This window comes from Vipera ursinii (assembly GCF_947247035.1).
Source record: "Vipera ursinii genome assembly, chromosome: 1".
Taxonomy (NCBI): domain Eukaryota; kingdom Metazoa; phylum Chordata; class Lepidosauria; order Squamata; family Viperidae; genus Vipera; species Vipera ursinii.
In genome coordinates, this window is record NC_139512.1 from 339648384 (window position 1) to 339777175 (window position 128792).

The 128792-nt window shown below is 41.7% G+C and overlaps 2 protein-coding genes across 12 annotated transcripts; one reads left to right on the forward strand and one right to left on the reverse strand.

Annotated features, from left to right (window-relative positions):
• The first annotated feature begins 45872 nt into the window (after positions 1 to 45872).
• Positions 45873 to 71555, forward strand: LIG3 (DNA ligase 3). 5 transcript variants are annotated; one of them, XM_083351486.1, is made up of 20 exons: positions 45873 to 45986; positions 47265 to 47812; positions 48287 to 48430; positions 49122 to 49322; positions 49701 to 49852; positions 50488 to 50654; positions 50907 to 50984; positions 51952 to 52114; positions 53295 to 53450; positions 53988 to 54119; positions 55119 to 55198; positions 56922 to 57009; positions 57777 to 57854; positions 58574 to 58697; positions 60333 to 60475; positions 62715 to 62789; positions 64913 to 65059; positions 66157 to 66331; positions 67493 to 67587; positions 70811 to 71551. In XM_083351486.1, exons 2-20 carry the CDS (start codon positions 47290 to 47292, stop codon positions 71045 to 71047), a joined length of 2958 nt encoding a protein of 985 aa, XP_083207612.1. In that variant the 5' UTR covers positions 45873 to 45986; positions 47265 to 47289; the 3' UTR covers positions 71048 to 71551. The 5 variants fall into 5 exon arrangements, with proteins under 5 accessions (XP_083207612.1, XP_083207613.1, XP_083207611.1 ...); XM_083351487.1 differs by having other exon boundaries at positions 45882 to 46118; positions 70814 to 71555; XM_083351485.1 differs by having other exon boundaries at positions 45882 to 46118.
• Positions 71556 to 73328: 1773 nt separating this feature from the next.
• Positions 73329 to 121011, reverse strand: RFFL (ring finger and FYVE like domain containing E3 ubiquitin protein ligase). Of its 7 annotated transcripts, XM_083351568.1 has the most exons (9): positions 120914 to 120984; positions 120225 to 120454; positions 91451 to 91635; positions 88506 to 88679; positions 83134 to 83520; positions 81164 to 81247; positions 79363 to 79570; positions 78671 to 78694; positions 73329 to 77105 (listed from the first exon to the last, which is right to left on the reverse strand). In XM_083351568.1, the coding sequence occupies exons 3-9, from the start codon at positions 91628 to 91630 to the stop codon at positions 76915 to 76917; spliced, it is 1248 nt and encodes a 415-aa protein (XP_083207694.1). In that variant the 5' UTR covers positions 91631 to 91635; positions 120225 to 120454; positions 120914 to 120984; the 3' UTR covers positions 73329 to 76914. The 7 variants fall into 7 exon arrangements, with proteins under 7 accessions (XP_083207694.1, XP_083207695.1, XP_083207693.1 ...); XM_083351569.1 differs by lacking the exon at positions 120225 to 120454 and having other exon boundaries at positions 120945 to 121011; XM_083351567.1 differs by lacking the exon at positions 120225 to 120454 and having other exon boundaries at positions 120914 to 120994.
• Positions 121012 to 128792: the final 7781 nt, after the last annotated feature.

The window sequence follows — 128792 nt, forward strand, 5'->3', positions numbered from 1 at the left end:
GTATTTGAGATTCAACTTCAGGATTTGGCCTTCTAAAGAGCAGTCAGGGTTGATCTCCTCTAGGACTGACCAGTTTGAATGTCTTGCAGTCCAAGGGACTCGCAGGAGTCTTCTCCAGCACCATAGTTCAAAGGCCTCAATTCTTTGGCGCTCAGCCTTTCTTATGGTCCAACTTTCACAGCCATACATTGCCACTGGGAAGACCATAGCCTTGACTATACGCACTTTTGTTGGCAGAATGATGTCTCTGCTTTTTAGTGTGCTGTCTAGATTTGTCATGGCTTTCCTCCCCAAGAGCAAGTGTCTTTTAACTTCTTGGCTGCAGTTCCCATCTGTGGTGATCTTGGAGCTCAGGAAAATAAAATTTGTCACTACCTCCATTTCTTCCCCATCTATTTGCCAGGAATTGAGAGGGCTGGATGCCATGATCTTGGTTTTGTTCATGTTAAGTTTTAAAAATGTATCTTAGCTACTTGTAATTTTCAATCCATTTTTCAAAAGTGGCAGGATAGCAAGCACATTACAATTATCTGACTGCAAAAATAAGGAAACAAATGTAAAATAATGGGGGGAATTGCAGAATTCCTCAAAACAAGATGAATAGTGTGTAATTTCCCTCTTGTATACAGTTATGCAGCTGTGTCTCAGAATTTGTGTTTTGCCCATGCAACAATTTTCACTCTGCCTTAACAAGGTGCAGCAAATCTATCTCAGGAAATTACAAAGACCAGCACAGGATTTTGCTCCCCTGCGGTAAAAATAAACAAGAAAAGTCCTTTGTGATCCATTCATAATTATCATTAACCTTTGTCTAACAGAGATGAAAGCAATAGTCAAAGGAGTTGTAGATTATTTTCATTATCTCATCTTCTTTATGTGAGTAGGCTTGACTTCAAAATCTCACATTCATCCAGATTTCATTTATTTTTATGATTGCATATTTATAACAGTTGAGACAGCTTCTGGCTTTATTTCTCCTTCAGCAAAAAAAGGGGGGGAGGGTAGGGGAGGAAAATCAATTGATGTTTGGGAAATTAGCTGATTCTCCAGCAGAAACTAGAAGTATGAGGGAGATAGAAAGGGGGGGGAACCCATCAAACAGAATCCTGTACCAGAAGGAAGACTATTCGAGCTCCTGCTTCAACCCTCCTTGTCCCCCACCTGAACCTAAGATCATTCTCCAATTGGAGATTTCCATATCAAAACCAAGTCACCAGCAGCGAGCTTTGACAGCCTGTAACATTTTCTTCATTATATCACATTTCATTGAATGCAACGTGAGACATAGGGATGGTGCCACATTTAATTGAGCTCTGAAACTCAGGAAAAAGATATTCGTAACATTTGCCAAGGTAACCCTGAGGTTGTTTCCCATAACATTTGTCTAGAAGGGCTTAGAGAGAGCATGACCTTACTCTGCCCTAACTTTCTTTTTCAACTAAACTCTGGATGCATACAAACACTCTCTTGTGAGCACACACTCCTGGGAATGTGATCCTCAAGTTATTTCTTCTGAGCACTATCCTGTGCATCTTTGTTCAAAATAAGCTCCCCTAAGTGGAAGGTAGCTGACTCTCAAATAAATCTGTGTACAATTACAGCCTTATATATAACTTCCACTGAATATCAATACAAGTAGTCCTCAAGTTACCACTGCTATGAAGCCAGGAATTTTCACTGTAAGTCATGATGGTCATAAATCAAGTCACCCAGATGACCCGACCTGTTTTCATGACATTTTTTCATCAGTCCTTAAGCAAGTGCTGCAGCTCTTAAGCCAATCTATGTATTCCAAAGGGTGTTTTTCCCAGAAATTGGTCAAAACAGCCAGAAACCTGCAAAAAAAAAAACCATTGTAAATTATGGTCACCTGACTGCAGAACATGCAACCAGCCATAAAAGTGAGTTGGTTGCCAAGTGCCTGAAATTCAGTCATATGACCATTCAGGGATATGCAACCATTGCAACACAGGAACCGGGTAATAAATAACTTGGGGGGTGCAGGTGGGAATCTGTCATAACTTTGAAAAGTTGCTAACTGATGTGTCATTAAGCGAGGACAACTTGTGGAGCATTATGAGTGGCAGAACCTCAGTGAACTTGGCTGGTGTCAAAAACTCTGGCATGATTAGAACTTGGATGGAAGATCACTGGCAAATTTCAGGGCTGTAGGCTACAGCAGAAAGACTAAAAAATAGTTCAGAAAAATTTCTATCCATTTTCCACCTCAAAATAGCAAAGGACCGAGCTAGACATGGCAGTTGTTTGGAAGAGGTTTCAGGGACCGTATCTGGGGGACTTTAACAAAACTAAGGCTCTGTTTGCCAGGCCTGAGGTAGTACTTTCGTATCAAGCAAAAAGAGAGAACCTGAGTGTTAAATAGTCGGCTCTTTGGTGCACGAATGAAGACACGAGGCTGAGTACAGGATAACTCATACTTTTATTCTTGCTAGAACTGTACTGAAACATGGGCTGCAACCAGCCGCAATATATAGTCTAGCCCCTAGGTGGCAGCTAATAGGTTTGAACCAACCATTGCCGCCTGGGGCTAGCCAATTGCAAGACAGGAAACAGTTAGTCTAGGTTGCTGGAGAGCCGTTAGCTGGTCCAGCAACCCACGTGGTATATCACCACAAGCCCACTACATAACACTGAGGTAGAGTCTCTCTCTCTCTCTCTCTCTCTCTCTCTCTCTCTCTCTCTCTCTCTCTCTCTCTGTGTGTGTGTGTGTGTGTGTGTTATAATGAACTTTCTGTCCAGCACCTCAATAGGCTTGATGAATGGGCCTTCACAGCAGCTTAGAGGAAAGACAAAGAAGAGGAGGAGGAGGAGGAAGAAGAAGAAGAGAAAAAAACCCACTCTTATGTCATGGTCCCTGAGTTTCCAAGTTTATGGAAATCATCTATCATTTTTCTGCTAGTTGGGGCCAATCTGCATAAAAAGCTCCACATCACCCAAGGCGCCAGCGATATTTTACAAACTCCAAGCACTGCATTTTTTAATAGAAAACATCAATCCCCGAGAGGTAGCCTCTCTAGGAAGAATCTTCATTTAATCATCTGCTGTAAGAGAAAAGGGGCTAATCTCAGGCACAAATGGGAGCCTTGTGAACAAGCACCCACATTTTAAAACTTTGCAGGCAATTGTGGAAGTCTCACTGTGGGCAACAAGAGATGAGGGGATAAAAGTCTAATCTCCCTTAGACCATCTGATTTGGCACCCTGCCTTAATCACTTAGAGAATTATCATCCATCTCCAAAGAGAAACTACAGTATGTGCTGCCAGACCTATTAATGAGGCCCCAAACACTATATAAAAATATTTGTAAAACTAATGAAGAATTTACTTTCTTTTACCAGTCTGGTAGATCTTGATATTATAAAGTAAAATATTTCATTGGTGAATAAATGAACCCTAGTATAAATTTTTCACAGGTTGTGCCTTTACAGTAAATGGGTGGGATATTTAACCACTCAGTGAATTGTCTCAACTAGGAAAGGGTAAAATTAACATGGGAATGATGTAACTATCCAGAAGGAAAATTACAGGATTGAGATCTTCTCTAACTCCCCTGCAGGTTTATCTCGTTTGTGGATTTCTGCAACGTAAGAATGAGAGCTACTCTATTCCACTGAAAAAAACTGGAACAAAACTATAACAAGGAAACAGACATAAAGAGCCTTTATAGCAGGGGCTGGTTGCATCATGTAGAGGCCACGCCCATCCCTGCTCCGACAATGCAAAAAAAGTTACGATACGTCGCAACACATCACAGCATGCGGCGAGTTTGACACCCCTGCTTCATAGGGATAGTTTTGTAGCAATTTGATGAGGGATTGTTAAACCCCAGAATCATGCAGGATCAGAGTTAGCAGTCCTTTTTTGTCTAATACTGCCACAAAGGTCCATATCTCTAGATGCACTAAGGCCATAATCTTCAAACCCATAGAATCAGAGGGCTGGAAGGGATCTTAGAGGTCTTCAAGTCCAATCCTCTGCCCAAGGCAGAAGTTCTTCTACAAATGGTTGTCCAATCTTTCTTGAAAACCTTCAGTGATGAAGCACCCACAACTCCCGAAGGCAAGCTGTTCCATTGATTAATCATTCTCACTGTCAGATACCCCATTGTATCTCAAGCCTTCTTCCAAGAAGCTTAGGGTGATATACAAGAGTGAGAATACTGTAATTCAACTTTGAAAAGCAGGGCAAACAGAGAGCCTCTTGAGCTGTGTTTTAGCACAAATAAATTGCAGTAGCATTGAAGTGCTTTCTGAAACCCAAATCAGCCCTTGAGTTACACTAAAGCTTTGAATAAACTTTCTCTGTCGCAGTTTTTTCCCCAAAAAAATCTGGCTTTCCCAGATATAGCAATCCATCTGTGGGATTATTCAAAGGTTTGGATCAAAATCTTTCTTCTATCCTGGATACTTCACCTTAACTGATTGTATTCAGATAGCAACTATTTAGCCATCTGTTGAATATGCTTTAATTCAGATTCCTGCAGCGAGCAGCAGGCTGAACTCAATGACCTTTCTAGCATTATGAGTCTATGATGGTAGTTTCTCTATTAAGTAAGATGAAGTGCCTATTTCAAGTTCCATGTCCACTTCATAAAGGACAGTGTCAAATTAGGGCAGGTTCAGAAAGAGCTGTAGGTTAAACTGGTCTAGATCAGGGCTTTTCAACCAGTGGTATGGGTACCACCTGTGGTACATTGGCATCTGGCAGGTGGTACGTGACCATCCTAGAAAAGTGGAAGTGGGGGAGGAGAATGAGCTGAACCGGTGGCAGCACCACACAAGCTTGAGCGATAGATGGCTGGAGCTGCAGGGCTGTCAGGGCTCCACAGAAGAGCCAGGATCAGTGCTTCTTCGGGGCTGTCAGGGCTCAGTGGAAGCACCAGGATCAGTGCCAGGCTCCAGCTGGAGCTCGGCACTGATCCTGGCGCTTCTGAGCCCAGCAGAAACGCCAATCAGCTGGAATGTTGCACCATCTCCAGGGTCTTGTGATTTACATTCAGATGCTTGGCAACTGATTCATATTTATGATGGTCACAGTGTCCCAGGGTCATGTGAAGTGACCAAAACCTGCTGCAACCACCCAGCAGACGGGGGGAATAAAAACCAACCACCCCACCCCCGCTGCCAATCCTCAACAGAAATGCTCACAACAATGAAAACCTCGGACAGGAGGATGAGCGCTGCTGGGCAGGCAGGCAGGTATCTTGCTCGGCTGTGGCTTGGGGGGCACTTTTTTCAGTCCCATTGTAACTTCGAACAGTCACTAAGTGAACTGTTGTAAGTCAAGGACTACCTGTTGTTCATCACTTTTTTTCCTCTTTTTTTTGGTCATCAAGTTTTTGATACCTTGCTAGGCTACTGGTGGTACTCAGAAGTTGCCATATCCTAAAAGTGGTACAGTGGGTGAAAAGATTGAAAAGCCCTCGTCTAGATGGTGAAGGTTCTGGAAACCACGACTTATGAAAAATGTTTAAAGCATCTGGACCAGTTTAGCCTACAGAAGAGGAAACTAAGGACCGGTAGGATAGCAATCTTCAAATACCTGAAGGCCTGTCACACAGAAGAGGAATATATTGCCCCAGGGAGCAGAACCAAAGAAGAAGAGTTTAAATACAAAGAAACATAAAAAACTGACAGCCAAAAAAGACCATCAAGTTTGCCCTTTGAAGTTTTTTGCTTTTCGTTTTCTTTTCTATTTATGACTTTTTAATTATTATTTTTATTTTTATTTTTTTCATTTTTGTTGGATGTTATGTTTATCCCAAGCATGTATAAACTCAATTATTTATTTTATTTTATTTTAATTCCATTTATATCCCGCCCTTCTCCGAAGACTCAGGGCGGCTTACAATCTAAGCACAAATCAAATGTGCTTAGCAGTAGCCTTCATTCTATGTATATGCCTGCTTATTAGGGCTTTCACACACACACCCCAAGCGGCATTATTACAAAGTCAGCTTAATTGCCCCCAACAATCTGGGTCCTCATTTTACCTACCTCGGAAGGATGGAAGGCTGAGTCAACCTTGAGCCTGGTGGGATGCGAACCTGCAATAATTGCAGGCACCTGGTGTTACTTAAGGAGGCATTAGCCCACTGCTCCACCAAGGCTCTTACTGATCCTTAACCCACCATCTCCTCTGGAAGTTGGTTCCAAACTTCCACTTGTCTTTCTGTGAAGTAATACTCAGGGTAGACATCAGGAGGAACTTCCTGACTCTGCAAATTGTCAGTCAGTTATCAAGCTAACTCATGACTGATGAATCTTCCTTTGTTAGAAGTCTTCAAACAGAGGCTAGGTGGTCATCTGCCACAAGAGGCTACATTGGGTACACTTTGAGCAGAAGTTGGGTTAGATCCGTGGTGGTGAACCTATGGCACGCGTGCCACAGGTGGCACGCAGAGCCCTCTCTGTGGGCACGCGCGCCGTCATCCCAGGTTTCAATAAATCAATCAATTTCAACTTCTTGCGGGGGAAAAAATGATCTCCTAAAGTTGGAATTGATTGATTGAATTTTTTAGTCCCACGCAGTCTGATGTTACCACCACAGCCATGCCTACCCAATAGGCCACCCCACACAATTGGCCACACTCACCCAGCTGGCACCCGACAATACATAAGTGGGTTTGGGGTTGCAGTTTGGGCACTCGGTCTCTAAAAGGTTCGCCATCACTGGGTTAGATCATCTCTGCAGTTCCTTCCAACCCTATCATTCTATGAGTTCAGACTTTCCTCAGCTCTGTAATTTGCACCAGTTTTGACCACAAGAGTAAAATGTTTATGTATTCAAATATCTCTCACATCCATTGAATAGAACAAAATGAGGCAAGCCATAGGACAAAATGTTTATGATCAAAGAAAAATATCCTCCCCAAACTTCACATATAGACAGCTCCCATCACAGCATTATGGCTGCCATCTTGGTTTTATTTGACCACACCCTGCAGATACCCCTGAACAAAGTATTTTCTGTAAGCTTCACACTTTTTTGGAAAATGCATGTTAAAATATTGAGCTAGTTTTAAAGATACATTTTTTTAGCTTCTATGAATGATACTTATTATCATTTCATGCGCACACATAAACACATGCCCTAATTCCTTGTCCTTTTAGAGCAGGGTTAGTTAATTGTACAGTTAGGAGCCAGTTAGCATATCTAACAAAAAATTCTTACCCAAAATTTATACCTCATTTCCCTAGGTCTTGCAGTCTGGCTCCTTCGCTTATAACTTTGCAACTGAGCAGCCAACATGTAGTTAAAATCCAATTCTTTTGATTATTTTAGTCCAATGTATAATGCAAGCTCAAAAATGGGGTAATTCTGTGGTGGGTCTTTGTGTAGAACAAGAAATTCAGCAGGCACGGTTTGCCTCTCTGCTCTACAAATTTGGAGTGTCTGCAGTTTTGTTCTTTTCTTTTTTAAAAAAAAATATTCTTTTAATCATTTGTTTCTAATGTTTCCCACCCACACAGTTGCCAAAGGTCAGATCCAGCCCAACAGCACCCACCTACCAAAACTAACTAAAAGTTGGAAGACTCAGAAGGGTTTTGATCTTTTTGCGGTTACATCTCTTAGAGAAGAATTTGAAAGCAAAGCAAGTTTGCAGTAATTCATCCATGAATTATTACAACAGTCAAAGGAGTCCTGTTAAAATATTTTCTTTTGTGCTCAAAGAGATGAAAAGTTTGTACCTGAAATGTATGTGTGTCTTTTCCGTGTAAGAAGATAATTTCTGGTTGTAGAAAAGCATTTTCACAGGCTTATCTTTAATTGTAGTTGTTGAATACAATTATTTGTACTTCTTTAATCTTGCAATGATCGACGCCAGGATTTGATCCTAGAAGAAACTAATGTTTCAGCATTAATACACATGGGGAGTGAAGTAATATATTATCAGAGCAGAGCTCAGTGAAAGTGAAATAATCTATTCACTTTCTCTAAACATATGTTGAGCACAAAAAAAATGGGCATTTGGCAAGAACAAAGCAGTAAGTCACAAGATGAATTTGGAATAAATAAGAAAAAGCTACTCAAATATGAGAGCCATTTTGGGTTAGTGGTTAAGGCGCCAAGCCAGAAATGACCAAACCAGACCTTAGTTCTACTCCTGCCTTAAACATTTAACTGGCTGGGTGGCTTTAGATCAATCACTCTTTCTTTAGCCTTACAAAGAATGAAAACAGTTATGAAAATCTTGCTAAGAAAACTGTAGGGACTTGCCTAGACAGTTGCCAGGATCAAGCACAAGCTTTAAAGCACACCAATAATTAAAGCTCAAAAAATTCTGTATATGGAGCATAATATAAACTAAATACAGCAGGGCTGAGATAAAGTACCACTAGTCCTCAATTGACAGCCACAAATGAGCCCAAAATTTATGTTCCTAAATAAGACATTTGTTACATGAGTTTTGACCCATTTTATGACCTTTCTTGCCACTGTTGTTAAGTGAAACATTGCAGTTGTTAGGTTAGTAAGATGGTTGTTAAGTGAACCTGGCTTCCCCATTGCCTTTTCAGAAGGTCACAAAAGCTGATCACATAACCCCAGACACTGCAACCATCGTAAATACGAACCAGCTGCTGAGCATCTGCATTTTGATCGCATGACCATAAGAATGCTGCAACGGTCGTAAGTGGGGAAAATGGTCATAAGTCTCTTCTTTTAGTGCTGTTGTAACGTTCAACAGTCACTAAATGGACTGTTGTAAGTCAACGACTACCTGTAACATGCATGAGATATATTATAAGGCAATTATTTATATGGCATTACCTCTTTTCTTTTGGAAAGAACAACAATGTATTTGATCTACTCACCTGAATTTAAAAAAAAAAACTTTGCAGGGCTATCAAACATCTTTATATGGGGAAGGGTTACATTTATTTTAGACCAGGCCTGGGGAAAACTGCCTGCAATCTCTGAATGGTGATGAAGATGATGATAATAATAATAATAATAATAATAATAATAATAATAATAATAATAATAATAATAATAATAATAATAATAATAATTTTATTTATATACCGCCCTTTTCCCGAGGGACTCAGGGCGGTGAACAGGGCAAACCTATAAAAATACAAAGATACAAAAGTTAAAAAAGAATTAAACACAATGCCCAAGCTAAAACAATAAATAGATATATTAAAAACAACAATAAAATCCCAACCCATCCCCCATCAGGCCAGGCCGGCTTGTTTGAATAAGTGGGTCTTCAGATCGCATCGGAAGGAGCGAAGGTCGGGCGCCATCCGGAGCTCGACCGGCAACCGATTCCATAATTCCGGGGCGCCCACAGAGAAGGACCTCCCCCTGGGGGCCACCAGACGACATTCTCTGACCGGTGGCACCCTGAGGAGGCCCTCTCTGTGGGAACGCACAGGGCGGAGGGAAGTTGATGCCTGCAAGGACAGAAAAACTCTTGGGACCCGATGGTTGGGCATACATTACAGGAATTGGATAGTCTTGAGCTTCAGCGCAGTCTAGAAAGCAGATTTCCTGACATTTCACAGGAAACTGAGGCTGGCATCTTCAGAGACTAAACCTTGAAGCTCAACACTGGCCAACAGATACAAGCCATGAAAGTCTACACCAGTGTACAGTAGTCCTTGATTTATGACCAGTCGCTTTGTGATTACTCGAAGTTATGGCCTAGCTGAAAAAGGGAAACTATGACTTATGAAGTTCCAATGGTTGCCACCCCCACAGTCACGTGACTGCACTTTGGGCACCTGGCAACACGGCTGCATTTACAGTTGTTGGCAGCCTCTCACAGCCACATAACCATATTTTATGTCCAATTTTCAGCAAAACCATGCATAACGAACAATAGGTTTGCATAATAACAATGGTATTTGTTTTACAACACTCGTGCTTGCTTAATGACCACTGCAAACTTTGTAAAATCAGGTCAGTCACATGACTGACCCATTTTATGACCATTAGTATTCATGACCATAATGGGCAAGCTCCATTAAGGTCATAACTTGACGACTACCCCTAGATATTCTCACAAAATAACTGCTAAAGGTGACTAATTGAATATATTCATGCCATTTTCACTAAATGCATTAATACTTCCACTTACCTTACTACCTATATTTTTGAGGTAGTAAACATATTTCAAAAGGACTGGGCTTCAACCATTTTAACTTTAATTTTCTGAGCATATCTGTGGACCCCAAGTGAGCTCAGAAACAAAACTGTAGCTCAGGAGTGAGTAACTTCCAAATATAGTAGCCAACTTAGCATTTGACCTGCTGGAGGATTGCAGGAGTCCATTGAGGACTGAGGTCAAGTCATCCAAAACAACAAGGCTGGGACTTTTTGTCTGAGCTGTGCCTTCCAGTGGGCCAACATACCCACTCTGACTCTTATTTTTGAATGTTGGAGTGTTTAGTTAATGGTGCTGGGAGCCAGGAGTTGGAAGCTACATGGTACCTGTGGAGTGCAAAGAGGCATATCACTTAAAAAATAAATAAATAAAAGAATTCTTCCTTCCCCACCCCCAGATAAGTCCAGAAGCATAGTAAATACAAAGAATGGAATACATTTTGGACCATAGGTGCTAAATTTATAATTCTGTAAAAGTTAAAAGAGAAAAAGCATCAAGGTGGATAGATGGAATTACATTGGTGATGGGTCTCAAAGATGCTTTTTTCTTCAAAAGACTATTGGGCTGTTTTTTTTCCTTGAGGAGGAAGAAGAAAACGATTTACTTCTCATCCAAGAAGCTTTACAGGTTCTGATGGTGGGAGGGGCAGGGAATGGAAGGATAGGTGCTGAGCCGTGGTGGCACAGTGGTTAGAATTCAGTATTACAGGCTAATTCTGCTGACTGCCGACTGTCAGCAGTTCGACAGTTCGAGTCGCACCAGCTCAAGGTTGAATCAGCCTTCCATCCTTCCGAAGTCAGTAAAATGAGGACCCAGATTGTTAGGGGCAATGTGCTGGCTCTGTAAACCGCTTAGAGAGGGCTGTAAAGCACTGTGAAGCGGTATATAAGTCTAAGTGCTAGTGCTAGTGCTAGTGCTACTGACAGTTGAGACTAGATGGCTGGGGAATGGAAGGATAGTTTTTGATAGGAAGGACTGCATTCTTTTGCAGTCATTTGGTCATTAGCACTCTCTGAAAACTGTCAAGGCCAGATGGGGGTTTATGATGATGGGTGCACTGTTGGTGGAGCCAAGGGACCAGGTTGGAGACAGATCCTCCTAGAGAATATCAATCTATGCTGCCACCAGATAGAAGACACACCATCAGTCAGTTAGGTAGTAGTCCTCTCTTGGTCCTTCTCCACTTCCACATGCCTTGACATCATCTTTCATCTCATCCTCTGCCCTGCCCATGAGAGGCAGAATTTCCTCACCCTGAACTGTTGCTTAGTATTTTCCCCCTTATTCCAACACCGTCCAAGAAAAGCTATTAGATTATCAACCATTTAATTATCCTACACACATTCATACATGTGCTTGTTTTAAGTTCCTTTTTTAGAAAACAAACTCTACAGTTAAGGAAAAGGTGGAGCTGTTTTAACTCTCCTTCCCAGACCACGCCAACCCTTTCCCACAGTCTGACAGACCATGATTTGATTTCTCGGCATCCCTAAGATCCTCATAAGCAGGAGATGAAGACCAAACCTTCACCCACCCATCACAACACACAGGGTGAGTAACTAGTTTATATTGTTGGTTCTAAAAGTCTTCCCAATTATCCGCTCCTAGCATTTGAGGAGAGGGGAAAAATATTTCTCCCTGTTCACTTTCTGCATGCCAGCTATGATTTTTTACACCTTGATCATCTTCCCACTCCATCCCATTTATCTTAAGCTAAAAAAAAATCCAAACTTTCCAGCCTTTTCTCATAAAGAAATAGAAGCATGAAGCATAGAATGACCATATGCCACCACATTTCAGCAATGTGATGTTAGGAAGGGCTGGAATGCCTGCAGGTATGTAGTCAGAAAAACTCAAGATGTCAGTCACAACCATCAAAGCCCCACTGCACTCTTATACCCCTGCATGGTTGTAGTTCCCCAAACTTTTTAAAGTCTTCAGCCATGGACACTCCGGAAGAAGAGGGTCAAAAATGGGGTGTGAACAACAACAGTGGTAGGGGTACAGGTAGGTCTCAATTACCCTGAACTCAACAGGGAGACAAACTCTGCACTGAGTGGAAGAACTTACAACAGTTCATTTAGTGACTGTTTAAAGTTACAACTTTTTTGAAAAAAATGAGTTATGACCATTTTCTCACACTTATAACCATTGCAGCATCCCCCATTGTCACATGATGAAAGTTCAGATTCTTGGCAATTGACTCATATTTATGACGGATGCAGTCTCCTGAGATCATGGGATCCCCTTTGGCGACCTTCAGACAAACAAAGTGAATGGGGAAGCCAGATTTACTTCACAACTGGGCTACTAATTTAACAAAGGCCGTGATTCACTTAACAACTGTGGCAAGAAAGGTCGTAAAATGCGGCAAAATTCACTTAACCAATGTCTCACTCAGCAACGGAAATGTTGGGCTCAACTGTGGTCATAAATCGAGGACTGCCTGTATTTGATGGTACAGAAGCAAGGAGGGGGGAGGGGGGGTACAACACTGTGGTCCAGAATTGAGAGGAGGAGCCAGTGGCAGCAGAGGAAAGGGTTGGAGCTGAGCAGGGGAGGGTTCATCCGAACTCTCACCTCAGGATGAGCTTGCAAACTTTCAAGGACGATCCAACTCAAGGCCACATGTGTGACCTTCAGGGCATCCCACAAATGTATGTATTTTTATTGCCACATGTTCAATAGGCAACCTTTGGACATCGGAGGGTAATACATCATTTTCTGTTGCATTTCAAAGGGTGAGACTCTGCTTCCAAATCCTTGGGAAACAAAAGTTGCAATTAATTCATGCCCTGCATCCAGAATTTGCCAAGTGGGTGGGGAGGAACAGAAGAAGGATCATCTGCTGGTCAACAGATGGGAGTTTAATGAAATTGCTGAAGGAAAGCTACCAAGCACCAACTAAGTGTATGAAATTTGAAGGTGATCAAAGGTAGCGCATCCAAATTGGATTAAAGATAAACATACCGCTTATTTCCCTAATAAGACAGAGCAAGATGAAAGACTTGCCACAGGGCACCACTAGAGGTTCAAAAATCATTCCGCAGAAAACTGCCAGTAGCTGATAATTGAGGGAGTTCCTGAGGGGATTGTTTTGTTTTATTTTTTCAGTGCATTTTGGATGGGTGAGGGAGAGAAGAACTTCATCACAAATTCAGACAGAAGATGAAATCCAGAGAGAATTCTTTCTCTAGCTTTCTAAGAAAAACGAGCAGATTCTTCTAAAGGTTACAGTGCTTATACAGATCACACAGCTTGGAAAAGTACCACACGCTCACACACATAGCCACATATTCACACCAAGGAAGATAATTTATTCCTGGACAGAAATGAGAGAACATAACAAATACATCAGTGAAATGTCACATGTGATTGTCTCAATGGTTTACATTTATGCTGCAGAAATGCAGGCAGTCCTAGCTTAAGGTCAGTAACTGGGACTGGCAACTCTGTTGCTTAGTCATAAAGCACAATGTTACATGACTGCACTGACTTATGATGGCAGTTGCAACAGTTCCTGCTGCTATCATTAGGCAGATCCCATGTGGTCACATGATCATCATTTGCATCCTCCTGCCAACTTCCCCATTGACTTTGCTTGTCAGAAGCCGGCAGTAAGGCAGTCGCAAATGGCAGTCACATGGCTAAGGTATGTTGCGACCATTGTAATTGTGAGCTAGATTCCAAGCGCTTGACTCGTGATCTTGTGACTGCAGGGACACTGCAATGGCCACAACTATAAGGAAGAGTCATCAGTCCCCTTGTTCAGCAACTTCATAACTTTGAACCAACACTGAACAAGTGGCTGCTGAATGAGACTAGCTGTATTTTTTGTAGTTAAGTAGACGGGGTGGCTCAGTGGGTTAGGACGCTGAGCTTGTCGATCAGAAGGTCAGCAGTTTGGCAGGTCGAATCCCGAGTGCCGCGTAGCAGAGTGAGCGCCTGTTACTCGTCCCAACTTCTGCCAACCTAGCAGTTTGAAAGCACGTAAAAATGCAAGTAGAAAAATAGGGACCACTATGGTGGGAAGGTAACAGCGTTCCGTGCGCCTTTGGTGTCTAGTCATGCCGGCCACATGACCACAGAGACGTCCTCGGACAAGCGCTGGCTCTTCGGCTTTGAAACGGAGATGAGCACCAGCCCCTAGAGTCGGAAATGACTAGCACGCATGTGCGGGGGAACCTTTACCTTTACCTTTACAAGATACAACTCAATATGTGCACCACATGAGATGAATTATAGCTAGTTGGCAGCTTGTTTATGAGCTGCTCCCAGCTTGTTTCCTTGAGGGAAGTTGAAGACAATGGTTCAAACTTCTTCTGACAGAAAAAAAAATGGTAATGGGGTTGTTGTCCAGCAGGGATGATGTCCTATTGAAACGAGAGCCATTTAGGCTGTCTGGCTGAAGATAAGTCTTGCTTAAAGCGATCCAGTGGGTAGAAATAAACTTCTTACCTTTTCCATTTATCCTGCTGAGGAATTGAGAATATAGTTCGGCTATGATTCAATTGTGCTAGTGCATAAGTGGATCGTTGAACAAGTCAACCCAGAGTTCTCACTTGAGGCACAAATCACCAGGGCCAAATTATCATACTTTGATCACATTATGCAAAGACCAAGCTCTCTGGAAAATGCCCTAATGTTAGGAAAGAGGGAAAGAAAAAGAAGATGACGGCCAGCAGCATCACCGATAGATACATTGATACACTGATTAGACACACCGTTTGAAGATCATGTTAAGAGACAGATCATTCTAGAGAAAATCTACAGGGTCACTTTCGGGTATGGGATCATCAAAGGAAACCGACTGGCAAGCCAGAAGAAAGACTATCCATGTGAATATTCAGCTAATGAATTTCATTTCGCCCAAGAGATGATCATGGTTAATTATGTAAAATCAGAAAAGTCTATTGAGATCAATTTGCTATAATTACTAAGTGGAATCTTCAAACTTATGAGGCAGCATGTCTCTGAACAGAGTTGCTTCTCAGTTTGCTTATAGCCCTAGACCAGGATGTAGGCGTGAGATGAATATCCATATGTTGCCCCCTTTCCATTCCACTGTACAGAAATCAATTGGATTAGCTCCTGAAACTTTCTTGAACCCTACTGTTCAAAGAATGCCATGCTTTACATACCGTGCTAACCCAGAAGCAAGTTAAATGTAAAAATTAAAAAAAGCTTACCATATGTGATCTCAGCTAGTGTAATTTATAGAGCATGATTTATGTCTGATTGCATTTTGCAAAGCTAGTCATTTTGCAATCTTTAGTTAAAATATACTAGACTGTTTCTGAATGTTAGTTTAGGGAACAGAGGAAGACTGCAAAATGTTCATCTCTCTTCTAGTAGTTTGCCGGCACCTCTTAGAAACTGCTGCCTAAAACAGCTGGTTCATTTTGCCTAATAGTAGAGCCAGCCTTAACTCGCTAATGCATTTCCTAGATCTGCAGCAAATTTGGTAATGCAAAATTGTCACACGATTAACATCCTCATAAGCACAAATGAGCCCAAAACATCTGTTGTTCAGCGAGACATTTAAGTGAGTTTTGCCCCATTACGACTTTCCTTGCCACAGTTAAGTGAATCACTGCACCTGTTAAAATTAGCAACACAATTGTTAAGTGAATCTGACTTGGCTTGTTAGAAGGTTGCAAAAGGTGATCGCACTACGTCAGTCATAAATATGAGTCAGTTGCCAAGCATCTGAATTTTGATCACAGGACCATGGGGTGCTGTAACGGTTGTGTGAAAAATGGTCATAAGCAACATTTTTGAGTGATGATGTAACTTCAAATGGTCGCTAAACAAACTGTTGCTAGGTTGAGGTCACCCTCTATTGCAGACATGTCAAACACAAGGCCTGGGGGCCAGATCCGGCCCACGAAGTGGTTTCATGTGGCCTGCGAAGCCATCCTGGAAACAGTGAGGGAATGGCCCCCACTGCCTTGGCCCTGGCCCAGAGACCCTCCTTCCACCAGAGACCCTCAGATCTGTCCCACTCCTGCCCAGGCCCCCATAGGCACCCTTGATCCGTAGGTCATACGCACTCTAGCCACACCCACCCAGTAGGCCACGCCCACCCTGGCCATACCCACCCGGCCCCTTGAGGGCAACCGCAATGCCGATGCGCCCCTCAATGAAATTGAGTTTGACACCCCTGCTCTATTGCCTTTACATACTTACCTTCCAACATCTGACACAAGTATGTAGGAGACGATATTTGCTTGCTGACATAGTTATACATGCCCCCCCAACACACACACACATCTTCCTGCTGGGTTTCGCCTCAGGTTATCCTTTTCAGAAAAAAAAGAATACTGGAAGGGCCTGCCCCAGCTGTCTCTCTCAGGAAAGCACAACTCTTGATGCCACGTGGTTAATCAAAAGAACTTTTACAGTGGTTGCTATAAAGTCAAGCGGAATCTAATATTCCTACGGCGTAGGACCTACACAAAGAACCAAGCTATTCTTCCCGCTTTGAAACCCAACCCTCCCCGTGACTAGTCCACCAGCAGCCAATACAGTGTCGCAAGGTTGTTTTGAGACAGCTGAGGTACAAAATAGATAACGGGTCATCCTCAGGGTGCAGCAACCTTGGAGTCAGTCTGGAATCGACTGGGAAGGAGTTCGTTCCGTCTCCGAAGACGATCCCCCTCCCTAACTCCCATGAAGTTACTGCAAAAGCGAAAGCATGCAAAAAAATACTCTCCCGGAGCATCCTCCTCCCCCCTCCCCCAGAATGGCAGGGCACCAAAAAGGGGACCTGACAAATACACAACTCCTTACCTTAGCAAAGTTATGACAGACACTCCCCAGTGCAAAAAGTACTTCTCACCCAGTTCTGATGGCTGCTTCCTCCATGGTCATGTGACTGCATTTCAGGCACTCAATGACAGGCCTACATTTATGGCCTTTTGTAGCATCCCACAGTCACATGAACACGATTTATGAACATAGCAAACAATGGTTTGTTTGACCACAACATTCGCTTAACAGACACTGCAAGAAAAGGTCATAAAATCAAATCGGTCACATGATAACCTGCTTTACAACCATTACAACTTACAACATATAATGGGGAGGCTCCATTGCGAGCATTAGTCGAGGCCTACCTACACTGATTTGTGTGCATTGTTGATATGATCCAATGAAATGCCTCTTACAGAAACAGGTTCTAATGGCGCTCAGGATCCTACCTGAGGCAAGTTGAAAAGTGAGATGTGAGGCGCTATAAAGATTGTTCAGAGTCCCTGCCAAAATTCATCACATCAAACCTAAAGCACAGTGCAGTCATGTTCACACAATGCACACAACCAAGTCTGTTGCATGAAAGATGCTAAATGAAAATAACATGCTTGTTTCATTTTTGGACAGGTGTCGGTGGCTTAACTTAGTTAATAGCCCTACGTTCTAGGATAATTTCAAAAGCCAAGTTATAAATGTTGCCAGTGGGAAGTGCTCGCTATCTCACATACAGGTGGTCCTTGACTTACAACAGTTCGTTTAATAATCATTTAAAGGTACAGGTAAAGATTCCCCCGCACATGTGTGCTAGTTGTTTCCAACTCTAGGGGCCAGTGCTCATCTCCGTTTCAAATCCGAAGAGCCAGCGTTTGTCCAAGGACGTCTCCGTGGTCATGTGGCCGGCATGACTAGACGCCAAAGGCGCACGGAACGCTGTTACCTTCCCACCGTAGTGGTCCCTATTTTTCTACTTGCATTTTTACATGCTTTCGAACTGCTAGGTTGGTAGAAGCTGGGACGAGTAACAGGCGCTCCCTCTGTCACGCGGCACTCAGGATTCGACCTGCCAAACTGCCAACCTTCTGATCAACAATCTCAGCGTCCTAACCCACTGAGCCACCGCGTCCCTCATTTGAAGTTACAAGGGCAATAAAACAAGTGCTTTTCACACGACTGTTGCAGCATCCCCGTGGTCACACGATAAAAATTAAGATGCTTGGCAACTGACTCATATTTATGACGGTTGCACTGTCCTGAGGTCATGTGATCCCCTTTTGCAAACTTCTGACAAGCCAAGTCAATGGGGAAGCCAGATTCACTGTGACAAGAAAGATCATAAAATGGGGTGGAACTCACTTAACAACTGTCTCACTTAACTACTGGAATTTTGGGCTCAATTCTAGTCGTATGCCGGGGACTTCATGCAGCTGCCAGTGTTAATTTTAACCTGCAAGAATTGGAAAACATTTCTACCACTGAGATTAGTGTATGTTAAGGTTACAAAAAAACAGTAAGCAACTCTGAGATGGTGTTTGTCACTACTCTTATCGATGGCCTGCAAAAAAGAAAGAAAGAAAGAAAGAAAGAAAGAAAGAAAGAAAGAAAGAAAGAAAGAAAGAAAGAAAGAAAGAAAGAAGAAGGAAGGAAGGAAGGAAGGAAGGAAGGAAGGAAGGAAGGAAGGAAGGAAGGAAGGAAAGAAAGAAAGAAGGAAGGAAGGAAGGAAGGAAGGAAGGAAGGAGGAGGAAGGAGGAAGGAGGAAGGAAGGAAGGAAGGAAGGAAGGAAGGAAGGAAGGAAAGAAAGAAAGAAAGAAAGAAAGAAAGAAAGAAAGAAAGAAAGAAGGAAGGAAGGAAGGAAGGAAGGAAGGAAGGAAGGAAGGAAGGAAGGAAAGAAAGAAAGAAGGAAGGAAGGAAGGAGGAGGAAGGAGGAAGGAGGAAGGAAGGAAGGAAGGAAGGAAGGAAGAAAGGAAGGAAAGAAAGAAAGAAAGAAAGAAAGAAAGAAGGAAGGAAGGAAGGAAGGAAGGAAGGAAGGAAGGAAGGAAAGAAAGAAAGAAAGAAAGAAAGAAAGAAAGAAAGAAAGAAAGAAAGAAAGAAAGAAAGAAAGAAAGAATATGTTTGCCAAATGTACAGAGCTGTAGGGTTATATCAGATATCCTGGAATGAATGTAAGTGTCATCAAGATTGAGAGGTTCTATGTATCAAAGCAGAGAAAGACGTAGGGACCCCAGCAATTTGTCATCAGAAAGTTCAGCAAAGAAGAATAAGGGAGCCAGCCTTGAGGGGGGAAAGCAACAATATCCTTCCATCATCACACAACTGCCACCACTCAGACACACTGCTTATTGCCTCTGATAATGCTTCTGTCTGCCTTGCAGGAGGGAAGCCTGAATTTCCCTGCCTGTTGTGCAGAATATGGGCAGCATCGATACATTACTGTATAGTAATGGATGAATACTGTGCAAAAGTTAGACAATTAATGTGGAATGCACCGTGGCAGTAATGGAAGCTGAAACAGAGACCTGGAATCTGTTACTTCACCAGGATACAAGTCATCCTCAACTTACAACCATTTGTTTAGCAACCGTTCAAAGGGACAACAGCACTTGAAAAGAAGGACTTACAACTGCTCCTCACATTCATGAGCATTGAAGAACGCCCCCCCCCCAGACAACTAATCAAAATTTGGGCACTTGGCAACTGGCCTATTTTTACGACAGTTGAAGCATCCTGGGGTCATGTGTTTGCCATTTGTGACCTTCCCAGCTGGCTTCTCTCAAGCAAAGTCAACGGGGGAAGCTGGATTCACTCAACAACTTCTGTGATTCACTTAACAACTGCAGTGATTCACTTAACAGCTATGCAAAAAATGCCTGATTGTTTTTACCGAAGCCATGTTTCAAATTGAATTTTTCAATTAATGGGACCAGTGGTGGGGGGGAGGATATAGGTGATGCTCCTAAAATAACGTGCAAGGGCTTCAGTCGCACCATTGCAACCACCATTTTGACTTTTTTGACCATGCCTTACAGACACTCCCATTTGGGGCTGTACAGAACTTGAGATCTTGCAGACAAAGCTCCTAGGTCTCATTAGATGGCACTGTTAAGAAACAGGACCCAGAGCAGACCTACCTTGTGCAGCTAGATATGACTAGAGATAGTCAGTCCCACAAACATCCCATCTCTATGCCCTCTTGGACTTCACAGTGCCCCCCACCTATTCCCCATCAGGTGCCCAAAGGGCTTGAGACTACTTTATTTATTTATTTATTTATTTATTTATTTATTTATTTATTTATTTATTTATTTTATTTGTATACCGCCCTTCTCCCGAAGGACTCAGGGCGGTGAACAGGGCAATAAATACCAAAATACAAAAATACAAAAATTAAGGACAGATTAAACCATAGTGCCCAAATGCAATAAATAAATTACTTAGAAACAATAATTAAAACCCAAACCCATCAGACCAGGCCGGCTTGTTCAAACAAATAGGTTTTTAGATCACGTCGGAAGGAGCGAAGGTCGGGAGCCATCCGGAGCTCAACCGGTAAACGGTTCCACAGATCAGGCGCACCCACAGAGAACGCCCTCCCCCTGGGGGCCACCTACCCCATTGGGCCCCACCCATCGCCCTACTTACCTTTTGAAGATCTTTGGAGCTATGGAGCTTGGGGTTAGGGAAACACATTTTTTTGCAAACCAAAGAGATCGTTGTTGATTTCAGAAAAGGGAGGCACAGCCACACTTCTCTGTGCATTAATAATTCACCTGTGGAGATTGTTGACAGCATCAAATTCCTGGGTGTGCAGTTAGCAAGTAGGCTGGCTTGGTCACTCAACAGCAAGACACTGGTGAAGCGGGCACAGCAGCGCCTGCATTTTCTGTGTCGCATGAGAAAAGTACATCTTCCTTCCCCTGTCCTGACCACTTTCTACAGAGGGACTATGGAGAGCATCCTCTCATACAGCACCACAGTCTGGTTTAGAAGCATCATTGCTTCAGACAGAAAGGCGGTGCAGACAGTGGTGAGGATGGCCGAAAAGATCATTGGCAGTTCCCTCCCTCCCATCCAGGACATAGCACAGAAGCGTTGCTTGAATAGAGTTCGTAAAATTGTCTGGGACACTACCCATCCTCTTCACGACCTGTTTTCCTTGTTACCTTCTGGGAGGAGTCTCTGTGGTATCCATAGCAGAACATCCAGATTCAGCCATAGTTTCATTCCATACAGCATTAACCTTGTGAACTCTCAAGCTTCCTCCTTCCATTATGTACTCAAGGTCTATACATATGTTGTATATAGCATGTTTTAAATGTGTGTTATGTATGTGTACATGTTGAGAGGAAGCAACTAAATTTCATTTTTAATGTGTGCAATTGTGCCCACAGGAAAAAATGACAATAAAGGTTATCTAATCTAGTTGCACGGTATGACTCCAGAAGTGGCCACCATTTTCCAAGTGGCTGCATTGAGTTATGGGCAGGCTCCATTACAGTCGTAGGTCAAGGACCACTGTATTTCATGTGTTCACTGCTCCAGGCTCAGGAACATATTATTTATTTATTTATTTATTTATTTATTTATTTATTTATTTATTTATTTATTTATTTATTTAAATTTTTATACCGCCCTTCTCCCGAAGGACTCAGGGCGGTGAACAGGGCAGGATAGGTAAAATTCTCCTAAATGTTGACTGCAATATCTCTGTCTCTGTCTCTGTCTCTGTCTCTCTCTCTCTCTCTGTGTGTGTGTGTGAGAGAGAGAGAGAGAGAGAAAGAGAGAGAGAGAGAGAGAGAGGGAGAGAGAGAGAGAGAGAGAGAGAGAGAGAGAGGAGTTGTTTTAAATCAAAATCCCAATTTTCATAAGATTACCAATTTTGACAGTGTTCTCAAACAAAACCTCATGACGCCTGGCAATCTCATGAGATCACCAGCATCTTCAAAAATACTTTGATGTCCATGCCATTGTACACATTTCTGTTATTCTGGCTGTCCAATCAGGCACCGCTACCAATTCCCTCACTGCTAAGAATTAACACCATTTCCCTAGCATGCCTCACTCTTCTTGCTTTCTATGCATTTTCTCTCTATCCTAAATATAATTCTCTTATAATGGGCCATTTAACAAGGGTCCATTTGCCACAAACAACTTGAGACATTAATCTTATTAGCCAGCACTCATCTACATGCAAAAACAAATAGATACATTCAACCTTTTGTTTTCGGTAGACAAAAAATTAAAATAAAATAAAATGTAAGGTACATGGGGAGGGGAGACAGGGAGAGAGAAAGGAGAGGCAATTGCAAGGAAAACTCCTTAGAGATTTGTGGTTGGTGGCAGTTTTACAAATTAAATGCATGGAGCTGGTCTCCTGTGGTTTCTGCCTAGAATTCTATTATCACCTAATACCGTGTTACATGCAGCTCTGCAATAAGAAACAATTTGTCAGATAAAGTATTAACAATCACTTTTGCAAAACCATATATTTTTCAGTTTATCAGACAGCAAGTTAGTACCTTGGTACTCTTTCCTACTAACCACCAGCCTCTCCTCTGCTCTACCCACCTCCAGTTTCCTCACTGGCCAGCTCTCAGCCAGATTCTCCCAGATTCTTGAATGTAGTTAGTAATATGAGTGTTTGCAGAATGGGATGGAGAAAGAATTCTGGAGAATGGATTTTTAACCTGTTTCTTTTTTTTCCACCTTTCTCTTCCCATTTTATTTTTTCCCAGCCTGCTTTGGGAAAAGTTAATAAATCTTAGTCTGCTGAACTATGATGCTTCTTGATGCAGGCCTGCCACCTGCTGGTCAAGAATAAGAAATGTTTCTCATCTATAGCACATACTGGTTTATTTGGTAAGAAAAATTGTACAGTATGTGGAAATTGTTTGGGTGATTGGGGGAGCAGGGCTGCCAATCTCTGGATGTGCCCTAGCTGAGCAGAATATTCTTGGCATGCAAAGGTTACAATTTCAAATCCATGTTAAAAGGGATTGGAAAGATTTCCTGCTAAGATCTTGGAAGCCAATTAATACTGAGAAAGGTAGGCTAAAAAGCAGACTCTATAGAAACCATTTCTCTCAGGCCACCTTAGAGGATGAGAAGAATAGCAGAATCTCTGCTGACAAGCCAGGCCATGACATGTTAGTCCTCCCAGGGATGTTCCACCATAGAGTACTTGAGGCTGTGGGGGCAGAGAGTTAGAAAGCAGGGCTGTTCTTTTGGCAATTTGAAGATTAAAATAAGTTGATCAGTTACTTTCAGTTCTATATCAGCCATTTTAGCACTACATTGGCAGTCTAGGTAAAATTTGTCTAACATTAAGTATTCCTCTCCCCTCTGCACCCCTTTTTTCCTTTCATGATGGGCTTTTCTAGATTGTTACATCCAGTGCTTTTTTTGTAAAAGAAAAAGGTGCCGGAACTCACACATGTCATACAACCTGCCTTGCCTACCCTACAAGGTTCCATTCAAAAAAGGTGCCGGAACTCCGTTCTGAGCGTTCTATGAGGAAAAAAAGCCCTGGTTACATCTATGAAAGAGAAGACCAATACAAACAGTAGCCTATATGCTCTGAATGAACTGGGGATTGCTGCTAAAGCAGGGGTCTTCAAACTTGGCAACTTTAAGACTTGTGGACTTCAACTCCCAGAATTCCTCAGCCAGCCCTGTGCTAAAGTCACTGTTTCTAGCTTGGATTGAGGTCAAACATAAAATTATATAAACGCATCAGACATTAAAGAGCCAGAGCTTTGATCGCACCATCATGGCATCAAAACTTCTGCATGGATTGTGTCCTGGTGTGATAGCATGAAAAGAGGTCTCCTCCCTGAGGACATTTGATCACTGGTGGGTCCTTCCTTATTCAATATCAAACAAACAAATGACTGCAGCAGCATTAAGAGCTCTGTCCCATAACTGAGACAAACAGTGTCAACATTGGCTGATTAATTTGAGCAACCCTGAGTTGTTTGGAAAGCCTCCATCAGCTACTTAGCCAGTAATTTCCTGCCTCCCAGAAAGGGGTGAGGAGGTCAGACATTCTGGATGGACCAACATAATTTCTCCTAATCGTGGAGAAACCATTTCCAGGAATCACTTCCTTGGGATGAGGTGGAGGGGATGGATCAGTAGGATTCAATGACATGAAAAGGAGATAAGACAAATTCAAAGAGGAAAGATCATTAATAGTTATTGCTGCACCTATCAGCCTTATGGAACCTCCATGTTTAGGAATAGCATACCACTAAATACATACATACATACATACATACATACATATATATACAGGGCTTTTTTTCTCATAGAAACCCGAAAAACCATGGATCCACATACAGGCACCCGCGAAAACCTCAGAAAACAAATATATATATATATATATATATATATATATATATATATATATATATATATATATATATATATATATATATATATATATATATATATATATATATATATATATTTTCGCGGGTGTTCGTATGTGGATCTTTGGTTATTCGGGTTTTTCCCCGCGTAGAACTAAAGGTGTAGGGGCGACGTTTCGACGGAATCCCATCCGTCATCATCAGGCTGGAGGCTTCTGCTTCCTTCTTCTGGGAGAAGCATGTGGCTGTTTGCTCCTCTTTTTTAAACTGCCAGAGGGGGTGTGTTCTGTGGGTGGAGGTTGCTCTGATTGGGTGGGGGAGTAAGTGTGTTCTGATTGGGTGGGAGTGTGTTTTGAATGGTGGGTGTGTTCTGATTGGGTGGGGGTGTGTTTTGAGTGGATGGGCTGGTCTCAGCTGCCAGCCTTAGACCTGAGCTGGTGAGTTGTGCTGCTTTTGTTCGGCTTCGTGTTTGTGGTGGTGCCATGTTTTTATAGTGGGTGTCAGTTTGCTTATTGTGTGGCTTGGAGGGGTTTAAAGTGGCTGATGTTGCAGCTGTGGTTAGGTTTCTGTTTTGTGGTTGTGCCTCGTTATCATTGTGGGTTCGGATTTGCTTTTTGAATGGTTGTGTGGTGGTGATGTCATGTGTTATCATGAGTTTGGGTCTATCATTCTTGGTGGTTGGGACTCGTCTGTCAATCAAGGCGGGTTTCCAAATGGTTGGTAGGCGAGAGGTATCATCTCGTTTGTTTATGCTGTGGGGGCGTCTTTCTATCTCAATGGCTTCTCTGATTATTCTGTTGTTAAAATGTTCAATTTTGGTGATAGTTTTGGTTTTTTTAAAATCAATTTCATGTCCCGTGGCTTCAAAGTGTTGGACCAGGGAAGAAGTTTGTTCTCCTTTTCTGAGTGAGTTTTTGTGCTCTTCAATGCGTGCACTTATTCTTCTGTTGGTCTGTCCGATGTATGTGGTGGGACAGGTGGAGCATGGGGTTTCGTATACTCCTTGGTTTTCTAAGCCAACTATGTCCTTGGGGTTTCTTAGGATGGTGGATATTTTTCTGTCTGTGTAGAATGCTGTTTTGATGTTGTGTTTTTGGAGGACCTTGCTGATTCTGTCTGTGGTCCCTTTTAAGTATGGGAGGAGGGCTTTGCCATTTTCTTGTTCTCTGTCTTGGGTTTTTGTGGGTGTCTCTCTTCGGATTAAGTTGGTAATCGTGTTTCTTTGGAATCCATTGGCTGTTAGTACATTAGTGAGAGTGTGTAGTTCGGTTTTTTGGTGTTGTTCGTCAGCTAGGTGTTTTGTTCTGGAGATGAGTGTCTTGGCTACGGAGTTGATCTGTGCTGGGTGGTGGTGTGAGAGTGCATTCAGATAGCGGTTTGTGTGTGTTTTTTTATGGTAGATAGTGTGTCCTAGGGAGCCGTTGGATTTCTTGTAGACTAAGACATCAAGGAAGGGAAGTTGATTGTTAGCTTCTGTTTCCATGGTGAATTGTATTTTGGGGTGTAGGCTATTGAGGTGTGTGAGGAAGTCATCCAGTTTTTCTTTGCCGTGTGGCCAGATTACGAAGGTGTCATCTATGTATCTGAGCCAGAGTTTGGGTTTGTGGTTGGATTTTTCTAGAGCGAGGGTTTCAAAGTGTTCCATGTAGAGGTTTGCGATGACAGGTGAAAGGGGTGATCCCATGGGTGCTCCTTCCATTTGTTTGTATCTTTGTCCATTGTAGATGAAGTATGTGTTAGATAGGCAGTGGTTGGTCAGATCTAGGATGTGTTTTGGGGGGTTGTATTTATTTCGGATAGCTGTCAAGGCTTCTTTGATTGGCACTTGGGTGAAGAGGGATACGACATCGAAGCTCACAAGTAGGTCACAGGGCTGTAAGTTTAGTTTATTTATGATCTCTATGAAATGGAATGAATCTTGTACATGTGAGGTGATGGAATTTGCGTAAGGCTGTAGTTGTTTGGCAAGAAATTTGGCTAGATTTTGTAGAGGTGAGCCTATGGAGCTGACTATGGGTCTGAGTGGGGTTCCTTCTTTGTGTATCTTGGGCAGACCATAGAGCTTAGGACATCTGGATGATTTTTCTCTGGGAATGATTGTTTTCTGGATCTCTTCACTGATGGGGGTGGCTTTTATTTTGGATTTTGTGGTTTTTTCCAGGTAGGTGGTGGGATCTGTCTTGAGGAGTTTGTATGTGGAGTCTCGGAGTAGGTTGGATAATTTGGTATGGTAGTCAGATGAGTTCATTACCACCGTGGCGTTGCCTTTGTCTGCTGGCAGAATGATTATGCTGGTGTCATTTTTTAGGTTAAGTAGTGCTGTCTGTTCCTCTTTGGGTAAGTTGCTTTTGGGTGGTTTGCTGGTGCAGAGGATGTTGGTCACTTCGAGTCTGATTTTGTTGGCGTCATCAGGGTTAATTTTGGTCAGGCTGGATTTGACTCCGCATATAATGGTTTCCGTGGGAATGTGTTTGGGAGCGACTGCAAAATTAAATCCTTTAGACAGGACGTTGGTTTTGGCTTTGGTGAGAATCCTATCTGAGATGTTGTGCACAGTTTGTTTCATGTGTTGCTGTGAGAGACACACATACATACACACATACATATACATACAGAGAGATACACACATACATATACATACAGAGAGAGAAATATACAGGGTATACCAAAAGTCAGGCCTCATAAAAATTACAGTACATTAAATGTTCAAATTGGTTACCATTTTGTTCTAAAGCACAGTTTCCAAAACTGTGAGGTATACACCCCTTAGGGAGGTGCTGACACTGTCCAGGGGAGGTATGAAGAACCTTTTAGTTACCCTATTATATTAAATCCACTTTTTCCAAAGCCTCATTTTACAGGTAATCTTTGACTTACAATTGTAATCAAGTCTAGAATTATGGTTGTAAGTCATGCAGGTAATTAAGTGGGTATCATATGACTGACCCAATTTTATAACATTTTCTGCAGTGGTTATTAAGAAAATTTGCCATCATTTGTTTATTCATTCTATCTATCATCTACCTATCTATCATCTATCTATCTATCTATCTATCTATCTATCTATCTATCTATCTATCTATCTATCTATCTATCATTCACATTTCTGAACTGCCCATCACCCTCAAAGAAGGACTCATTGTCTGCAATGGGTGCTTATTTTCCGGAAACTGAAAGTAAACAGCAAACAAACCCTCTGTAAATTGAAGTCAAGCGACCACAGGCTTTTTTAAAGGCAATAAGAGTTGGGATCTGTCACATAGAGAGCGGGGAAGATCATTCCAGAAAACAGGGACAACCACAGAAAGGACACATTTTTAAGGTCCCATAAAATGACAAGGTTTGAAAGGAGGAAACTTGAGCATGTCCTCTCTGTGGAAGCACATGAGACAGGCAGATATTTTTGAAAGAAGATGGTCGCTCAGGTAATTGGATCCTAGGCCATAAAAGGCTTTCAAGGTAATTGTTTATGATTTTATGAGACAGTGATCCATTCTGAAGCTTCTAGTCCAATCTCCTGCTCAAGCAGGAAACCTTATACCATTTCAGAAAATGGTTGTCCAATCTCTTTTTAAAAATCTCTAGGGTTGGACAATCCACAACTTCTGGAGACAACCCATTCCACTGGTTAATTGTTCTAACTATGAGGAAATTTCTCCTTTATTCTAAGTTGCTTTTCTCCTTGATTAGTTTCCATCCGTCGCTTCTTGTCCTGCCTTCAGGTGCCTTGTAGAACAGGTTGACCCCCTCTTCTTTGTGGCAGCCCCTGAGATATTGGAACACTGCTATCATGTCACCCCGGTCCTTCTTTTCATTAAACAAGACATGCCCAATTCCTGCAATGTTCCTTTGTCTAAGCAACAAAGAAACAAATTGTCTAAGATGTGAAAATATTGGGCTGTAAACCTGCCATTAAGAAATTCAAAACAGCACTACAGGAATGTGCTAAAATACTGTTGTGATTCAGGGTCAGCCTGTGGGTTCGGCAGTTGGGTCGGACGACTCAGAGGAGGAGGAGGGGGGTGTTGAAGAGCTTGCTGAGGGGATTGGACAGCTTGATGAGAGCCCCCAGCCAGGCCCCTCTCATCTGGTCACGACGCAGACCCAGCTGTGTGAGTCTGACAGCGTGGATGAAGATGATCCACAGCTGGCCCTGTTCAAGGACACCCGACGCAGGAGGCAGTCAGTCAGGAGTAAACAGAGGAAGGCAATGGGGCACCTCGGAAGGAGGCAGAGAGAGGCCACGCCCTGAACTGTATTTAAGGGGAATGTGTGGGAGGGCTGGTTTGCTGAAGGCAACCACTTGGATAGTTCCTGTTTCTTAGCTCGTGTTTTATGGTTGGTGTCTTGTCTTGCTCTGTTTTATGTGAATAAATTTGGCAGGGTTTATTCCAGCCTCTTGCCGTTTGTAAAGGGGTTGTCCCTGCTTTTGCTGCAGGGCCGGTAGCAGGCTGGTACAGAACAAATACTCTCTTTTCCTTTTGAGACCAACATGTTTCTTATAAGGATTTACAAGGGGTAAGCTTTATCAGGATCACAGAGAATTGGTACGGAATTTGATTGTTACATTAGCCATTTTAGCTGCAGAAAACTGGAAATGTGCCAGTGTGCTTTCAGTTGAAGAATGTTGAAGAGTCCAGGGAAGATTATAATAGTGTGAAACTGTGAAATGATTATTGTACTCTAAGATGCTGTTTTCAAAAAACTGGAATCTCTTTTCATAAAATATCCTAGCTGACAATACAGTTGTAGCCCTGAAAGAATTCTAGTTGTATAAATCAAAACTCTCCCCTCCACATAAAGATAATCATAAGTTATGTCTAGAATAGTGTTTTCTTCCATCATCCTGGTTGTCCTTCATCCAATTACAAAAATCCACCAGGAAGATTTTTTTAGGCATTGCAAAATAAAAAAGATGATTTCTTTTTTTAGCTGAAATTGAATGTAATATTGGGCATCTTATCTTACAGCTGGCAAAATCTGAAGAAATACCATCTGAAGAAGACATAATTAAGAACATTTTGGACTGTGCAGAAATGGATAGACTCATATTGAAGGGGAAGCAAGACTCAGAATATTTTCAAACATGGAATTTTTTTTATAAATGGTTAGAAAAACGGAATAAAGGGTAGGAATGGAAATTGTATTATTATCAATGTTAAACACATAAACCCAGACAGCGTGTTGCTTATTAAACACTACGATTGTTACTGTAAAAAAATTAATAAAACAAACACTAAAAAAAAGGAAAGAGGGGTTCTTGGCAATCAGGGTGGTCTCCTAAGGTCTTTGTTCTTCTGGGCAGGTGGCCATTTTCCCAAAGGACCTGGTCTGTAGTTACCACCATTTTCATTTTTTGGAGAATGCCTGTGAGTATTCATAGGAATCTTGATGATGCTAGAAGCTGATGTTCTGCTTTGGGGACAGACCAACTTCTTATTTCCATTAATGATCGAAAAAATATTTTAAAAATAAATGAAATCTGATTTAAGAGCACTGAATGTGTTTAGGGACCGATGGATACCAGGAGATCTCCTATTACCTTCCCCTGGTTTGCAAGTTAACATCTAATGCCACTTATGGAGATCTTTGCCTCAGCTTTTGGGAGCTGCATCATCAGAGATTTAGTGTTCAGTTCATGGGAGGAAATACTTTTGCTCCATGCTGGTCAAACCTCAGTGGAATACTGTGGCCTGTTTTGGTTGTCACACTACAGAAAACGTACTAAGGAAATGGAAAGAGTACAGAGAAGAGTATAGTGAAAGGCTTGGAGGCTAAATCGTATGAAGACTAGTTAAAGGAATTTGGCATGTTGAATCTAAAGAGAAGGTTAAGGGCATGTAGAGAATAAGGAAGGTGACCTTGATGGAAACATTCATCAGCCTCTTTTGCCTAGGCAACCAGTTCCTGCATATCTCATCAGGGCCATCTTCTTTTGACAGAGTCATCATAGCAATCTTTCAGCACATTAAGGGCTGTCACAAGAAAGAGTGTGTGAATTTACACTCTGTAGTGCCTCAAGGCAGGACAAGAGCCATGGAAGCTTTACAGAAAGAGAAACTCAGAATGAAGAAGAATTTATTGGCTGTTAACAGTCTGCCTCCTGAAGTTATGGGTGTTTCATCACTGGAGGTTTTCAAGCAAGTGCTGTACAGTGCTTTCTTTGTCATAGAACTCACCAGAACGGAGTTCTGGCACCTTTTTTGACAGATTTTTCAAGTTTTAAAAGTAACTTGAAAATTTGATGTTTGGTCCACATGGACTTGAATCGCCTTGTCGAGCGTAGCAGGTCGGCTGCAAAATCATTAAAACGGTGCATGCAGGCTGCTTGTGTGTCACGTCCAATGCATGTGTACTTCGTCCAGCTGCTTGGCTTGGGGCACTGCTCGGCTTGTGATTGGTCTTGTGGTCACGCGCTGAGTGCTTACTGTGAGTGACGACCGTTGTTTCGTTACACAACTGGCGTGCGTGGGTGTGTGTACAGTGATTGACTACGTGCGATGTGAGTTCCAACACCTTTTTTCTTACAAAAAAGTACAGATATTGGTCTGAGATGGTCTAAGGATTTTTGCACTGGTCAAGGGGCAGGAAGAAGACTTGAAGACCTCCAAGATCCTTTCCTACCTTGTGATTCTGTGATTCTATGGCTATATTTGAATGTAACCATGTGAATTATCAAGTTCTATTCTCACAGCTTGTTTTTCTGCTTGAGTAAAATGTTTTGGCGGGTGGACAAACCGTAAAGTCCTGCTGCTTGGGCTACTGGTACTTATTTGGCTTTGACTACATGCCTGCTTTACCTTCCTTAGTTTGTGTCAGTAAAATGCATTTCCCACTCAATTAGTAAGGTGACGACATTATATTGGCTTACAGTCTGTTTTGAGAAAGAAACTGCACTTTAGTGGCACTTGTAATATACTGGCCAACATGTGCCCAAATATATCATGATAATGCTGTAGTTGATATGAGTGTAGTTAAGACTGATAACTGTAGCTAAGACCAGCCTATACCTTTTCTTTATTACTAAATTACTACTTTATTACTAAAAAGCATTATATGAAAGCCTCAGGGGTACATAGCTATGACAGTTGTTGGAGGTCAATAACTGTGGGCCATCTAATGTTGACTATACTGCATATAAGATAATTATTATTTGGAATGTAAATGACAAGGAGTGTGAATGAAGAAGAAAGGAAAAAAGTTTAAGAACGATATAATCTATCCTGAAGACTAGATGCTTGTAGAAAGAAGTGAAGCTGGGTACAAGAGCATGGCTCTGCCATTTTGATATGTGGAAGTGAGAATTAGGGATGACAAAATGAGAAACACAAAAGTAAGCTAAATGAGAAGAAGGGGACGGCAAGAGAAGGAGGGGACGACAGAGAATGAGGTGGCTGGATGGAGTCACTGAAGCAGTAGGCATGAGCCTAAATGGACTCCAGAAGATGGTAGAGGACAGGAAGGCCTGGAGGAACGTTTTCCATAAGGTCGCGATGGGTCGGACACGACTTCGCAGCTAACAACAACAACAAAGCTAAATGAACTGGGAACAGGGTCCTTAAGAAGTGGGTGGACTTAAAAAGTGGGTCCTGAATGAATGAGGATGGAATACAAAAGTGAAGGAGAGGTAAAAAAAGAAGCAAGTTGAGGTGATTTGAGTGATATGGAAAGAATGAATGAGGGCTGAATTGTATATGAATAAAGAGTGAATGGGCCAACAGGAAAGGGAAGCCAAAGAAACTGGTTGCATGGAGTTGATAAGAAGCGAGAAGTATAAAGATCCCAAGGCACTGTATGAAAAGGTGGATGGACAGGACGAAGCAAGGACTGTTTACAAGGATAGCAAATCATAGTCATAGTGAATGGTATGGTATAACCTAAACTATTTAAAATTTTACAATTTGTTACATTCTTTCTGTATGTTACATAATGCTGCTTATCAATAGCACAATGAGATAGATATGTCTATAAATTTAGATTCTTTTTCATGTTCCACCCTATCTTCTTTAACTTTTTATATAAAGCTGTGTATCACTTGCAGAAAAATATTATTTGCCTTTAGCTGGAAGGAAGTCAAACATGGGCTGATTTCTCGGATTCTTATAGACTAGAGCATTTCTGCACTGCTCAGTTAAATTATCCAGTCCCTAAACCAATGGAAAATTATTAGCCTAAATGTGTGTTCAACACACATACATTAGGGCAAAAGCCCTAATAAGCAGGCATATACATAGAATGAAGGCTATTGCTAAGTACATTGATTTGTGCTTCTTAGATTGTAAGCCGCCCTGAGTCTTCCGAGAAGGGCGGGATATAAATGGGATTAAAAAAAAATAGGTTAAACCCTCTGACATTGCTGCTGTCTTCTCGCTTTCTGAATGTCACCAGCTGGCAGGAGATAACCCTCCATTCAGGAGAAGGATGTCATGATAGTATTTGGAGAGTTGCCTTCAAAGTAGGAGAATACCATTTTCAAATCTAACAATACCTGCTCAAAACACTGGATAGGGGTGTCCAAAGGGTGTAGTTAAAAAAAGTAAAAATGGCAGCTATGATTGTGTCGCCAAACCTTTGTAGCACATAAAAAAATATTATTGGGGTACCCAGTTATTTCTGCACAGAGACAAAAAGAGAAAAGATGGGTAGCAGCAGGCAGTTCCTGGCACTAAAGGAAATGCACCAGCCTAAATTGGCCAATAGACATTGGGCTGCTGTCATCTCCTATTGGTCAACAGTGACACATGACAGATTTTACATATGTTGGAACTGCCATGAGCTGCTGTCAGCTGAAGAGAGGAAACACAACTTAAACAACAAAGGTTGACTCAAGCCTATCTTAATTGCAGACTGAAGACAAGATGGGCAACATAGGGTAACATAGCAAAAATAAAGAGATGGCCAGGGTTAGATGTAAGTGGGGGGAAACCTACTCAATCCTAGAACTGGAAGGAGCATTCAGCCCACTGAATTCAGTCCCCTACACAGAATAAGAATCTAAAGTTGTCCCAATAGATGATTATTTAAACTCTGCCTTGGCACATCAAATGAAGGGGAGTCCATCACCTGTCTGCATAAAGAACATTTTTCTGTCAAACAGTATAATTATCAATGTCTGTATTGGGATCCTCAGTAATTTCTAGTCTTGGCTGTTTTCTTGCAGATGTTTCATTACCCAGCTAGGCAACATCATCAATGCTGGAATAGAATGGGGTTTAAATTTCTGTTTATTTATTTATTTATTTATTGAATTTCTATACCGCCCTTCTCCCGAAGGACTCAGGGCGGTGTACATGGCAATAAAAGCATTACATACAAAAGTTAAAAATAAGATTAAATTAATTAAGCCCTAACAATAAATAATTAAAAATACCCCAAACCCTTAAACCAGGCTGGCCTGTTCAAATAAGTAGGTTTTCAGATCACGGCGGAAAGAGCGAAGGTTTGGAGCCATCCGGAGCTCAACCGGTAGTAGATTCCAAACGGCTGGCGCACCCACAGAGAATGCTCTCCCCCTGGGGGCCGCAAGCTGACACTCTCTGACCGACGGCACCCTGAGGAGGCCCTCTCTGTGGGAGCGCATAGGACGAAGGGAAGATGATGCCGGCAGCAGGTGCTCCCATAAGTAATCCGGACCCATGCCATTTAGGGTTTTATAGGTAATCACCAGCACCTTGAATCTCACCCGGAGGGCAACTGGAAGCCAATGCAGCTCGCGGAGAAGAGGTGTTACATGGGAGTATCGGGAGACCCCCATCACAACTCACGCAAATGGCTTGTCCTGTAAGTGTTGGTGAGAGTAGCAGTGATGATGTAACCTAGTTAGGTAACTAAAATTTCTGCAAGCAAACAATCAAGACCAGAGAATGCCAAGGACCCCACAGTTTAACCCTGAATTACAAATATTCTTTTCTATTGGTATCATGTCTATGTTCTAAACTCTTAGGCTGTTTCTCCTGACAATCAACCTGAAAATGCTTCTCTATCCAGTGAAACGATTATTCCATGTCCTGCATTCTGGCATAATAGAGAACAAGTCTTGCCGCTGTGTGTGTGAAGAGAGCAATTACATTTCCTCCAGTCACCAATTCATAAGGATAAACAAACCAAGCTCCCTTAATCTCACTTCGTAAGATTTAAGTTTGAGTTAGACTTAGTTTTGCAGCCACAAACAGGCTCAGGGAAGAATAAAAACAAACATTTAGAAGCTGCAATAAAGTGCAACTGGTGGGAAGGAAAAGTGAGAAAAACCCATTAAGGCTAATGCTTTAGTAGCTCTCAGTCTCTTCCTGCAGGAACCCTCAATTTCCATAAACCCATTATCTCCACGGCCGCTTCAATTAATTAGAAAGCTTCTCTTGTAGCTTAGCACAATCTAGCATAGCCAGAGTTGTTTTGGGGTTGTTGTTTTTTACACAAATGGTCTGAAAGCTTTCCTATATTTCAACTTGGCTTAAAAGAAATTGTTAATGAGAAAAATATCTGCACATTACGTTGTTATATTCCCCACAAGAGGAGAAATGCTATTGTGTTCGTTTTAATTAGCCATTTTTACACCCAGGAAGTCCCCATCTTGGGATAGGAGATAGTCTTATAGAGAGGAAGGGTTGATGGTCAGGTCATACAGCCATCTAAAATACAATTATGACAGTCCTAAAGCTAAGTAACAGAGCCTTTGTGCACATTAAAAGCCCTGCTATTCTTATTATATGACATTACAATGTATATGATGCGAGATGTAGAATTACTATGTCCCAGGCTCATGTGATTACATGTGATCATATTTTGTGACCTTCCGACCAGCAAAGTCAATGGGGAAGGCAGATTCAATTACTAACCTGCAGTGATTCACTTAACATCTGTGGCAAAAAAAACCTTGTAAAATGGAGCAAAACTAACTTAACAAATGTTTCACTTAGCAACAGAAATTTCTGGATCAATTGTGGCCATAAGTCGAGGACTACCTCTAAGTCAACACTCACATACAACACCCATCTTGGCTTTTCCTCAACAACCTGTAAATAACAGTCTCAATAACAGTGTGTGTATTTGGTTGGTTGTGTGCCTGCGCATGCACACTCATCTGCACCTGCCTGTCTGTCTGTGTTTGTGTGTGTGAAATGTTTGCTACTTTTCCTGTTCTCTTGCTGGATTTCCTTTACTTTGCATATACATTTTCCTTTTTTCCCTTTTGTTAATAATACAATATGAATATTTAACTATTCAGACAATGCTATAAAAATAGAACACAATAGAACACAGGGATAATTTTGAGACATTTATAGTCAAAGGCAGGTTAGGTTGTCAATAGGAGAGAACTTTTTTATGCCAAAGGAAACTCTTAGCCTTTGGATAATGGACTCTAAAAAGTGGGAGAAAAGCTAAATTTGATCTAGTGTAACTTAAGATGAAGTAATGATTCTTCAATTAATGAAATATAATTCAGAAATATAATCCCCTATATTAATAATTGTCTCTTCCATCATACTGAAAATTACAATTTTTAATAACCTGATTAATTAACTGGCATTGGTTGCCAGTTGTCTTCCGGGTGAGATTCAAGGTACTGGTAACAGTGTTTAAAGCCCTTCATGGCATGGGGCCGGAGTACCTTAGGGAACATCTGCTGCCGGCATCAAGCTCCCTGCGCCCTGTGCGTTCCCACAGAGAGGGCCTCCTCAGGGTGCCACCGATCAGAGAATGTCGATTGGTGGTCCCCAGGGGGAGATCCTTCTCTGTGGGCGCTCCGGAGCTGTGGAACCAGCTACCGGTAGAGCTCCGGATGGCGCCCGATCTTCGCTCCTTTCGTCGCGATCTCAAGACGTTTCTGTTTGTTCAAGCCGGCCTAGCCTGATGGGGATTGGTGGGGTTTTTATTCTTGTGCTTTAATTTTAATCTTGGTGTTTTAGAATTTGATTCCAACTGTTTTAATATGGGCAATTATTTAATCTTGTTTTAACGTTTGTATTTAGTATTTTATTCTGCCCTGTGAACCGCCCTGAGTCCTCAGGGAGAAGGGCGGTATATAAATATTATTAAATTAAATTAAATTAAATTAATAGCTCTGGAGATTTCATTCAAGATATTGGGGAGATCACACATTGAAGCATGAGGTTGTTAGGATGTGTACCTCTGATTATAAGCTGCAGTAAATTTTGTAACAAATCTAGTTAAATCAGTTTCAAGGCCCCAAGAACTACTGATGGACAATACTGCTTTATGCACCACTTTTCTTACCTCTGCTACTGAGCTACTTTTGGGCTTCGCTGAAGTCTCAGGGTACATTAAAAACAGGTTTTGGTCCTGGGGCATCCTGGTGATTTTGTCTTTGCATCCTATAACATGATGGGCAAAATTCACATTTCCAAAGATAAATAATGGTGTAGGCTGGGAAAGGATAGGGGATCATATGAGTGTCAACCTCCAGCTTCAGTATCCAAATAAAGTTTGAAATAAATTTCAGAGGAAGCACTTGGTCCCCACTAGGAAAAATGTTGAGGGCTCAAATGAAAGTTGGGGTACAGTATTCAATGTTTCTTAAAGAAGGAAAACCACATGGATGATAAAATTCATAACAGCTGAACAGTATTTCTAGGTTCAATGATAATATATAGCTGGATGGGAAGAGGGAAGAATGATTGGATGGATTTCTGGTCCAACTCAACAATGTTCTTTTAAGGTTCTCTGAAGCAGGAGCATCAAGAGGGAAGGGGTCAAAAAAGTCAAAATGGCAGCCACAGCCACACAAAGCCCCATCTACTTTTGACGTGTTCATAAGCCATGTACAAAGGGGTCGAGCTTTGATTACATGGATGAATAAGTGACAATACTTTATTCATGTGCTTAGTACAGGCAAGCACCAGTGAACTGTATAACCAAATACTGTACTGTGCAGTCACAATGCATTTACATATAGTACCAGCAAACTATACAATAGAATACAGTCATAATGCATTTATTTGATTCTGTCTTTATTTTTTGCAGCCTAAGATGATGCATGTAATGCTTCCTCCTTCTATTACAGTCCTCTGAGGTGGGCTAAGAGAAAGTGACTGGCCAGCTAACTTTCCTGCCTGAACTAGAACTCAGAGTCTCCTGTTTCTTAGCCCAGCCCCTAAATCCCTTCACCAAAAGCATTTAGTGAGTAGTTTACTTATTATAATTCTGTGTAACCACATTTCAGAGGATTTGTGACGGTTTACAACTTAAAAACTTAAGGTCACTATCATTTGGGATGCTTGTAGCAGTAAAGGTAATATTAATACAAATGGTTTATAGCTTATAAGTTTTTTTGTTGTACAATTGTTTACAACAAAGAATGAATTTAAATGTCATTATTAAATCATAAAACAGTTTTTACTAAAATGAACAAACTCATTATTTTTATTATTACTATTGCTACACAGGAGTCCCAAATGACAGTGATCTTAAATCCTCAGAGGCTTTTTCTGAATAGCTTGATTTTAACAGCCTTCCTGAAGAGCAGGAGTGGGTATCATCCAGATCTCCAGGAAGAGACTGTTACAAAGGGAGAGTACCCCAGTTGAGAAACCCCACTTTCCATATCTCTCATGGCATCAGCATCTAGAATGCATGCATTGGAAGGTTAAATCTTTTTTAAGCCAATGATCCTACAAGTACTTGGAGGCAAATCTACACAGGGGTTTGGAGCAAGGGTTCCCAAACTTGTCAATTTTAAGACGTGGACCAATTCCCAGAACTGTGTTGCCTGGAGAATTCTGGGAATCCACATGTCTTAAAGTTGCCAAGTTTTGGAACCCTTGGTTTAGAGCAGGGGTAGGCAACCTCGGCTCTTTTATGACTCATGGACTTCAACTCCCAGAATTCCTGAGTCAGCTGACTCAGGAATTCTGGGAGTTGAAGTCCATGAGTCATAAAAGAGCCGAGGTTGCCTACCCCTGGTTTAGAGCATTCCAGGAACTCACTGGAATCAGGAGAACCATACTAGAATAGCTTCAAGAAGGGAAGTAGAAGTTCTTCCCCCTGATGCCAAGTGTTCCTTGGATGCAATATGCAAAATAAATCCTTCATGCTCATTTGGCATTCCCTCAGCATTTTACCTCAGCTGTGGATTTGTGTGTGTGCATGTTTCAATGAAATAACATAATGCTTATAAGAAGCTGCTATTTTTCATCCCTTGCTGCTCTGCCTCCCACACTGAACAGCAATTAACTCTTGAGCACATTATTAATATTATCAGTTTGCAAAGTTGTCCGTTAATGGTAGCAGAGAGATCTCTGGAATAGCTTGTAAAATCTCTCATGTGTCTACATGGATGAGATTTCTTACTTCTACTAATTCTGGGTGGACCATTTAATACTAATAACAATGGATGCCTTGAAAGAGAAAGACAGGTCTTTAAAAATTAATGATATTAGAAACCACAGGCATTTTTCATTTTGCAGAGTATCTCCCGAGCTCCGATAATACGACAGGCAGCAGCCTTCTTGGCTAGTGAAGCTCAGGGAGGAGGTCAGAAAACAGGCACCACCATAAAATGTATCTGAAGAGCACAAAGTAAATATGGAGTGAAGATTTTTGTATCATTGGGCATTTTTTTAAAAAAATGTAAGTAAAATAAGGGAGCAAAAATGCATATAATTATAGACACATTGACACTCTGTGGCCATGCAGTGGATACAATATGTTAACCTGATCATTAAATCCATTTTCCAGAATGGCACAATCCACTGTACCATATATAAACAACTGAGAGAACTAGTCCCATACTATACAAAAATTCTATCCAGGGATATCAGGACCAGCTTTAAGGTATTAAGAAAATGAAGCCATTAGATTTTTCAGTTGATCCAACAAAGCATCTTGTGTGAGCGCAACTAAAGTAGACAGGAGATCCCATTCATTCACCCATCCACACATAAAAAGAGCTTTGACCACACCATCACAGCTGCCATATTGATTTTTTCTTTTCACCATATCCACGCTTTGGTGGAGCAAAATCTAGTAGCACAGAAGGGGTGGGGGACTTCAGAGAGAATGGGGAATTTTAGTATGTGAATTGGGCGTTAATTTGCAGATCTTAAGATATTACCTGCATATTCGCTCCTGCCTCTCATAACTGAGCCCTACTCCACAGCATGGATCTACTTATTCTCCTAGAGCAGAGGTGGGGAACAATGGCCCCTTTATGACTTTTGGACTTCAACTCCCAGAATTCCTGCGCCACCATGGGTGACTCAGGAATTCTGGGAGTTGAAATCCCCAAGTCATAAAAGGGCCATCGTTCCCCACCCCTGTCCTAGAGTATATGACAAACCTGAACTGTACTAAGGTAAGGTGGTTATGCAAAGTTATGGCCTGTACTTCATATCTACTGTATTTCATTCTGCTATTTCAAGTACCTCTCTGCGATACATTATTGTTTTTGCTGTTGTCCTCTTTACATTGTTGAGTACATCCCACACCTGCTATGTTATAATCTATCAAGCCAACCTTGACTCCTAGTGACTATATGGGACAATGTCCCTGCAGTTTTCTTGGCAACATTTTTGGAGGTAGTTTGCTACTGATTTCGTCCTAGGGCTAAGCGTGAACGTCTCAATTCCCTTCTATTAAGCAATGCTACCTCTGGGATTAAGGAGGCATACCTACTTTGTTCCTACTCCTCCCCTCTGGAACAACCTTCCCCCCAGGATCTGCATAATCCTGACCTTCTCTCTCTTGAAAAGAGTGCTGAAGGCCTTGTTCTTTCCATCCGCACTGGACTAGGGCGGTTTGGGATATCCACAAGCAGCCTTGATTGAGATGTTTTTTTTCTCCTGGTACAAACTGTTGGAATTTTTGTTTTAAATTGATATCCAGAGTTGTGTTTTAGCAAGCAACAGCAGTTGACATCATACATGAATAATCCATGCATCCATTGTTTTAAAAAACGTTAGGTGGGAGCACTTAGCCCAGGGGTAGGCAACCTTGGCTCTTTTATGACTCGTGGAGTTCAACTCCTAGAATTCTGGGAGTTGAAGTCCACGAGTCATAAAAGAGCCAAGGTTGCCTACCAGTGACCTAGCCAAACCTGGCTGATCTCAAAAACCATAGTACTGAATCCAATTGACATTTGGATGGGAGATTCAAAGGTTGTAAGCTAGACTGGGAAGTTGAAAAAACAAATCTTACAAAAGACAATGGTCAATTAGTTCTATATTGTTGTCGGCCTAGATGCTTCCATGGAGCCATCAAGACTCAAGTTCAGTTTGAAAGAGGGTTTTCTGTACCACAAACTAAAATACATACTGTAGACTGAAACTTTGCAATTAATAACTAGCAAGTTTCACTATTAGGAAATTGTGAAGTGAGAGCATAGTGACCAGCATATAAATGTAGCCTCTTTGTGCTTTGTCTTCAGCTATGAAAAATCTTCCCATGCTTGTGCTATGAAAGTCCCCAAGGTACAAGAGTTGAATTTTGCATTTTAGCATGAATAATTTTTCATTACAATGGAGCTAAAAACACTTACAAATTCTGTTGCCACTGAGCTCCTGGAAGCAGCAGAAAAAACAGTGCTATTGAGTTAAATGGAAAGACAAATTTGTGAGGAAGAGAAACAAAGCCTATAAAATTTTAGGTTCAGCAATCTGTATCCAGGTGAGAATGGGAATTCAAAAATTGGATATTCCAAGATCACTGTAATTGGTTAGGGAATCTAAAGGTTCTAGTTTTAGAATATTGAAACCTAGATTGTTAAAAAGCCAAGATAAATGTCTGTGTGAATGTTACTGCACTTGTGAAATTGTTCAGAAATGTATATTGACTCACATGTCCCCAGCATTCCCTACATCATTGTTTCTCAACCTTAGCAATTTTAATGTGTGTACCTAAGATTCCCAGGATCCTCCAGACATGACCTATGCTGCCTAACAGATTGAGCTATTCATGCTAATACCTGTAACCATTCATTTCACTGCCACTTGAATGCTCAGGCAACTAATTTAATCTTGGAACTATCTGATTTTCAAAGATCACAGCTTGTGCTAGCTCATCTAACATCCTCCATTACTGAGATATGATTGTCAGTAATCAACAGCTGTCTGCATCAAAAGAGACCATTTCATTTAACATTATTAATCCATAATTGAATCATTCCATCACATTATCTCTATCTACAACCAGCATCTGGCTGAATTAAAACCACCTTCATTTGCATTTGTACTATACTGCCAGTCAATCCCTGGAGCATGTATCTGCAATAAGGCAATAAATTTAATTCTGTAAGAAAATATTAAAATGGTAAGCGTTTAATGCTGACTGATCAATGATATTCTAGATCCACATCTCATGACATCATAACAGGGCTGGTTGCTAAGCACCCAACGTGTAGTCACATGACTGGGGGGGGTTGTCAGTCATCAGAACCGGGTCATAAGTGGGAAATCACATGAACATGACAGACTTATGGTATCACTTTCCATTCAGTTGTTAAGTCACCACAGCCCATTAAGCAAAATATAACCACAACAGACTTAGTGAACCACCTCACTTCTGCCACAGTCATTAAGCAAATTGCTGTGGGGGTATTAGACAAGACATCACATGACTGCAGCTTGCAATTTTTATACCAGCTTCTCTACTGTCTCTGCTTGTTGCAAGCCAGTTACAAAGCAGGCAAATGGTGATTGTATGACCAAAGGATACTGTGACAGTCATTAATTTGAGGACTGGTTGCGAAGTTATTTTTTCTGCACCATTCAATCAATCACTAGACAAGGCAAATAGAGAGCAAGTTCTACCTGTACATTCTACCTGCAAGTCTTGATGAACTTCATTCAAAAGCTCAGCAAGATGAAACTGGGGCAGTGAATTTCTGGTTGATATACCTCTCTCCCACTTTTGAGGATTAGATGAAAACACATCACCAAAAACGCGAGGAAAAGCTTTTAATTAATTCATTTCAAGATTCATGCAATATGTGGAAATATAAACTGTTCATACTACCAAAAATGAAGCTAATATATAGCCATTGCTGGGAGGAAAACTGTGTCGTATCCATTTCATATCCCACATGTTAATCTAACATACGGTAGTTATTTGCTCATGATTATGGAGAATAGGTCTAGTAATCACACTCTGCTGGATTCAAGATTCAATTTAGTTTATCTAGCTTCATTCTGTCTTGCAGATACTCTTAATATGATTATGAAGTCTTCAGCTGTTGCTCTCACGTTAACAGAGACTTTACCTAGCTTTGTTTAATCAGAGCTTCAGTGTCACCTACACCTTATCTTCAAAAACTAAACAGATTATACCCTGAGCTTTTTTCCTAATCATCTGCATGAAAGAATACCTGTCCTTTAAACCAATGGTCCCCATCCTGTCTGGTTCTGCAGACTGGCGGCAGCAAAAAGGAGAGGGAATGGTTTTGCATATGCGCATGCCGCTTGTGTAAATACAGCTTTGCACAATCGCACACTCACCCATTGCTTGCACAGGCCAGTTCCCATTGGGTTGCAGCCCAGCAGCACACCATGGACTGAGGGTTGGGGACCTCTGCTTTAAACTACATACACTAAATTGAGCTTTTCCAACTGCATGATGTATGAATGCTACCATAGAGAGCTTTTCAATTAAAGCTATCAGAATCCTAGACATTGCTCATCCTCGCTTGGGGTTATACCCCAAAAGATCTGGACAGCACCAAATTTACAGAACACCCAACATCATATCCACCCAACAACATCAAGGTGTTTCGTTGGTTAATTCATCACTTCCCACATTCCTGTCCTTGGCCAATATGGTTCACATTCTACATACTAATCCAAGAGAGAAAGTCAAAGAGGATAAAAAGAGAGGCCAAGATAAATAAAATAATGTTTTGTGATCAATTATGTAAGAAGCAAATTGTCTTGGGGGAACACGGGACAATTTGCAAGACATCTTGTATGTATAGCCTCAAGTTCTATCCTCAGAAGGGCTTAAATTGGCAGAGTTGTCTCCCATTTTGAGGTGAGATACCCAAAACCTGATGGGCTTAAGCCTTCACAAAGGCTTAACACTCTTTTGAAAACCAACAGGAAAAACTCAAGTTTGTTCTCAACCCATCGCAGAAAGAAAATTTCGACCACACCAATATATAGGAACAAGCTATGCCCATTCAGACTTTTGCCTTACCAAAGGCAGCCCTTCCCTCTCCACCAAATGATTAAAGACCAGTTTTGTGTTCATGTTGCTAATTAATCTTAGCTACCGTACTTCATCAGCCTATATTTTTCCTCCCATGATCCTCCAAAGTCCTTTAATTTCTGTCTGCATGTTTATATAATATCCATTTAAACATACCTCTGGGTGTCTATTGTTAAATAAAAACAAACCTTTAAAATATTTATCCTCTGAAGGGAAATTAGAAAAAGCTGCAAGATACCTACTTTAAAAAAGCCCTTACAAATAACCATAACACAGTTCATGCCATTATATTTATTAAACTTCTATGCCACCCATCTGGCTGAGACAGCTCTTAGCACTGAGCTATAAATACTGCAAACTACAGATAGTCCCTATTTATGACCACAATTGACTCCAAAATTTCTGTTGCTATGCAAGGCAGTTGTTAAGTGAGTTTTGCCCCATTTTACAACTTTTTTGCCACACTTGTTAAGCAAATCACTGCAGTTCTTAAGTAAATCATGGGATCATTAAATGAATCTGACTTCTCCCATTGACTTTGCTTGTCAGAAGCTGGCTGGAAAATTTACACAAGGTGATTAAATGACCCTGGGACAATGCAACTGTTGTAAGTACATGCCAGTTGCCAAACGCTTGAATTCTAACCATGTGATCATGGGGATGCTATAACAATCTTAAGTGTGAAAGCTGATCATACGTCACTTTTTTCAGTGCCGCTGTAACTTTAAATGGTCACTAAACAAATAGTCGTAAGTCGAGGACTACCTGTAACTCACAAAAGGAATGTTCATTAACAGTGTGTATATGTGTGTATGTGTGGCATAATTATGCCAATGTATCATCTTTTAATATAAGGTAAAAGGTAAAGGTTACCGCACACATGCGTGCTAGTCGTTTCCAACTCTAGGGGCCGGTGCTCATCTCCGTTTCAAAGCCGAAGAGCCAGCGCTTGTCTGAGGACGTCTCCGTGGTCATGTGGCCGGCATGACTGGATGCCAAAGGCACACAGAACAGTTACCTTCCCACCATAGTGGTCCCTATTTTTCTACTTGCATTTTTACATGCTTTCGAACTGCTAGGTTGGCAGAAGCTAGGACGAGTAACAGGCGCTCACTCTGCTACACGGCACTCGGGATTCGACCCGCCAAACTGCCGACCTTCAGATCGACAAGCTCAGTGTCCTAACCCAGAGCCACAAACTTACAATGCATCTCAAGGTGTTGTGGGTATGTGTACATGTAAAAAATGTAAATGTGCAACTTTTCCCACCAAGTTGCAGCTAAACCTCAACAGATACCTTTATTTAGACCAGGGCTTTATTCTAAAATACACACCACTTCTATCTCTGACTGAAAATGAACTCTGTATTCATTCAGAACAATGTCCCCTCAACATTCTCTCCTCCTCTTGGAAATTGTTACAGGGTATGCTTGTTACAGGATATGCTCTTGAGCATACACAGAGGGCTAAGAGTACTGTGCAATGCCATTAAGTGGCAGAAGTTCCCATTAAAACAAAAAATGTTCATATCGTAATGGTCTTGAATGCAAATATTCACAGTTATCAGTGAATGCTAATAGCTATTATATTTAGATTTTTTAAAGAAATACATGGGACAGAAAAGCCTCTCTTTTTCCCAAGCTATTTCCTGGAGAGAGAGGACATTTTTATTGCCTCTTAATCAAGAGATTCATTCCATTAATAATATGTCTGATGAAATACAGAACAAGATGAAGAAAACTTCACATCTTCCTTCATCTGCTGTGTCAAAAATTGGCTCAGGTGTGCAAGGAAACGATGCATTCTCCAACACGTGCAAACTGGTTCCTTTATTCTCGTTTAAAAATAGTTCTCTGCATGGATTGAAACACAACTGAAAACAAAACCTCGTCTTTTTTAAACCAAGTTAAAACAGCATGATTAACAAATAACGCAGAGCGTAAAGTAAATTGCTAAGCACACTGATTGTGCTTAGATTGTAAGCCGCCCTGAGTCTTCGGAGAAGGGCGGGGATATAAATGGGATTAAAAAAATTAAAAAAATTAAAAAAAGACTGCATTCCTAAATACGCTTACTACGAAGAAGCCCAACTGAATAAACTGCCTAATTTCACACTACACCAACCTACGGCTTGTTCAACACGGTTTAGGGCAGGGGGTAGGCAACCTCGGCTCTTTTATGACTCGTGGACTTCAACTCCCAGAATTCCTGAGTCAAGCGTGGTGACATCATACCGCTGAACGTCCCTGCCTTTTGTTCGCACGCGGAAGGTGTGGCCTGGATTGAATGGTTAAAGAAAAGGTCGGCGAGGGATCGCCTTGCCGGGGGAAGGCTAACGTGCTGGGGCGTGGCTGTGTCCCGCTCACGCTTCGGAGGGAGGCGGGGCCTCTGGCAGACACGCCTCTGAATCGTTTACTCCGCCCCTTCCTTGTCCTTCAGGCCCAGGACACGTGAGAACCAAACCTGCCACTGGGAGGAGCGAGCGCGGGCGGAATTAGGGAAGCCGAGCAAGCGAGGGAGTTTTGTTCCTGTTCATGCTGTCTCCCTCCCTTTCTCTCTCTCTCTTCGCGGACTCTCTGCTGGTAAGGCGGCTGGCTTTCTCCCTCGTCTCCCCTTCCTTTTCGCCTTCCCCCAGCGAGGCCCTGGTGAGAGGCTAACCCAGACCTAGAGTGGGGAGAACATACGTGCTGGAGGGGGAATCAGGCTGAGAAATGGTAGGTGGGCGCGCGAAGAGGGTCCACGACGCTCCCTTCATATTGTAATAATATTGCTGAGACAGGTAGTCCTCGATTTACGACCAAAATTGAGCCCAAGGTTTCTGTGGTCGAGTAAGGCTGCTAAGTGAGTTATGCCCTGTTTTACGTCCTTTTTAGAAGGGACGCGGTGGCTCAGTGGGTTAGGACGCTGAGCTTGTCGATCAGAAGGTTGGCAGTTTGGCGGGTCGAATCCCGAGTGCCGCGTAGCAGAGTGAGTGCCTGTTACTCGTCCCAGCTTCTGCCAACCTAGCAGTTCGAAAGCACCTAAAAATGCAAGTAGAAAAATAGGGACCACTACGGTGGGAAGGTAACAGCGTTCCATGCGCCTTTGGCGTCTAGTCATGCCGGCCACATGACCATGGAGACGTCCTCGGACAAGCGCTGGCTCTTCGGCTTTGAAACGGAGATGAGCACCGTCCCCTAGAGTCGGAAATGACTAGCATGCATGTGCGGGGGAACCTTTACCTTACGTCCTTTTTGCCACAGTTGTTAAATGAATCACTGCAGTTGATAAATTAGTAACCCAGTTGTTAAGAAGTGAATTTGGCTTCCCCATTGACTTTCTTTGTGAGAAGATCACAAAAGGGGATCACGTGACCCCAGGATGCTGCAACCATCATAAATACGAACCAGTTGCCAAGCGTCTGAACTTCGATCATGGGACCACAGGGATGCTGCAAGGCTCGCAATTGTGAAAAGCAGTAATAGGTCACATTTTTCAGTGCTGTTGTAACTTTGAACAGTGGAGGATGACCTGCACCCAGGGGCGGCCCTTGGCCCTCCTTCTCTGAGCTGGATGGATGGTCCAAGGATTTTTTTCTCCTAAAATTCAAGGTGGTCTATTTCAGTTATCTACCTGTCCCCTCCCCCTGATCACATGGTCTTGGGGTTGGGGGTTGCTTAGTGCTCTTGCAACTGACCAGTGCAGCTCTTCTCTCTCCGGTTGAGTTGCAATAACCATTGTCTCCCCCTAATAATAATTCAAACAACACCTCACTATGCCAGGTCCTTGAGAAGGAATTGATAGATAGATAAAATGCCAAATCCAGTCTAAACATCTGGCTGACTTTGCGGCAAGGCATAATAATAACTTCTTTTTCACAGCATCAGATTCAGCAAAGAAAATTACATGCTGCTTTCTCTCAAAGCTTTTCTGAAAGCAGCCAGGAGCCTTAGCAGAAGTGAAAAATTGGCCTTGCTGCCGAAGAAGGCACACTGTCACGGTCACACTGGTGTGTTCAGATTCCTCAGTAAGGTTGCCTTGCCTCGGACTGGACCCTGGTACCGCCAATCTGGCATCTCCAGCTTTCTCCTTCCAGCAGCTTTGAATGTTTGCCATCTGACATCCTTGTGCCCTCCCTCTGAGATGGCAGAACAGCGGTACTGTGTGGACTATGCCAAGCGAGGCACTGCTGGCTGCAAAAAGTGCAAAGAGAAGATCCTCAAGGGGATGGTGCGCATTGGAAAAGTGGTGCCCAATCCCTTCACTGAATCTGGTGGGGACATGAAGGAGTGGTATCATGTCAAGTGCATATTTGAGAAACTGGAGAGGGCTCGAGCCACAACAAAGAAGATTGAAGACATCACAGACCTGGAAGGCTGGGAAGAACTGCAGGAGGCTGAAAAGGAGATGATCAATCAGCACATCTCAGGTGAGCTATGGATTATGAAGGTTGCAGCGGTAGCTGCAATTTAAAAAGTCTCTTGAATTGACCTTGCCTCCCGATGACTGAATGACATTTGCCGTTAAATAACAAATTTATCTCAAATTTATCTTGTAGTACTGTAGACTTTTATTAATGTCCTAAAACTAAACATACTGAGAGTTGGACAGTTCCAGATAAAGTGAAGTTTCCCAAGTATATCCTTGCATGATCTCAGTGGAGATATAGAATAAATTTGGGACATTCTGAGGCTGTTAGAGTCAAATTGTATGACTGATTCCTTTAAACTACACAATAGGACAAGTTTGGAAAAGGACAATGAGAATTATCAGAAGATTAAAAACTGCCTGATCAAAGAGCATCTTTCGCATTGAAAAAAGAAACGGGGAACTGTTAGGACTTTTCAAATATATGTATTGTTCAGGACACAGAATAATGAATAATCCCCTCTCTGTTCCACAGACCTTTCTTCCAAAACTACAAACACTCCAAAGAAAAAAGCTATAATCCAGGCAAAGATTTCTCCTGGTGGACAAATAACATCCCCCAAGAAAATGCCTCTGGTTTCTTCAAATCCTTCACCAAGGAAATTTTCAGGTTTTACAGGTTGGTGAGAACTCTTACTTCCTTGCAACATATTGCTGACATTTCATTTTGACTTAAGATAGTAGTGGAAGAAAAATAATGGCTCTTCGAACTAGTAAGAATGTGGGTCTTCGCTGACAGCAGATGTGTTTGCAGATATGTACAAAATTAGAATCAGCCCTTTTAGATGAAAGCGACAGCCTCCTTTTCCCCAAAAAATTTTTTAGCTTCCTATTCTGTGCTCTCTGCCAAAAGAGAAGACTAAAATCAAATGACTTTGCTCCTCTGGATGAAGTGTAACAGTCAGTCTCTGCCAGTCCATCTTTCCTTCTAGCACAGAGTTTTGATCAACCTTCCTTACTTGTATTGTTACTAATTAATTATTCTATCAGATGTGTGGCATATAGGGGTGGCATGTAAACCCTCTTATAAGCATTAAGAGAGCCAGTTGGGTCCAGTGATTGAGAAATCGGGAGACTGTGAATTCTAGGCCTCTGTTAAATATTAAACCCAACTGCGTGATTTTGAGCTAGTCAATCTCTCTCAGCCTACCCCACCTCACAGGTGGTTGTTGTGGGGAAAAATAAGAGGAAGAAAATTGGGTATGTTTGCTGCCTTGAGTCGACCAACAAGTATAAAATAAACATTTTGCCATAATATATAAATGCAATCAGGACATTGCCATTTACCCTGAAACTCTTTGTCTGCTTAGCAAAGTCAGGCACTTACGAAGAAACATCCAGCTCTGGCTCTTCCCACAAGTCCAGCTTGTCCACCGAGAAGAGTGATCCAAAACACAAAGACTGTTTGCTGCGGGAATTCAGGAAGCTGTGTGTAATGGTGGCTGACGAATCCAGTTACAATGTCAAAACTCAGATAATTCAGGACTTCTTACAGAAGGGAACCAGTGGAGGTACAATTTCTTTCTCTTTGTTTTCACTGATAGGGTACTTGGGTCTGGGTAGAAACCAATCTACCCAGATTTGGTAAATATAATAATAATATTTATTATAATTTAATAAGAATTTATTGTGTGGATGTATAATTTATTATAATTAGGATAAGAGTGGCAGGATCTCATTGATAAAAGCACTGAAATAGCACAGTGCTAAGAAAGGCACAAGAACACCTAGAGATGGTGACTTGAGGAGGGAGGTGTCTATTATCCCTAATGGTTAGCATTATTCTTCTCATCTAATGCAGCCTGGAACAGGGGTGGTGGAGGCTAAGTCAGTTGCCGGTCTGAAAAACAGGTCTGCTGATCTATTGCAAACATCTGTACCTCTTCCAGATGGCTTTCGAGGTGATCTCTACCTAACCATCAAGTTACTCTTGCCTGGAGTCATTAAAAGTGTTTACAATTTGAATGACAAGCAGATTGTCAAGCTCTTCAGTAGGATATTCAACTGCAGCCAGGAAGACATGGTCCGGGACCTTGAGCAGGTGGGCAGAAAGGAGTCAGATTTTTGATAGACGGTATTCCTCTCTACACAGCATGCCTCTTTCTCTAAGAGGTTGAGCACCACAATTATGGACATTAGTCTGGAAAGTCAAAAAGTGAGTCATGTGACCAGATCCAGGTTTACAACCTTTTTTGCGACCATTATTAAGCAAATGCAGTAATTGTTAAGCAAACCCAGTGTTTGCCTTGGGGCAATTTGGCCAGAAACCAGAAGAAAATATGGTTTTTGGCAAAAACATCATAAAACAAATCACATGACTTGGGGAGTGTCAGAACTTTGACATTGGGTAAGTAACTTTTGTGGGGGAGCGGGGGTCATCACAATTTCAAACTGTCACTAAGTGACTGGTAGTAAGTCAAGAACTACCTCTGTACAATTTACTGACAATTTGTGTAGATACTCTAGGGTTGCATCCATTGCTTTTGCAGATCCCAGGTTGAGCTTTCGTATTGGTTTATACTTTGATGGCTGATGTCAAAGATCCCTGAGGCTTTCCTGATTGCAATTAGTTTATTATTGTCATTTATAATTACAGTTTATTACACTTACAAGCCAAAGTATCCTCTGCCTGTAGTAGTGCTCTTTGTAGCTGTTTCCTTTTGTATCGTAAATCAGGGTGACGTTTCAGAAACGGTGCGGATCTTTTTTGAGCAAAGCAGGTCTTGCCCTCCTGCTGCCAAGAGCCTTTTGACAATCCAGGAAGTAGATGAGTTCCTGACACAGCTATCCAAACTTTCCAAAGAAGAGGAGCAACAGAACCTACTGCAAGAAATTGCATCGAGGTAGAAAAAGGAAATATTTATGAATTTTGAAGTGGAGGGTAGTGTCAGATTGGAATAGGTAAGCATGCTGAGATGTCTGCTGAGAGATTGGTTAATGCTTCCAAAGCCTAAGAGGTTCTGCTCCTATTCCCTGCAATGGAGGTATTTGGGGATAGCATAAATATACCCCAAAGATACACAAAACTAGAGGCCCAGCTTCTTAGCTTTGTATTAATGTAGGCATATTGCATTTGTATCCCTTTTTGTTTTCAGGTGCACCGCTAACGACCTGAAGTGCATCATTCGACTGATTAAACATGACTTGAAAATGAATGCTGGCGCAAAACACGTGTAAGCTGAGATCAGGTTGAGGAGAATGTCCGAAATCTAAAAGCAGAACATGTTAGTGGTATCAATAAGGAAATTAGATAATTAGATAGGTCTACTAATTAGTTCCAAAACCCTTTGAACTCTGATTGTCAGTCACTGTGAAAGAAAGGTATTCCTTTCAGATATGCTCCGATGACTTCCTAGACTCCATGGTGACCTTGCAAAGGTTTTTTATTATTATTAAAAAAGTGATTATTACTTTTCTTTAAAGGCAAAGGTACTAAACATTGGGTGCCTTGAAGGTGTCTTGAAGGGATAGCTCTCAAGAAATCTCTCTCATAAAGATTCTGTTGTCTAGCATAGCCGTGGTGGCGCAGTGGTTAGAATGCAGTACTTCTGCTGACTGCTGGCTGCCTGCAGTTTGGCGGTTTGATTTTCACCGGCTCAGGATTGACTCAGCCTTCCATCCTCCCGAGGTCAGTAAAATGAGGATCCAAATCATTGGGGACAATATGCTGACTCTGTAAACCGTTAGAGAGGGCTGTGAAGCGGTATATAAGTCTTAAGTGCTATTGCTACTATAAATTGTCAACCCAACTAAACATCCACCCTAACAGCATCTTCAGATACTATTAAACAAACTTCCCATCAGCCCTTGTCAACACTGCTAATAATTGGAAGGTAAATAAAAGATATTTAGAGAGATGCAACTAGGAGAAATCTGTCTTAACCAAACTGGTGGAATCTAGAAGTAGTTGTTTTCTTTAAATTCGTTGATATATCTGTTCTTTAGATTTAAATCCTGCCCTTCTTCCCGAAAGCCAAGGCAGCCCATAAACAGGTCCTCCCATTTTTCTCTCCACAATAGCATCCCTTTAGGATAGGTGAGTGAGGATGGACTTGATCTTGAGGCTCTCCAATCTTTTTGCAGCTCTAACCACATTCACCCTTTTCTAAAAAATAATTATCCTGTTCTTTTCCTATACAGACTTGATGCATTGGATCCCAATGCTTATGAGGCTTTCAAAGCATCCCGTAACCTCCATGATGTTGTGGAGAGAGTGCTGAAGAACCAGCAAGAATCTCAGCCAGGCATGAAGAAAATTCTTAGTGTCCAGGCAGCCTTGATGACCCCAGTTCAGCCCATGCTGGTAAAGAACAGCTGGGGTCCGCAGAGATGTGGTTTTTCTCAGTTGCAGCATCAGGCTCTGTAACAACCTCTTGGTCTGCCTGTGTCACCCTCTTATGTTCAGGTTTTATTGTTAGTTAGAAAAGTATGTATTTAATCTAAGCATTTATTTATTTATAGTCTTCCTTTTTTCTGAGAGCAGGAAAGGGGCGGGGCTGTGAAAGGTCCTCTGATTTTATCCCAACATCTGCCTTGTGAATTGTCCATCACTCAGCATTTAGGAAGCAGCTATAGAATACAAAGAAATCTGCAATATAAAAAAACAAGGATAAAATCCAAGAGTTCCATTGGTTTTTGTCAGCTTGTCTGCCCTACTTGAGTACCCTTCTATAGTCTTTTAACTACATTTTCAAGAGTGTGTAGCTGTTGATACATTTCTAGGCCATGATCAAACTAAAGCTAATTTTCTTGCTGTTCTAAAAATAAGGAAGTGTGGATGCTCTCCTCAAAATGTGTTTCCTAGAAAGCAAAAAGTTTGTTGAACTTTTGTATTGCTTTGTCATTCAGTTACTTGGCACTGTAGACTTAGCCTGGCATTCTCCAAAAGACCTTGTCTGCATATGTGAACTGTTTTCCCCTATCTGGCATCATTTATGAGACTGATTCTCTTCTCAGACATCAATTTGAAGTTCTCTAGAGGGACTTTCATGCATGCAATTGTATAAAGGTTGACAGGATTAGCCAGTGACATCATCCTGGGGAGACCCATTTGTGGGCTCCTTTCATGTTCCCGGGAGGAGCTAGACTAGAGTGAAGGACAAGAGCTCAACCCCACCCTACAACAACTCTCAGGTCTCGAACGTGGGCTTGGTAACCTCCTGTCCAGCATTTGAACCATTCGAGCCATCGTGCTCCTTCAAGCTTGGCAACTTTAAGACATATAGACTTCAACTCCCAGAATTCCTCAGCTAGGATGCTAGCAGCTGTCCGCCTGTCTTAAAGTTGCCAAGGCTACGAAACATTAGTATAAGCCTGGTGTCCATGACCCTGCTGGCCAGGGAACTATAGTCCAGGGCATCTGAGAGATGTTTAGTTTGAAAGGTTGTTGGGAATGGAGTTATGTCTAACTTGCCGGAAGGCAGCTGGTTGTTATAAGCTAAGAGTTTTAAACTGGATTATTTTTCTCTCCATTATTCTGTAAGGCTGAAGCTTGTAAATCAATTGAGCATGCCATGAAAAAGTGTCCCAACGGCATGTATGCAGAGATTAAGTATGATGGAGAGCGCGTTCAAGTGCACAAAAAGGGAGATCATTTCTGCTATTTCAGCCGCAGTCTGAAACCTGTTCTCCCTCACAAGGTTAGTGGAGTAGATGGGCTGCCTCTGGGGAAAAGTATGGGTTCCTGGCTCCAGCTTAATCCATGTGCCTGGCATTCTTAACCTCAGCCACAGTGAAATCCAGTAGTACCAAAACTGTAGTTTGGGACGGTGTGCTCTGTAATTTGCTCAGGGAAAACAAGGAATTTTAATCATTCCCAAGTGTATATTTCCTCAGCACTTTTGTGTTTAATTAGTGGAGCAGTCACGTAGGCAGTAACTTTTCCCCTTAACACGAACATGCATCATTTTTTTCTCCAGCATTTGTTTCACTCTGCTTTTCAGACTACAATAGTCTCCCAGGTGGATTTTTTTCATGCTGCAACAAAAATAAAAGCCGTCTCTATGAGTCGTTCTGGGAGTTGAAATCCTCATATATGTTAAAGCTGCTGAGGTTGAGAAATAGTGGGAGAGTCAAATCTTTCTATCTGCTTTAAAAACCAGTTGATACCTAGTTCTTTGGCCAGCGGATGGATTGAAAAATTCACGTAATGTATTTGCTTGCTTGCGTTTCATCAGGTGGCTCATTTTAAGGACTTCATCCCAAAGGCCTTTCCAGGAGGGCACAGTATGATCTTGGACGCTGAAGTTCTTCTGATTGACACCAAGATAGGGAAGCCTCTGCCTTTTGGGACGCTGGGAGTGCATAAGGTACATCAGAAGAAACTCTCTTCCATCGCCAAGGAGATGGTGTAATTCAATAGTCCTCAACCTTTTCTTCACCACAGACGCCCTTTAAATACCTTTTGTGACCATGGCCACGGACCACCAAGACTTAACTCAAGATTTAAATCGTAACATTTCTCCAAGCCTTGGTTGACACACACACCCTTTGATGACACCAACCACCACCACCACCCCACCACCCCTAGGTCCACAGACTACAGGTTGAGAATCACTGGTGTAATTTATAGCAAGCTTCCCAAAGATGGTTTTCCACGAGGCAACTGGACGTCCTTGTTTTTCTTTGAAGGTGTTTCGCTTCTCATCCAAGAAGCTTGGATGAGAAGCGTCTTCAAAGAAAAACAAGAAAGTCCAGTTGCTTCGTGGAAAACCATCTTTGGGATAACTATGACCTGGATGACTGAGAATCTCCATAGACTTATAGCAAGGTTCTTTTATAGGGCAGGGAGTGAAGAGCCTGTATTTAATAGAATGCAATAATGAAAGGTAACAGCATTTTTAGCTGATGTGGAGGGAATGGAACCCAGCTTTCTCCAACATAGTTCTCCAGAGAGAATTCTCATCGCAAATTAGCAGACTATGGTCCAGTAGATTTATACTGGAAGACATTGTGTAGAGAAAGTAGACAGGGTTTTTTTTCCATTTGTAATACTAGAACTGGGGTTATTTGGTTAAAAGTTAGACAAAATGGCCAAATTTCAGCATCATGGTTTCATGCCATGCAGAGTGTGGGTATATTTTAAAGGGAGAAAATTGGTTTTCCTTCTCTAATTCAATTACTGTTTTTATAAAAATGCAAACAAAAATAACTTGCAAGTGGTGCGCCAGAGGGCAACAAGTTATCTATCCCTGGCTTAAACTTTGTCCTTTTCCAAAATAGCAGAATAGCCTTGGTTGTTGCTGCTCACAAAATGATACCATGCACTCAATATCAGTTGTTTGTTTGTTTTTTGTGTCCCTTTGCAGAAAGCTGCTTTCCAGGATGCTAATGTTTGCCTTTTCGTCTTTGACTGCATCTACTTCAATGACGTCAGTCTGATGGACAGGTGGGTACATAACGAGTGCCAGTCCTGTTCAGTAAGGTAGGCCCAGCAGAGCCCTGTGTAACTAGCATTGTTTCTTGTATCAGCCTGAATCTGAGCAAAGAAGAAAATTATGGCCTACACTTTTTGGTTGCCAAGAGTGGGTTTCTGCTCCATGAAAATCTATGCTGGATTACATGCATCCTCTATTTTTTAAACTGATTCTCCATAACAATGTGTGAATGACCTTGGGGGACAAGGAGAGATGCTATCTAGGAAACAATCAGATAAGAGAGGCAGGAGCCCCCAGTGGCTTAATAGTCAGTTGGAGAAACTTAAAAAAGGACCTGTCTTAATGGATCAAAGAGTTAATAGTGGTGGTGGGAAGTATGCATCTTCAGACTTTGCAAGATTCTGTTAATGTGATCTTGCAATAAAGTAGAATTAGTTCATCTAGTCATGTTTTCTGTCTGCTTTACCTGGGAGGGTTGATACAAAGCTCCAAACTAATTCATGGTACCTATGTTCCCACAATCCTCTTAAACAGCTTAGATAAAAACCTGTCAATTGCTTTCATACAGCATTCTATAACGCGAGCGTACAGCTAAGTATCTACAAGCCTATCCTGATTGACTAATTGTTGCTTCAGTGGGCTGTGTGAATCTAGAAGATAGTTTAATTCAGTTAATCATGTTGTGTGACTATAGATATAGGCATTTTACTAAGCTCCTTTGTGGTTGATTTGGGTTTGGCTTAAGGTATTATTCCAAATCCAGCCAGTTCTGCTTTCTAAGGCAGGATTTCTCACTTAGCAAGTGAATGGAAGGTGTTGCAAAGTGCAAGTCATACAGTTCTACATCATCCTGACCTAAGACTTGCACTGAATCATCATTTTTTAATGAAGAAGCTGCCCTCTTTATTTAGAGTGACCTAGAGAGAGAAAGATTGACAGATCAAAACAGAGTTAATCACAAGCCACAGAGTCCTATGAAAACTCTATTAGCTTAACCCTTTCTATGTAAAGGATACACTATCAATTCATCTGTGCTAGGCACCCACCACATGGTCCTGTGAGTTCATGCAAAAAAAAAAAAGACCATTGCTTGTGATGGAATGTAAAATGGGCGGAATATGGATGTTTAAATCTGCTATCCATGGAGATGGCCATGGAGAAGTCGCAATAAAGATGTTAAGACAACCACAGTCCATTTTCTTATTTGGTCTATCTCATAAGGCTGATAAAGTCTGTGGACACTGTAATTCCCAGAATGCCTAGTCATCACTTGGGGAAAATGTCCAATTGGAAATGAATATCTTTGGCCATGCTCATCAAAGTATGCACCAAACAGCTGAATTTGCTTGACGTTTGAATCATTAAAGGAACTTTTTATTTTTTATTTTATTTTTATTTTAATTCCATTTATATCCCGCCCTTCTCCGAAGACTCAGGGCGGCTTACAAGCTTAGCAGTAGCCTTCATTCTATGTATATGCCTGCTTATTAGGGCTTTCATACACCCCCCAAGCGGCATTATTACAAAGTCAGCTTAATTGCCCCCAACAATCTGGGTCCTCATTTTGCCTACCTCGGAAGGATGGAAGGCTGAGTCAACCTTGAGCCTGGTGGGATGCAAACCTGCACTAATTGCAGGCAGCTGGTGTTACTTAAGGAGGCATTAGCCCACTGCTCCACCAAGGCTCAGCCACATCTTTCTTCTGGTGATTTTGCCCATGTCTGTTTCCTTTAGGCCTCTGCGTGAGCGTCGCAAATTTCTCCATGATAACATGGTGGAAATTCCCAACCGAATTCTCTTTTCAGAGATGAAGCATGTCACGGTAGGTACATGAGACTTGGAGAAGCTTAAAAACGTTCAGCGGAAAGTTCTTTGAATCTTCTGTACGTGGATGAGCCATTGTATGCTTAACCTTCTGTGTCTAAAAAAAAAGTTTGTGTTTCTTCCCTGTCCTGATGCTGTTTGTTTATTCATACATACATACACACACACACATACATACATACATGTTACATGGCTGCCAATCTCATTCAATGATTCTAGGTCACACAATAAGCAATAAAAACAGCACTCTCTTCCACTGAAGGGCCAGACCAGCTGTGAAGTGTTCTTTCTGGATTCACCATCCTGGGGCCCTATTTTCATCTCCCAATCCATCTAGCTCAGACATGTCAAACTCGCGATGTCACATGACGTTGCGCGACGTATCGGAACTTTTTCCCCATTGCCAGCAATGGGGTGGGCCCGGTTTCTTAGTGATGCGTCCGGCCCGCGGGCCGGCAGTTTGACACCCCTGATCTAGCTAAATAGGCTTTAATGAGATGCTAACTCTTCCAGTTTTATAATTCATGAAAGGTATGTGTGCCAAACTGAGGTCATAACAGAATAGAACCTCTTAGGAAGGCCAGGAATTTTCAAGCAAAATGAAATAGTGAATTGGCCGGCTTGTTATCTGAAATAAACATGGATTAGATCTTGTGGATCCAACTATATCTTCTGGATAAGACCTTCAGTCACGTTGAAATGTCCAGTGGGATTGCTAATCTCAGTCCTGCCTTTATAAACTTTCTCTTTTCCTTTCTTTTCCAGAAAGCTTCGGACCTTGCCGACATGATCAACCGAGTCATCCGGGAAGGGCTGGAGGGACTGGTGCTGAAAGATGTGAAGGTATGCAAGCTGCTATTTCTGCTAGCCCATTTAGGCCAGCGGGCAACAAAGTCTGTGCTCCCCCCCCCGCCCATATTAAAGTCCATTAGTCCTCTCTGAACGTATCCAATTTCCTTTTGAAGCCATCCAGTCAGCAACCATCCATCTTGCAGTAGTGAATTTCAGAGACTAAGCTTGTATGTTCTTTGTGAAGAACTTTTGTTCTAAATCAGGAGCCCCCAATTTTGGGGGCGCCGGGGATCAGTTCCATGGAGAGTGGTTGTTCCATGGACCTGGGGGACACAAGATAGTTGCTTATTCATATCTCTCAAGATATTAAATAAACCATTAAGAAATATTAGATTAGGAAAGATATAAAATGGGTGGGAACTTACATTGTCACTAGAGTTAAGAGTGGAATTGAGCAGTTTAAGACTCTGGGATTACTTGCCACTCTCCAAAAACCTCCCAGAGTTCCTGTAAAAGTTGCTGCTGAATTATAATTTTTGTTGTGACCAAGGAGGAAATTGGTAAAATTGTAATTATGAGAACCATGTTGAGTGTAATTTAGTGGAAATCAAGAGTTGTCCTCCGGTCTGCCATCTTTTGGAGTGTGCACACCAATTAAAGGCCACCTGCGGCCCTTTATCTCCAATGGTGGGATCTGCACTAAAGAGAATAGGACTGGCCTTTCCTCCTTGGAATCTATATGGTTCCCTTTCTGCTTCTGTTTTGGCTAGAGTATTTATGAACCAGGAAAACGCCACTGGCTCAAAGTGAAGAAGGACTATCTGAACGAGGGAGCAATGGCAGACACAGCAGACCTGGTGGTTTTGGGTGCCTTCTATGGCCAGGGGAGCAAAGGTGGGTATTTTTAAAAGTCCAGACTGAGAATCCAGAATCTTATTCTTTCTAGTTCACACTGTCCCGCTGTAGTTCTCCAAGGCGATAGATGGGAGCTTTGAGATGCTTCCCAAGATATTTGAAAGTTCTGCATCCAGATCAATAAAGGGCAGAAATAACCCGTATTTATACTGAGGCAGTGTAGTAATTGAGTCACTAACTATAGTTCTCCAGAATTTCAGATTGGAATCTATCCCAGTGTTTCTCAACCTTGGCGACTTTGAGACAAGGGGACTTCCCAGAATTCTCCAGCCAGCCAGTGGGGAATTAAAGTCCCCACATCTTAAGGCTGCCAAGGTTGAAAAACACTGCTGTAGCTATTGACGTTGGTTGGGAGTGGGAAGTGGGAAGTTTTACATGCAGAGCACATGATTGATTATTAAACTATAGGATGTTCCATAACAAATAGTAAGATCTGATCTGATTCTCACTTCATAAACAACTTATTGGATTAGGAATCTGTCTCATTATAAGCCTACTTCTAACTTAATCATTTGCTTTGCTGTGGCTTTTCAGAGGCTTAGGCCAGGGCTTTTCAACTTTTTCACCCATTGTACCACTTTTAGGATATGGCAACATCTGAGTACCACCAGTCGCCTAGCAAGGTGTCAAAAACTTGATGACCAAAAAAAAAAGGGAAAAAAGTGATGAAGTACAGGTAGTCCTCGACTTACAACAGTTCGCTTAGTGATGGTTCGAAGTTACAATGGCACTGAAAAAAGTGCCCCCCAAGCCACAGCCGAGCAAGACACCTGCCTGCCCGCCTGGCAGCGCTCTTCCTCCTGTCCAAGGTTTTCATTGTTGTGAGCATTTCTGTTGAGGATTGGCAGCAGGGGTGGGGTGGGGGGTGTTTGGTTTTTATTCCCCCCATTTGCTGGGTGGTTGCAGCAGGTTTTGGTCACTTCACATGACCCTGGGACACTGTGACCATCATAAATATAAATCAGTTGCCAAGCATCTGAATGTAAATCACAAGATCCTAGAGATGCTGTAACATTCCAGCTGATCGGCGCTTCTTTTAGGCTCAGCAGAAGTGCCAGGATCAGCGCCAAGCTCCAGCTGGAGCCTGGCGCTGATCCTGGCACTTCCGCTGAGCCCTGACAGCCCTGCAGCTCCAGTTGTATCTTGCTCAGGCTTGTGTGGTGCTGCCACCGGTTCAGCTCATTCCCCTCCCCCACTACCACTTTTCTAGGATGGCCGCGTACTACCTGCCAGGTGCCAATGTACCACAGGTGGTACCTGTACCACTGGTTGGAAAGCTCTGAATTAGGCAGCCTTTCTCAAACTTTTAACCAAGGCTGAAATATCTGCAACAAAATCCAAAAGATAAGAAAACTTCACAATATAATCCACGTCTTGCCTACACCATCCTATTTTACAATAGCAAATTGTAAGGCCAGCAACTGCATCAAGATCCTTAAAACTTCCCACCACTGCAAGGATAGCATTGCATGTGAGGCAATGTTCAAAAACCAAATTTTCAGGTTGTTTCAATTGCAGTCTCAGTGTCGTCATGAGAAGAGATTCTAGAAGACAAAATAGATTTATTCCCCTCCTCCACAAGATTGCTAATTCTGTCTATTCTCATTTATTTAGGTGGGATGATGTCCATCTTCCTCATGGGTTGCTACGATCCTGACAGCCAGAAGTGGTGCACAGTGACCAAATGTGCTGGTGGACATGATGATGCCACACTTGCCCGGCTGCAGAAAGAACTGGACATGGTGAAAATCAGCAAGGTTTGTGTTTAAAAGGCTTTGTGGCTCACTGTGATTCTTGTCTTGTAGGGAAATGACAACATTCTTGCTGTAATTTGAACTATTGAAGCTAAAACTAACTTTTTTAGCATTAAGCTTCTCCATGATTGAGTTTAATGCTAAAGATGAAGATCCAGTTTCTTTTTCTCATATGCTCATTTGCACAAATAGTACATTTAGATGATCCTCCAAATCTGAGTTTTTAAAGTTCATGGAGGGGCCGTGCTCCTTTCTCTATATTGCTGCATTTAAAAGAATATTAAATGCTGTTTTACTATAATTTTGTCCTAATTGACTACAACTCAGGTTTGTGCAAAGTGGAATAAATAGGGAAGAGATGAGAAGACTAAGGGTTGCTCCTTCTCATTCCTATTTGTTGTTACATTGAAACTGAATTATTCTTCCAATCATTTGATCTCTTTCTCTAGTAAGAATAATGCTGGGTTAAGATAGGGCCTGGCCTATGATAATGTACTTACCTATACTAAATTAAAACTTACTTGCAATGTTTGCATATTGCCCCTATTATAGAAATCCATAAAGCAATTGAAATTATAAAATAATTTATAGTTTTCCACAATCACAACAACCAAAGTTCTTTTTTTTTATTGAAAAGTTTTAACATACAATTTTTCTTTAAAAATCCCCCCTCCCCCTCCCTTCTCCCTCCCCCCCTACCTCTCCCCCCTCCCCCCCTCCCCCCCGACTTCCCAGAGCTAAATACAAGGTATATATATAAAAAACAATCATAAACAACCATATACTAACAACTATAAACTCTAAAATCCATCACTCTCTAGCTTATATAGGATAAAACAAACCTTAGTAATATTAAATATATATAAAGAAACTAAAATAGAAAAAGAAAAAAAGAAAGAAGACTTATTCAAATGCTACATAAAACTTCTTAACCCTATACTTGTTCTGGATAAACTCAATCCATTTTCTCCATTCCATAATATAGCGTTCTTGCGAGTGATCTTTCAAATAGGCCGAAATCTTCGCCATCTCTGCCAGGTCGGAAACCTTTAAAGTCCACTCTTCTATGGTCGGCAGTTCCTCTTTCTTCCAATACTGACCTATCAAAAGTCTTGCTGCCGTAATTAAATTCAACATCAACTTGGTGTCCACAACTGTAACATCTGTAATTATTCCCAACAAAAAAAGTTGCGGACAAAACTTTATCCTCTGTTTAAAAATCTTCTGCATGTTCCACAACAACCAAAGTTCTGTTGAAATAATCTGTTGTTTGGTTTTTGCTTATAAGAATTTGTAAATCGTGATCCCTGACGATAGGAAGTTCTATTATTGTGACACTAGCAAATCATGATTAGATCATGATCCGTGGATCCAGTTCCAGCACATGTGTGTACCCTGTTACTCAAAATCTTGATGGTGTTAGAGAAGCTTGAAACTATTATTTTATTGATCCTACTTTCTCATTCTCAGATTGTATTGCTTCATTGTCACTGCCTCAATTAAGCCAGATACTAGTAGCTAATTTGGAAGAAAGCTAGAATAACCTTTTTTATGGACTTAAAATCACAGCTGGGGCCAGAATTTCCATTGCTAAGCAAGGCAGTTCTTAAATGTGTCACACCTGATTTTGCCACTGCAAAATGAATTGCTGCAGTTGTTAAAATGAATCCAGATTTTCCCATTAATTTTGCTTGTCGGAGGCTAGCTGGGAAGGTTGCAAATGATCACATGACCCTGGGATGTTGAATCATTGTAAATATATACTAGTTGCCAAGCACCTAAATTTTAATCATATGACATGAGGGTATGCTACAATTGTTGTAAGTGCAAGAACTGGATGTAACTCGCTTTTTTCAGTGCTGTGGTAACTTCAAACAGTCACTAAATAAATGGCTGTAAATCAAGAACTACTTTATTCTAATCTGAAATAACTTCAGGAGTTGGCTGATCAGCCAAGTTTCTGGGATGCTTGAACACAGGCACTTGGTTCAATCTATCTGGAGGATGGCAGCCCTATTCAATCTACCTTTCTCTAAACTAAGTCTTTAATTTCTTTGGAATTATTCAGGTATTAAATGCTCACTTGTGGACAGTTTCTCTGTCAAAGCTTTGAAAACTAAAGCGCAATGCAATTTTCTTAGATATTTGGGAATCATTTATTCCTTTAATCATTATTAAAGTGTTTCCCATCCCATAATAATGGACTAAATTGATGGGTGCTTCTTTTTCTTCTGTTGTCTAGGATCCCAGTAAAATTCCAGCTTGGTTAAAGATTAATAAGAATTATTATCCAGATTTCATTGTTCCAGACCCAAAGGTAAAATGTCTCATGGGAGTGGGTGTTTCCCATGCAAAAGTGGTTTCTCTGCCATGAACCCTTCCCGGAAGAGGCACTTTTAAGCACTTTGCAGGCATTTGATGCAGCAGAATTGCTGAAATCAGCATGGATATAATCAATCCGATGGAAGGAAATCCACTAGATGGCCACTGCAATCCAGGAAAGGACCTTTGTTCTTTCACATTTTTCCTGTTATTTCATTTTGTTTACAAAGTTCATCTTCTTTCCAAATTCTTTCCAAATTCGAGAGCACTGTGTAACCAATATACCGCGCGAGTTGTGATGGGAGCATCCCAATACTCCCATATTACACCCCTCCTGCGTGAGCTACATTGGTTACCGGTTGTCCTCCGGATGAGATTTAAGGTGCTGGTTCTTACCTATAAAGCCCTACATGGCTTAGGCCCGGGATATGTGCAGGACCATCTGCTGCCAGGAACGACCTCCCATCGCCCGGTGCACTCACACAGGGAGGGCCTCCTCAGGGTGCTGTCAGCTAGACAGTGTCGGCTGGCGACCCCCAGGGGGAGGGCCTTCTCTGTGGGCGCGCCGGCCCTATGGAATCAACTTCCCCTTGAGCTCCGGATGGCCCCGGATCTCCGGTCCTTTCGTCGCAGCCTTAAAACATTTCTCTTCCATCAGGCTGACCTGGACTGACGATAGGGATTTTTAAATAGAATATTTTTAATATTTTATCATTGGGGCTTGTTAGTTTAATCTTTTTTAACATTTGTATTATTGTGTTTTATTGTTGTTAGCCACCCTGAGTCGTTCGGGAGATAGGGCGGCATATAAGTCCCAAAAATAAATAAATACCTCTCCAGATTTCTGAATGTGTAGGCAGAAAAATCATGGAAGAATGCTAGTAGCAGATACAAACCAATCCATTTATGAAAATCCAGGAACAGTTGGCATATGAAATTGGACCTTGTAGAAGTTATTTTACATTGATATACATTCATACAGCTTATATAGCTGTACGGATTAGAAATTAAAACAAAAAATAGAATGAAATTGAGCAAGTTTTGCACTGCAGTATTCTGGACCAGATTCACACTCGAGGCAAAAATTTCATTAAAACCCTGTTTATTTACTAGATGTTGCCTTGAGATATTCAAGAAGAGACAGATAACCTTTTGTTAAGAATATTTTACTTTGGACTTAATACCCTAAATGTCCTTTGGTACACTGCTAGGATTATTCAAAAAATCAGTCCAAGGTAATTCAGTTGAATGTCCTAATGAAAAAACCTTTCTGAACTGATTAGAGCGAAATTGGTGCTTCCAAAATGATCCATTATTTTAATGGCATAAAGAGGGTCTTTTGCCAAACAAATCAATAACTTGGATTAATTTGGTTATTAATTCGGAACTCTGCATGGATTCTTCTGATTGGCTAGGTTATCTAATATAGTTCAAATTAATTTCATACAATCTAAAACAGTCAGTTTTGTGCCTGCCTCTTAAAATTATGGAAAAACATAAAAAAGTGTGTAGGGAATTGATGGAGCACGATTACTAATGGCTCCTGTGAAGAAAATATATACGTAGCTTGTTGTTAAATTGTTGAGTCCTTGTTGTTTCTGAGCTTGGTTATTTGCTTGCAAACATTTCATTAGCCTTGGTGGAGCAGTGGGCTAATGCCTCCTTAAGTAACACCAGCTGCCTGCAATTAGTGCAGGTTCGCATCCCACCAGGCTCAAGGTTGACTCAGCCTTCCATCCTTCCGAGGTAGGTAAAATGAGGACCCAGATTGTTGGGGGCAATTAAGCTGACTTTGTAATAATGCCGCTTGGGGGGGTGTGTGTGAAAGCCCTAATAAGCAGGCATATACATAGAATGAAGGCTACTGCTAAGCTTGTAAGCCGCCCTGAGTCTTCGGAGAAGGGCGGGATATAAATGGAATTAAAATAAAAAATAAAAATTATACACCTAGGTAATATCAGTGATGTTATCTAGTGGGTAATGAAACATCTGCAAGTAAACAATCAAGCTCAGAGAGCACCAAGAACTCCACATTATTCAGGGTGCTTGCACACAGTACTCCATCTCTTGGTTCATTGGCAAGGAGGATTTTTTCCCAATCGTTATCATTTATCTTAGGCAGCACCAGTCTGGGAGATCACAGGTGCTGAATTCTCTAAAGCAGAGGCCCACACTGCTGATGGGATCTCAATCCGCTTCCCCCGGTGTACTCGTATCCGGGATGACAAAGATTGGACTACGTCCACTACCCTCCCACAACTCAGGGTGAGTCAATTATTTTACAGATATAGCCACCTTATATATTCTGAACGTACTATACTGAGATCTGTATCTATGAAATATAACTCTGCATTTTATTTATTTGTGTGTGTCTGTGTGTGTGTGTATATATATATATACACACACACATACACACACATATAAACATATTTTTTCACGGGTATAGGTATGTAGGTCTTGGCATATTCAGGTCTTTTCCCATGTAGGATTGAGGGTGTCTTGGCGACGTTTCGATGAGGTCCCACTCATCATCTTCAGGCTGGTGTCTACACCAAGAACTACACACACACACACATCTCCCAGCTCTCCTCCTTCATCTTAGCATTCAGTCTTCTTGTCAGTCTGCTGTATACCAGCACACAATTCATCTTTCCTTTGTTGCTTCTCATCAGTCATTGAGAACTTCTCCACTCCCATTATCTCAGGGTACTTTTTTAAAAAGAATTTCCATCTCCTGAATCTCTTGCTTAGTTATAAGATACCTTCATTTTTCAGTGGCCATGCTAAGGATAAGGAACAGGAAAGGGAGCATTGTTTAGTGCTCTTAGCCATGAAATGTAGGAATGAGTCTCTTGGTAGGTTTCTACCAAGACTTCTGCCCTCTTAAGTTGCACTGGTGAATTCTTTGAAAAGCATATGGGTGACAACACGGGGTAATGGGCTCCAGAGTTGGTGGATCAATCTGATTCACATCTGGTCTTGTAGACCAGCTTTTGTCCAATCTTCACTTAGGATAATTCAAACCCATCTATCTGGAAAGCGCTGGCTTGAATGAAAGCATCTAAATTTTATTTTCAGAGAAAATAAGTCAATGGTAATTAAAAAGTTAGTATGTACACACTGAGTAAAAGTCAACAAGGCTTTTGATAACCCGACTTCTCTCATCCACGTTAAGCTGGATTCTGTGCCATTTGTTACCCAGATGTTTCATTGGGAATAATTTACCAGTTGCCTATTGTCTTGTTTGTTCCAGAAGAATCTGAATTGTACCTTGCAGGTAAAAGTGAGAAGTTATAGAAAGACTTGCTTCAAAGTTGTTGTTTTTTTCCCATTTCATGGAACACTCTGGCTTTTGTGGGCAGGAGCTGTACCAGGTGTCTAAAGAAAAATCAGACTTCTTGGTAGTTGCTGCAGAAGAGGAGAACTCCACAGCAGGCAGCAGCGGAGAGACTGAGGGCCAACCCAAGTTATCTTCTCCTCAGAAGGCTGCAAAACAGCATTCCAGGAAGTCCCCTGTGAAAGCCAAGAAGCCTGAAGGTGAGCAGTGGAGAAAAGGTATTAAAACTTCTCCAGGGACCCATTTCTACTTTTCCCCCAGTTAGATTTCTTCCAGTAAGACTTTCTTCTGTAGAGAACTCAAGAGAAGATTATAGCTGAGAGGACCAGAACTTTTGGAATAATTGCTGTGTACCCCATGTGCACAGTGATTTTCTCCAGAAATCTAACACTGCAACACACCTGCCGTCCAATTTAAACATGTTTTTCATGGCTACTGTTTATATTGCCAGTTGCTTGATACTTAGCTAATCTATTAAATCAGTGATGATAAAGGTATTGTTTAGTACTTGTTTGTGGGGCTAATTATCGTCTATTTCAGAAGCTTTAAAATGCTTTTGGGCTGTTCCCTGTCTTCAACAATGACAGTTCACTTCTCATGTGCAACTTTAGTCCATTGGAAACTGAATCAAGTTCTGTGTTTTGATTTGTGCTACCAATGTTCAAAATCCTCTTGGGTATAATATAAAGATGAGGTTTTCCTCAGCTTGATTTTGGTAATCAGTGTGAGAAGGTACATACAGCATTCCAGTGATTTCAGAAACAATCACCTGTTACCAACTTTGAATCTTACGATGAAGCAAGCTATAAAATCAGGACTAAAACCTTTATTTTCAAATATAATGTCAGTCATCAGGAAAAGCTGCAGAGCCTGTCTGAAAGTGTCCTCTGCCTATATTTGTATAGGCAAGATTGTCTTTCTTATATGAATCCATTCATTGTTTTTTGCCATCTCCTTAGTACTGACGTAGAGGGACGCGGTGGCTTAGTGGGTTAGGACGCTGAGCTTGTCGATCAGAAGGTCGGCAGTTTGGCGGGTCGAATCCCAAGTGCCGCGTAACAGAGTGAATGCCTGTTACTCGTCCCAGCTTCTGCCCACCTAGCAGTTCAAAAGCACGTAAAAATGCAAGTAGAAAAATAGGGACCACTACGGTGGGAAGGTAACAGCGTTCCGTGTGCCTTTGGCGTCTAGTCATGCCGGCCACATGACCACGGAGACGTCCTCGGACAAGCGCTGGCTCTTCGGCTTTGAAACGGAGATGAGCACCGGCCCCTAGAGTCGGAAACGACTAGCACGCATGTGCGGGGGAACCTTTACCTTTTTACCTTTAGTACTGATGTAGAATTTTTTTTTCTCATTAGCCAGCAAACTAGTAGATAAATCTCCACTGAAGAAAACTGAGGGAAAGCGAGCAGAAAAAAGAAAAGCACCTGAGATGGAGGGGGACAAAAGAAAGGTAAGAATCTCAATGTAAACAAATTTGAAAATTCTGTGAACCTCCTGGTCATTGATGATACACATTCTAAGCTTTTTATAAGGATGGAGAACTGAATTTCATTCCCCAAGTAAATATTATTACTTGAGCCTGTTACAGTTCCCAAGCATTTCACATTATAAGTAGTCCTCAACTTGTTGCCACAATTGGGACCAGAATCTCAAATTGTTAAGCAAAACAGTCATTAAGTCAGATGTCATGTAACCGCTTTGGTTAATAACCACAATCCTGATACTCCCACTCGTGGTCATGAGCAATCTCTCATTTGGTAAGTAGAGTCTGAGGTAAGGAGTATGTAGGTCAGACATGTCAAACACAAGGCCCGGGGGCCGGATCCGGCCCGCGAAGTGGTTTCATGTGGCCCACGAAGCCATCCTGGAAACAGTGAGGGAACGGCCCCCACTGCCTTGGCCCTGGCCCAGAGACCCTCCTTCTGCCAGAGACCCTCAGATCTGTCCCACTCCTGCCCAGGCCTCCATAGGCACCCTTGATGCGTACGATGTAGAGCTGGCCATGCCCACCTAGCAGGCCATACGCACTCTAGCCACACCCACCCAGTAGGCCACGCCCACCCAGGCCATACCCACCCGGCCCCCTGAGGGCAATCGCAATGCTGATGGGGCCCTCAATGAAATTGAGTTTGACACCCCTGATGTAGGTATTTGAGGGGATTGGATCAGGTGCTACGAGCCTGGCACAGGCTTCAGGGCCCATCAGTATGCGGAAACCTATCATGGCTATTCCCCACCAGGTCCAGGATGCCTACCGTGTTTCCCCGAAAATAAGACCCAGTCTTTTTTTTTTGGCCTCCAAAAGAGGCACCAGGTCTTATTTTGGGGGGGGCTCTTTTCCACTCACCCCGCAGCAGCGGCACCGACAACCCCACCGAGCTGGCACACTTCTGCAGCGGAAGGAGCAGCTTCATTCTGCAACTGAGAATGGAGCAAAGGCCTGCATTTCACCATCAAAGGCCTACATAGCTCAGTTCTCGGCTGCAGAGGCCTTCCGGAAAGGCCTCCGACAGCGAAATGCAGGCCCGAGCTCCATTCTCAGCTACAGAATGAAGCTGCTTCTTTGGGCTGCAGAAGAAGTGGACCAGTGTGGCAAGTGTCAATCCATGGGGGGGGGGGGGCTGGCTGCAATGGTAAGCTCCACCCCCACCCTAGCTTGATTTTTAGGCATGCGCCTCACTCCCAAACTAGGGCTTATTTGGGGGGTAGGGCTTCTATTAGGCCCACCCCTCAAAATTGTAACTAGTCAAGGCCTCGTAGGCCTGGTGAGCGGGGAGCAGGCTTGGGCCTTCTGGGTGTGATGAGGTGGAGAGCAGGCCTCCAAGACTGCAGCAGCTTTGCATGCACAGGTGGGCAGGTGAAAATGGGGAAAGAGACAGCTGGGTGAGGAGAGGTGCAGCGTTCCTGCAATCAGAGTGTGGGCAGGTAGCCAAGCATCTGAACTTTCACCATGGGGGAGCTGCAATGGCTGTAGCTTTGGGTACAAGTCATTAAGTCCATTCGGTATCATCGTAATTTCGAACAGTGGCTGAACGAATGGTTGTAAATTGAGGACGACTTATAGTAGTCAAGCTGCATTTTCAAAGTTCTCTTTAGCTTCAGTTATTTCTTGGGGAATTACAGGCTGCATTGCAGAAATTGTAATTATCTGATCAACCTTATTTGGCTAATGTAACTGAATTGCATTATCATTTAAAAGATAAATCTGTTGCCAATCACCAACTGAGGATATGCTGAGAATAGAGCTGAAAGCTTCCCAGAAAGCTTTTTAGCCACTTCTCCTTCCTCCTTGTTAAAAGCAATATTGAGCTACACTCCCTCAACAAGGAGTTTTGCTGATTTTTTTCAAGCACCCTGTGCCCATCACAGAACTAACTCAATGAGTTCTTCAGCACAACTATCATTTTCCTTACAGAGAAGCCGAATTGGAGAGCTAGCAGAGCAAGTTCTCTCTTGTGCAGAGGAAGGCAGTGAGGACACCAAGCCCTATGTGAGACCTAGTAACATACTCTCAAAACACCATCAGATTTAGCCATTAAATGCCTGCAGTAAACCAGACTGTTCCTACTCCTATTCACAAATTTTAAAAGCTTTTTTCACTTAGAAAAAAAGCACAAAAATTTTGGTAGCTTTGCGCTCCTGTATGAGTGCATCCCCCCCCCCCCCCGGCTATAGAAAATTTTTCTGGGATGTGGGAAGAGAGCAAGAAAAGACACTGGATGCAACCACTTCACACTTTAGCAAGCATCCTGTGAACACATTTGCAACCTTGAGTGCTGTTGCCAGAAGGCCGGTTCTCCATCTGATGAGGGTGAGGGCTGTTTATTTTTTCCCTAGTGGCTGTCACAGGTCATCAATGCATTACAAATTGGGTTCTCATTTACTATTTCCTTGAACTTCCTTCTCTTGAAGTAAAGCAAGGTTTTTGAATTATTCCACTGCGCTTTTTTATTCTGTTTCCTAAGTAGCTACAGAACCACATTTTGTCACTAACTGCATTCACACATAAATGTCACCGCCTCACTAAAATAATCTATTTTCTGGGCTCACACAGCACATTTAACCAAATACAGGTAGTCCTCAATTTACAACCATTTGTTTAGCGACCATTTGGAGTTACAATGGCATCGGGGAAAAAGTGAATTATAACCGTTTTTCACAGGACTATTGCAGCATTCCCGTGGTCACGTGATCAAAATTCAGACACTTGGCTACTGGCGTTTATTTATAACGGTTGCAGTGTCCTGGAGTCATGTGACCATCTTTTGTGACCTGACAAGCAAAGTCAAGATTGCAGTGATTAGCAATGGCAGTGATTCATTTAACAACTGTGGCAAGTGAGATCATAAAATGGGCAAAAACTCACTTGTTTAGCAACAGAAATTTTGAGCTAAATTGTAGTCGTAAGTCAAGGACTACTTGTAGTCTCCTTTCCCACAGCATACAAAGCGAGAAAAAAGCCCGAAGATAATTCTAATGTTGCGGAATATTCCAGAGACCTGGTTAAGCTTATTGTGTAAACACAACCCTTAAATGCTGAAGTACATTTCTCTTAATCAAAGCTGTTACCATAGATTGCAGCAGCTCCGTTTCCTTCTGAATTAAAACCTTTTAAAAACATAATTCTCATTGACTGTTCATCATCCTCTTGTGTGTTTCCTACCTCAAAACAGCAGCTGCTACTGGACATATTCACTGGGGTTAAGCTTTATCTTCCTCCTTCCGTGGAGGGTTTCAGGAAACTCAAGCGTTACTTCATAGCCTATAATGGAGACCTGGTTCAACAGTATGATGCCGCTTCAGCAACACATGTGATGGAGAGGATGGAAGACAACCCAGCTGCTAAGCATGTGTCCCCTGAGTGGATTTGGGAATGCATTCGAAAGAGAAGACTGGTGACTCCATGCTAGATTATCTGTTGTAAGCAAATAGCTCCGGTGGAAAAACAGATTAGATTTAGAGACTCAACTGCATCCATTAAATGAGCACCATCTGGAATGAATTAAGTACCTAACTAAAAAACTGACTTTACAGCAAGCAATTTAAAATATTTCCAACTAGTTTTTAATGTGTAAGGTTTTCTTAATGAAAAGTAGGAATAAAACTGTATCTGGAAGCTCCCTTTCCTAATTTTCACTCAGTGATAGCACCAATGTTATCTAGTTGGGTGATGAAACATCTGCAAGAAAACAGTCAAGCTTAGCGAACACCAAGGACTCCATGTATCACTCAGTTGTGCCATAAATCAGTTCTTCCTAACAGAATGTTGTGCAGAAATTTTATATATAACTTTTTAAAGATCAATTTGGCACTACATAACCGTGCGTCTAGTTCGTTTCTATTTCTCAGCCCTTCGCTACTTGACAATATTTTATCCTTTGTGTCTGGAAGTTTTTAGAGAAGTTACTAGCATGCATTTATCTGTTACGTTTTGTTTGAAGTGAAACACTGCTTATTTTTGATAGAATGTTTAATGGATGGTCTCATTACCAGAAGGGACGAGGTGGCTCAGTGGGTTAGGACGCTGAGCTTGTCGATCAGAAGGTCGGCAGTTTGGCGGGTCGAATCCCAAGTGCCGCGTAACAGAGTGAGCGCCTGTTACTCATCCCAGCTTCTGCCAACCTAGCAGTTCGAAAGCACGTAAAAATGCAAGTAGAAAATTAGGGACCGCTACGGTGGGAAGGTAACAGCGTTCCGTGCGCCTTTGGCATCTAGTCATGCCAGCCACATGACCACGGAGACGTCCTCGGACAAGCGCTGGCTCTTCGGCTTTAAAACGGAGATGAGCACCGGCCCCTAGAGTCAGAAACGACTAGCATGCATGTGCGGGGGAACCTTTACCTTTATCTTTTTACCTCATTACCAGACGGATTTGCAGGGTCGAACTGGTGCGTGTTCTTTAACAGTACTATGTCAATCTGGAATATGGTGTCTAGTGGGGTATCACAGGGTTCTGTCCTGGGTCTAATGCTCAATATTTCCATAGATGACTTTGATAAAATGACAGAAGGGATTTGAGGCAACACAAAGTTGGAGATTTCTAACCCACAGAAGACAGGTTCAAGGTTCATAAGGATACTGAGACTTGAAGATAGGACCCTATCCAACAAAATGCAGTTCACTGCCAAGATAGATAGTCCCTGGCTAATGAACCTAATTAGAATTTCTGTCACTGAGCAAAGCAGTTGTTAGGTGAAACAGCATGTGAGTACACCACTTTGCAATGGTAGTTCTGGTAGTCCCAGTGGTGTTTGTTAGGCCCTGGGCAAACTGCAGGCTTCATCCTGCTGCCTCTTCCCCAGCTGGGTTCAGTGAGCTACAGATGAGTCTCTGCTGCCCTACCCAGCTCACCTCTCCTTCAACTCCCCACATCTCTCTGCCATCTCTGGCTTTTGACCATCCTGTACCCTGGTGCTACCTACCCTCACCTCCCTCGGCTGACCTTCACTGTCGTCTTCCTCCCTCTGCTGAGGTGGCAGGCTCGGCAGAGACATCTGCTGGCTCTTTTGTGACACCTCGCAGGGGCAGCAAAGTGCAGGGCACCCAAAAGGGCAGACAGAGATGAGGGAGGTGGTGGATGGAAGGAGTCAAAGCATACATTGCAATCGTAAGCGCAGCTGGGCTGCCGAGAGGCTGAATTTTGATCACATAACTCCAGAGATGCTGTACTGGTCTTAATTTCAAGGACTAGTTGTAACTACTGTTTGGCACAATCATAACTTCAAATGGTCACTGAACGCATGGGTGAAGTGAGGTCTATCTGTGTAGGGTTCTAGACTTAGGAAAAACACATGCACAGGTACGAAATAGCTGGTACCTGGTTCAGCAGTAGTACTTGTGAGAAGGGTCTCAGAGTCCTGGTAGACAATAGGCTAAACAAGAGCCAATAGCAGTGTTTAGCTGCTGAAAACGCTAATACACATTTGGGCTTCATCCTCAGAAGTACAGTGTCAAAATCACTGGACATGAGTACTCTACTTGATGCTGCATTGGTGAGACCACACCTGAAATACTGCACTGAATTCTATCATAATCCAAGAAGGATATTGAGAAACAGAAATGGTGCAGAGAAAAGCAACTGAGATAATGGTCTTGGAAGCTAAATCCAGTGAAGAATGTTTACAGGAACTGGGTATGTTCAACCTAAAGAGGAGAAGAGTAAAGGGAGACATGATACCAGTCTCACAATATTGTGTGTGGGTTTATTCTGTGGAGCTCCAAATGGCTAGCACAAAAACCAATGAATGGAAGATTTCAGAGGGAGAGCTGAAGTCAAAATAAAGAAGAATTTCCTGACTTGAGAGCCCTTAAGCAGTGGGACAGATTACTTTAACATTTTTCATGGAAGTTCACATTCAGCAGTCATACACACCGATAATTAAAACTGAAATGTTTTGTAGGAGTTGTGAAATCTTCTGAACTGAAAACCAAACACTGGTAATTTTTTTCCTCCAAATTTAGGACAAAATGGAGCATTTCATTCCATAGTGTTTTGAGCATTGTGTCATAAATAATGGAACAAGGTTTAGCTTTTCAATTGAGGGTCACAAGCGTGAGGTGGTACTATAACCTCAAGAAGGAAAAATGACCAAGGAGAATTTTAAATTGCTCATTGCAATAGTGGAAGGAACAGGTACGGTAAGTGGAATGTTCAATGCTCCTTGGAGTTTCATTTACACTGCAAACACAACAGGCTATGGTTCAAACTGTTATACCATCAAGACATAGTCAGACAAAAGGATAGGTTTCCAGTTTTCATTATCAGCCTAAACAATATTTTGCCAAATATCAAGTAACTCGTTCTGTTAAAAAGAAAAGAGGAGCGTAATTTAATAACATGTTTCCATTTTATTATAAAATTATAAAGCAGGACTCTGTGCTAGTGAGACCTGTTGAAACAGTTTTCTCACAGTCAAAATTAACTTTCCCACTGTTCAGACAAGCATACATTGCTATATTATTTTTTCTGGCAGAACTAGAGAAATCCTCCACAGCTTAGTGTAGCAGCAGCAGCAGTCTGTTACTCACAAAGCAGCATCACTATGGAGAAGGTTTCACTTCACCAAAATTCAAATCACAGTCATGGAAAATACCAAATTTTGAATCAAAATAGGGTGGCAGTGGGAACTTCATTGCACAAGTTATACCAAGAAAGAAAGAAACAAGCTACTTGTTTTACCCATTGGAACACTTGCCATCCCAAGTCTTTTTTTTCATGAGTGGGGAAGATCAGAGTAGCCCAAAGCTTTGGGAAGAGCAGCCATGTGTAACTCGTCAAGTCACCACCCCAGTTCACATTGAATTTTACAACAAGTAGAGTTGGGTATTTTCCTTCTTCAGTTTCCTACCTCTTCTTCCCCAACTATTACCCGTACCAGCAATTTTCTTTTATGCATGATCAACAAGTGTTGTTCACAATTGTTCACTGCCTATATATGCTCCTTTATTCATTTACATGCCCCTTGTTGGAATGTAAAATGAAAAAAGTCCTTCCAAAGAGGGAAAAATGAAATTTAAGAGCAAAACAGCATTTCTAACATTAACTGAAGTTTTAAGATTTCCTACATGAAAGAAAAAATTCCCTCTATCAACCACCCCCCCCAAGAAATGGGTTACAAATTGTTCCCAACATTGGCTTTATATAGAACCAATCCATGTTCTTTAGAAATGCACCAAAGCCCCCCCCCCAAAAGAAAAACTGTTTTACTATCCACAATTGGATAATAGTTGCACAGGATACAGATATACATATAGGGATTATATCTTGCAAATTGTTATCAAAAGCGTTTACCAAAAAATCAGGTGGAACAGAAGTTAACAAGGACCAGGGCTAATGTGCCAGGCATTTGTGATAGTGCCGTGCCCAATAGTGCAATTTTGAGGCTAGATCTTTGGAAATCATTACAAAGGAGAACGTAATATATGCTACATGTGCCAACTGATTTCTAAAAAGAACCTTTCTCTTGGAACACCTGTGGAATTCAGTGGGAGAAGGGAAGGGAAGATTTGTGATGCAACCTTTACACAATAAAACCTATCTATATCCATCGATGCAACCTATAAACAAACTGCCTAAGTTCCTCTTATTTTACACACATCTCAGAACTTAAGGCAGGGATAGTGCACTTCCTATGTTCTGAAATACAGTTCCCTTGCTGCTAAGGCTAAAAGAATTGCAGTACAAAACATCTGGAGGAATCAGATTGTGTACTCTTGGATTAAGGCAAATTAAGGCATCTTCAACTTGCAAGGCATTTAGCAATTTGGGAAACAGCCAGAATTTGAGAGAGCACTTTGGCTGAGTGGGAATTAAGACACAATAGTGAAGGAAAAAGCTGATATGAAAGTGTCACGTTTCTTAAGGCTTTCATACAACATGGAGAGAAAAACGTGTCTTTCTGAAATGCCCTTGGAAGAAGACAGTACGTAAACAACTAAATGGTTCCCCCTAGATTTCTTCCCAACCATTTTTTAGAATTACTGATTACCTTTTTCCATGGTTCTTCCCAAAACAGTCGTCTCCATCAGTTGTAAAAGTAGGATTCAGTTCAAGATTCATGGGAATTCATGAACTGCAGTCTGATAGCTAAACACTTTTGTGTAGTCACCCAACAATGGTTTCAGAGGAACATGGCAAAAGACCCACCATCTACAACAGCCTCCCCTCTGCTAATGAAAAGATCCATTCTGACCTCATGTATCCAATTTCTTCACTTCAGTGTTTCACTGAGTGATTAAAGAACAGAAGATTTTTTTAACAATAGAAGCAAATGAAATGCCAATAAAGGCAAAATACATACTTCAAAAAATCAAGTCGTTGAACTTCTACAGAAAGCAATCTGGACATCTGTTCATCTTGGTATGAAATACTATATCTGAAAGGCAACAAATGCTAACAAAAGAATGAAATGAGGAGGATCCTTTGCCGAGGATAGGCCCTAATGTAGTTTACGATCTGACAACGGCCTTTAAAAACAGAACTGGTTCCTCCTTATTGCCCCAAACGCTAACTCCATAAGCAAAATCCAGAACAAATGTAGGGGTTTTCCCCAATGATAATACAAAGCAAATCAATTATAAGGCAACTTAATTTTCTTGAAGGCCACCGCATTTTGATCATGACAAAATTACAAATAAACAAAAACACAGAAAGTATCCCTGAGATACTCATTCACTACAAATCTGGCAAAACTTCATCCTTGTAAATCCTCTCCTCGCCTACAGCCCTATTCACCTGTAGATATATCACCATGGCCACTGTGGTAGGACACAGATTTACTCTGTACAAGAATCCAAGGCCATAGAAGAGACAACTTTCAGCCTGACCCGCAAGGCTAGCCAAAGTTTTTTTTAAAAAAAAATATGTATAAAAAAAAGGAATATATACTCTCCCCTTCAAGGATTTAGTCAAAGAGAAAGGAGAATTGAGAGAAGCAAATCTCTCTTCCTCTTTAGATCACCTTGTTTATTTACTCCAGAGGGGAAGAGCCTCAATGTCTTGGAAACATCAAGAGTTTCTTTGTGCCCTGTCAAAAGCAGACAAAGAAAGAAAAGGCATGTTGCTTTCTAGATCTACTGAGGATGTCCAGCTCTCCAGGCACTGTGGTATAATGCACAGTATTAGTCGGGGTATGCAGCCAATCACAGCTCAAGTCTTCGCAGCCCTCCATCCTTCATCTCACCTATCATCTGTGGGCTTCTTAAGAGCGGGGCCTAGGTTGCTGGGACTGGTGCTCTCTGTCACAGTGGAAGAATATTAGTCCTGCTTCCTGTGCTCTTAAGTCCTGAAAACGTGGACAGCTCTTATCACATATTGCCGGCAGATGGGACACTCGTTCATACGTTTCCCACACTTTGTGCAAGTCACCATGTGGCCACACTCCAACAGGACACAGTCAATGATGGAGTCCATACAGATTTTGCAGAGATTTTCTTCAGAACCAGGGAGGGTCGCATTACCAGATGGAGCTAGAACAACAAGAAAAGAGGGGGGGGGTTAGCATGGGAGACAAAATTCTGACAGGAAGCAAAACAAGTAAAGGAGTGCTGGGTTTAATTCACTTAAAACAGGGGTGTCAAACTCAATTTCATTGAGGGGCGCATCAGCATTGCAGTTGCCCTCAAGGGGCCGGGTGGGTATGGCCAGGGTGGGCGTGGCCTGCTGGGTGGGCGTGGCTAGAGTGTGTATGGCCTACTGGGTAGGCGTGGCCAGCTCTACATCATTCGCATCAAGGGTGCCTATGGGGGCCTGGGCAGGAGTGGGACAGATCTGAGGGTCTCTGGCAGAAGGGGGGGTCTCTGGGCCAGGGCCAAGGCAGTGGGGGCCCTTCCCTCACTGTTTCCAGGATGGCTTTGCAGGCCGCATGAAACCACTTTGCGGGCCAGATCCGGCCCCCGGGCCTTGTGTTTGACATGTCTGACTTAAAACGTCAAAACTCAAGGTAATAAAGGGCACCCTGCTTGTGATGCCATACTGTGTCTCTACCTACTGCTTTAGAAAAGATTGCATGCTACCAACTCAGAAGATTTTGTCCGCTTTATTTTCCAGTTATCTTCTCCTGCTCCTCAGCATGTCTTTTCCCCTTAAGACCAAAGATGGGTAAGGTAGATAGGCATCTGTATGATAGATAGATACACAATGCCTCTCCTTTTCCATGTATTTCTCTCTCTTTTTAAAAAAAACAAAAAAAAGCTGCCACACTTGTGACTTTCTCCACATTCTGCAAGAGTTTCAAGACCATGGCACGGCTCTTGAATATAGGCCATATACCCAGGAAACTGGGAAACATGTGGGCTGAGTATATAAGAAATGCTTCACCGTGTTTACTGTAGATGAACTCATGTAGCATAGTAAGCTCCATTACAGTTGATTTTGATAAAGTTCATAAAATCATGTACAATGGAAGTCTAGTTCAAACCTCTGCATTCCTGACAGATGATCCTTCAGCCTCTCTTTGATAACCTCTAGCTAGCACAAGAGAACTCATAACTTCATGCGGCAATCTGTTCCATCGATCTACAGTTCATACAGTTGGATTTTTTTAAGCTTACTAGAAAACCAGCCTGTTAATCTATGGTTCAGTGTTAATCTATGGTTCCGTGCTAGGTGCACCATGCATTTGTTTTTTCTCCTGCCTAAAATGCTATTATACAAATCCCTGTGCATTTGTCCTATAATTTTGAACCTCTTCAGATGCAGAGAAAAAGTGGCATGTCTAAAGTAATTTCTGGAGCTTTCATGAAATACTTTGTCTATGGTTTTACATTCCCCTAACACGAAAGTATACAATATTAATGTACATAAAATGCATTTACATGACGACGTGTGTGTGTGTGTGTGTGTGTGTGTGTGTGTGTGTGTGTTTGTTTTGGTAGCAGCACAACACTAAAGCATACATACATTTATTGGCTCAAATAAAGAAACCAAATTACATCGATTTAAGACTACCAATTTTCCTGAAAGACGGTCATTGTTCTTATTTAAATAGTTGCAGCCCTACAATGTTGAGAAGACAAAAAAAGAACATGCTTACCAGTTTGATCATCAGTATCTGAAACTGAGTAAGAAAAGGGAAAAAAAGTGTGAGCTTGAGATATTTGCCATAGAATGCAAGGTAAATTAATGGACCACCATCTTATTTTCCAACCATCATCCTACCGTACTTTCTAACTTTCCATTTTTTTAAGGGATAAGATAAAAGATGCATTACATGGGAGAAGGACAACACAGTTTATTATTGTATTTGTGACAGTCAGAGGAAAAATAAACCATTACCTTTCTGTTTGGTTAAGAGGCAATGGCAATGGAGTAAAATATCGCCAGAGCCCAAAGAAGCACTGGTTGCATTCATTCCAGAGCCTCAACCTGAACAATGAAATTAATTCTTTTTCTGATTTTCCACTATACTTAAATTATTAAGTTAAATTAAAAAAGCAGGAGTTTTATGCCATGAACACCTGTTGAAGGTTAATATTAACCAAGCTTATCAGATTTAAATCTAGCATACGTACAAAAGCATCTGCCAGATTACTTGATCTGGTTAAGCATGTTGTATAAACACAGCTATTGATCTAGTGCCAATGCTCTCTCCATGTCAGTGAACACAAATCATCCAAAGGAACTGCTTCCTCCATAGGCCCACTGTAATTTTAAACTCCACATAATCCCATGTCACCATCATTCATATATACAGATTAAAAACAATGGAGGGGAGGAATTTCTTACCCAGCTGCTGGAGGTCCTTCTCTCTGTAAAGGCGGGTCACCCTCTCCATTAGCTCCCATTTCTCACAACAGCCCTTGTAGTTAACAAAGTTGCGAGCCAGGATCTCTTTCAACTGCCTTACTGAGAGGGCATCAATGTCTCTCACACTTGTTAGGTCAGAGAGGGATGCCCTCCGTCCCGTAACTAGGTTATCTTCTGAATCAGTGGACTGAAATAGAACAAATGAAACATTCAAAACAGGAAGGAAATCAAGTAACCGAGACCAAAGTTAAACACAATTTTTTGAATTTAAAAAAAAATTAAAAGCTACAAGAGAAAAAAATAATAAAGCTACAACAGTAAGCCATAATAACAACTTCTTCATTGTGCTCAATAGCCACAAATGAGGGCTTGCCCATTTCCCACAAGGACGTCCAAGCTTTCATGTCCCAACAAAATCAGCAACTCCAATACAGGTAGCCCTGAACTTACAACACTTCATTTAGTGACTGTTCAAAGTTACAACAGCACTGAAATAAGTGACTTATGACCATTTTTCACACAATCATTGCAGCATCCCCATTGTCACATGATCAAAATTCAGATGCTTGACTGACTAATATGGCTGTTGCAGTGTCCTGGGGTCTGACAACTGACTAATATGGCTGTTGCAGTGTCCTGGGGTCATGCGATCCCCTTTTGTGACGTTCTGACAAGCAAAGCCAATGGGGAAGCCAGATTCACTTAACAACCCTATTACTAAATTAACAGCTACAATGATTCACATATCAACTGTGGCAAGGAAGGTCATAAAACTCACTTAACAAATGTTTGACTTAACAACATAAATTTTGGGCTCAGTTGTTGTTGTAACTTGAGGACTGCCTGTAGATAGTGCAACATCATCTAATGGGACGCGGGATGCAAGACTTTTTTGTCACTGCTCCTGGATTTAGAACAGCATCCATCTGAAGATTTATATGTGCCATACCTTTCCCAACTTCCTTTTTTAAAAAAAAACATTTTTCCCAGGCCTTTGGTTCAGACGATTGGGTGGGGGGAGGGATGGACTTCAAGGAAGGTTTGTTGTTCCCTCAGATGGTTAATGTTTTATGTATGGTGTAATGTTTCTTTTAATTTTGTGAAGTCCCACCCACCCACCCCCACAAAGTCATTTTAGAGTTGAGTGGCCTAGAAAATTGATAAATAAATCAAAAACACAAAATCCCATGTTATTCTATCACATGGTAACATTTTACTTGCTTTGAGGGTCAATACTGGCTAAAAAAATTTATACAAAGATCTGTGTCTGTAAACAGACACACATCTCACCTGACATTTTGAAATCAGAGCAGCAGAGAATATGCTCCATTCTGGGGGTTCAGCAAATGGGGAGGAAGACTGCAAAATTAAGCTGCTAAGGGTTTTTTTAAAGCCACAGAAAAGAATCTTATGGTCAGAGCACATCTCACCTCCTCCAGCTCTATGCTGACCCTGAAGTCGTTAGCTAGTTTGGTAATGAAAAGTTTGCAAGAAAGCAACCAAGCTCAGAGAGCACCAAGGACCCCACAGTTCAACCCTGAGGTACAAATATTCTCTCTTACCGGTCTTCCAGCTCCAAATCCATTACAGAATTGCACGTCTTTTCATTTCAAAGCATGCAGTTATTTCCATAGCATTCTCAGCACATAAAGGACTTCATCCGTTTCTGATACCACTGTTAGCACTAAATGTTGACTCAGACTGTATCAGCCATTGCAAGATACAGCCTTCCCCTTTTCAGCCTCTAATCCCTGAAAAGCAGGCAGTGACCTTCCCTTACCTGTGTCTCTTCCTCAGGCAGGTTTTCCACTGCATTCTCAACTTCTGCCATATCGTCCTGGCTCGGCAGCACATGCCCATTTGCCTAAGAAGAAAAAGTTTAACTGAATTGTTCAGAAAGTTTGGAGAGGAGGCTTGGGAGAGGTTTTCCTTCAGCTAGCCTTCGCTTGCTCACTCAAGGGATCATCAAGAGCCCAAGAAAATGTGCAGCCAATGGCGAGAAGCCAGACCATCATCGGTACTTCAAAACTGGATGAGGAATTTTGCTTTAGGTTGAGATCCTCACCTTGCTGTTGGCTAAGCCCTGTTAGGACTGCCTTGGCTCAGGTAGGAAAGCCCTTGGGTGGTATCTCCAAGGAAGCAGAGCCAGGACAGTCATGATGGAGCTATAGGGAGCTAGCAAGAGACGTGCTATGAAGGCCTGGCTCTGCTCTGCTGCCTTCCATTGTGACACAACGTGACATCATGGAGAATGCAAGGCATTTTTATGACACAATACCAAAGCCCCACATAAGCCCTGTCTCTGGAAGGTGGCCATGCATTTTCCACACCGAGGTCTGAGAAGAATGAAGACTTATCTAGTTAGGATTCCCTGACTGAAAGCATCCAGCCACGAGTATGTTCAAGCCACAAAAAAGCTGCCATGAAGTCCAGCAAGGTTAGAACAGAATTAACAAAAATTGGAAGGACAGGAGGAGTTGCAGAATGTGAGAAACTTTGTCATCACCTGGGCAAATGGAGGAGGACATCTTTAATCATAAAGGTTGTAATTACCTTCCTGCATTTGGCATAGGAAGATTAACTTTTATGTAATCTACTTTCTGGGGAAGTTAAAGGACTTCTGTGAGGAAGCTCCAAGTTGAATGCAAGCCTCTCCCCTTCTATTGGCAATGGGTCTTCATAATAACAAACCCATAAAAAGTGGACAGATATTTTATGGGGCAAATGACGCAAACACAAATATTCTCCGTCAAGACTAAACACTGGGCAGAAACATAATTTCTTCATAAGCTTCTAAAACCCCAGCATGGGGGATGAGTTTGCATTATTTTCTCTTAGAAGTGTAAAAAATCTTAGGGAGTATAATCAAGAACAGGATGGGGTGGGGGAGACAGAATCCACACAATACTAAAGTGCTGGGCTTCCCATAGGTAAAGGTAAAGGTTCCCCCGCACATGCTAGTCGTTTCCGACTCTAGGGGCCAGTGCTCATCTCCGTTTCAAAGCCGAAGAGCCAGCGCTTGTCCGAGGACATCTCCGTGGTCATGTGGCCGGCATGACTAGACACCAAAGGCGCATGGAACGCTGTTACCTTCCCACCGCAGTGGTCCCTATTTTTCTACTTGCATTTTTTACGTGCTTTCAAACTGCTAGGTTGGCAGAAGCTGGGACGAGTAACAGGCGCTCACTCTGTTACGCCGCACTCGGGATTCTACCCACCAAACTGCCAACCTTCTGATCGACAAGCTCAGCGTCCTAACCCACTGAGCCACCATGTCCCTTTATGGGCTTCCCATATTCCTGCTATTACTAATTCTTTTAAAACGAAAAGTAGACACAACAGACCCTTTCCCAGTCTCTCAGCTCTAAGAACAGGAAGGAGGTAGTGGCTAAGCCAACTGGGATCAGAGAAACTTGGCTAAATTGAAGACCCTGACCCAACCTATTTTAAGAGCATTTCAAAATTTAAAAAACTATCTAACGTATTCCAGGGTTACAGCAAATGTCTCTTATAAATTACTCTTCTTTTAATTGAAGATGGCAGGAGACTGAACTTGGGGGTTCTGCCCACAAAGTGCACGTTCCGCTATCTATTTTCCTCTCCCACTATATTATATAAGCCCTTTTCTTTTTCAAACTCCATACTCAAGCAACATCTTCACATCGGACAACAGCAGCCAACAGGATCTTGTGCCAAGGCATCTAAATAAGAACCCTGGTACCTGGAGCAGGGTAGCAGAGGCATCCGTACCTGTGGAGGCTCCTCAGTCTGCAAGGCAGGGTTGGTGGAAATTTGCTCAGGAGAATAATCCAGTGAAACTGGCACAGTTGTATACTCCTCCTGGGCAACAGAAACTGGTGGTGGGTGAGGAAGCCAGGGGGCCCTCTCCCTTTGGGGATGCAAGGGCTGCTGACTGATGATCAAGTACACCAGCTCATCTTTTTCACGGCACATCTCCGTGGAGATCTCCCGGAGTTCCAGGTAATCTCGCAAGTCCTTCACTTTCATTTTGATGAGTTCTTCCCGCTGAAAAGCTGTAGCTCGGAATCGCTCACAGAGGTGGCAGAGGCAGGGACCACTCTCAGGCTGGTGTGAACAGGAAGGGCAGAAGTTCTTTTTGCAGTCCAGGCAGACACGCTGCTCAGAAGGGGGAAAAGGAGAAAGAACATCAGGGGACTTTTGAGCAGAGAAACCACAGCACAGAAGACTTGTTTGCATTCTCTCTTGACACTGTCCATGTGAACATCGAGGGCATGTGACCTGTCAATCATCAGAAACATGCAGGCAAGCTAACCATCTTCCCATCAATCCCCAGAGAAAAACATCACATTCCCACATTCTGGTTTGGCGTGATTTAAGTCATGAGAAGCCAGTTTCACAGCACCACCTTCTGTGAAGCAAGAAAGGTGCGGGGAGGCCTGCTCAATTTTCCAGTCTAGCTACTCTGTTAGCCGGTAAACATCGTTTGTTGCTGCTATCTGAAAATATATCCTCATGGAACATTTAGCACCTCAGAACTGAACGCCAATATTAGATCCAACTGCAGAAATGCACAGCTAAATCAAAAGTGGAATAAACTCTGCTCAAACCATAGCTCTCAAGACTCTATTGGCTACGGCTTGAAGGGCGAGCAGAAGAATGAGGAGAGAGAACATAAAGAAAAGGCAAAAGGAAGAGGAATGGGTCAGCACAGCAGGGCAATAGACAGAAGACCAGTGATCAGGCAGAAACAGCAATGGAACACTGACACTGAAAAAACAAATTGGCAGGCTATTTACTGAGATATATTTATCACTATATATGGGTTGGAATTCAGTTAACGCGTGGGATTCCATTACTGGTTTTTTTACGACAGCAAACAAACTTGCCACGTCCATAAAAGTGTCCACACTTGCCATAATGACCCTCTTCTCAAGGATACTTTGGGAGCTTGACAATATTACTTATCCTCTCTTATTTTTGTTGTTTTATGTAATGTTATTTTCATTTAATTATTATAACTCATTAAATTTCCAATGCACATTCCTGCTATTTTGCATAAATTCTCTCCAGCTTCTCTTTCTGGTATCTTGTTGCCTGCCTTCCATCAAACTCCTTCCTCAGGTGTTGATTCTACTACTGGCCCATCCTCTACTTCAGAAGTCTCCAAATTTGCCAACTTTAAGACATCTGGGCTTCAATTTCCAGAATTCCTCAGCCAGCCATGCTGGGAGTTGAAGTCCACAAGTCTTAAAGTTGCCAAGTTGCCAAGACCCGTGCTCTACCTCACGTAATGTACAGGGCACATGGCTATTATAACTTTCCACTCAGTGTCTAACGTAAACAGGTTCAAGGGTGATCATAATGACTATGCAAAAGTTTCATGCAGTCTAGAACTCTTTGCCAAATTTGAACACTTGCAAATTTTTCAACTGCCAAAGTGTGGGCTTTAGTTCTAGTGCAAAGCAGTGCCAGAGAGTGTCATGGGTATAATTGCCATGTCCCTCCTGAAACAAGATGTAAATTTTGGTAAGAGGCTCTGCATTAAGCACTTGATTCATCAGGAGCACAAAGCAATCAAAAAGTGTTGTTCCCCTAGATCAGGGGTAGGCAACCTCGGCTCTTTTATGACTCATGGACCTCAACTCCCAGAATTTCTCAGCCAGGCATGCTGGCTGAGGAATTCTGGGAGTTGAAGTCCATGAGTCATAAAAGGGCCGAGTTTGAAGACCCCTGCCCTAGATCATAGGTGGCAAACTCGCCACGTCACGTGACATGTCACAACGTATCGTGACGATATTTGGATTGCTGGAGCTGGGGGGGTGGGCGTGGTCTCCATATGATGCAACCGGCCCGTGGGCTGGCAGTGTGACAACCCTGCCCTAGATCCATAAAAGCATTTTCAATTAAAAAAAAATCCCCACTGGGGACCCAAATGGGGGAAATACCACTAAAGGTGGCTACTAGATTGATAGCAGACCCCACTTGCCCCCTCCTGCCATCTTTTTTTTCCCATTTAGCTATGTTCTCATTGTTCTCTTTTTCATGGTTTATTCTATTGTTCCATTACTTTGCTACTGTTACGTTTACACTTCTTTTCATTTCTCCGGTTTTACTGTTGCACACTGCCTAGAGTAGCCCCACAGTGTGATAGGCGATAAGCAAGTTTAACAAATAATAAAAAAAAAGAAATCTTCCAAAACAAACATAGTCTGAAAAATTTAGGGTAATTATGTCATTCCCAAGAAAGTTCTGGTCACTTTGGGCCAAGTGTTTCCCAATTTAAGAACATGGGAAATTAACCAAAGGAAGTGTTGTTATCCCACATGTTTCCCTAAGCAAAACATCAGGGTTCAGTGCTTTGATTAAAGAACTAGCAAAGCAACGTCTTTCTGCTTGAACCTCTTCTCATGCAAATGAGAAAATTATGTTCCTTGTCAGTTGAAACAGGACTCAGGTCATGCATAATGTTTGCTCCAGAGGAGTCAAAACTAACTTAAACTCAGTAAATTATATTCACAGCCATACTAATTAATCCCTGTTATCATACCTTATGAAGAAACTAGACCTGATAAATAAAGATAAATCCTGTCATCAGAGTGAATGATTTCCTTCTGGTATTTGCTATCATGATGTCCAAGACCTGCTATGTAGATGCATCAATACAAGTGACAGATAAACAAAGGAGGGAAACCGCCTCCTCTAGAGAATTGCAACACATCCGGACTTGTCTAAAAGGAGGAAGGAATTATATTTCTCTCTCTTTTTGCTTTCTGTCACATCTGAAAACTTTTACAAAATTAAAATAAATCAACTGGAACCTGTTATGATTTCCTAACTTGAGATTAAACCCCAAGATACAGAAAGTACACAGGCTTTGCTCATATATCATGTCAATCCACCTTATGTTAAATTATAACTATGCCACAACTAACGACCAATGGCATGACTTTATACGCTTTTACACTGAGCTCACCTTAAATCATCCATAATCTAGAGCTAAAAGTAACGCTTTAAAACAGTATTTTTCAAACTTGGCAACTTTAAGATGTGTGGACTTTGACTCTATGTGCCATTTCAAAGCCCATTCCTCCACTCAAGGCATATGCCATGGCAGTATTAATCCAATTTAACTACAGTACCCTATTGATAATAAATCCATATATGCCCCCAACCCCAGATCAGAGTCTTATAGGCCGAATTTCCAGAATTCTCCTGCCAACGTAATGTTGCCAAGTTTGGAAAAAAAAAAAACTGTTTTAAACCTATTTAAACTTAGTGTGTAGAGTAGGCACTCCCTAGAGTAAACATGTGGCTTCTGAATTAAATGCAGTGAAGAGTTAAAACTTCTCTCCCAGGGAAGCTTTTGAAAATTAAAAGCTCATATCAAGACAAAAAGTTTCTCCCTTCTTGTTAACCTTTGCAAACTGAAGCAAATTTTGAAAAGCAGGCTGCTAAGAGGGTAAACTCCATTTCAGATCTTGGCTTTACACAATTAATATAAAAATAAACAAGTCAGTTGCAAACTACGGTACGGCTTATAATTCAGTCTTGCTTACTGCAAGTTTAACTCCTACAGAGTTGTTCCAGTCCTCATCTTTTTCAGTAGGTCCAAGCTTCTTCCGTTCATTAAAGCAGACCAAATCTAAATTTAAGTTCATAGCGCTTTTGGAGTTACTGACCACTTCAGGATATGAGTCATGCATAAAAAACTGATTGTTAATGTTAATGTCACTGACAAATATAACATGTAAACATAGAGTCAAACCTAAAATGGATCAACTTTTATGATTTCCTTGGACTTTATACAAGCAAACATAGATCTATTATTTGATCAACCTAGTTTAAAACCTTGATTAATTCACAATGAGTACATCATTGGGAGACCTGATCTTACACCTGTTAAGCATCCCCAGTCACATGATCAAAATTTGGGTGCTTGACAATTGGCATGTATTTATGACAGTTGTAATGTGCTAGGATAGGGGTGTCAGACTGCCAGCCCATGGGCCGGATGCATCATGCCAAAACCATGCTAAGCCCAGCATTGGCATGGGGAAAAAAGTCACAATACGTCACGACACGTCACGTGACGTTGTGAGTTTGACACCCCTGTCCTAGGATCATGTCAACAACATTTGAGTCCTTCACAGCTGCCTTGTGACAAGTAAAACCAATGGGAAAAGTCAGATTTGCTTAATGGCTATGTGATTCACTTACAAATGCAGTAATCAGCTTAACAATCGTGGTACCTTAACAAAAGGTGGTAAAATTGGCCATAACTCACTTAACAACTGCCTTGCTTAGCAACAGAAATTGTGATCCTAGTTGTGGTCGTAAGGACTACATGTAATCAGTCAAAGGAGTCATAATTTTGCCCTGATCACATTTTGAGGAATAAGCTCTTACAATATATGAACAATCAACTCTTAGATTATTAGAAAAACCATTTTCTAATTACTCTAATGTAGACCATCAAAAGTACTAACTTGAAAAGCATCAGTTTTTATTTACATGGTGTCTTCTGCTGGCACTATTAGTGGAGCTTGTCTCTGTACAATGGCAACATTTCAAATACCACTAAAAGGCAGAGGTTTAGCTCTTCCTTTAAATTTCTGCAAAGCCTTAAGCAACAGTAGATTAGTATAGCTGCAGGAAATTTAAATGGTGACTGTAGGAGCCCAACTGAATCATATCAAGGGTCTATTTAATCCAAGTAATCCATTTATTGCAGTTCCTGTGATCTTGGTGGCAGCATCAACGTCTAGCTGGCCTGATGCCGTCTAGAACACCAGGCAAGAGGGGCTATGGGGCATAGTGGTTAAGATATTGTACTGGCACCAGGGAAGCCCAAAGGTTCATAGCTACAGAGGTTCACTAAGTGACCATGGGGCAATCACTCCGTCTCAAACCAATCTACTTAGGGTTGGGATGAAGAAAATGGAGAAAGGAGTTCTTGAGGTCCTGAACAAACAGCAGACGATAAATCAAGAGGCTGTAATAAGGCACTGGGACCCCTGGCAGTTGGCAAATGCTATCAGTTGCTGAAGTCAGTCCCAATCCTTTTGGGGGGGTGGGGAGGGGGGTGGAATGATCAAAAGGTCATATGCCCATTCAAACATCCACCTCCTCCTTTTGCTCACCATGTTTTGTCTGGGAACATGCAGCAGGTCAGAGACTTTTGCTGAGAAACTAAAAACTTGGATTTTTGCCACTTCATGGAAGGACTTCCCAGAAGAGATGAGAAAACAGTTGAAATACATGTCTCTTGGGAGAAGAATGTGGATTGTGTCTTGTTCCACGGGACCCTGTTGGTTCTGGAGTGATCAGATGCATAAGAATTTAGTACACAAGTCAAGGATAGCTAGAAAATCCAGCTTTTGCCTTTGCCTTTAGGGACATCAAGGCAATAAAAAATAGGTTCCTGAGGTTATTCTATTACTCAACTTCTAGATGTATTTTTATGGACAATACTCTTGCTAAGGAGTAATCTCACCTAAGGAGATGGAACTACAGCAAAATTCTTTCACCCATTCAAAGCAATCTACCAACATCATTTGAGCTCTAGATTAGTGTCATTTCCCAAAGAAAGGGCTGTCTGCCCACAAGTTCACAAAGCAGGAGACAAATTTGATCAGCAAAGCATAGGAACATTTTGTTACAAAAGCCTAGAGAAACGAGGACAAAGTATTAGCTGGGCTTGTAATTCACCTTATAGACTAATATTTCCCAATCTTTGCAACCTTAAGATTTCAACTAAGCCTTGGTGGAGCAGTGGGCTAATGCCTCCTTAAGTAACACCAGCTGCCTGCAATTAGTGCAGGTTCGCATCCCACCAGGCTCAAGGTTGACTCAGCCTTCCATCCTTCCGAGGTAGGTAAAATGAGGACCCAGATTGTTGGGGGCAATTAAGCTGACTTTGTAATAATGCCGCTTGGGGTGTGTGTGAAAGCCCTAATAAGCAGGCATATACATAGAATGAAGGCTACTGCTAAGCTTGTAAGCCGCCCTGAGTCTTCGGAGAAGGGCGGGATATAAATGGAATTAAAAATAAAAAAAATAAAATAAAATCCCAGAATTCTCCAGCTGTGCATTTTAAAGTTGCCAAATTTGAGAAACACTCCTGGAGACCACTGGTTCTCAAAATGTGGGGGACACCTGGGAGACCTCAAGAGCCTTTCAGTGGTCTGTGATCTCAAATAAATGTTTTTAGTATTTCCCACTTTTGATTTCTTAACTAGTAGATGTTGATAGATATAACTCAGATAAAGCAAAGCTCTTTGGGTCCTGAATCATTCTTAAGAGTGTAAAGGGGTCCCAAGATAAAATGTTTGAGAACCATTGCTGCTGTAGGCCTTACCTCACAACAGCAACAGGGGAGCCCTCATACTTTTCTTCTCAGACACAAAATTAGTTTGTCTCAGCTATAGCTCAGACTCAGACTCGCCTCATATCACGAAATGGACAGCAAATAAATTTAATAACCAGAAGTTATGACAAAATGTTCATTATATCTTGGAGGTGAGGGTGCATAAATACATAGGATGCAGAGGTTTGCAGAATTTATCTGGGTTTGGTTCCCTTTGGAAGATCACAATACACCTTGTCTGTGTTTTGAAGTAGTAGTGCTTATTTATTTATTTATTTATTTATTATTGGGACTTATATGCCGCCCTATCTCCCGAAGGACTCAGGGTGGCTAACAACAATAAAATACAATAAATACAAAAGTTAAAAGGAAATTAAATTAATAACCCCAGTAGAATAAATTTAAAAATTAAAATTAAGTTAAAAATTAAAAACATAATTAAAATCCCTGTCAGTCCAGGCCAGCCTGATGGAAAAGGAGTGTTTTGAGGCCGCGGCGAAAGGACCGGAGATCCGGGGCCATCCGAAGCTCAAGGGGGAGTTGGTTCCATATTTACTATGATATACGCCTCTACCGTAATATAATTAACAATGACCCATCAAGAAGGAATAGGCAATCTAAGAGCCCTCTATGCTGTTTTTATTTCAACTTTTATCAGCACTCTGTTTCCCTAGAGATAAAGTAAGATAAAAGCTGTAATCTAAAAATGAAAGGTGGAAGGAAAGAGAAGAGGAGAGCAGAGGAGCAACAGGAAGGTGGATGGACTCAATTAAGTGACGAGGAGTGCACAATTGGGAGACTTGAAAGAACAGATTAGGCAGATTGCCATGGAGTAGATGCAGGGCTTTTTTTCTCATTGAACGCTCAGAACGGAGTTCCGGCACCTTTTTTGGATGGAAGCTTGTAGGCGGGTTATATAACATGTGTGAGTTCCGGCACCTTTTTCTTTAACAAAAAAAGCACTGAGTAGATCTATCCATGTGGTTGCTAGGAATCAAAAATGACTTGATGGCTCATTATCAGTCAGTCAAATTATTGACAATATTTAATTTAGTGTTCAATATAAATTAAGTCAGATTTAGTTTTCACTCTGGTCTGTCGGTACTACTCAGTGTCTAAGCGTGGCTATTGGTCTGACTAAGGGTGGTATGTCCCTGGAAAGTGCATGAAGTAAATTTAGATATTGGGAAGAATTTCCTGAGTGAGAGCTATCAACCAGTGGAACAGGACATATGGTAGTTTATGCTTTCTCTCATTGGAAGCCTTCAAACAGATGCTAGGTAACCATCTGCCCAAAATATTTTGGCAGATCTTCCACTGGGCAGGGGGATGGACTAGCTGTTCTCCGCAATGATTTTAAATTCTAGGATTTTATGCTTTTAATATCCATGAAGCTACACATACCAACATTAAAAGCAACAGTAGGAATTGGGTCCTCTACCCTTGTGAACTATTCCCATCAGTGCCAAATAGCATGACCAACTCAGATTGCAATTTGGGAGTCCCAAATCTCTGATTTAATCTTTAAATCTTATTAGATGCAGCTCAAACTTTTCTTTTAAAAAGAAGCCGCCAACTTCTCTACTTTGCAGCTTGCTCTGTTCCACAATCTGATGTAAGGGTTTTAAATCATATGAGTGCTGAGTGCTACATATACTAAAATAAGGCTGAAAGGAGGCCTTCTTCCAATAATTAGTCCCAAAGGTTCCCATCACTCACCTTAAGGAAGGAGCTGCTGAAAAGCACCCCACAGGCTTTGCAACTCTGCTCTGAAGCTGTGGGAGATGGGAAGGAGTTGTAGGCAGCATTGGAGTATGCTCCAGTTCCTGGCTGCGGACAGTGTGGCATGTCTTCAGGCTGTCCATTCAGGCAAAACCAGTTGCAACATGCAGCCCACATGATAGCTGTGAATTTTTCAAAAAAAGTCAGTCAACAGGATAAAAGAAGCCAGTTTTCATGGCTTGAAATAAGACCTTAGAAAGCAAGAAGCTAGACAACCAAGGCACAGAATAAGGTGTTTTCCGGGATTTAAAGAGACAAATTCTCCTTTTACAGAGATGATTCTGGTAAATTATCTCATTTCACAGCATGACAAAACTGATCAGACTCATTAGGAACTAGTCCTTATTATCACTCACTCACACAAGAGAGAAAGAGAAAAAGAGAAAAGAGAGAGACAGAAAAGAAAGGAGGATCTAAAGCTACAGTAGGCTGTTCACAAGTAAACTATCCTGGATCACCTCCCTATACTTCTAGTTTTCTAAATAGGGGAATATGTTTTTCTCAGTTAAAATGTATTTATTTTAAATCCCAAAACACAACAATCAAAACTTGTGCCGTCTAAAGTAATTTCATTTGATGCTTGGTATTTTATAAGGCTTTTAAAGGGCCAATCTGTACATCTTCATCTACTTAAACAGTTTTCTCTTATAATAAACACAACCAATAAAAGAATACTAAGGAAAGTGAAATAATGTCAGCCATTTTTCTTTTTTATAATAATTTAATTAACGAACAACTTCATCACATATAAACAATTTTAGTAACACACCACTTTCCCTTAAAATACAATAAATTATCATCTTTCCATATCCCATCTCTTTTCTATACAGAAATCCTTAAAGCCTCATCATTCTATGGAATTCCAGAAGGATTTTAAATAAGATTTTGGAATTAATTATAACAATCCTTCCCGTGGGAAAATGCTGATGTTTTGAATTCTCTTAAAAAACAAGATAGGATGAGACTTTGAAGGTTAGACACTAGAGGGAACCAGAAGGAAATAAAGATTACAATTGAAAGAGATGAATATTTCAATTTACTAATACAGAATGGAGCGAGATATTTTAAAATTGATGTATTGAAGGATATTTTTGAACAATGGGTGCAGAAATTAATTTTAAGAATGTCTGGCTCTATAGATGTATTTAGAAGATATTATGGAAGAAGAACAAGTTTTACTGGCAAGACTGAGACTGATCTGAACATGGATTTAAATATGACAGTCTACAAGAATGAAATGGAAAAAGATGTTACCTTGAATATACAAATGAAATCAGTTGGTATCTTAATAGTTAAAAGGGACATACAAATAACAAATCTAAAGATTGACCTTGATAATTTTCCTATATTGGATTTACAAAAGAGACTTTTTAAAGCTTTGAAGAATTTTACGAGAAGGGACAAAAAAATGAAACAAAATCAAGTTCTACGACTTTATTTAAAGAGATTAAAAATCAAAATTGTTAAAAGTAAATAAATATAAAGTTGGGTTTATTTGATCAAGGTTAAAATAGAGATGTTATCTCTGATAACCCTTAATGGACTTTTGCAAATTGGCCTTTTTGTTGCTGTTGTTCTTGATGTTAAATAAAATCTACCTACTGAAATCAGATCAGAGGAAAAATATAAATACAATACTGAAGGCAGTTGCATTATCCTGAGAAAAGAACAAGGCTGTTTTAAAGAATCATGTACAAATGCAACATTCATACCCCTGTGCTCCTAATTTTTTCCCCCAAATATATATAAAACCAGTATCTCGTCAGTAACCAAATGCTATTTTCTGGAAGAAAGGACAATTTAAATCTCATAAATTAGTATGAAGTGATGTATTCACATGTTTATAATACAAAGTATCAGAGTCTGAGCTACAAATTCACAAATCCCTTGGTTCAAATCTCCCCAAACCTATCAATTCATTAGATTGGCCTCAGCTTCTACAACTCTGAGCCAATTGGGAATAATATACTACCCTGCCTCACATAACAATACTATGATAACACTGTCAACTTTTCATAAGAGTGCTGTATCTGTGTGATGAAATTTTTAAAAATATAGTCCAGGCGTCTACCTCACAAATCGTGTAAGGTTTGAGAGTACTTCTCTCTTCTTAGACCAGGGGTAGGCAACCTTGTCTCTTTTATGACTCGTGGACTTCAACTCCCAGAATTCCTGAGCCAGCATGGCTCAGCTTGGAAACCTCTCCCTTTCCCCTCAGCATGGCTGGCTCAGGAATTCTGGGAGTTGAAGTCCACGAGTCATAAAAGAGCCAAGGTTGCCTACCCCTGTACTTAGACAAAGAAGGCTAGGATTATCTCAATTATTGCTCATAGGTTTATCTGCCTTCCCCTCTTACCCCATTTAGTGCTGCCCCTTTAAATAGAATTCCAGTAGAATTGTGTCCCTGGATCATTGCCCAAACATTGCCTATGAAGAACAGCTGCCAAGCAACTTGGCAAAGGCAAAGAAATGCAAGAAAATGGCACTGAAGTACAGGTAGTCTTTGAGCTACCACTGGTCCCTTAGCCACCATACAACATTATACCCTACCTAAAAAAGGAGAAGACCCAGATCCAAAGTTCCAACAGTAAGGCCCCCCCACCCCCATGTTCATGTGACCATACTTCAGGCGCTCAGCATCATGGCCGCATTTACAGCCTTTTGCAGCATCCCATGGTCACGTATCTTACTTGCACACTTACTTCCAATTCTCTTGGCAAAACTGCCTTAGTGAACAATGGGTCTGCTTAACAACCACTGCAAAAAAGTTGTAAAATTGGATAGATCATTTGGCCAACCTGTTTTACAAACATTACGACTTGCAATCATAATAGCAAGCTCCAATATGATTGTAACTCAAGGACTACCTGTAGGGTCTCATAAATTTGTGGATAAAATCGGTTGGAGAAAGAAGTGAAAGTTGAGACAGCTATTGGTACACTTAAATCAAGGAAGTAATTGCAATAGGGAAAAATTAACTGTATGAAAGGTCAGATGATTCATCCAGCAATGCACACGAGACCAGCAGCAAAAAATTTACTCAGAGCCCAATTCAGAAGTCCCAAAAGTCCATTTGACTTACTTCAGATTATTCTATAATTAAACGAGACACCCCCTCAATGAACAAAAGGAATAGTTCCTTCCAAGCAAGTTATTTGCTAAACCCAATACTCAGGAACATCTCCAATATAACATGTTTAAAGACATATCCTACCTCACAGTAGTCCAGCTAATCTTTATAAGAGAATAACCTTCTTCTTTTGCAAGTTGAATATGAAAAAGTTACAGAAATATAATATATGTACATAACTCATGAAACTATTGATTGACTGAAAGCGGGTCATATATTTCATGAAGTCAAAATAACTGTACAAGCAGAATAACTGAAATTAATAAAAGGACCCCCCTTCTCAAAAGCCATCAGCATCACTCAAAATGCTTATAAACATCTATAAATAAATCATCCCATTGTTCTACCCAGTTAAAGTTCCCCTATATATCCCTCACCCCATACATATCCTGGTCTAATTTCCCCTTCAGATATAATCAAGGGGCTTTTCAAAAGCAACAAAACCATCACAGTGGTTGAATTTTATTTTAGGGTTGGTATGATGTATGAACTCACTAACTGATTAGCATTATCTGTGAAGCAGTATAGTACAGCTAGCCAGGTTAAAGTCTTTGCCATAAATCAAAGCTCACTAAGCTGGCAAAACTTGATGCACCACTGATCTGGAATATATAACCAGATTCATCAACTAACCAGGAATGGGTTTGGATTACTCAAAGCAAAACACAAAATCAATACAAAACTCTTAAGTAGATATCAAAACACAGGAAAGATGGTATTCTACTGTAAAAAGGTAAAGTTGCAGATAAATGGCAATAATGTGGATTTTAGATGTTTAAATTATCAGAAATAATCAACAAACTTTTGAGTTTAATAATAATAATAATAATTTTATTTGTATACCGCCCTTCTCCCGAAGGACTCAGGGCGGTGAACAGGGCAAACATATAAAAGTACAAAGATACAAAAGTTAAAAAGAATTAAACAAAATGCCCAAGCTAAAACAATAAGTAAATATATTTAAAACAATAAAATCCCAACCCATCCCCCATCAGGCCAGGCCGGCTTGTTCGAACAAATAAGTCTTCAGATCGCGTCGGAAGGAGCGAAGGTCGGGCGCCATCCGGAGCTCAACCGGCAACCGATTCTATAAATCCGGGGCGCCCACAGAGAAGGACCTCACCCTGGGGGCCACCAGACGACATTCTCTGACCGGTGGCACCCTGAGGAGGCCCTCTCTGTGGGAACGCACAGGGCGGAGGGAAGTTGATGCCGGCAGCAGGTGTTATGTTGAGTTATTTCAGTTTTTGTCTACTACGTAAAATAAAGATTGCTTCACTTACTTTTATTTATGAGCATTTGTTGTATGCAGCTGGAATTTGATCAAAACAATCTTTTGTATTCTAATTAGTGATACAAAGTAGAGTCTAAATAAGAAATAAACAGGGAAAACCTGTTCTTTAATTGGGTAAAAATAAAAAAAACTAGTGGCTGAATTTAAACTACTATAAAACACTGGTTTAGTTCTGCCCTGCATATAATTAGCATAGCTTTCAAATGGTAGGAAACATCATTTTTCAGAATGCAAATTGTACTATGATTTAAAATGTTACACTTTTCCTGGCAGGAATCTTTTTAAAGCTAAAACAGGTGTCTAATGCGAGATACTGTACCCACTAGTGCAGGGGTGTCAAACTGCCAGCCCACGGGCCGGATGCATCATCTGAAAGCCACACCCACCCCACTGCCAGCAATGGCAAAACCGTCCCGATACATTGCGCTATGTCATGTGATGTCGCGAGTTTGACATGTCTGCACTAGTGTGTGTGTGCGCGCACACGCACGCATTTCGTTTTACCAGTCCTTATAGGAAGCTCTGCGAGGAAGACCGATGTTAAATCCATCTGATACAGTGGTGTTACAGATTTTGGTGGGGAAAGGGTTAACCCCAACTGTCATATAGTGACCTGATTCTCTCCCTTGGCATCCTGTTGTTTGGCTTGACAGAATAAACATTTGGTAGAAGCTCATGAATTCATTAATGCAGACAGACTAGAAAGCAGGAAGTTGTCCTATTTCTACTGAATACAGGTACAGCATTGTAGTTGAATGTCAGACTGAGTAAGACCAAAAACAGTATTGCTGTCATTCATAAAGACAAATTGTCTGGGTTCACATACTGCTGAAGCCAAAATATGATTGGTTTGGTTTGGTTTTAATGGGTTATGAACAGTCAGCCAACTGTGATTTATTTAATAAACTATTGTTATACAAACCATAGCTCAAAAACATGCGAGGCCAGTTATGTATTCCCTCTTTATACGTTCCTCTAAATACAGAGAGAGAACTTGGCAGATCTCAAAAAGCTAAACAAGTTTGGATCAAATGAGTACATAGATGAGATCGGGAAATCCTAGAGTTGCTTTTCCTAATTCAGAAGTTAAAAAGAAGAGAGTAGCAAGTGTCTCCCATATTGTTACCAACTGAACTCAACTCAACTGACTCTTTTAATTTTTTCCCCCCTAAGGATACCCAGACCCACTAAAACACACAGAATCCTATCAAGAGGTTATATACAACAGTCACAAAAATAAACATTTTTGAGTTAAAAAAAACTTTACATTTACCTCACAGCCGTTTTTTAATCATGTTGCAAGAGGTGAGCAACACTCAATACTTGTTAGGCTCCCTATAGAAAACAAGGCTACCATGTCACTGCTAGAACCAAAAAGGCATGACCATCATCTTTCATCCAGCAGAGTCCAGCCTCTAATGCTCTTCTTAATGTATAGAAAAATTCACACAGAAGGGGGCTATAATTGGACAGCACATATTTTGTATCTAAACAAGCCAATCTTGGCACCCAAGTACTCGGAAGAAGGGACATGTTTGATTTTTAAAAATATGAAGACATACCTTCTCTGTGTGAAAGAAGACGACATTTAACATGCACAGGAACTCATGGTCTCCCAGTTTCTAGCTTGATGCCTCAAACTGGCTCTCTTGATGCCTTAACCACTACATCAAATTGGCTCTAAAGAAGCCAAAAATAAATGGCTTAGTTAACAAGCAAGACTTTGTGTTAAACCGTGACCAGGAATCCACAAATCAAGAATATAAGCAAAAAAACTCCTTCCTAACTCTGCAGGAAGAAGAATGGGGATCAAGTGATGTACAATCTCAAGGCTTTCCTTCCAGAATTCATACATGTAACGTTAAATCCTGATTTAATATTTCACATGGTTATGCAATCATAGATCAGCTTCACCTAACAATATTATAATGTGGCTTGATACTGGCTTAGCATGTTATGATTAATCTCCCAATATATTTAAGGTGTAATGTATGAACCCAGCCAATTGTGTTTACTTGTTGAATGTTTAACCATAGCTTAACAAAATGTAGGAACTAGATCAGAGTTAAAATCAGCTCAGTTTTCTCATACAGGGACTAGACTCAATACAGTGCAAACAAGTTTATCTTAGCTCTGAATTTTGGATAAGCAATCTGGTTCACAGATATGAACCATGCCACAAACTATGGTTTACACAAAAATAAATGGCCACTGACTAGCCAGTCCAGCCATCCTGGATTGTTAATTCTGAAAAAGTATGAACACGTTATTCTCAAATTGAAGGTTCCCTTCCATTTGCTTCTATGCAACTGTGTTTAAGATGACAAAGTGAAGGAATGGGCACTATCACAATTGAAGAACCACCCAGATGGTAAAGGGAATGCATGTAGCAAATGGAAGAAAAAACATCAAAAAAAATAAAATGGAAGGTCTAAAGTTTGTACCATGTGGTGCCTGCTAGATCCTGGATGGTAGTGAGAGAATCAACAATGCCGTAGCAATGATTTGTACAGTCCCAGCAAACAAAGAGCATCTGCCGAAGAGTTTGATGGCATTGGCTTTGTGGCCAATGAAAGGGGGGGGCAGTCTGCAGCTGCCAATGAAGACTACTTCAGAGATCAATGGAAGAGCACTGAACAACAGTATCATTCTCCCAAAATCAAAAAAGATGGTTGAGCTGACAGAAAGATGTTTTATTCTGCTGAGCTTCAGTGCTGACAGTACTTGGGCTGTGTTAGTTGATGATGAATGTAACTGTTGTTTTTCTTTACAGTGTAAACTGCCTCAAATCCTTTTGGAAGTTGACAGTTTGTGAACTGTATACATAAATTAACAATTTTTTTTATTAATAAATAGTAAGCAAGCATGTGAGCTCAGCAGATGGGAGTCACCTGCCACATTAAGCAAAAATAAAGATTAAGGCTGGGTCCTGTTCCTAATAGCATCTTCTTCCTAACCACACTTAAGCTAAGCAAAGCAAAGCACATACACACCCACAAAAAGCCAAAGCTATGGGCAATCTACTTCCTATATACCACAAACCTTTTTACCTGAAGCACTCGGGTTATGTATTATATATCCTGAGACATATAACAACATTAAGTACAAAGTTGTTGCATCAGGTTTCAAAACTCTACGGGCCTTCTGGGCATAGCATTAAAAGGAACAGAGCTGAATAAAACTCCCTTTGCAATTCCTTTCCTTTTAAACACCATCCTATTTTAATACAGTTGATCTGAAGTTAGACAATGAAACCATCTTATTGATGGTATTCTGGATCTGACCAGTTCTGTGTGGAAAAATACACTGCATCACAACATACGTTGTTCTAGTTTCATTATAGAGGAATGCAGGATATATAGATGACTCTAGAGGAATTATGTCTATTGAGATTGTCAATCATGCAGGTCATGATTGTCCCAACGGTGCTTTTTCAGGAGGCAACCGGACTTTTTTTTTTCCTTTGAAGACATTTCGCTTCTCATCCAAGAAACTTTTTCAACTCTGACTGGATGGTGGGGAATGGAAGGACTTATATTCTTTGCAGACAGCTGGTCATTTGCATTCTTTTAGAGAGTCACTGAGGCCACTTGGACGTTTATCTGTGTCCACAAGGTCACCTGAGTAGTGCAAATGTGTGTGGAGCCTTCTTGGCTGCAGGATGTTTTCTGCCCTGTATCCCTTCACTGTTGAAGACAGGCGCAGGCTGTTGGGGATGAGTCTGTTGTATGCATCTCAAACTGAAGCGCAAATGGTTCCCGTAGTCCTGTAGCCTGCAATGTTTTCTGGAAATCCATCCATATACCTGCACCATTCACAGGGTGTTCATCTCCATAGACATAGCTAAATGTCTATGGAGATCTCCTGCGCCTGCACCCGTCTTCAACAGTGAAAGGACACAGGGCAGAAAACCTCCTACAGCCAAGAAGGCTCCACACACATTTGCACTACTCAGGTGACCCTGAGGACACAGATAAACCTCCAAATGGCCTCAAGGACTTTCTAAAAGAATGCAAATGACCAGCTGTCTGTAAGCAGTGTAAATCCTTCCATTCCCCACCATCCAGTTAGAGCTGAAGAAGCTTCTTGGATGAGAAGCGAAACGTCTTCAAAGAAAAAACAAAAAAGTCCAGTTGCCTCCTGAAAAAGCACCTTTGGGACAACCTAGAGGATTGTCTATACACAATTCACCCGGGGTTCAGGTCAGGGATGAGTACAAAGACATTAACTGCATTTGTTGATGATCTGTGGTCAAGTCAGGATGGGAGAGGTGCATCCCTGACCTTCTACAATTTTCAGTACCATCAACCACAGTATCCAGTTGTACATGTTCCAGGGGTTAGGAGTGGTTTTATTGTTTTGCGGCGTTTCTCCTCCTTTCTTTATGGCCAGTTTCAATCAGTATTGATGGATGAGAGATCATGTGTGCAGCCTCTCACTTGTGGGATGCCGCAGAACTCAACTCTCTCTCCCCTTTTGTTTCACATCTACATAAAACCACTGGGTGACAGCCATCAGTTTGGGATCAGGTGTCATCAATACACTGATGATACTCAACTATAATTCTTAACTCCAGTTAACCAAGTGGTGCTGTTGAAGTCCTGGTTATGCAGGACTGAATGGGGAAAGAAACACTCAAGCTCAAGCCTGACAAGACTGAGATGCTTGGTTCCCCTGTTTCTGGGGACAAATATTCCATCTTTCGCCTTTAATAGGGTTGCACTTCTCCATGCAAGACTAATGTACAATCTGGGTCCTCTTGGATTCACAGCTCTTGCTTTAAGATAAGACAGCTGTGGCCAAGACAGCTTTTGCACAGGTTCATCTGGTGGGCCAGTTATATCCAGTTCTGAGGCTGTCAGACCAACCAGTAGAGCAAACTAAGCAACCAAGGCCATATAGGACTACTTTTATTGAAACAACAACAGTCACAGCATCTTGTAAGTCTGAAGATGCTTCCCCTTCCCTCATTTTATCCATATAAGTTTGTCCAACAACAAAACTGTCAGGCACAGGAAAGTATACATATTATTTGAAAAGTGCATATATTATTTGAAAAAAGCTCATTCAGCCATTCCTTATTTCATGTCTATGTTGTTTAGTGACCATTCACAAATACAACTGTAAAATATGGCAGTAAATAGTTGATTGCCATTTACTACCATATATTATTGTTGTATTTGTGAACAGTCACTAACCAACATAGTCATGAAATAAGGAATGGCTGAATGAGCTTTTAAATTTTTATATGTTAAGTGCCCAGAGTCATTATGGAGTTGAGTAACCACAAAACTAACTGAACAAAATATAATAAATATATACCAGATATCCCCTCCTCCACTCAAAACAAGGAGCTCATATGTGACAAGGCAGTAATGATGTCCAAAAACCTCAACATCTTGGGCAAAGTGCTCCCACTAACATAAACATGACCTTCCAAGATCCTTCTGCTCTCACACTCATTTATTTTTAAGCCCTTTTATGGGACTTAATCAAAGGAGCTTTCTAGTGGACAGAACTGCCTACAAGCTCTTGCAAGCCCATCAACTTTATGCCCCAGTCAAAGCCTTTATAGGCATGCTGTTTGATTGGAACGTGAGTTATACTGACATTTTTTTTTAAAACAGTTACAAGCAACTCCACATTAGCAGCAGTGGGATAAAAGCTATTCCATGTAAATCAAGTCAACGTTAAGTTTTAATACTTCCTGTCAATGCATTAAGCAATCTCTTCTCTATGACTGCTTTAAAACATTTCAGCTAGAAGGGCCTGCTGGTATTTATCACAGTAGTTTCTCCATGTATTTACGGTAAAAGAATGCATTCCCATAAAAGAAGCAAGACTACGAATATCAAACAAAAAAATAAGTCTCTGGGGCAAGAACAGTCACAAATTTAATCTCCAGAATGTCCTCTTAGAAAAATCTTTAAATACAACACTAGAAACATCTTCCCAAGTCTCCTGAAATGTACAGGAAACAATGCTAATTTAAACAGACCAAATCAGTTACAATTCCCAGTTCTGTTGCTTTCTTTACCAAAGCTGGCAGACATAAATGCCTGCAGCAATTTCTCCTATTTTTCTCACTAAGAATTCTTTGGAGTAAGTATGAAAGTACAAAATAGCACCATGAATCAGGAGGATAGCAGCTTGCAAAGGAAAGATGCATGGAGAAAAGGGGATATTAGTTTTCCTGGTTTCTTCCAAAATTACAAAAGCTAGGTTTATTAACCCAGTTTGAGGCCTCAGTGCCCAACTATTAAATCCTTAACCTTAAATCCCAATTAACAAAATGCAATATACAGGTAATTCTCATTTAACAATGGTAATTGGGTCCAGAATTTCCATTGTTAAGCAATGCAGTCATAAGGCACAACATCACATGATAACATTGCTTAGTGACAGCAAACCTAGCAGTCCTGACTGATCTTCAACAAGGATTGCAGTCATTAAGGACTTTACATAACCACAATTTGATACTTCCTGCCAGCTTCCAACAAGCAAATCAATGTGGAAGCCAGCAGGAAATTACAAGTCCCAGTCAAGGCAACTTTTTTCTTAGGAGACTCACAAGCAAGCCAGCAGATGGGTGAGTGATACAGAATGTAGGCTGGGGAGGTGAGTGCCACAGAGTATAGGTGAGTGAACAGGTGAGTGCTGCAGCCCGGTGCAGGCATGGCTGGGCAGGTGGTGTGGGCATACACTACAGATTACAAAATTCCTGGGATGTCTTACTCCATACTAGAGCTCTTTCAGAGAAAAGGTGATGAAAGGGGAGCAACATCTGACCTTTCCTGCCAACTTCTTCATTGACTTTGCTTGTGACAAGCCGGCAGGGAAGGTTGCAAATGATCACATGATTGTGGAATGCTGCAAACAATTGGAAGTGCAAGCCGATTGCCAAGCACCCAAATCACAATCATACAACCACAGGGCTGCTGCAACAACCTCTTCAGGACTCATCGTACCATTTGTTCAGCACCAATATAATTTCAAACATTGTGATGTGCTCATTAACTGAGGACTGTCTACATTATGTAAAGTCCAAACCATGCTATAGTCTAAAGTCATGACCAGCTTCACACATTATGCTAAGATAATTGCTGGGTTACCACAGCTTTGTAGGGATGCCTCACAGCTCTATTGTTTCATCCCTCCTATTTAGCATCTGTATGAAGCCACTGGGTGAAATCATTCATCAGCATGAGGTGTGATAACAACAGTATGCAGATAATACCCATTTGTATATCTCCACCCTGGGTTGGCCAAGTGATGCTGGGGAAGTCCTTTCCAAATGCCTGGGGGCTGTGAGGATCTGGGGGGGGGGGAGAACAGGCTTCAGTTCAATCCCATATCCTGGGGCTCCAAAGATACTACATCTTCAACTCTGCTTGAAGGTGTACTTCTCCAGTCAAAATTGGTGTGTAGTTTAGGGGTCTTCTTGGATTCATAGCTTCGATTCAAAACAGCATGTGGCAGTTTTGGGAAGAAGGATCCTTGCACAAATTCTATTTCTACACCAACTGTGCCCATTCTTGAACTGAGAGGCCCTGCACATGATGACTCATGCATTACTCATGTCCTGTTTGGAATACTGCAAGGCACTCTGTAACAGGCTGCCCTTGAAGAACATTCAATAGCTGCAGCTGGTACAGACTGCAGCAACGTGAGCGGTATTTGGTGTTTCTCATTACACTCATATAAAGTGCTGCTTCACAAACTGCACTGGCTCCCAAGCAGCTTCCAGGTGTGATTCAAGGTTCTGGTTATTACCTACTAAACCCTACACGACCCAGGGCCAGGCTATTGGCAGGACTGCCTCTCTTATTGTTTCTGCTTGCTGTGCCAGATCTACTTGGGTCTTGCACACTTGGGTCTTGTCTATCAAACAGTGTCATCTTGCTGGACTCCAGAGCTGTGACTTCTCACTGGCAACACCTGCCCTAAAGAGTAGCATCCACTAAGAATTCCAGATGACACCATACCATTAGCCTTTCACAAAACTCGATATATCTAGATGTTTCTCCAAGAGAGCAAGTTAGCTCCACTGCAGTTGATGTGTTTTTTGTGTCTGAGGTTTTTGTGATGTTTTAATCTGAGGAACCTTGGGTTTTATACTATAGTTTTTATTTTAGGATCTACAGCATATGCCATCCAGAAGCACTCGTCAGATAGGCAGTCATATAAATTACTTAAAATAAACACTTTTTATAACAAACTACCTATTCCCTGTTTAGCCTATCCACATACACTATATAACTCATTCACGTCATGCTTTAAAACATGGTTGTCCAACCTTTGGCTTGCCTGGGCTTCATTGAGTGCAGCAGAATTCTCTTGGGTCACATAGAAAATACATAAACATAGTTAATGTATATAAATAACAAATTTAACTTATTTTTAATAGTATCTTATGGGATAATAATTATCAACATCACTAGCTGTCTAGGACTATATGCAGGCTGTGGTTTGGATGCACCAGCAAAAGAAAGTTTGTGAGGGAGAATGTGGCTATGCCACCATGGCTCTCAGGTTGGATGCGATCCTTTCTATGCAATGACGGATGCTTGCTGTCAAAAGATAGGCTGGGAAACTTCTGTTTTTCAGCTGGCAAGGATTCATGATGTCAACCTTTGCATTGATTTCAATGCACAATCACTGGAAACCTCTGTTTTTCAGCTGGCAAGGATTCATGATGTCAACCTTTGCACTGATTTCAATCACAATCACTGGGAAACTTCTGTTTTTCACAGGACTCAAGCATTTTACCCAGCCTGCTCTTATGAAGCAGAAGATTAATCAACATCTGAAAGCAGATAAAGTATAAAGCACACTTCTGTCTATCTAACCCCTTCATGGATTACTGCCTTGTTGTGGCGAAGGGGCTTGCGTAATTCAATGAAGCTATGAGCTATGCCGTGAAGGGCCACCCAAGACGGAAAGGTCATAGCAGAGAGTTCTGACAAAACGTGATCCACTAGAGAAGGAAATGGCAAACCACTCCATGAAAACCCTATGGACAGTACCAAAAGGCAAAACGATATGACGCTGGAAGATGAGCCCCTCAGGTCGGAAGGCGTCCAATATGCTACTGGGGAAGAGCAGAGGGCTAATACTAGTAGCGCCAGAAAGAATGAAGCGACTGGGCCAAAGCCAAAAGGACGCTCAGCTGTGGATGTGTCTGGTGGTGAAAGGAAAGTCCGATGCTGTAAAGATTTTTTCTCCATAGGAACCTGGAATGTAAGATCCATGAATCAAGGAAAGCTGGACGTGGTCAAACAGGAGATGACAAGACTGAACATCAACATCTTAGCTATCAGTGAACTAAAATGGACAGGAATGGGTGAATTTAATTCAGATGACCATCAGGTATACTACTGCGGGCAAGAATCCCTCAGAAGAAATGGAGTAGCCTTCATAGTCAATAAAAGAATAGGAAAAGCAATACTGGGATACAATCCTCAAAATGACAGAATGATCTCAGTTCGAATCCAAGGCAAACCATTCAATATCACAGTAGTCCAAGTCTATGCCCCAACCACCAGTGCTGAAGAGGATGAAATTGACCGGTTCTATGAAGCCCTACAGCACCTTATAGAACTAACACCAAAAATGATGTCCTTATCATCATGGGGGATTGGAATGCTAAAGTAGGAAGCCAAAAGATAACCGGAATAACAGGCAAGTTTGGCCTTGGAGTGCAAAATGAAGCAGGGCACAGGCTGATAGAATTCTGTCAAGAGAATATGATGGTCATAGCAAACACTCTTTTCCAACAACCCAAGAGACAGCTCTACACATGGACATCACCAGACGGTCAACACAGAAATCAGATTGACTATATGCTCTGCAGCCAAAGATGGAGAAGCTCTATACAGTCAGTAAAAACAAGACCAGGAGCTGACTGTGGCTCAGACCATGAGCTTCTCATTGCAAAGTTTAGGCTTAAACTGAAGAAAGTAGGGAAAAGCGCTAGGCCACTCAGGTATGAATTAAATCATATCCCACTTGAATATACAGTAGAGGTGACAAATAGATTTAAGGAATTAGATCTGATAGACAGCGTGCCTGAAGAACTATGGACAGAGGTTCGCAACATTGTACAAGAGGTAGCAACCAAAACCATCCCAAAGAAAAAGAAATGCAAGAAAGCAAAATGGCTGTCTGAGGAAGTTTTGCAAATAGCTGAGGAAAGGAGGGAAGCGAAAGGCAAGGGAGAAAAAGAAAGATACACCCAATTGAATGCAGAATTCCAGAGAATAGCTAGAAGAGATAAAAATGCCTTCTTAAATGAACAGTGCAAAGAAATAGAAGAAAACAATAGAATAGGGAGGACCAGAGATCTTTTCAAGAAAATTGGAGAGATGAAGGGAACGTTTAATACAAAAATGGGCATGATAAAGGACCAAAATGGCAGGTACCTAACAGAGGCAGAAGAGATTAAGAAGAGGTAGCAAAATTTCACAGAGGAACTATACAAGAATGAGCTTAATGTCCCTGATAATCACAATGAGGTGGTCACTGACCTCGAGCCAGACATCCTAGAATGTGAAGTGAAGTGGGCCTTACAAAAGCTGAGCAACAACAAAGCTAGTGGAGGTGACAGTATTCCAGCTGAGCTATTTAAAATCTTAAAAGATGATGCAATATAAGTGCTACACTCAATTTGCCAGCAAATTTGGAAAACTCAACAGTGGCCACAGGATTGGAAAAGATCAGTTTACATTCCAATTCCAAAGAAAGTCAGTGCCAAAGAATGTTCAAACTATCGCACCATTGCACTCATTTCTCATGCTAGTAAAGTCATGCTTAAAATCCTACAAGCTAGACTTCAGCAGTATGTGGATCAAGAACTACCAGAAGTACAGGCAGGATTTCGAAGAGGCAGAGGAACTAGAGATCAAATTGCCAACATACGCTGGATCATGGAGAAAGCTAGGGAGTTCCAGAAAAACATCTACTTCTGCTTCATTGACTATGCTAAAGCCTTTGATTGTGTGGATCATAACAAACTGTGGCAAGTTCTTAAAGAGATGGGAGTACCAGAACATCTTATTTGTCTCTTGAGAAACCTATATGTGGGCCAAGAAGCAACAGTGAGAACTGGACACGGAACCACTGATTGGTTCAAAATTGGGAAAGGAGTCCGGCAAGGTGTATACTGTCGCCTTGCCTATTTAACTTATATGCAGAGCACATCATGAGAAAGGCAGGGCTAGATGAATCAAAAGTTGGAATTAAGATTGCCGGAAGAAATATCAACAACCTAAGATATGCAGATGATACCACTCTAATGGCAGAAAGTGAAGAAGAACTAAAGAGCCTCTTGTTGCGGGTGAAGAAGGAGAGTGCAAAACTTGGGTTGAAACTTAACATTAAGAAAACCAAGATCATGGCATCCAGCCATCTCAATTCCTGGCAAATAGATGGGGAAGAAATGGAGGTAGTGACAGATTTTATTTTCCTGGGCTCCAAGATCACTGCAGATGGGGTCTGTAGCCAAGAAATTAAAAGACGCTTGCTCCTCGGGAGGAAAGCCATGGCAAATCTAGACAGCACACTAAAAAGCAGAGACATCACCCTGTCAACAAAAGTGCGTATAGTCAAGGCTATGGTCTTCCCAGTTGCAATGTATGGCAGTGAAAGTTGGACCATAAGAAAGGCTGAGCGCCAAAGAATTGAGGCCTTTGAACTATGGTGCTGGAGAAGACTCCTGCGAGTCCCTTGGACTGCAAGGTGATCAAACCGGTCAGTCCTAGAGGAGATCAACCCTGACTGCTATTTAGAAGGCCAGATCCTGAAGCTAAAACTCAAATACTTTGGCCACCTAATGAGAAGGAAGGACTCACTGGAGAAGAGCCTAATGCTGGGAAAGATTGAGGGCAATAGAAGGGACGACAGAGAATGAGGTGGCTGGATGGAGTCACTGAAGCAGTAGGCGTGAGCTTAAATGGACTCCAGAAGATGGTAGAGGACAGGAAGGCCTGGAGGAACGTTGTCCATAGAGTCGCGATGGGTCGGACACGACTTCGCAGCTAACAACAACACAACGTCTATCTAACATGGATCCACATGCTAATACTTTGCAAATGCTCCAAAAACAACATTAGCAAGATACAGGTTTCCCACCAGCAAGATCCTAGTTGGAAAACATACACACAATTCAAAAATTCACACTGGCACAAACTGTGTCTAATCAGACTCTAATTAATATTGTGCAGGAGTGCGCAACCCCCGGGCTGCAGCTCACTATCAGGCCACAGCCTGTTTGGAACCAGGTCACGCAAGCGACGGGCAAGCATGCAAGTGCACAACTCCATTTGTGCACGCCTGCTTGCTTAGAACCATCCATCCCCTCTCTTAATCCCCCCTTGCCGGTCTGCCAAGTCAGAAAGGTTGGGGACCAGCAACCGCCGCTATAGTGATCAACTGAACACCTGCTCTAATGTTTACAAAAGTTCCTTTAAGAATATGCTATGACCTGAAATTACTCAGAAACTCTTACTGCCCTGTGCATACATAGACACTGGCATTTTCTAGACACTAAAGGTAAAGGTAAAGGTTCCCCCGCACATGCGTGCTAGTTGTTTCCAACTCTAGGGGCCGGTGCTCATCTCCATTTCAAAGCCGAAGAGCCAGCGTTTGTCCGAGGACGTCTCCGTGGTCATGTGGCTGGCATGACTAGACACCAAAAGCGCACAGAACACTGTTACCTTCCCACCTTAGTGGTCCCTATTTTTCTACTTGCATTTTCACGTGCTTTCGAACTGCTAGGTTGGCAGAAGCTGGGACGAGTAACAGGCGCTCACTCTGCTACGCGGCACTCGGGATTCGACCCGCCAAACTGCCGACCTTCTGATCGACAAGCTCAGCGTCCTAACCCACTGAGCCACCGTGTCCCATTTCTAGACACTAAACATCTATATATAATTATTTCTACATTGCTCTTCTCCCAAGGAGCCCAAAGTGGTTTACAAGATGTTAGAAAGACAATTTTAAATAAACACAACAAATCCCATAAATGTTTTTAAGGAGGTGAGAAAAGCAATATGTAGGCAATGTAAAAGGCTGCCTCATCCTAGAGGAGTAACCCACAAATGTTGCATTAACTACTAAAACAAATGATCGTACATTATTTCTGCCGAATAGAAATATGCTTTCAAAATAGGGATGCTTTCTGCTATTGAGTAGTGCTAATCAGCAATGTTACATATCCGGCATGATAGCCCTAATTCTCAAAAACCAAAATAAATACGTGCAGTATTAAAAAGTGGCCTTGTAAATCAATCACTCCAGGTAGTGGGGCAAAAGACATTTGTCTAAACTTTGATTCTCCACAGCCAGTTAGTGAGAGTATCACACAGAGCTAAAATGTAAAAAAAATCACGTTTGAAATCTACAATTTACATGGATATGTCTATGGAGTTTCCTTAGAATGATACAAAAGTATGCATATCTTAACATACAGTATGTCTTTTTAGGATGTTCTATTGATTTCCCAAAGCTAGGTGAGCGAATTGCTGAATACAAAAAATTGTAATAAGGCTAATGAGCAGCATGTTGATGCTGGTTGCTTTAACTGTACTTATTTTGACTGAATCAATTCTTCTTACAAGAAGATGCAGCTAATATACCATGGAAGCTCTATCTATGATTTGTTTAGTGTTTTATCAGAATCAAAAACTCTTGACTTGTTCTCAAAAGATGCTAGATTTCCTGGTTCATAAACTATCCATTGAGCTGTCCATGATTTCTTAGTTGTGCCTATCTGCAAGAAAAGCAGGGAGATATAACCACTGCCACCATGTACTACCATACTGTTTATTTATTATTAGGACTATTATGCTTGCTGTGCTACATAAACTTTTCCAGTATAAGGCAACTTAGCTAAGCCTGTTCTTTGAGAATTTCAGTCATATTACACTTAACAGAAATATGACTGAATGAACTAGTGTAACTTTGACGACTTTAAGATGAGTGGCTTCAAATCCCAGAATTCCCCAGCCAGCATTGACAATCAAGTCCTCCCAACCTAGGAATGTGAACACTCCACATAATACACTCCATGTATATTCATATCCTCTGGAGCCTCAGCTCTATGAGGAAGAAAAAAGCTCCAGAGGATATGAATGTACATGGAGTACATTGTGCAAGATAAATTATGTTATCATAAAAGATGGAAATTGCAGCAAGATTTGATGAACAATTACAATGTCTCCATATGGAATGGAAATTTATTTGGCACCATTTCAATTAGACCAATTCTAATGACACTTGTCAAAAGTCAATTGATAATTAAGCAGAGAATAACTGGGCTAGCTGGTCCTGCAGTTAAAGCAAACAATCCTGGGCTAACTGGAGCAGTGGCTTCATCAGAACTAGGGGCTCTCCAGATGCTGCTGATTCCCAGCAACCTCAGCCAGGAAGTCAAATAATGAAAACTGTGCAGTTATCACTGGTATTCTTACAAACTGCAGCAGGATAGGAAAGACAATTCTCTTCCAAAACGTCTGATAGGCACAAGCAAAATGAAGTAGCTATATTTGCTATCTAAACAGGTTGAAAGCAGGAGCTGACTTAGAATCAGTAGCAATTTGGATTGGTATCTGGTTTCTTACTAGTTAAGATTGGATCAACCTATGATTTTCCCCCTTGAATTATCCGCAAAACACTTTAGCAGATGGGAAGAACAAACTTTGCAAGCTTCACTGGAACAACATTACACACCTTTCCCAAAGCATAAAGGTGATAATATTCTCACCTCATAGCCAAGCCAAAGATATCAACCAAGGCACTAATTGTAGGTTGTGAAACACTGATGAAACTGTAAGATAAGCAGCTTTTGCCTTACTTACATTATCCAGTGTCTTGGTTCTTAAAACTATTATATCAAGACAATGGGATTTCACTTGAAAAGAAAACTTGGATTATTTTCAACTATCACATATATACATACAACACCTCTTTCTCTGATCAACTGATAGCATCAATTGCATATAACCACAAGTAGTTTTTCCATTTATCCCCCTCCAAAACCATTATAAGGCTGTGCTCTCTAATAGGTAATCAGGAGAATCATTTAAGGTCCTTTATAATTTTTTTAAACTCAATTAGAATACAGTTTTATCCTTGAACTCATTAGAAAGTAAATTCTATTAAATTCAATGTGAATTGAAGAAAACACGGCTAGACCAAGATTTATTCTGTATTCTCCTTTAGCTAGTAAAGCAAAAAACAGAGCTTAAAATTATTTAGGGCCCCAAAATATCTCTGGTTAACTACCTATGTAACAGAAACCCTTAAGGCAGGGGTGTTAAAACTGCTGACCCACGGGCCGGATGCTACACATGGAAGCCATGCCCACCCCAGCTCTGGCAAGGGGAAAAAAGTTGCGATACATCACAAGACGTCACGTGACACAGCAAGTTTGACACCTCTGCCTTAAGGACTTTATGATAAATTTCATCAGCTAAAATTACACAGATCTTTAATTTAGGACTGCACAAAACTTTGTCCAAAACTGTTTACTTCACTTATAATCTTCAACAGTTTGTTCATTTAAGTAGTGTGTGTGTGCAGATGTACCATTCATCTCCCATTACATTATACAGTATCAACCAGTGCTTTTTTTGTAAAAGAAAAAGGTGCCAGAACTCACACATGTCATATAACCCGCCTTGCCTACCCTACAAGGTTCCATCCAAAAAAGGTGCCGGAACTCCGTTCTGAGCGTTCTATGAGGAAAAAAAAGCCCTGGTATCAACATTCCCATTGTTAGGGGTATCCCATCTATGTATATGCAAGTTGCCTTGAGGTAATAGCTGTCCAGAGCCTTGGGCTTGTTAATAGCTGCATCAGAGAATAAGAGACAAAAAACTGAATTTTTAATTTTATTTTAATTCCATTTATATCCCGCCCTTCTCCGAAGACTCAGGGCAGCTTACAAACTTAGCAGTAGCCTTCATTCTATGTATATGCCTGCTTATTAGGGCCTTCACACACACCTCAAGCGGCATTATTACAAAGTCAGCTTATTGCCCCCAACAATCTGGGTCCTCATTTTACCTACCTCGGAAGGATGGAAGGCTGAGTCAACCTTGAGCCTGGTGGGATGCGAACCTGCACTAATTGCAGGCAGCTGGTGTTACTTAAGGAGGCATTAGCCCACTGCTCCACCAAGGCTCTTTGTGCTGCTCTGTACCCGTTATCCATAAATTCTTAAGTACACCAAATATTTCAGCATTCTGTAAACTTGCAATATCTTTTTCTAAAGGAAAAGTAATCTAGTAACCACTGCACCGGAGTGCTTCAGAATCCTCAAGGAAAGTGAAGTATGTGACACACTATCAGTAACAAAACTCAGAAGCCCACAATGTTGGTTAAGTAGTGAAAACAGATTTACACTCAAGAAGAAAAACTGTTGGTGCTCTAGTGAACCAAAGGACTTCCAAAAAATACAATTGGGAAACACAAATGTACATGTGTGTACTTTTTGTGGGGAATGGGAAAAGGAACAAAGAAAGAAAACGATATATAGAAGGTATTCAGCCCTAGTGCTATAACTATGTAACTTTTATAAACAGAAATAATTAAAGAAGCAGATGAGAGGTAAACAAATTAGAAGACATTAGGCAATCTTTGACTTACTGGGTCATCATTTTAGAGATATTTCCTTACCTAAACAGAGAAATAGAATGACCACAAACAGGCAAAAAACCAGTGGGTGCCAGAATGACTTCTGACTTCCTGCAGGCTTCCCCCATTGACTTGGCTTCATTGGCTTCATCAGGAAGACGTGCCCACCCCATTGCGGGCAGTGGCAAAACCGTCCCAATACGTTGTGCAACGTTACATGACATCACGAGTTTGACATGTCTGTGATACATGAAACCCATCAAAAGAACTTCAAGGCAAGAATTCTTCCTCAAAGAACATTTTATTCAGGAAACAAAGTATCGGCCCTACATAGTTGAACCCCAAAACTAGTTTCCCTTCCCCCAGATAGAAAGCAACAAATTGCAATTCCCACCCCCCATAAGCAGTCATAAATCATGTTCTTCAATTAGCCTGAAACGCAGGCTTTTTCCCAGCCAAAACGTTATCAGTTATCAGTTTGTCCTTGGTTCCCTCAAAGCAGCGTTTATTATGGCTAGCTAAGCTCAAGCATTCATCCCAACCCCCCTTCTGCACCTGATTTCTAAACAGAAGAAAAAGCATGTTAAAAGCAGAGAGAAAATGGCTGCGATTTTCATCAGTTGTCAGAGCAGGAAACATCCACGGCACTGCAGCAGCACTGAAGTGGCCACAACTTTGCAAAATTTCAATCTCATAGGAGTAATTACATTTTGGATGCATTCTTTATGTTAGTCCATTGAGGAATGTTGATTCAAAAAATGGTGCTCTATGACACAATTTTTCAACAACCAGGGACATTTTAGTAGTATATAGGTGGAAATGAGAGGCTTAGGTGGATAGCAAAAAAAAAAACTGTAAAATGAGGATGGAACATGTTGGCCTAAATATTGTAATTTTGGTAAAGAAAAACAGAACATCAGAAAAGGGGGTTAATATATGGCCTGGAGTCACCTAAATCAGGGCTTTTCAACCAGTGGTACAGGTACCACCTGTGGTACATGACTATCCAAGAAAAGTGGTAGCAGGGGAGGGGAATGAGCTGAACCGGTGGCAGCACCGCACAAGCCTGAGCAAGAGACGGCTAGAGCTGCAGGGCTGTCATGGCTCAGTGAAAGCGCCAGGATCAGTGCTTCTTCGGGGTTGTCAGGGCTCAGTGGAAATGCCAGGATCAGCACCAGGCTCCAGCTGGAGCTCGGCACCGATCCTGGCGCTTCTGAGCTCAGAAGAAGCGCCAATCAGCTGGAATGTTGCAGCATCTCCAGGGTCTTATGATTTACATCCAGATGCTTGGCAACTGATTCATATTTATGAGGGTCACAGTGTCCCAGGGTCATGTGAAGTGACCAAAACCTGCTGCAACCACCCAGCAGAGGGAGGGGAATAAAAACCAAACACCCCCCCACCCCAACTGCCAATCCTCAACAGAAATGCTCACAACAGTGAAAACCACGGACAGTAGGAAGAGCGCCACTGGGCAGGCAGGCAGGTGTCTTGCTCGGCTGTGGCTTGGGGGGCACTTTTTTCAGTGCCATTGTAGCTTCGAACAGTCACTAAGCAAATGTTGTTAAGTCAAGGACTACCTATATTTCATCACTTTTTTCCTTTTTTGGGGGGGTCATCAAGTTTTTGACACCTTGCTAGGTGACTGGTGGTACTCGGATGTTGCCATATCGTAAAAGTGGTACAATCGGTGAAAAGGTTGAAAAGCCCTGACCTAAGTAATGAAATAGTTACTTAGCATTCTGACCATATGTATTCCATACTGTAACATTTTGTTATCATTTTTTCCTTAACATTTTCCACCAAAATATCACAAACAAAAATGGAAGAAATTGTCTTGTCGCATAGGTAACATATTAAAAACATCTTTAAGGTGGGAAGGGTCTGTGCACTACATGTTGTTGAACCTACTTTAGTGTTTTAAATTCACCTATCCTGCTCCTGCACCCAACTGCCTTTCACTACTAGTTACACAGAAGTCCATTCCCATAATTCACTAAGCAATAATGTCATTATTGATTTATGCTTAATGTATTCTGTGAACTTACTCCAATGTTCCAGAACATAGACACTCTCCAGATATATGGACTGCCTCCTAGAAATTTCAGCAAAGACTAGGCTGGCTGGGATGAGATTTATATACATAGAGAACCTTCAGGCTAGAAAGGCTGACATAGCAACTATTGCTTGTAAATCATGGTTTATGGCTTGGTTTGCTAAGAAAATCCAGCTACTTGTTAATTTGATTTAATCAAGCAAACCAGGGCCGCCAATTCTTTTCAAACTTCCACAAACCTTTAACAAAGAGAGGGATTTTAAAAGCTAAGCTACTTTTTAGTGTAGGCATCTAAAACTGATTAATTTGTTCATTAGTGCACCCAATATAAGGGAGGGCAGGAAAATTGTACTACCACTTGGATACTGTTGAACTACAGCTCCAGATATTCATAATCACTGGCCTTGGGAGGCTGGTTGGATGAGAACTGGAACTCAACAAAACCTGGAAGTTAAAAAACAAAAACAAAATTTTCACACCTTAAAAGATAACAAATGTCTTACTGCATAACCCAAGGGTCAACAAGGGACAAATGCTATGCATGACTGTAAACAAGGACAGGAATGCCAAATGATTTTTAGGGGGGGGGGTTATATTCTACTACAAAAAATAGAAATGGTAAAGTGAGATCTAGCTATTTTACCTCAAAGATTTGATGCCCAAAATTTTGCCCATCTAATTTTAAAAAATGTTTAAAACAAACATTCTATATCACGGGTGCCTTGAAACTTGTGTTGTCCCTGTGATGCAAATTTGTGGCATAAATTTTCATGCATTATAGATTATGATTCATAAAAGCTTCAACAAAAATAATTGTGCCACTCATGCAAGAGGTCTACATTATTTGTTGTTTTTGCTGTGAGACTAACAAGCCCAGTCCTCTAGGGAGTGACAGTTTCCACATTCCTGTAACACAACTTTCCCCAACTGAGCATCCTATAAATGTGATGCACTACAACTACCATTATCCTTAGAGAGCTCTGGCTATTTCAAGAAGCATTTCAAGACAGAAAATTGGAAAAAGCATGCCTAATAACTTAAGATTATTTTAAAATGTTATAAAGCAAAAGACAAGTAGTGTTTTCCACTTATGAATTTTATTAAAAGGTGTTAGTTTTCATTCAATGAAGTGAGCTACAGTTATGAAAGTTTATTCCTTTCAATAAAATTTGTTAAGGCTGAAAAAGTGCTACCACAAATTAACATAACTTTCCTATGTCTGAAAGATTATGTCACTTTAAAAATGGATAATTTCCTTAAGTTTGACAATCCAGCTATCTAAATCAGACTTTTAAAAATGTTGCAGGATCTGTATTTTTTTAAAAAAAATATTTTCATACTTTTCATACATATGTGGTAAACAGCGAAGAACTTTGATGCTTCAGTGTTTTATTTCGCACCAAGTCTACTAGTTTGTATGACATCAAAATATTCTAGAGCCTTGAGAAATAGCAACTACCTCTGTGGATTGTTTCTTCTGAGTAATTACATTACTGATTATCACAAGTCACCATGCAATACTGGCTACATTTTTATCAAGATCTCATTACACCCAAGAAGAGTGTACAAGTCGATTCATGGAATGTGTACATTTCCTGTTACCCCATGCAACATCTTCCAACAAAACCATCACAAAGCCAGTTGAGATTATCTCAAAGATCAATTTGGATCTCAACTGGAGTTAATATATTGTTTTCTAAACTGTTTACTTGGGATAAACAATAAAACATCAAAACACCTTTCCACTCTAGATGAGTTCAAATCACCAGGACGTGATGGATTATACCCCAAGATTCTGAAGAAACTGGCCGACGTGACTCAGAACCACTGAACTGTATCTTTCAAAGATCCTGGAGCACTGGAGAACTACAGATGACCAGAAAAAAGCTGATGTAGTTCCCATATTCACAAAAGGGGGGAAATGGATCCAGGGAACTACAGACCTATCAGCCTGACATATCTGGGAAGATTCTGGAAAAGATAATCAAGAACGAATCTGCAAACACCTAAAGGCAAACAAAGTCATAACTAGAAGCCAACATGGGTTTGTCAAAAATAGACCATGCCAGACAAATTTTTTGACAAAGAGACAAATTTAGCAAAAAAGCAAAATGCTGTGGATATAATTTATTTGAACTTCAGTAAGATACTTGATAAAGTAGGCCACAACCTACTACTTGATAAGATAGAAAAATGTGGGTTAGATTAGCATCACCACCAGATGGATTTATAATTGGCTAACCAACTGCAATCAACATGTAGTCCTTAATGGAACTGCATCTACATGGAGGGAAGTATGCAGTAGGGTACCCAAAGGCTCTGTCTTAGGCCCAGCATTCTTCAATATCTTCATCAATGATTTAGACCAATGGCCCCCAACCTTTTGAGCACCAGGGACTGGTTCTGTGGAGAGAGGTTTTTCTGTGGACTTGAGGGGGTGTGGTTTTGTGTGTTGCTTGCATCCCAGGGTTGGGACTTTGTTTGCATGAACCAGTTTCTGCCGTGCCACAGACCGGTGCCAGTCCATGGACCGGGGGTTGGGAACCCCTGATTTAGACAAGGTGTTAGAAGGGGAACTCATCAAATTTGCAGGCAAAACTAAGTTGGCAAAAATAGCCAACACTCCAGAAGATAGGAGCAAGATACAGAAGGATCTTGACAGATTGAAACACTGGGTCCTATCTGACAAAATGAAATTCAGGGGTGAGAAAAGTACACTTCTTTAAGTAAGAAAAACCAATGCACAGATACAAAATAGGTGACTCAATAGTAGTAACTGTGAGAGGGATTTTGGAGTCCTAGTGACAATCACTTAACTATGAGCCAGCAATGTGCTGCAGCTGCCAAAAAAAAGCCAATACAGTCCTAGAGAGATAGAATCAAGATCACCTGAAGTGTTAGTACTACTTTATAATGCCTTGGTAAGAATAAAGCATCCAGTTTTTGTCACCACAATATGAAAAAAATGTTCAGCTCTAGAAAGAGTGCAGAGAAGAGCAACAAAGATGATTATGGGACTGGAGGCTAAAACATATGAAGAACGATTTCAGGAATTGGGTTATGTCTAGTTTAATGAAAAGAAGGACTAGAGGTGACATGATAGCCACATGCCAACATCTAAAGGGCTGGCACAAAGAAGAGGAGGTCACCTTATTCTCCAAACCACCTGAAGGCAGGACGAAGCAATGGATGAAAACTAATCAAGGAGAAAAGCAATCTAGAACTAAGGAGAAATTTCCTGAGAGTTAGAACAATTAATCAGCGGAATGACTTGTCTCCAGAAGTTGTGGGTGCTCCAACACTGGAGGTTTTTAAGAAGAGATTGGAAAACCATTTGTCTGAAATGGTATAGGGTTTCCTGCTTGAGCAGGGTTTGGACTGGAAGACCTCCAAGATCCCTTCCATCTCTGTTATTCTATTATTTTTCTAAATGATAACACAGTTCAGGAGAATGTTGAAATTTAAGCAATTTCCTCTTGTTCCTTACTTACGTCAGACAGAAAATAGGGAAGAAAAGGTTTGTGTTACTTCACAAGTCTGAGAGCAATCCACATATCAAATTATACCGTGTGCTATTTAATACATATCAGTTTGAAATGTATAGTATTCAACTGCAAGGAAAACAGCTCTGCATTGCAAAGTAGAGATGATATCCCAGAAAAAAACAAATCACTTCATATTGTTCTAAGAAACTATGAGTAGGAGGAGAGCATTTTTCTCCCAACATACTATCTTCCATGTATTTTGGATATGTATGTCCACCATTCACAATTGTTCAAAGTGCCTAGAGCTAACAGGAGATATAATCTATCATAAAGTTGCAATGGATTTGGGGCAATTTGGAGAATGCAGTTTTAAGTATTAATCTATATATTGTAATTAAGGTAGAGCAAGCATGTAGCAATAGTATTTGATTCATAACCTCAGGTTCCACCAGCTACTTTGAGACCCTGTAGAGCTCCCTCCAGAAAGAGCAAGCCATTTGATCTGGGTTTCAGGGGTTTGTGGGGAGCTGGGTTTTTATTTTTTGAAGAATGAGAATTTTAAGTGGTAAAATGAAGAAGCATTGCAAAAATGTTAGTCCTTCATTTCATTCACAAGGAAACTCTTTGGGTCATTTAGTTTAGCTGGGGGATAATTCATGGAGCAAAGGTAAAAGGTAAAGGTTCCCCCACACATGCGTGCTAGTCGTTTCCAACTCTAGGGGCCAGTGCTTATCTCCGTTTCAAAGCCGAAGAGCCAGCGCTTGTCCGAGGACGTCTACGTGGTCATGTGGCCGGCATGACTAGACACCAAAGGCGCACAGAATGCTGTTACCTTCCCACTGTAGTGGTCCCTATTTTTCTACTTGCATTTTTACGTGCTTTCGAACTGCTAGGTTGGCAGAAGCTGGGACGAGTAACAGGTGCTCACTCTGTTACGTGGCACTCGGGATTCGACCCACCAAACTGCTGACCACCTGATCGACAAGCTCAGCATCCTGACCCACCGCATCCCTATCATGGAGCAAAATTTGCCCCTTAAAATCCAAAGTCCCCAAAACTTTTGGCTTATGAAAACAAAGGAAAGTGAGGTTATATAAATTAGAAAAATATTTATTTTGTTAGATTTGTATCTCATATTTCATCCAAAAACTCAAGGTGGCTTACACAAGGCTCTCCATTTTATCTCCATAATCCTGTGAGGTACGGTAGGTTGGGCTGCAAATCTATGACTAGCTCAGAGTCACCCAATAAGTTTCTATTAGCAAAGGATGGACTCTGAAACCTCAGTTTCCCTGGTCCTTAACCACACCAATTTGTTTCATCTATGCATAATGGGGATGGGGGTTAATTACTGGTTTACACTGGAAGTAAGATATATATTGTGTTGAAAGCATCATGGAAAACATTAATTTTGAAAACTAGCAGTAGTATGATACAACTGTTCACAGGGACAATTCCAAGCACAGAGGCAGTCATGCTGGAAAAGGCAAATCTCCTGAAAAGAAGGGAAACCTTTGAACTGTAGAAGAAAAGAAATGAACAAGATAAGATGAGCTTAAGAGTCATGAAGATTTTGAAATCAAGAAGCAGCTTAGGCTGGATGCAGGAGCAGCTAAGAAAGCAGTTGAAGGATTTAAGAAAGCTGTTCATATGATCCCTATTATTTTTACTATTAACTATAAAATATGACACAATTTTATCTGCAATCCAACTAATTGCCAATCCAGAAAATATTTTCAAAAGTTCTTTTTTTCACTGTACTGGGAAGCATCATGCAAATGAACAGTGCAAAAAAAAAAGAAGTCTCAACTTGATTGCCAGCACAGTAAACAGAAGCTAGCCTTGCACGGGATCTTAGGGACCTTCCTTCTCGGTTACCAGAGATGACATCAGCTGGAAGGCAGTGCATACCAACCCTTCCCAGCCTGGTGTTGTCCAGCTGCCACACAGGCTTTCCCAGCCAGCTTGGCTGTTAGATAAACCCAGCCCATATGGAGAATAGCACAATGTAGGGCTGGAAGTATAAATAAATATACTTGCAGCCCTGTTCATCACGTTATGTTTTTCAACATTTTTAGCTTTCATAAAAAAATAAAATAAATCTTTATTACCACAAGTAGCCTGAGTCACAGCTCATGCCTTGCTTGCTGGGCTTTCACCGCCTTTGCTATTGATCCACTCTCACAGTCAAGAAGTGTATTTTGTTTTCCGAGGAGAGAAGAAACATTTTCCAAGAGAATAAACTTTCTCAGCCCGATTGCCTTCCTGGTGAGCTAAACTACAACTATCCAACCGTCCGTAACTTGTATGGCTGCGGCAGTTGGACTACAACTCAACACACCTGGAGAGCAACAGATTGGAGAAAATGAGCTGGGGCTGAGGAAAAAGCCAAGCCAAACCTCAAGGAAGACGCATCACCTTCCTTCGAAATGTACGTACTCCGAAGTATATTTTCCCGAATTCAACAGGACTTACACACTACTAGCTCACGGCTTCTATCATATTTCAGCTTCCTACATCTTCCTCCACACTCCATTCCTTGCATACCCAACCACCACCCCAAAAAAGCAGCGTCCTTCTAAAGCAGGGGTAGGCAACCTCGGCTCTTTTATGACTCGTGGACTTCAACTCCCAGAATTCCTGAGCCAGCTACGCTGGCTCAGGAATTCTGGGAGTTGAAGTCCACGAGTCATAAAAGAGCCGAGGTTGCCGACCCCTGTTCTAAAGGCAGTAACGAAGGAGATTTTCTTTTCACCTCTCTACCATTTCTTAACCGGCTTTCTGACTCTTCCCTCCTTACATTTCACCACCGAGAACGCTCCACTCCCGACCTTGGCGACACAGCGGCGCCTCCTCCTCCTCCTCCTCCTCCTCTCGCGAAGGCCAGGCTCCAACTGCCTCGGCTAGATGGAGTAAGTGGGAGGGGCCAGAAGCAAGACCCACCCGGCCGCCCAGCCTCTTTGGCTGCTGTCTCGCTGCTTTGGCAACGAGGAGGCGGGGCCAACGGTGGCGTGGAGCTAAAGAGCGAAGCTGGGCTCGAGATTGTCGCTTTTTATCTATGGTTGAGGTTTCGCAAGGAAGGGGAGCGAAGCTGAGCGGCTCAGGCCATAGAGAGGGACGCGAGATAAAAGCTAGAGAGGCTGCCCGGGTGGTGGAAATGATTGTTGACTCGGCGCGGAGGAAAAAGTTGACAAACGATAATTCAGTTCAATGTTGAATTCCAATGTTGCTTTGAGGGATAAACCAAGAAAGTCCCATTGTTTGCTAAATAATTGAATATCGAAAAATGATGGACGTGGCTGTGCACATTCCTGTGCATTTCAAATTCCAGAAATAGCTGTATATTGCAATGCAGGTTGTAGATACAGTGACCATATTTTCTTGGGAAAAGTAAAAGGACAAATCTGAAATAAGTTGATAAAAATTTTTAAAAAGCCTTTCATCTGCCCCACCACCCTCCTTTCAACAGCCTTCTAATCTGGAGTCTGAGAAACCCATCTCCACTTATAAAACGCAATATTTTCTTAAAGGCAATAGATCACTGACAGGCAGGAATCTGGCACTGGAGCCAGTCAACATTTAAAAGGCTTGGGAATTTAGCACCTCTTCCTGGCCTGGAAGATCTTGCCTGATGAGGGAGATAACACAAAATATTTCCTAAGTTCGTCTGACCATAAAAGTATATCACACCTGTGTTTCCTGTTTTTCTGTGGCTATAAAATTCATATATCTCACTTATGATCTTATGTCTTAAAAGAGCTCAAAATGATATACAGTAGTGGCCAAAATTGTGGAAACCTTTTGGGATAAGTGTACATTTGAGGTTTGATGGCTAATAACACCACTTTTCTGGAGTAGTACAATAAAATTATATATCAATGGAAAGATAATTTAATCTATTATTTTATTTATTTATTTATTAGACTTATATACTGCCCTTCTCCCATAGGACTCAGGGCGGTTCACAAGGTTTTTTTAAAAAAACAATACAAAAATTACAAAAATTAAAAACAATTAAAATGATTACATTAACAAGAATGTAATGCAACAAAGTTTGTTCAATTATCTGCATTCTATGAAAAGTTATAGCCAAATAACCAGAAAAAGGAAGCACAACTTGCTTAGGTTGATAACAGGTAGCTTTCCTTCATCTGATTGTAGTCAATGAGCAGGAGTGTTTAGAGAGCCAATCGGGTGTCATCTTGTTTTGGCAATGAGCCAATCAGATCATAGTAGGATTCAGTTATTGATGTCATGTATTGAAGTTGAGAGGAGGACATTTATCAGTGTGTTATGTGATCGCTCTTAAGTTGGTTGGGTTTTTTTTGTGTTCTTTCATTTAGTGAGCTTGTGAAACGTAATAAAATTAAAGTAATGGTGCAAAGAGTTGACTAGTCACCCAGAAAGCGATGTAAAATAGTATTATTAAGTGAACAATGCTACAGTTATAAAGAAATTAGAAGAAAAAATGGTGGAAACTTAACCAAAGGTGGCATTTCTAAGTTTTTGAAGAGTTATAAGGAGACTCAGTCACTACAAAACCACACTGTGGTAAAGGCAGGAAAAGGTGCACAACAGCAAGTGATGATAGAAGAATTAAGAGACTGTGTCTTTGTGACAAGAAAATCATCTGGGTGTATACAAGATGAAATGGTGCAATGCAACATGAAGTTGAGTGCAAGGACCGTTCAACGCAGACTGCAGGAATTTGGCCAAAAATCTAGAATTCCACGAAAAAGCCACTTTTATCTCTCAAACAAAGGTTGAAAAGATTAAACTGGGCTAAAACACATGTTACCTAGACAGAGGAACAATGGGCCAATGTTATTTGGAGTGATGAGACCAAGATCTCCCTGTTTGGTAGTGATGGCATAAAATATGTAAGGAGAAGAATCGGAGAAGATTTGCATCCTTATTGCATTACATGTACCATGAAACACCCAGTGAACTTTACGATTTGGGGTTATATGACATCAAAAGGTATGGGCAGAATTTGTGTGATTTTAATGGGAATATAAAAGGCCAAAAATACATTAATGAAATACTTGAGCCCAAACTGAAGCCTTCTGCACATGATCTTTTCCAAGACAATGAAGCATTTATTTTCAACAGGAATCAGCTCCATGTCATGTTGCTGCTGTGTGCAAAAAGTGGTTTCAAGATAATCATACTCTACTGCTGGAATGGCCTGGGAATAGCCCAGACCTTAACCCAATTGAAAATCTATGGAGCCAACTAAAGAAACTTGTTAGTCAGAAGCGACCCAGCAATAAAACCCAGTTAATAGAAGCAATCATTCAATCTTGGTTTCACATTATAACAGCTGCAGAACCAAAGGACTTGGTTCACTCCATGGGAAGACGTTGTAAGGCCGTAATTCATGCTAAAGTTTACCCAACTAAGTATTAACTGACATGGTGATAATTTTTGTATATCTCGTTTTTCCTATGGTGATAATTTTTGTATATCTCGTTTTTCTACATGTTTCACTTTTCTTCTTTATAACTGCTATTCTAATAGCAAATCTTTCATAAAAGTTATTGCATTACATTCTTGATCAAATTATCTTTCCATTGATATATACTTTTATGGTACTACTCCCAAAAAAGTTGTTTTATTAGCCATCAAACATCAAATGTACACTTTTCCCAAAAGGTTTTCATAATTTTGGCCGCTACTGTATAAAAACTTACTGATGTGCCAGTCTGTGGTCAGCTGCTCCCCAAAGCAAACCTTGTACTGATTTTGGAATAATAATAAAGAAACCTCACTATCCTTGCTGTTTTGAAATTTTTGGTTCCCATTTTCTATTTTATTTTGATTTATTTCTATTAGATTTGAAAGCTAACACAAGGACAAATCTAGAACTTGAAAGAAATTAGAAAAACCTGTTCTGGAAAAGAGGGAAAATAACAATAATTCCACAAAATGAAAGGCTAGGAAATATAATAAAGGAAAATGAGGAAAGCAGATTTTAAAACAAAACAGTTGTAAAGTAGATGGTTGTTCGGCAATGGGGGGTAGTCCAGCAACCGTTGTTCAGGCCAGGTTCGGGATTGATCACGTGGGGGGGGAGCAGGGTTCGGTTGCCCCTGGAGCTCCAGAGCGGGTCGTGGGATTACCTATTCCCACGACGTTAGGGAATGGCAGCAGGTGTATGAACAGAGGGCCGTATCGATATCTGGGAGGGCCTCTCCGCTGTTTACAAGCGGTGAGGCGCTCCGACCCTCTGCTTCTACCCCGAGGTCCCGGGAGCAAGGATGTGCAGCCACCTGAGCTCCGGTTAGTGTACTTGAATGCCAGGTCCGTTGTTAATAAGGCTCCTCTTGTCCGGGATCTGGTCGAGGGGGAGCATGCAGACCTGGCCTGCATCACGGAGACCTGGCTGGGCCCAGAAGGCGGCATTCCTCTGGTTGACCTTTGCCCACCAGGTTTCCGGGTGCTACACCAGCCTCGGGCTCAGGGTAGGGGCGGGGGAGTGGCGGTAGTTATTAGGGAGACCTTGTGTCCGCGGGAGGCCACCATTCCTCAGATTGTCAGTTGTGAGTCTCTCTTCCTGAGATTTGGTCCTGGGGCGCAGTTGGGCTTGCTGCTGGTGTACCTTTCGCCTAGTCACGCAGCAGCAGCTCTGCCTGAGCTTCTCGACATCCTCTCGGGGTTGGTGATTGAGTTCCCCAAACTTATAGTTTTGGGTGACTTCAATCTACCATCCCTGGGAGGATCATCTGAGTTAGCTCGGGAGTTCATGGCTTCCATGACGGCCATGGACCTGACGCAAGTAATTTATGGACCGACTCATGTGGGAGGCCACACCCTTGACTTGGCTTTTTTATCTGGTCGGTGGTTAGATGATCTTGGTGGGGGCTCTCCAATTGTTATGCTCCTGTCATGGACCGATCATCATCTCCTACGGCTGGTCTTCCGTTTTGCCACTCCCCGCCGTGGGTGTGTGGAACCTATTAGATGGTACCGCCCCAGGCGCTTAATGGACACTGATAGGTTCCAGGCAGCGCTGGGGCCCCCACCTGCCTCCATTGCTCACAACTCGGCGGATGCCTTAGTGGAAGCCTGGGAAAGGGCAGCCACGGATGCTCTTGACCGAGTTGTACCCTTGCGGCCCCTGACCCGGTGCAGATCCCAGCGAGCTCCATGGTTTTCCACGGAGCTTCGGGAGATGAAGCGTCGGAGACGGGGCCTAGAGAGCTATTGGAGGTCCAGCCGATCCGAATCCGACCGATTGCAACTAAGAACCTATATTAGGACTTATCTCGCAGCGATAAGGGCGGCAAGGTCTAATCACTTTGCTACCCTTATCGCGTCCGCAGATAACCGCCTGGCCGCCTTGTTTAGGGTGACCCGCTCCCTCCTTAACCAGGAGGTGAGTGAGGAACCCTTGCAGGGGCGTGCTGAGGAGTTTAGTCAACATCTGTCGGACAAAATCGCTCGGATTCGGACCGGTCTGGACTCTGACTGGGCAGAGTCTGACGATCAGGACGCGGGCAGTCTTGTCGATATTACCTGGGAGGAGTTTGATTCTGTGACTCCAGAGGAAGTGGACAGGATTATGGGGAGGCTGAGCTCCACCACATGTTTATTGGACCCGTGCCCCTCCTGGCTGGTTTATGCGGCTCGGGAAGGGACACAAGGCTGGTTCCAGGCGGTCATATCTGCTTCTTTCAGTGAGGGCAGTTTCCCCGCCGTCTTGAAGGAGGCGGTGGTGAGACCTCTCCTCAAGAAGCCTGCCTTGGACCCAGCTGTGTTAAATAACTTTCGTCCGATCTCCAACCTTCGCTTCCTTGCGAAGGTTGTTGAGAGTGTGGTGGCGCATCAGCTCCCTCAGGTCCTGGATGAAGCAGATTATCTAGACCCGTACCAATTGGGTTTCAAGCCCGGGTACAGCACGGAGACGGCATTGGTCACTCTGGTGAATGATCTCTGGAGGGCTCGGGACAGGGGATATTCCTCTGTCCTAGTCCTATTAGACCTCTCAGCGGCGTTCGATACCATCGACCATGGTATCCTGCTGCGGCGTCTCAGGGGATTGAGAGTGGGAGGCACAGTTTTTCAGTGGTTCTCCTCCTATCTCCTGGGATGTTCGCAGTCAGTGTTGGCAGGGGGACAGAGGTCGACCCCGAGGCCTCTCGTTTGTGGAGTTCCTCAGGGGTCGGTCCTCTCGCCTCTCCTGTTCAACATCTATATGAAACCGCTGGGTGAGATCATTCGTGGTTTTGGAGTTGGGTATCATCAGTATGCTGATGATACCCAGCTTTTTATTTCGACCCCAAACCACCCCAGTGATGCCCTCGATGTGATGTCCCGTTGCCTGGAAGCAGTTCGGGTCTGGATGGGGAGGAACAGACTCCAACTCAACCCCGACAAGACTCAAGGTTTTGGTTATGGTCTTTAAGTCCTTACATGGCATGGGGCCGGAGTACCTCGGGGACCACCTGCTGCCGGCGTCAACTTCCCTCCGCCCTGTGCGTTCCCACAGAGAGGGCCTCCTCAGGGTGCCTCTGGTCAGAGAATGTTGGCTGGTGGCCCCCAGGGGGAGGGCCTTCTCTGTGGGCGCTCTGGCTTTATGGAACCAACTGCCGGTTGAGCTCCGGACGGCACCGGACCTTCGCTCCTTCCGGCGCGGTCTGAAGACCCATTTATTTGAACAAGCTGGCCTGGCCTGATGGGGGACGTTAGGGTTTTTAATGGGTTTTTATACTGTTACTGTTTTTATCTGGGCAATTGTTTGATTCTCTTTTAAATTTTCTATTGTCTATTTATATATGCCCTGTTCACCGCCCTGAGTCCTTCGGGAGAAGGGCGGTATACAAATTTAATAAAATACAAATACAAATACTAAGTGGCTGTGCATACCGGCATCCCGGGATATTCAGAATATTCCATCTCTTTCTATGGGGGGGTGAGTTATTACCCCCCCCCGTAGATAGGGCTCGCAACTTGGGAGTCCTCCTAGATTCACGGCTTACTTTGGAAGATCACATGGTGGCTGTGACAAGGGGGCCTTCGCCCAGGTTCGACTGGTGCGCCAGTTGCGGCCCTATCTAGACCGGGATGCCCTGTGTACGGTCACTCATGCACTCATGACCTCTCGTTTGGACTACTGCAACGCTCTCTACATGGGGCTGCCCTTGAAAACCACTCGGAGGCTCCAACTGGTACAGAATGCAGCCACGAGAGTCGTGCTGGGAGTTTCCCGATACTCCCATGTTACACCTCTACTCCGTGAGCTGCATTGGCTCCCAGTTGTCTTCCGAGTGAGATTCAAGGTACTGGTAATGGTGTTCAAGGCCCTACATGGCATGGGTCCGGAGTACCTTAGGGAGCACCTGCTGCCGGCATCAACTTCCCTCCGCCCTGTGCGTTCCCACAGAGAGGGCCTCCTCAGGGTGCCACCGATCAGAGAATGTCGATTGGTGGCCCCCAGGGGGAGGTCCTTCTCTGTGGGCGCCCCGGAGCTATGGAATCGGTTGCCGGTTGAGCTCCAGATGGCGCCCGACCTCCACTCCTTCCGACACGATCTGAAAACACATTTGTTTGAACAAGCCGGCTTGACCTGATGGGGGGTGGGTTGGGTTTTTTATCGTTCTTAATATTTGTATTTATTGTTTTTTTTTACTTCGGGCATTATGTTTAATTCCTTTTAACTTTTGTATTTTTTGTATTTTATACATCTGCCCTGTTCACCGCCCTGAGTCCTTCGGGAGAAGGGCGGTATATAAATAAAATTAATAATAATAATAATAATAATAATAATAATAATAATAATAATAATAATAATAATAATAATAATAATAATAATAATAAATTAGTTCATTTGGTAGAGGGGTCAACTATGTAATCTCCTTGGTTATTGCCCCCCTCAAACTTGATATTTTATGATTGGGTGCTTTGGTTTCTTTCCACCACAGAAAAGGAAAAAAAAAAACCATGGACTAAAAGGCACTTTCTGATTCAGTTACAGTTGGGACTACATCTCCCATCTTTTGCAGACACCATAAGAGGTTTAAGACAAGAAATATCTAAGTAGCAAACCCTAGAAGTGTCAAGAAAGTATACAAATTTATTTAAAGCTGAACAGGTTTGCACAAGCAGAGTGGGAGCACTGTCAAAACTTACTTACCGGGGCAACTTTTGAGATATTGCTAAACCTGTCAGTCTAGCCACCTATCAAAACGATTTGACAATTTTGTACTGGCTGGTAATTTGCAACATGTTGTGTAATAGTTTTTTGAGTGTCTGTATAAATGCGCTAGTGAAACTAATTTTTATCTTACTGAAAGAAAAATCATCAGGGTCCAGTCCAAGCCAGGAATAAATAAAATGGAGACTGCCTTAGAAAGAAGGTTGTAGTTTATTGAAGAGCAGAGCCAAACAGAAATGTGGCTATGGGAAAGCTGACCACATGTAGCAGGGAGTGGTGGATTTGTATACCTTCTTGGGCTTTTGTGTTTGGAGTTGTTCCTGTGGCATGAACTTTGACCTGAGGTTCAGTGTTTTTTTTTTACTACTCTGATGGTGGTGAGTTAATCCTATTATGTCCTAAAGGTCATGTTTCCTGTCCTCTTTGTTTTTCTGATCCTCTCAGGTCCAGCCTTCCTGCCCCCAACTTTCTGAATAGGATTATCAAATCTGCATTTGTACAGACCTGGCCTCTGCCTAGTTTC

Bases quoted from the DNA above. Each gene is read 5' to 3' on its own strand.
- LIG3 (XM_083351486.1), top strand. From the start codon at position 47,290: ATGCTGCTTTCTCTCAAAGCTTTTCTGAAAGCAGCCAGGAGCCTTAGC. The intron at 49,323-49,700 runs GTACAATTTCTT...TACCTCTTCCAG, and splicing joins ACAGAAGGGAACCAGTGGAG to ATGGCTTTCGAGGTGATCTC. The intron at 62,790-64,912 runs GTAAAATGTCTC...CATTTATCTTAG, and splicing joins TCATTGTTCCAGACCCAAAG to GCAGCACCAGTCTGGGAGAT.
- RFFL (XM_083351569.1), bottom strand. From the start codon at position 91,630: ATGTGGGCTGCATGTTGCAACTGGTTTTGCCTGAATGGACAGCCTGAA. The intron at 83,521-88,505 runs GTGAGCAAAAGG...CCTTCTGAGCAG, and splicing joins ATGTTCCCAGACAAAACATG to CGTGTCTGCCTGGACTGCAA. The intron at 78,695-79,362 runs GTAAGAAATTCC...TTTCTTACTCAG, and splicing joins GAAGGACCTCCAGCAGCTGG to TTTCAGATACTGATGATCAA.